General features: G+C 55.6%; 7 protein-coding genes across 10 annotated transcripts in view; 4 read left to right on the top strand and 3 right to left on the bottom strand.

The window, feature by feature from the left end:
* Positions 1-6563, bottom strand: part of PPP2R5B (protein phosphatase 2 regulatory subunit B'beta) — a 21706-nt gene extending 15143 nt beyond the window's left edge. The window contains exon 1 of the mRNA XM_006136558.5: positions 4197-6563. Within this exon, the coding sequence (XP_006136620.1) occupies positions 4197-4395 (199 nt within the window). The 5' untranslated portion in view covers positions 4396-6563. The remainder of the gene's footprint in view (positions 1-4196) is intronic.
* Positions 6564-14349: 7786 nt separating this feature from the next.
* On the top strand, positions 14350-23113 carry LOC112543612 (solute carrier family 22 member 6-like). Its single transcript, XM_025178187.3, has 10 exons — positions 14350-14864; positions 15191-15294; positions 17269-17423; positions 17916-18084; positions 18402-18525; positions 20447-20556; positions 21237-21451; positions 22133-22241; positions 22557-22760; positions 22900-23113. Exons 1-10 carry the CDS (start codon positions 14493-14495, stop codon positions 22970-22972), a joined length of 1635 nt encoding a protein of 544 aa, XP_025033972.2. The 5' UTR covers positions 14350-14492; the 3' UTR covers positions 22973-23113.
* A 4730-nt stretch (positions 23114-27843) lies between these two features.
* LOC102461765 (solute carrier family 22 member 6-B) lies at positions 27844-39235 on the top strand. Its single transcript, XM_075939164.2, has 10 exons — positions 27844-28325; positions 30528-30631; positions 30911-31065; positions 31453-31621; positions 31928-32051; positions 32293-32411; positions 33359-33576; positions 34019-34127; positions 34761-34964; positions 35382-39235. Exons 1-10 carry the CDS (start codon positions 27954-27956, stop codon positions 35452-35454), a joined length of 1647 nt encoding a protein of 548 aa, XP_075795279.1. The 5' UTR covers positions 27844-27953; the 3' UTR covers positions 35455-39235.
* A 4999-nt stretch (positions 39236-44234) lies between these two features.
* On the top strand, positions 44235-84636 carry ATG2A (autophagy related 2A). 2 transcript variants are annotated; one of them, XM_075939166.2, is made up of 42 exons: positions 44235-44560; positions 49310-49472; positions 50702-50845; positions 51582-51684; positions 52362-52524; positions 52861-53016; positions 53271-53367; positions 54607-54765; positions 55294-55436; positions 55644-55728; positions 56369-56606; positions 58213-58372; positions 60528-60626; positions 61576-61749; positions 61917-62169; positions 62895-62997; positions 63310-63472; positions 65159-65301; positions 65913-66070; positions 66353-66510; positions 67033-67183; positions 67956-68149; positions 68887-68967; positions 69841-69947; positions 70539-70631; positions 71844-71914; positions 72387-72463; positions 72849-73019; positions 73949-74075; positions 74597-74820; positions 75062-75291; positions 75375-75510; positions 75739-75933; positions 76675-76776; positions 78567-78651; positions 79072-79261; positions 79709-79781; positions 81639-81721; positions 82136-82257; positions 82586-82740; positions 83675-83827; positions 84033-84636. In XM_075939166.2, the coding sequence occupies exons 1-42, from the start codon at positions 44390-44392 to the stop codon at positions 84267-84269; spliced, it is 6090 nt and encodes a 2029-aa protein (XP_075795281.1). In that variant the 5' UTR covers positions 44235-44389; the 3' UTR covers positions 84270-84636. The 2 variants fall into 2 exon arrangements, with proteins under 2 accessions (XP_075795281.1, XP_075795280.1); XM_075939165.2 differs by having other exon boundaries at positions 54604-54765.
* Positions 84637-88940: 4304 nt separating this feature from the next.
* LOC102452199 (inositol-trisphosphate 3-kinase B-like) lies at positions 88941-101481 on the bottom strand. Of its 3 annotated transcripts, XM_006136556.5 has the most exons (9): positions 101345-101450; positions 98770-98917; positions 96098-96682; positions 92417-92501; positions 91980-92193; positions 91572-91776; positions 91098-91199; positions 90728-90799; positions 88941-90382 (listed from the first exon to the last, which is right to left on the bottom strand). In XM_006136556.5, the coding sequence occupies exons 3-9, from the start codon at positions 96536-96538 to the stop codon at positions 90143-90145; spliced, it is 1359 nt and encodes a 452-aa protein (XP_006136618.3). In that variant the 5' UTR covers positions 96539-96682; positions 98770-98917; positions 101345-101450; the 3' UTR covers positions 88941-90142. The 3 variants fall into 3 exon arrangements, with proteins under 3 accessions (XP_006136618.3, XP_006136617.3, XP_025033964.3); XM_006136555.5 differs by lacking the exon at positions 98770-98917 and having other exon boundaries at positions 101345-101481; XM_025178179.3 differs by lacking the exons at positions 98770-98917; positions 101345-101450 and adding an exon at positions 98607-98754.
* A 1215-nt stretch (positions 101482-102696) lies between these two features.
* On the bottom strand, positions 102697-104118 carry LOC149523797 (uncharacterized). The gene is made up of 2 exons (XM_089781147.1): positions 103808-104118; positions 102697-103015 (listed from the first exon to the last, which is right to left on the bottom strand). The coding sequence occupies exons 1-2, from the start codon at positions 104072-104074 to the stop codon at positions 102722-102724; spliced, it is 561 nt and encodes a 186-aa protein (XP_089637273.1). The 5' UTR covers positions 104075-104118; the 3' UTR covers positions 102697-102721.
* Positions 104119-107387: 3269 nt separating this feature from the next.
* On the top strand, positions 107388-124890 carry LOC102451947 (atypical kinase COQ8A, mitochondrial-like). Its single transcript, XM_075939168.2, has 15 exons — positions 107388-107546; positions 114294-114439; positions 115399-115683; positions 115992-116058; positions 116482-116559; positions 118057-118179; positions 118468-118553; positions 118692-118832; positions 119537-119618; positions 120026-120119; positions 120672-120813; positions 121119-121226; positions 122577-122642; positions 122838-122924; positions 123442-124890. Exons 2-15 carry the CDS (start codon positions 114302-114304, stop codon positions 123718-123720), a joined length of 1776 nt encoding a protein of 591 aa, XP_075795283.1. The 5' UTR covers positions 107388-107546; positions 114294-114301; the 3' UTR covers positions 123721-124890.
* Positions 124891-137172: the final 12282 nt, after the last annotated feature.

Raw genomic sequence — 137172 nt, 5'->3', positions numbered from 1 at the left:
CAGTGAGGAGACCCAGGGGTGAGGGGGAGAGGTCCTGGTTAGGCAGGTGGGACAGAGAAAGGCTGACTTTTTTTGCGTCCATGGATCTGGGAGTGAATATAGGCACCGGCCAGCAGGAAAGGCCATCATGGGGTTTGACAATGGGGGAGGGGGCTGGGGTTGGGAGTGAGACACAGCAGCCCTGAGCTGGGGTGCCAGTGGGTCAGGACTGGCTCTGCAAGCCCACTCCCATGCTCTCCTCAGGGAGGCCCGCAGGTAGCAAGCCCCACAGGACTGTCTCCACGGCAGCAGAGATCTGAGACAAGCAGCATCTGGAGTCCTGGGAAGCGGGGAAAGGGAGGGAGAGTAAGGCCAGATGTGGGGGAGGAGGAGGAGCCATGCCCATATTCCTCCCAGGGCTATCTCCCAAGGCAGGCAATTTCCTGCCTCCTGATGGAGACAGCTCAGGAGGCAGCCCCAGCCAGCGACACAGCTAAGACAAGGTCCCCTGAAGCCAAGAGAGAACCTGGCTCCCCACCGTCTAGCCCAGCAAAAGCCCGTTTCCCAAAACACAAGCCGGGCAGCACCCCGCCCCTCTAATCCCCAGCACTCACCTCCCTTCCCACCTGTCAGCTCTGGGGCCTCATGTTCCATACTGGGCATGGAGAGGAACAAGGGAGCCAATAAGACAGGCCTATAGAAATTCACCTACACCTCCAGGCTGGACACAGATGCAGCACATCTCCCCTATTACCCCCAACCTCCAAATTCTACCCCCCAGTGCCGCCTTCCTCTTAAGCTCTGCCCCCACCCCTGGAAGATACTAGGTGCAGAGCTGACCTTGGGGGGCAGGGATAGACAGTCGGGATGTTCTATAGCAGTTAGTAAGTTAATAGAGTAGTCAGTGGAATGTCCAACTACTCGATTAGTCAGTTCACTGTGGCTCTGCCTTTTAAATATAGTACAGCTGCCAGGCTTTCACTTCATTTAAAAGGCAGAGGTGCAGCAGTCTGCAACCTGGCATGAGCTAGGACTGCTCAGTCCCTGATTGCACCAGGTCCCTCGCTGCGCTTCTGCCTCCCTCTCCTCCCCCCACAGAAACAGTGCTGGGGGGAACCGGCTTTTAAGCTGGCTCCCCCCGCACCTGATACACAGTCGGGGAGGCGCGGGGGAAGCATCTCGTTGAGTAGTGACTCAACTACCCAATAAGCCTAGGCTTATCAGGTAGCCGACTACTCAACTAGTCACATCCCTAACACACAGGCAAGATATTTACGTCAGACACTGGGCGATGCTGAACACTGAAGCTGGGGGGCCTCTCAGGGAAGGGAGGCTGAATTCACCATTAAGGCCTCAGGCACTGAAAAGCAGATGGACAGACAGGGGCAGCTTAGAACTAGACAGACTTGACAAACTCACTCCAGGCAGACGCTACCCAGCTGACAGGCTGCTATTGCAATCTGCAGGAGAGCTGGTGGCCCCTGGAGGGGAAGGTCCCATGTCCCATTCCCCAGCTTTAAGGCAGTCATTCTCTACACTCTGGGACAGGACTGCAGACAAGGCCCCCCCTATAGGGGAAAGCCATTCAGTCCCTCTCCCTCTCGCCTAATCCCCTAGAGACTGCCCCATTCAGCTAGCAGCACCAGCCTCCAGGCATCGCTGAGCAGAGAGAAGCTGACAGAGCTGCGATGGCAGCATGGGGGTGAGGACAGGATCTGGTGGCAGACATGTGGGAAGCTAAATCCCACCCTGCGTTTTTAACCACTAGAGCTTAATGGGCTTTTTGCTATTGCAGAGCTCAGCTCATACGTGCACAGAGCTTTGCTGGGGCCCCTCCCTCCAGACTTCCAGTATCCCAGCTACCCTAGCCAGAGGCTTCTTAGCAGATGTGGAGCTTGCTAAGCCAATCTTCAGCAGAGCCCTCAGCCATGTAGGACGGACTCTTGTTCTTTGCCAGAGTTCGGGGGATCCCCCCACTGGCCCCAGGTGCCTTCAGAAGGGCCCCGTGAGCACCATGGCAAGTCAAACCCAGGTACACAAGGCCAGGGTAGTTGTACCAGACTGGCGTCTGACACGATACAAAATGTTCTTCATGCTGACTTGTGCCTGATCCCATCCCCCCACCCTGCTTTCTATTACAGCCTGAGCTCCCACACACAACCCCACCTCCCAGCCACTGAGAGCCAGTGGGTATCTGGCAAGGTTCCCAGGGAGACACTCAGCATCAATTTGGCTGCTGGCTCCAAAAGGCACTTAGAGAAACCAAGCAAATATCCAGCATTATACTGGGGGAAGGGTCCTAGTAGGGTGGGGTGGGGTGGTAGACTGGGAATCAGGTTTCTGCTCCCAGCTCTGGGAGGGGAGCATGGTCTAGTGGTTTGGGGGGGTGCGGGGGAGGGAGGCTGGTCTTCAGGAAGGGATGTAAAATTCCATGTAATCAGTTAACTGGTTAAACATTAAAAAGTTTAATCAATTAACTGCTTAAAAGGGCATGGGGGCTGCTCCAGCCTAGCCAGAGCCCCCTCCAACCTGGCTAGAGCCCCCCTGCCTGCAGCACACTGCTCTGAGTGGGCTAGGCCCGCTGTGGGTGGGGGCTGCTCCAGCCCCTCCTGGTTAACCATACCTGGTACGGGTGATGTTTACCAGCGAACTGGTTAACCATTCACAACCCTAGATTCAGGACTCCTGGGTTCTATCCCCAGCTCAGGGAGGGAATGAAGACTAGATACTAGGCCAGGCTAGATGGGCCTACAGGCCTGATGCAGCATGGCAGTTCGTACACTTGATGAAGCACTGGGTGACGAGGGAGAAAGTTACCCCTACAGGGATACCTCCCTGCCCATGGGGGCCTGCCCCAAATTAGGGGTTTGAATAATGATGAGAAGCCCCAAAAGATCATCCCTCCATCCCCAGCTCCCATTCCAGGGCTCCTCCCAAGTCCCGACCCTCTACAGGCCAGGGGCTGGAGACTCCTAAAGAAGGAAGAAAGGGGAAGCTTTCAACTAAGGGCACAGGGAGCTGCCTGTGCTTTTAGGGAGGCCTTAGCAGGGTATCAGCATCACCCCTCTGCCATTGTAGCCTGGAGACAGAGAGGGCCAGCCCAGCTCAGGGTCCCAAGGCCTCGCTGTAGGATTCAGCCACACATACTGCTTGGAGCAAATTCATCTCATGCTGGGGGCCATGAAATGTTGGTTACGTCCCAGTGACTCCACCTGGATGGGAACCCGTGGCCACATTCCATTCCCCATACCCTGAGCAGCCGGGGCTGGTTCCAAGCCAGCCCTCATTTCCCCAGGGCTTGTGGTGTGGTGCGCTGTGGCTGAGTCACTGGGCCCAGATGGGCCAAGGCAAGCGAGGGCGGTGACTAAGGGGTTCCATCCACTTCCCTCTTTGCGGGAGGGGGCAGGGAACACAGCACAGCACCATGAGCTCTTGGACCAGCCTGGGCAAGTGGAGGGAAAACTGTCACAGGCAGGTCCTACATTACCAAGTAACCCTACCATAAGAAGCTCAACTCCCACACAACCCTACAACAAACCAAGCCCAGATCTCTCACATGACCCTCCAACAATCCAGCTTCGCTCCACTAAAGGACCCTAGCAACAGCAGCAAAGAGCAGCCCCAGAATTCCCAAGGGTCTGTATAACAACAAAGCCCAGCACTCATGGGCAACCCTACAAAAACAAAGCCAGTCTTGATGCTCCCAAAAGACTGTACCATAAACCCAGCACAGACAGCACCAGTACTCCCAGGAGACCTTACAATAACAAAGTCCACAAACAGTTAGCCCCAGAGCAGGTGACCCCTGCTGGAGTTGAGATGCTGTCCTGAGTCACCAAGAGACGAAAAGCAGGGTAACAATAAGACACTCAAAGGTCGGTCTTATTGTGGAGGGCAGGGCTGAGAAAGGGGGTGGGGAGATGGGGCTAAGCAGGTCAGACAGGAAATGAGGGTCTCACACAATGTATCCTGACCTCTGATTTGGGCAAAACCCCATGCAAGTATTGGCATGTCACCATTCAGATAGGGTAGGAATCCCCATCCCCTTAAAGATGGGGAAACTGAGGTATGGGGGAGGTACTTGTCCAGAGCTGAAGAGAACCCAGGAGTCCTGACTTTCCATCCTCCGCTCCAACAACTAGACCCTACTCCCCTCCCAGAACTGGGACAGAACCCAGGAGTCTCATTCCCAGCCCCCACAGCTGTGCAACACTCACCTTTTAGCAAAGGCAGGGGGGTCAGCTCCTGTTGGTTGCTCTGATAGCGGAACTGGGATGAACTGTGAGAGCGACGCTGACGAGAGCGGCGCAGGGAGCGCCTGGAGAAACCGTCCACTTTATCAGGCGGGGGGACAGGTGACAGCCCTGGGGACGAGGGGCTGGTAGGGGTGCCAGCAGGGGGCAGCTTGGTCTCCATGTTCACAGGTGGGACAGCTATCAGAGCTACTTGGCTTCTCCTCCAATAGACCAGGCTACTCCAGTTAAGCCAAGAGGATGCTGGGTAAAACAGTGCCTGTTAGCACTCCGAAGAGGTGTCCAACATGGCAGGAATATAGGCCATTTGCATCCTCAGCATGTGCCCCATGGCAAGAGGGCAACACGTATCCAACACAGCTTCTCTTCACGCCCCAGCTGGGGTGATCGTCCAGTTTCCAATTCGCAAGAGGATTCCAGGCCTGGGGCCTTACTTTAAGTCCACAGGTACATTCAAAGCTTCAGACCCAATGAGACACCCACTTTGGCTTGAATCATTGCAGAAGGCATTCTCCCCATGCACGTGCACACATACCTGTCCCCTACTCAGCTACAACAGTGGTAAGAGAATTGCCTATATATCCAAAGGGCAGCCTGATGCAGAGGATAAATTCGGCTGAAGTCCAGGTAGCTTCTCACGCCTGGGTTAAGAAAAGTTTCTAGTCTATTTGGAAAGCAAAGAGTTTTCACTCTGAATCCCAAGTCTCTCTTCCCCACCTGTCTCCCAAGGGGGAATGAATCAGGCTATCCAGTTCAGACACATCTCCCCTCAGGAGTGACCCTGATGAATCAGAAGCTAACAAGGATTTGAAACTGGCTCCCTCTAAACTTTGGTGACTATAGGATAATTTTTAGGGGGCAATTCTAGCAGCAAAACTCCTATCCCTTTTTTTGCAAACCCCTAAATATTAGTGCATTCAACTTCAACCTGACTGTGCTCTCTCTGATTTAAGACTGGATTTTAAAAGATATTTGTAAACCATTTCTTCCAGCTAAAAACACTTCCCTAAGTTCATTTGCTTTCAGCTTTCTCCACCCCCTTGCTAAAGCAAGGATGCAACACCAACCCCTGAATTTAGCAGCAATGTAGTAAATTGCACACACCAATCTGACCTACCACCCCCACCCAAGCAGCAAAAACTTTACAAATGAGGAAGTTGTTAAATGACACAGACTTCAGTTCCCCAACCCGCTGCAGCTATAGGGAAAAGGAACTTAAACAGCTTTTACAACACTGTGCCCACAACTACTCAGTTTCTTTTTGCAAACCACATGGAAGACTTTACCCTTTAAAAAAAATCAGACCCATGCACCAAATAAATAACACACACGCTCTCTTCCACTCACTGGCAAAGCTTATGGCTTAAGGATTCTGTAAGTAGCTCAATCCTCTCTGCCTAGGCAACTTCTGTCTCTTTGGAGAGAGATGCACGCCACAATAGTCAAGCCAAAAATTCAACAGCTCTAGGATGTCACACACCCGTCCGAAAATGTAACCCGCCTATAAAATATTGGAAGGCGATTCCTATCTCCCCCTCACGTGGACAGGATCCGAGGGTCGGAAATGAAGGAAGAAATTTGTGTCCTGGGAGAAGGAGGGTCACCAGCCATATAATCGCCTCCAACGGGGTCACCTGCGGTAGACGTGGAGTAGGCAGGTGGGGGTTGATAGCCACCGATGCAATGGATGGGTCATTCTGCACCAAGTTGCACCCCCAACCCACGGCCAGTCGCACTAAAAGCAAATCTCTGAAAAGGAGAAATCCGGCGGGGCGGGCGCTCCCCTCCTTGCTGCCTTCCTCAGGTGGCAGGGTCCGGGCTCTGGAGCGAGGCTGGGCTCATCTGACCACGGCCCCCGCCCCAATACTCTGCTGCGGGGGGGAGCTCGCACAGCCAGGCAAACGAAATAACTAGCAGCCCCCTTGGCGAAGCCCGCCCTTGCAATGCGGAGAGCGAGGCCTCCTCCCTTCCCCGCCGCCCTCCCCAGAGCCCGGTGCTGCCGGAGCTTGCAAAACAACCCGAGGCCCCCTCCCCACAGCGCGTCGGGGAAGCTAAGGCGCGGCGCGCGGCTCGTCTCCTCTGCGCGGAGGCTGCCCCACCGGGGGCGCCTGCAGCCTCATGCACCGGCTCGGCCCGCGCGAGGCCAGGCAGCCGCTGACGGCTCGGGGCCGAGGCCAGGGGCTTGGATGCAGCAGCAGCAGCGCCCAGCTCCGTGCATGGAATCCCGGCCCGGGCAGCGCCAGCCCCTGGTCCCGCAAAGCCCCCCCCTCCCCGGCTAGCAGCCTCCCCTGCCTCACTTTGATGCACCGTTCATTAGGCTGACATTAAGTAACCTCTCACGGCCACGTGACGCCTTCCCGGCCAACCCATTGGTCTCTTAAAAATAGAACCTGCGTCATTGCTGTAGGATGATGTCACCCCCGGCGGCCATTGGCTAGGCTGAGAGCAAGACTCGGCCCAGTTTTAAAGGCGCAGGGCGCTCCCGGCCGGGCTGGGAAGTGATGAGCTGAGCTGAGCCGAGCCGAGCCGGGCAGGGCAGTGCTCAGTTGTTGCGCTACGGTTGCTCCTCCATGAGCATCGGCACGCACCTTTTGCACCTGCAGGAGCTGCTCGCTCTGTTGCTTGCACGAGGAATTTCCCACATTGGTGCACCAGGGTGCTGCTCAGGTGACGTGACTGCAGCTCCCATTTGCACGGGAGGCACCAGTGTGCAGCTGCGCTGGGAACTGCTCACATGTTTGCTCTAGGGGTCGCTCAGTTATTCCAGGAATTGCTTGCCCTGTTGCAGTAGGAATTGTTCACACATGCTGGCGGAGCTCATCAGGCAGGAACACTGTAGATAGTGTCACTTGCAAAGAGGGTCACCCGCACTATTACACGGGGACATTCCCAGAACAGGGTGTCTGAGTGTGCAAGGTCTCTGATGGCTTCTAGCCAGGCCTGCAGGGAGGATTCAGCCTTGAAATGGGAGAGTGCCCATCCCCCCTGCAGGGAACAATAGCATTAATAATTTGTATCTGACATGATTACAACCTGATTTCCTCTGTACCATTCCAGGACTGTTCAGATGCAGCTACTCCGGGGCTTTCAAAATAAATTACAAGAGAAATTGGACACTGGAGCCGGAGATGGAATACAGGCATCTCTCTCTCGCAGCCCCAGCTGGTGACGCTGGACAACTGCATCTCATGGAGGAAGTGATGGTCCACCCACCAACCCCAAGAAATCCTACAAGTACCATCTTTAGATCAAAACAGAAATCAGCCAGGAGCAAAATTGCACCTCAAATACAGGAGGGAGCCAGTGGGATTTTGTAGTGGGTTTTAGAGCAGGTAGACCTAGAGATTCTAAGCTAGGCACTGGGAGGGGAGAGAGGTCTAGTGGGCTAAAAGAAGACAGGGGAGTTGATTGTTCTGGGAGTGGAGCAGCGTCTCATTCGCTAGGTCAGAGGCAGGTCTCCTGGCTTTGTCATTGCCTCAGTTTCCTCCCTCTTCCCCAAGAGAAAAGGGTGCATGAGGGTGGCAGCTCTTTCTGAATTAATGTTCATTGTGTGCTTTGATGTTCTCTTCTGAGAGCACATAAGTTCAAGCAGAGCAACCTGTACAGGGAAAAATTAGTTTTTGGGAGGGTGTGACAGGTTACCTGGGATGCAGCTTGTAACTGGGATACTGCTGAGTGCACTGGCATATTAGCCTGGGCTCTCACACGGTGTTGCTCTGACAAGGACTGCTTCTCCCAGCCACTCATGACCTAACAATAGAGAGGTTCTAGCTAATTCCCCCAGTTCCCCAGCATAAAACTCCAGGCCTGTACCATTCAAGAGTCTCCCTCCATGTGGAGAAGGCATGCATGCACCAGCTTTGGTACACTGAGCAGATTTCCCAAGCACTTTGATCAAAACACACTGTTTCAAATAAAAAAATTAAACTTTTATTAATCGCAGAAAGGTTTAAAGTGTTTTTAAGTAGTAACGGGACAGAGCAAAGCTGGCTAACAAAAGTAAAATCTCAATCTGTGTTTGTGACCACCTCCATAGTTCAGTTTTTGTTCTCCAGGCGTGTTTCCAGGTGGTGAGTTGTGGGGAGGTGGGAGGCCAAATGATGATGTCACTTCCCCTTTTGTATAGTTTCTTCCAACTTGCTGGAAAGACCCTTTGCTAGGCCATGAGTCAAGCAGTGTCTGTGGTCTGTCTCTATATGTTCTGTCTGAAATCTCCCTTGCATACAGTTCCTGTGGTAGTGTGTATGACATTGCACCCTCAATTTTTTATGGAAATATGTTTTCGAATATGAAAATGCCTAACTTGAATACAAAATGTGGCATGTAACCTATCATCGAAGAGCTTGTGATACCCTGTATGAGTATATTCTATTTGTGTGCATATATCATTCCTGAACTTGAAGTTAGAAATATGAAGTATAAGCCTGTTTATATATCTAGATGTGCTAGGGAAGGCTATTAATAGGAAGGAACAGAGGCTATGACTACACTGCGTTTTTTTTGCGGAAAAGGATATGCAAATGGTGTGCTCATTTGCATATCTTCTTCCGATTCTTTTTGCGGAAGAGGTTTTGCTGTCGCCATTTGTCGGAAAAAACCCTCTTTTCGCAAGATCCCTTATTCCTCAAAAATCAAAGTTTACAGGATCTTGCAAAAAAGGGGATTTTTTTCGACAAATGGCCCCATCTACACAGGGCTTTTTAACAGCAAAACCTCTTCCGCAAAAAGAATCGGAAGAAGATATGCAAATGAGCACACCATTTGCATATCCTCTTCCCCAGTGTAGACATAGCCTTAATGGCCTGATATTCATGACAGTGATCTGTGAATAGTCTTGCTTTCCCTGTAAACCTGGAATACGCTTGGTCCTGTCAAGTCATGCGGCCAGGTCACCTGATCCTGGAACCCATTTTGGATGTGTCACTTTTCCATGGCAGTTGAAAGGGTTGAAACTGATCACAGAAGATTCCCACCTTCAGCAAAATATATGTACAAGTGCAAGTGGGGGACCAAACAATAGGGAGTAGACAGATGCCAGACACCAAAAAACTCCCTGCTTACTATGAAGATGACTGCTTGAAACATCTAAGACTGAACAGGGGAAAGTATTGAAGCATTGGGCCCAAACCAGGAGGCTTTCTAGCTTGTGAGAAAAGATTATTAAAACTACTGTTAGGGTTAGAAATTGCACGGAACATGCTTCTTAGAATAGTAAGCTTAGCTGGCACGTTTTATTTTATTTTGCATAGTAACTTACTTTGATCTGCCTCTTATTACTTGCAACCACTGAAATCCTATTTTGTATATTTAATAAAATCACTTTTGTTTATCATTAAACCCAGTGTAAATAATTGTTACCAGAGGGTGGGGACAACAGCTGTGCGTCGCTCTCTTTCATTGATAAAGGGAGAAAACATACGAGTTGCTCTGTATAAAACTTTTATGCAAAGTAAGAGGGATTTATTCGAGGTTTGGGTCCCACTGAGGCTGTGCACCTGGGTGCTCTGTCAAGTTCCTGTGACTGAGCCTTCCCAGAGCTGAGCCGCACTCAGTGTTTGTGTTGCTCTGCTGTGGGCTGTGACTCCAACTCTGTGCCTTTGCTGGGGCAGACCAGAGGTTCTGGCTCATCAGGACAGGGTGGTGGGGTGCCCCAGAGGGCAGACAGGTGAGCTCAGTGGTATGACTGACCCACCAGGTGACAGTTGTATTGTGAATTCACTGGGTGCATTCCCCTTAATGAGCCATCAACACTGGTTTCTCCATTAGTGTCTGTGAAAGGCTGGTTGTGAGCATTTCCATACTCACACAAATTTCCATCACAGGGATGTAAAACCCCATTTAACTTGTTAACTGGTTAAACAATGTTTAACTTGCTAACCGATTAAAGGGGGGCCGAGTAGGGGGCTGGAGCGGCCCCCCTGCCACAGATGAGGGATGGGGCTGCTCTTTGGTGCTCTGGCACCTACCAGTAACCTAGTTAACCATTCACGTCCCTATTCCGTAACAGACTTAGGAAAACTTTGTAACTTCCTGTGCAACAAGAACACATACAGTCCAACAGGATATTAATGTATAACAGGTCAAGACTTTTAGCATGATACATAACCAGGCATACTCTGTACAAAACATATCATTATGGTACATATGGGGATGCCAGCCAGGGTGTTGCTTTGGGGTACAAAGTGTCACAGAGGAAGAAGATATTGGGCCATTCCAAACCATTATTCCTTGAAGGGCCCGGGACCAGGCGCCCCTTTATAGCGTGGGCAGTGGGGCAAGGTCCCCCAGTCAGCACAGACAGGGTTTTGGAGTTCAGACCCACCTGGGGAGGATCAAGAGTTGGACCAGTGACTGGCCAAATGACTCAAGAAGAAGCTGCAGACCCAGTGAAGGGGGATCTGCTCAGTCGTGGAGATGGAGAGCTCAGCTGGGACACAGCCTCAATGGGGACGGCTTGTGAAACTCCTGGATCTGAGGGCTCAGTATACAGGCTAGGCAGACCAGGATTGAAATCACCCAGCCCCAAGAAGGAAGGCTGGGAAACCTAGAATTTAATGAGGTTAGCAGGTTAATTTGATTTAATTAGCCCTAAGAAAGGGGGAATATTGTTCTTAAATACTCTACTTATAATTGGATTATTCTCAATATTTGGAGGGAAACTGAGGTAAATTCCTGGAGGGCTGTCCCAGGACACAAGCAGGTGCAATGGGCCAGAACATAAGAACAGCCATACTGGGTCAGACCAAAGGTCCATCCAGCCCAGTATCCTGTTTGCCGACAGTGGCCAATGCCAAGTGCCCCACAGGGAGTGAACCGAACAGGTAATGATCAAGCGATCTCTCTCCTGCCATCCATCTCCACCCTCTGACAAACAGAGGCTAGGGACACCATTCCTTACCCTTACTGGCTAATAGCCATTAATGGACTTAACCTCCATGAACTGATCCATTTTGCATGTATAGCTTGAACCCACAAGTTACCAGGCACATTGTTCCCTGTAAACTATGAGCTTGGACAGCCACCCAGGAGAATTTTGAATGCTGCCCAGCTGATTAGCAGAGCGCCCACAGTTGGTAGCAGCCGGCAGGATGCGTTCCTACTGGCGGTGTGCATCTTCACATGCCTTGGTGCACATAACAACATTTATTCCACACGTGGATCTAAACAATTAGAGGGAACATTGCCAGACACCCTCAACTACTCAGTTCTCCAAAGGCTCAAGCCCTATCTGAGAAGAGGATTTTGGCTCTGAGTTAGGTTGCAATTGTATTGAAGCAGAAAGCACTCTGCTGCATTGCATTGCTCTGGCTACGGCTGCATGCAGCATGCAGCATCCCTCAAAATACAAGGCCTGCGCTGCACTAGTATGTTGGGGAAAGTAGAGCAGCCCTTGAACTGAGATGGATGCTGTCCCTTTAAATTGCATCATGCGGCAATGCATTGGACTGTGCTGGTATAGGTCACAGGGAGCAGAATTGCATTAGGAGTCTCTTGGAAGTGGGCTGCCTGACTGGAGGGCTCTATGGATGTGATCTGGGGTGACAAGGAAATGGACACAGGCTGGTTGGGCTCCTGGGTATGACCAGGAAGGGATACCTGTCCCACATGACCTAGGGTGCCAGGGAAGGGGGACACCTAGGGTGCCAGGGAAGGCAGGGGACACCTGATGTGTCCAAGTAGATCTGGAGTTGGAGGGGCCCATGGGCTTGATGTAGCACTACCTGGGGATACATACTGAATCACCATTTTCTAGGGCTATCAGACCAATTCCCTCATGTCCTGGGGCCCTAGTCCTGGTGGGGTTACAGCAAATGGCGTCCAGTCCATCCGGTCTGGGAGAGATGGCAACCCTATGCCCTGGACTGGGTTGTGGAGTCGGGGCAGGGGTCCCGCCATCCATTGAGCCTGCCCTGACTGTCATGGAGCTGGGTCCATGACATGGCTTCATGTGTGGCTGAATCTATCTGCAGCAAGGAGGGAGTGGGCTGAGTTAAGCAGGGATTTGGGGCTCCTAAGCATCTTAAAGCTAATGGATGAGGGAGGTGAGGGCAGAGTGGTCAGTCCATTCAGAGGATAGAGCCAGCAGAGGGGCGGGGCAGGTGGATGAGCCCCCACAAGGCAGGGAAGCAGGATAATGCAGGGACTGTATCGAGGGGCATAAGTGCTGTGCCCCCTCAAATTCCCAACCCCCTGGGTTAGAGCTGGCCCCTACTGAGACGCTGACCGCAAGGTCACTTCTGTCCCAGACACCCTCCCCTCACCACATTCTTGCTCTCCCTTCCCCGCTGTTGTCACTGTAGGACTCCCCCCCTCCAGTCTCCAATCCCCACAGTGAGAGAACCCCTAGTGACTGCTACACACACATCCATAGGCACGCACAATCAGACATACATGTATACATATGTACACACGCACATGCACGTGCACACACACATGAACTCCCACATAGATACTGTTGTGCCTACCAGGAGCCAGCTGCTGCTGGTGGGAACTGCTGCTGCAGTGGGGTGGTTGAATGAGTGTCCTGTGAGGTACATGGGGTCTGCAGGGTGCTGGCAACCAAGCCTAGCTCAGAGGGACAGGGAGAGGGTATTGCAGCGCGCAGTGCTGGGAGCAGATAGCAAGCCCTGTGCACCTGCATGGAGAGGCTCCAGGGAGAGGTTAAGTGTGTGGGTGGAATGAGAGGGGGCCCTACACCTTCTGCCAGCTGCTGGCCAGCCCCTTGCCCCTCCTGCCCACAGTGCTTGGGGCATTTGCCTCCTCATGCCTTTCACCATGTGTCACCTCTGAATCCAAGTCCAGGTATATCTGGGGGGCTGTGCTGAATCCCTAAGCAAAGCTGAGCAATTCCCTTGGGGTGGCTCCTGTGCTGGACAATGGCTGGTGATGTCTGTTCAACAGCACCCACCTAGGGAGGGGGTTGGTTACCTCCCTTGCCGTTGTCTCTGTAGAGCTAGTATCTGGGGCCTCTCCCTACCCCACAGCATGTTTTAGTGAAAACCATACAGTGCAATTCCTATACTATTACATGCAGGGCTGATGTACATACCCAGACAGATAGGTGCTGTTCTGCAGAGCACAACCTTTCCCCTGATACCTCACACAACCTGCTTTATAAGCAATATCACAATTCGACACAAAATGAGGAAAATGGGGGCTACAGGGCACCCCCCCCCCAGGCACAGAGTGTCACAAGGGTGTGTCCGGATGAGAACTGGATGCACAGACCAGGCTGTGGAGGCCAAACTTCAGCAATAGGTGACTGAATAGCGGAACTGAAAGCACCAAATTGGGGTCAGGGGGGTGATCTTGGCTCTCACAGGAAATGGGAATCCAGTAGGCAGATAATGATTAACCCTAAATGTGCTGCTGTGACGAAAGAAGGGGGGATTGGGCCCAATGCCTGGGGGAGGTAGCCAGACCCCCTTGGATCAAAATATACGTGGGGAGGGAGGAAAGTTGTTTGCTGTGTAGCTGTGTCTTTAAAGGGATGGTCTGCAGGGTGTGTAGTGTGGAGAAGATAGAAGAGGGTTAATGGTTTAGGAGGCTAAAGGGGCAGAAACATAAAAAGGTAAATGAGGGCAAAGCCAGGGCTCCTGGCAGGGTCTGACATTGGACACAGCTTGTTGCCCATGAGGCACATTGTCCAAGGAGCCCTCCTCAACCCAGGAGGGATGGGTGGCAAGTCACCCCAGAATTCTCTCACTCTGCATCACCAGCAACACTCTTGACTGGTCTGTGGCTAGTGCCAGCTTGCTGGGGGATGAGCCACTGCTGGGGCAGTGCCAGCGTCTTGCCTCAGTACCATGGGCAGAGCCAGCACCAATATCTGCTCTCCAGTGTCTGGGGTAGGGTCAGTGCCCAGGCCCCAGTGGAGCTGCCCAGTCTGGCAGCCAGCCCTCTCTCCTCAGCCCCAGCCCTGGAGCCCAGTTCCCCGTCTCCAGTGCCCATTTCCTCCTGCCTCCATGTTTCCTTCCTCCTTGTGAGCAGCTGCCCCTCACTGTGAGGAGGAAGGGGAGGCACCCTTGGTTGCTACATAACATGGCAGGAGTCAATCGTTAACCCCCCTCTCTACCTTCCCCTCGCTGGCTATATAAAGCAGCCAGCCAGGAGCAGGGAAGAGCTGCTCCTTAAGGGCATCTATGCTCATCTCTCCCTGCAGGTGCCTGTGCCCATCTCTCCCTTGAGGCGCCAGTCTCTCCCTGCAGTCACCCCAGGAGGAGCCCCAGATCCATTTCCCCCACCACTGCTGTCCCAGCTATGGCCTTTGGTGACCTCCTGGAGAAGGTGGGCAGTGCAGGTCCCTTCCAGCTCCTCTGTGTCCTGCTGCTCACCGCGCCTGCCCTCCTCATCGCCAGCCACAACCTGGTGCAGAACTTCAGTGCTGCCTCCCCTGAACACCAGTGCCGCCCCCTGCCACCAGGCGCCAACGCCAGCTGGGTGGGCAACACCACTGCAGCTCATGAGGGGATCTTCCTGGCTCTGCACTCGGCGCGGTGCTGGCGCTTGGCAGGCACCCCTGGGCAGCATCCAAGACTCAACAGCTCGCTGGGCAGAGCAGGAGAGACAGAGCCCTGCCAGGACGGGTGGTACTACGATCACAGCACCTTCTCCTCCACCATCGTCACGGAGGTATAGCTGGGAATCCCCTTCCTCCCTGCTGCCCTGCGTCAGAGCCCTGCTGGGGGCAGGGATGGAGGAGAAGACATGAAGGATGCACTTAGGGGAGGGGATACAGTAGAGAGAGAGGGGCAGTGGAAGTGAGGGATGAAGAGGGGAGGAACTGGGAGTACAGAAGAGTGGGGAGCAGATGGGGAGGCCAGAGGAGGATGTGGGGGACAGTTGAGTGCTGGGGGATGGGTGGCTATGGAGTTCCAGTCCCCCAGACCAAGCTGCTAATTACGAGGGGCCCCCTGGGGGTATCATGACCTATATCTTACTGTCTGTCTGTCTGCTAGTGGGATCTGGTGTGTGATCTGGGCCCCCTCCCAGCACTGGCGCAGACGCTGTTCATGGCAGGGGTGCTGCTTGGAGCCCTCCTCTTCGGCATCTTCTCAGACAGGTGGGTGCTGGGCAGTGGCATAGCAACGGGGGGTGGGGAGGGGCAGTTGCCCCCAGGTGCCATGCTAGGGGGGGGCGCCAATTTAGTCCCCCTCCACCACCCTGCTATTCCTCAGCTCGCCTGCTCCTCTTCTGCCCACCGGCTGGAGCCTCCTCACCTCTCCACCCCCAGCCCAACCCTCCTCCATCTCCGCTGGCGGGTTCGTGTGTTCAGGGGCCCAGCTCCAAACTGGAGGGGATGGAGGAAGATGCGGTACCAGCTTCGCCCTTCCTCCCAGGGTCGGGCTCAGCTGTGCGCCAGGTTTAGAGCCCCCCTACATGGTGGTGGGGGGAAGTGCAAATTCTGCCTTTGCACCCAGGAGCATAACACCCTCACTACGCCTCTGGTGCTGGGGGGTGGGGCTGGACCTAACAACCCCCTGGTGCATCCAGCCTGGCTCAGATCCCCTCTCCCTTCTGCCCTGGCTCAGACCAATGGGCCCATTTAGCCTGTTATCTCTCCCCCAGGATTAGACCAATGTGCCCTTCCAGACTGGTATCCCCCTGCAACCTGGATCAGATCACTGGGCCCATCCAGCCCGTGCCCCCCTCAGCCTCTGCTTCCCTGGCTCAGATGCATGGTCCTGCTCCGTCATTCCATTGACACTGGGCCGAGCAGTTACTCCTCACTTGTTACTAGCTGGTTATTGCAGCTCGGCTCTGCAGCGCCGCCTGTTAACCATGGGTTGTGGTGCAGTCCCAGCTCATGGCTTGATGCTCAGCCCTCAGCCAACAGGTGTTAGCAAGGAAACAAGGGGTCCCATACTTTTCTGCTTCTGTTGGCCCAGCACTTGTACACACAGGGCATCCCTCCATCCCATGCACAGCCCCCTCTGCGTTACCCTCCTAGCCCCTCTAGTTCAGGGACTCACTGCAAGCCCCTGCTTCCCTCATGCCAGGGTCACTCACTCTCCCCCAGTGCTAGGGGCTGTGGGCTCACTTCCTTTCTCCCATGTTCGCTATTTCCCCTTTCCTCATTGTTACTTATCCAGGAGCTGTCATTCAGGCCATGCCCCCCACAGTTACACCCTGTGCGGAGGATGGGCAGAGCTGAGAGGGGGTGTTGGCATGCTGCTGGGCAGAGGTTCTCGAAGTGTGGATTGCGATCCCAAAGTGGGTCGCGCCTCCCTTTGAATGGGGTTGCCAGAGCTAGTGTTAGACTTTCTCAAGCCTGGACTTAAGCCTAGGTCCCACCGTCTGGTGCTGAAGCCCTGGGCAGCGGGGCTCAGGCTATAAGGCTCCACACCCGGAGTGGAGGGTCTTGTGCTTCGGTTATGCTCCCCCCCACCTCCCGCCTGGGGTGGCAGGGCTTGGACAGGTTCAGGCTTTGGTCCCTCCTCCTTGGGTCATTTTGTTGTCAGAGAGGGTCTCAGTGCAATGAAGTATGAGCACCCCTGTGCTAGGGCATTATTTAGTGCCCTCAGCTGGTATTTTGATCAAGACAATTGTGGAGGTGCTTGAGGCTGGGGCTCTGCTGAAATGCTGCTGGATCTCTGGATACCCTCCATTTCTCTTCATCAGTTGTGCCCAACATCCCCTTAGCATTTTAGCCATTGGTGTCTTGCACATTCCCTGATAGTCTGAACTGGACCAGATGCAGCATTCAAAGCTGCAGACAGAGCAAGAAATGCTAGGGAACTGAGTGTACAGCCAAGCTCGGTCGGTTACAAGTTTACTAGCTATCGATGATCAGTGACCAAGTGCTGGTCACTTTTTTTGATGATCAGTTATTAACCAGGAATGACCAGTGATCCGAGGCAGTTGCTGTTGATCAGTAATTCTCAGCTGTCAGTTACCTACGTCAGACAATCAGAGATGCCTGACCACATGCTGCAGTTTCCTGTGGCAGTGAGCACCACAGGTGAACAATCTGTCCTGTGAGACCCACGTCGCTCCCTCTGGGGTCTTACTGTGGACCCTCCCCTCTGTGATGCAGGTTTGGGCGGCGGGTCGTCCTGCTAGGTTCTCTGCTGTTGGTGGCTGTCATGGGAACTGGTGCTGCTTTCTCGTCAAACTTCCTCACCTACTGCGCTTTCCGCCTGCTGAGCGGGGTTGGCCTGTCAGGCTTCCTCCTCAACTACATCTGCCTCAGTGAGTATCCCCAGGGCAGGGAGAATGGGTCCTGGGCCTTTCCCCTCTAGGGGCACCAGCTACAATGCAGCCCCAGGGCAGCTGGCTAATGGGGAATAGGATATGGGCCCTTTCAGCTCCACTGGGCACCGCTCCAATCTGGCCCCAGAGTGGGAGGACTGGCTGGCTCAAGAGGGTGGGGAATGGGGTATGGGACCAACTCTAATCCAGGTTAATGCTGCCCAGGGACCTTCCCCATCCAGTGTCTTATTGCATAGTGTGCAAGGAGTTTGCTGGGCCTCTCTCAGCCCAGTTCCTAGCAGGAATCTCATCTGGCCCTAATTGTGGGAGGCTCAAGTCAGGGCCTGAAAGGGACACAGAAATGAACTGCCCTTCCTCAAGGCAGGCCTGGGATGAGGCCCACGAGTGATAGCCATGGTGGGAGCTTGGTCTGAAGAAAGGGCTCAAGAGTCACCCCCCAGCTAGATGTTCCATCCCTCTGCCCCTGCCCAGGTCTGGAATGGGTCCCCACCAAGTCCCGCGCCTTGGTGGTGACATGGCTGAGTTACTGCAGCACGGCAGGCCAGGTGGTACTGGCCGGCCTGGCCTACGGCATCCGGGATTGGCGCTGGCTGCAGCTGGCCATTTCCACCCCTTTCTTCGTCTTCTTCCTCTGCATCTGGTGAGTTCCCCATCCCCAGAAGGACTTTGGAGAGGAGGGAGGTCTTGTGGTGAGGGCAGGGGGCTGGGGCCCAGGACCCCTGGGCTCTACTCCCTGCTTTGGGAGGGTGTGGGGTCTAGTGGTAAGAGCTGGGAAGAGGGCCGTGTTCTGTCCCCCCAGCCCTGCCACTGCTTAACTCTATGACATTGCTGGGGGCAAATTACATCCCCCTATGCCTCCTCCATAAAATGGGGCTGAAGAAACGAGAGCAAAGTGCTAACCCCCCCTGCCCCCCGATCAGCCATGTCTGAGTGGAGTCCTGGCTCTCCCCTCTCCAGGTGGATCCCAGAGTCTGCGCGCTGGCTCCTCGTCAACCACAGGCCTGCGATGGCGCTGAGCACTCTGCAACGGGTGGCCCGCATCAATGGGAAACAGCTGGGTAGGAACAGCCTCTCCCTGGAGGTGAGACAGTGCCCTTTGACCCCAGGGGTCACAGCATGTCCCAGCCCTGGCACCCAGCTGGCCTTAGGAAGGGGGAGGGGGATACTTGGGGAGCCCCACTCCCCAGTGTGTTGGCACCTGGCCCATCTCCTTGCCCCATTCGGTAGATTCTTGGCTCTCCCCACACCCCCGTCCCTCCCTCTCTCCACACCCCCATCTCTGCCTCTCCTCACGCACCCATCCCCCCCTCTTTCCTCAGACCCATCCCTCCCCCCCCAAACCCATCCCTCCCTCTCTTCACACCCCCGTCCCTGCCTCTCCTCCCGCACTCATCCCCCCTCTTTCCTCGGACCCATCCCTCCCCCCACACACCCATCCCTCCCTCTCCCCACACCCCCATCTCTGCCTCTCCTCACGCACCCATCCCCCTCTTTCCTTGGACCCATCCCTCCCCCCACACTCCTATCCCTCCATCTCTTCACACCCCTGTCCCTGCCTCTCCTCACGCACCCATCCCCCCCTCTTTCCTCGAACCCATCCCTCCCCCCCCACACCCACCCCTCCCTCTCTCCACACCCCCATCTCTGCCTCTCCTCATGCACCCATCCCCCCCTCTTTCCTCAGACCCATCCCTCCCCCCCCACACCCATCCCTCCCTCTCTTCACACCCCCGTCCCTGCCTCTCCTCACATCCCCGTCCCTGCCTCTCCTCACACCCCCATCCCTGCCTCTCCTCATGCACCCATCCCCCCTCTTTCCTCGGACCCATCCCTCCCCCCACACACCCATCCCTCCATTTCCCCACACACCCCTCTTTCCCTCTCCTCACACACTCACCCTTCCCTCCCCCACACTCCCATCCCTCCCTCTCCTCACACCCCCATCCCTGCCTCTCCTCACATCCCCGTCCCTGCCTCTCCTCACGCATCCATCCCCCCTCTTTCCTCGGACCCATCCCTCCCCCCACACACCCATCCCTCCCTCTCCCCACACACCCGTCCTTTCCTCTCCTCACACACCCTTCCCTCCCCCCACACACCCATCCCTCCCTCTCCTCACACCCCCATCTCCTCCTCTTTCCTCGGACCCATCCCTCCTTCTACACACCCATGCCTTCCTCTCCTCACATATCCTCCCCCCCACACCCTCCCTTTCTTCCCCCCCACACCTGTCCCTCCCTCTCGTCACACATGCGTCCCTCCCCCTCTTCACACACTCATCCCTCCCTCCTCCCCATTGCTCCCTCCCAGCCACATACCTGTCCTTCTCTCCCCCTACACACCCTCCCTCCCTTCCCCCACACACCCATCCCTCCCTCTCCCCACACACTTATCCCTCCCCCATACACCTGTCCTTCCCTCCCCCCACACACCTGTCCCTGCCTCTCCTCACACACCCATGCTTCCCTCCCCCTACACACTTGTCCCTCCCTTTCCCCACATACCCATGCTTCCCCCCACTGCCCATCTCTTCTTCTTTCCACACACCCGTCCATCCCTCTTCTCACACATCTGTCCCTCCTTCCTCCCCACACCCATCCCTCCCTTTCCTCCCCCACACCTGTCCCTCTCTCTCCCCACACACCCATCCCTCTCTCTCTCGCCAAATACCCATCCATCCCTCAATCTGTTGTTCAGATTTCCCTCCCACCATGTTACCCCCTCTCCCTGTTACCCAATGCCCAGGCTTCCAGGGCAGATGCCAAGGGCAGAAGCCATGTTCGGGTGTCATGCTGAGCTCCTGCCCTCAGTCTCAGCCCTACAAGGCTCCTGTCCCTACTGGGTGTGAGATGGGGGATGGGGCTTTGGGGCTGGGAAGGCCCTGGGCTGGGCCAGCTTGGTGCAGGCAGCACCCCCACAGCCCTGGGGCCAAGCGAAGGATCGAGTCTGTGTCCTGCCTCCTCCTCCCCTGGGGCCCTGCTGAGCCACCTGCTGTCTCCTAGGTGCTGGAGAGAGTGGGGGGCAGCCCACCCAAGAAAGGCACTTGCTCTTGCCTGGACCTGTTCCGCACGCCGGCCATGAGACGCATCACCTGCTGCCTTATGAGTGTCAGGTAAGGGCTCTCTGCCCAGCCAGCCTGGGGCTCAGAGTCTCCAGCGCCGGAGCCATTTGTACACAAGGGATAAGGGCACCTATTGGGGGACGGCCAGATAGTGGTGGGTGCGGGTGGAAGGGGAAGGCTGCAACAGGCTAAAAGAGCAGCTCTGGTGGTAGATAGATAAGGAAAAGAGGATCCATGGGCGAGCCAGAGGGGGAGGGAGGGACATATAGTTGAATGTCTAGGATTTAGTAATGAGGATACATGGACACAGACACATCTGCCTGGATCTAAGGAGAGGATGGAGGAACAGAGGGACACATCTATGAGGATGGACGGGGTTGGAGGAGGGAGAGGACACAAATGTACCTTGGAGGATGGACACATATCACAAAGGCCTCCCCCACTTCCCAGCTGTCACAGCCTCGCTGAGCTCTCCATACCACCTGTGACTCCTGCCTGATGCCATGACTAGTGTTCCCTGTAAGCTGAGCACTTGGGCGGCCACTCGAGGGATTCAAATGCTGCCCAGCTGATTAGCAGAGTGCCCACAATGCCGGTAGCCAGCAGCCTGTGTTCCTACTGGTGGTGCACATCCTCACATGCCTTGGTGCACATGCCAAAATTTATTCTGCGCATAGCTGGAAAAATTAGAGAGGACATTGCCCCTGATCCACCTCCCCTCTGCCCTGCAGCTTCTCCACCAACTTGGCCTACTTTGGGCTCTCCATGGATTTGCAGGCCTTTGGCCTGGACATCTTCTTGGTGCAGACGTTCTTTGGAGCCATTGACATCCTGGCCAAGATGGCCTGTGCCCTGGCACTGAGCTACTTTGGGCGCCGAGCTGTCCAGGCCAGCTCCCTCATCCTGGCTGGCACCTTCCTGCTGGGGAACATCCCTGTGCCCAGAGGTAAGGAGCCCTCTGGGAGCCACATTCTCAGCCTACTCAACCTCCAGTAGTGATGGGTGTCAGGTAGGTCCTCTGAGCTGGGAAGTGGAGGAGGCCCTCGTGACATGGCTCTGCCACGTCTCCCATCCCATGACCTTCAGGCGAGATGGTTAGGGTAAGAGGGCAGAGCTGGGAGCCAGGACTCCTGGGTTCTAGGCCCTGTTCTGGAAGGGCAATGGGGTCTGGTGATTGGAACAGGGTGGGCAGCTGGGGGTCAGAGCTCCTAGAGCAGTGTTTCTTAAACTTTTGAAGACCGAGGAACACCAAACAATAATTTATTTTATGCGGAACACCAAGGGTTGAACAAAAAAAAAAAAAAAGACATTGACCTTTTAAGGGCGGCCATTTTGAACTCTGTTCTCTGCGGCACACCTCCGACTGTCTCACGGCACACCGGTGTGCCGCAGAACACGCTTTAAGAAACACTGTCCAAGAGTCTATTCATTGCTCTGCCACTGCTTTGGACAAGTCATTCTCCTTGTGCAGTCTTATGCCTCAGTTTTCCCCATGTGAAATGCTGCACTGATATTTTTTACGGCTCACATGGCAGCTGTGATGTGGGGCTATAGTGAGGAAAACCTGCACGGGGCTTTGTGACCTGAGAGAAGGCCAGTTCTCCATCCCCATCCCTTCTCTCCCCAGAGATGCTGATGGTGCGACTGACTCTTGTGGTGCTGGGAAAAGGATGCTTGGCTGCCTCCTCCGTCTGCTCCTATCTGTATGGAGGAGAGCTCTTTCCAACTGCTGTCAGGTAAAATCCACATCTCTGTGATTGAATAAACAGCCCCTTCGCCCCACCCCAGAGATGGCTGCATTACAGTACTGAGTGAGGGATCCTTGTATAGGCAGCCTCTGTGCTCCATTCCACGGGCAGCTGCATCTCAGAGCCAAGTGAGGGATCCCAGTATAAACATCCCCTCGCTCCACCCCAGAGGTGGCTGCCTCAGTGCCAGGAAAGAGCTCCCTGTCACAACAGCCTCTGTGCTCCATCCTAGAGGTGGCCCCTTCTCCATGCGGGTCATCCTGTTATTATTACAAGTCTCTCACAATACGCTGTTACTGGCAGGCAGACAGGCACTGGCTTCACCACCGTGGTGGCTCGTCTGGCTGGCATGGTGGCCCCAGTGGTGCTGGTGGCCGGGCAGCAATTTCCTTTCCTGCCGCTGGTGATATTCGGGGTGGCTCCCATCGTTTCCGGCGTCGCTGCCTGCTTCCTGCCAGAGATGCACAACGTCCCCCTGCTGGACAGCATAGAAGAGGTGGAGGCCAGGTGAGACACTCGGGCTGGTGGCGCACGTCCCCCGTTGCCCTTTCATATTCCCCTCCCCCGTAAACCTCTGTTCCTTCCCCGTCAATCCCTTCCCACCTGCCCCTGCAGCCCTTTTCATTCCCTCTCTCTCTGGTTCCAGAGCAAGGCGGAAAGGTGAGGAGGCGCCTGTTGAGGAGAACATGGATCACATTGTCCACTCAACCAGGATCTGAGCAGCCTTCCCTGCCCCCCAAGACCTCCAGCCTTGGGCCCTCGGTGCACAGGTGCAGGCTGCACCAAAGGGCCATCATGGAGGGGGAAGCCACCTGCTGCTCCCTTTGCAACTTAGGGCTCAGCCCCCTTAAAGAGACAGGGCAAACGGTGGGCGGGGGGCACCAAGTTGTGCCACTGAGCTGTCCGCTAATGACGGGCCCTGCGCCTCGCACACAGGGAGCCTGTGAGACATGGAGAGAACAGGGATACACTCCCCCAAACAACTTTGCCAGATGTGACTGTAATGGCTCTCCTCTGTGGTGTATTTTGGCCTGACACCTGCCCCTCCCTCTAGCCTGCTTGGGCTGTGAACTGGCTCCCTCTGGTGGTGCATATTGGCCTGACACCCATCCTCCTAAAATGATTCTCTCCGGAAGGAGGAGTACTCAGGGGTGGCTCATGGGACACTGGTTCATGTCCTGCTGCGGACTGAGACCCTGCCAACAGATTTCACACCTGCTGATGCGTCAGCACCAAGCTGGGCTTGGATTGGATCCTGAGGCCAAACTGATGATCGTCAGATCTTTGGGGCAAAGTGGGAAGAAAGCCTGGGAGCTCTGAAAGCATCGGTGGCTCACCACTAGGTGCAAGTGTTTGGGGAGCAGCTAGACTGCTCAGACAAGCTATGCAGGAGGTGTGGTAACCGAATCCAAACTATAACAGTCACCAATGGGGCCATGTGTGGCGTCCAAGCCCCCAGGGAGCAGGGATAAGGATATGTGTGTGTGGGGCGGGGTGCCTAGGTGAGATTTTCTGCTCTTGGTCCTGTGGCCTTCTGTACATTTTGTAAATAAACCAGCTGCACTGAGAAGTTCCTCTGGCTCCAGGTCCCTGATCCCTGGACCCCAACCACCACATGGAGTCAGGGCTGGCGCTCCTCTGGAAATAGGGGCAAGGGCATGTTTTTCCCTCCAGAAAATGTTCTTTTTGGGGAAAAACAATGTATTTTATTCTGAAATGCAGTTTGGCTGACTCCTGCACCTGCCTTCTCTATGAGATGGGTCCCTGGCCAGACTACATCCCCATTTTGTAGATGGGAGGGCTGTGCATCTTGGGAATAGCTGGTGCATCATTGCGGTTTTATAGTTTGGGTGCTTCATGTGCCTGTTCTCCCTAGGCTGGGCTCCCTGGATGGGTTGCATTTCCCATGCTGCACCACACTCTCTCCAAGAGACTGTGATGGGGATCAGAAGCAGGCAGGATCCCACAAGACTACTGGGGACAATGTGCATAGCAACTTCCACATACTACAGAGGCTGCATCAAGTGCTGGCTTCTAGCAGAAGGGGGAGGCTGTGGTGGTATGAACAGCCTCCTGTTACCCCAGTGCTGTAGTAGCCCACTAGGCCCTCTAGGGCAGTGTTTCCCACATGGTGTTCTGTGGAAGCCTGAGGTTCCGCAAAGTGAAACTAAGGGTTCCGCGAGAAAATTCTACTCCCCTATTCCCTGGAGAGCCTGTGGGCCGCTCCCATTGGAGCTGTGCCAGCAGGGACAGGCTTCTGGCGGCGTGCTTCTCTGGCCAGTCCACCACCCACTGTAGCTGCCCCACCACTGCGCGGCCCCCTCCTCACCCCGCAGGACTGCCCTGTCCCACGGGGCTTCTGGTGCCACGCAGCTGCCTCCTCCTCTTGTGCAGGCAACAGCTTGTTACAGGAGCCGCTGCTGCTGGGAGGGGAAGGGTGGCTGGGTCAGAAGTGCCAAGTAGCCGCTCCCGGACCTCGGCATTTTTAAACTGCTGCCTGCGCCCCAGCAGGGGCCATGCGGAACTTGGCTGGGGCTCTGCCACCCTCCTCGGGGCACGGTCAGGCTTGCTGCCCCCTGTGCACTGCAGCTCTCTCTCCCCGGTGCCCCCCCCCACCCTACTGGGGGAGCAGCAGAGTCTGGTTTGGTGGGGCAGGTCAGGTTTCTATACTACCACCATCCCTGCCCTCCCAGGGTTGGTGGCTGTGGGGGCATTCCTGGCCCTGATCCCTCTTGGGAATCCTGGAGGGGCTCCCTGCCCACAGAGAGACCACACTGCCCCCCTGCCAGGGCTGCCCTCTGGAAAAGTCATGGCCAGCTGAGTACCAAGCTGTGAAGCAGAGAGGAGCCCAGACAGAAGGGAAGCCACTGTGGCCTGCCACACAGGAAGAGAACCCCCGCTGGTCAGCAGCATGAGGGCTGGGTGGTAGGGCAACACCTTGAATAAAAGGAGTCACTGATGTGAGGTCTCAGAAACCAACTACCCTGTTCCCCAGCCTCATGGTGAGTGGGGCTGAGTCATTGATGTCAGTTGAAAGGCAGCTTGGCCTACTGGCTAGGGAGGCAGGGCTCCTGGGATCTGTCCCTGGCTCTGCCACTGACCTTGGGCAGGACCTTCTCTGCTCAGTGCCTCAGTTTCCCCTCCCACTCTTTGTTTGGATTGACAGCCCTTCAGGGCTGGGACTATCTTTGGGTCAGTGCTGAGCCCACTCCACAGGGGTCCTGAGCTCAGCTGGGGTCTTTAGCCATGCCCATGATACTAGTAATAATGCACACCCCAGTGTTGGGCCTTCATCACGGGCGGGATTCCCAGCTACCTCTATGAATAGCAGCTTCCCCCTGCAAATCAGGCCTGGGGGTAAGCAGTCTCCAGTGGAAAACACCGAATGAATGGCCTCTTTTGCGATGCATTCCTTGCACGCTGCAGGGCTCATGTCTCAAGCCACTGTCTGCAAAATGCTAGTGACCAGCACTGGCATGTTCCAGGCTGGGGCAGGAGAGTGAGCATCCCTGTGTCCCTCTGACAGTGCATGCAGATCTCTGTACGTAGTGCGCTCCCATGCAGGCAGACACAACCACACCATATGCAATCAAAGCACAGGCACACTGCCACTAGCTGCACCCTGGCAAAAGCATACAACGGTCATGGGAGCACACACACGGTCATCACCACTACATGCATGCACACACAAACACATGTGCACACACAAAAATCATCTTTCACACATGACCATGACATGCATGTGCCCCACATGCACAAACCTGTCAGCAACTACCACAAACAAGCCCTGTGCACATGTGCACACACATGCACATGTGCTTAGACATGACCACCCCATGCAAATAAGCTCACAAGCACCATATCCTCCTCACCCCAGCCATGATCACCACACACACACACACAGTTGCACCCACACTCATACACCCACGACAGCTTTCCCTGACAACTTGAAATGCATCAGCTCCCTGCAGGATTTTAGCTCAATGATAAAGTGCTTGAAATTCTTAAGGCAGGTGCTGTTGGGCAGAGTCAGCCTCCCCCACCACCTGCGCTTTAGCCCTCATGGCCCATCCTGGGAATTCCCTCCCTGTCGAATTTGTTGTTACTCCCCCACAGGCCCAGGCCCGGAGAAGGACGTCGAAATTGCTGCTCCCTGAGGCAGGGAGAGAACTGTAGGCCAGGGACTCTGGGGGTTTTGCCGCATGCCAACCCCAGGGGTAGGGGCTGCCTTTGTGCTCGCAGCAGCCCCTCTCAGAGTATCTCCTTGGATCTCAGCCCTAGAGCTTAACCCCCTCCCTCCCTGTTCAGACAAGGGGGAATGAGCCTGTAGTAAGCCAAGAACAGCAGTTGGAAATTGCCTGCGGCTCTGTTTGTGTATGTGCGCTTGTGTGCATATGCACATTTAGGTGTATCCATGGTGCATGCACATATATGTGAGTGCCTGTGTCCAGGTGTCTGTGCATGAGTATCCATGTGAACATGTGTGTGTGTAACCGCCACTAGGCAGATTTGAACCTGGGATCTCTGGAGCTTAGTGTAGGATCCTGTACCCTTTGAGCTAAAAGCTTAGGCTGTAGAGCTCCCTTGTTCTTATCTGTTGCTATAAGTGGTCTAAGTGCCACTACATGGGACAGTGAACCACACTAGGTATGTGGGTTACATGTGCACACACACATTTAGGTGTATACATTATGTGCACGTGCATTTGTGTCTGTGTCTGTGCGTGTGTGCAGGCACGTGACTCTGTGTGCACACATTTCTGTGCTGTGACCCCTTTGGACCGAAGCGACTAGCTGAGGCTTTGGGGTGTGGTACGTTGGTCCAGCTGAGAGGGGAAGTTGCCACTGGAGTCGGGTCTATGGACGTGTCTCATTCGTTCACTCAGAATGTACCAAGCCCTGTTTTCCTGAGCCCAGAGGAATCACAGGAAGAGGAAACAGTGTCCGTGTTCCTGGGTCGAAGCTTCACTCAGCCCTGCCTGGGGCCTCTCTGTAGGATTCTCCTAGGGCAGCACTGGGCTTCCAGATGGCTGCTTGCTCTACATCAGGTCTCCATCCTCATGGTCTCTCTGGTTCTGCCTGGGCTTATCTCAGTTGCATATACTACCCCCTGCCTCCAGCCAGACAGCACTCGGAGGCCGTCGCTTTGTCCACCTGCTGTGAGAGAGGGGTGGCAGCCGCCACAAGGCCTTGTTCTCCTTTACTGTCTCTCACAGCATCCATCAATTTTAATGATATTCTAACCCGCTCCTGGCCGCAGCGGCTGGGCATGCACATGGGGGACTCAGCTCTCCCTGCTCTCTGGGAGGGACCTGGCTTTTACACGACTCCCAGGAGCCCCTCACTGGGTGTCCTTCCTGGGTCACAGCCTTAAGCCCATGACTAACAACTACCCCAGCTCCACCATTGGCCAATTCAGCCTCTGTCAGTGTTGCGTCGCATTTCTTGACCTGGCCACTTGCTGCCCAGTACTTTAGTAGATGAGTAATGCTTCTGAGATGTAAGTCTTCTGCTGGACCTTGTTCCCTTGCTCACTTCCTCCAAGTCCTCAGCTTCCCACCTGACTCTGCTTTGAATGCTGGTCAAAGATTTACTTGGTCCGAAGGCCAGGCTACCATAGGGCAGAGCAGATAGATTGATTGCTGTATGTGCCAGGGGCTCTGGAAAAGCAGACTACCCAGGTAGTCAGGAAGGTTTCCCCATGGCCTCCACGGCCTCTGGAGTCCATCTGGAGAAGGAGCAAGGCATGGGCTTCTTCCAAACCCTCCTTGTCACCCTGGTCTCCCTCCCACTCCTCATGGCAGCCTCTCATAACTTCCTGCAGAACTTCACAGCTGCTGTTCCCAGGCACTGGTGCCACATCCCAGCGGGAGCCAATGACACTACGGAGGTGACTGGAGATCTGCTGAAGTTCTACGTTCCTATGGACAGCAACCAGGAGCCAGAGAGGTGCTTGCAGTTCAGCACCCCACAGTGGCAGCTCCTGGCCCCCAATAGCACCAACACCACTGAGTCCTGCCTGGATGGCTGGGCATATGACAAGAGCATCTTCAGCTCTACCATCATCACTGAGGTACAGAGGGGAGTGTGAGGGATTGTTCCAGGGGAGCGAGCACTTGGATCTGTGGCAACATCATGGGCTGGTTATCTCTCCTTCCACCTACCCACCCATCTGTGTCCCCATCCACCCCCCTCTCACGCACCCCTCCCTCTCGGGTTTGTGCTGTCACCCATAGTGTCTGAGACTGTTTCATGCATCAGACTGGCACAACAAGGTGCCTACTAGACTACATGGTGTGTCTGTCTCTCCTTTCTCTTGGGGACATACAAGCCATGCTTGATATAGGGGACTGTTAGATCAGTTTGGTGGCAAAGCTTTGTCTAACAAGCTCAAACTGTGGCTTAGCTTCATGTCCTGGAAATCCTCCACTCTGCTTAAGGCACTTGGCTGGCCATGCCTTATATTGATGACAGATAGCTTGGGCTTTGTGGTTGCTGTGTCCCTGTAGAGCTACTTGGAGGAGATGTCTCTGCTGTAGCTATGATCTGATCCATGGCTGATCCATCATTTGGACCAAGGCTGTGACCTGGCAGGGCTTGGAGCAAAGGGTGGGTGCTCACAGACTGGTGGTCCAGGGACCTCAGCTCTGTCCTGACATACTAGAAGGAGCCCTTGCATTGACTGCACAGTCAGTGCCAGCCAGGGGGTGACATGGAGTAGCGTGTCCAAGCCAACTGGAGGTGGGAGGAGCTAGCATGGAGGCTGCCTTGTTGGCCAAGCACCATGGTGACCTGCAATGCCCCTTCACAGATTTCATCACCTGAGCAATACCCATGTGGTTAAGTAGTTGGCTGGAGACCTTGAAGGAGTGCCCAGCTTCTCTGGGGAGTCACGTGGGGGCGGGGGGTTCTGTAGGGGCTGCATTTCCCATGGGGTGCATGCTGATTGTGCTGATTCAGAGAGAAGGGAGGGAGTGACTCAGCACCTGAATTGGTGCTGGCCCGCAGAGAGACTTTGTGTCCAGGAACTCGGTGAGGGGGCACTCCCCCCTCGCAGGCAGTGCTGAGTCCAGTACCCCAGCACAGTGCTAGGAGGAATTGTGCTGCAGGGAACAGGGGGGCGGAGGAGCAGCTCTAACAGGGCAGCCCCTAGTCTCAGTCCCTGTCTATAGGGTAGACACTGGCCAATCACCACACAAAGGGTGGGAGCTTGGTATCCTGCCCCAAAACATGGCATCTCTACCTTGGTATCACCCCTCCTGGCGCTGCCCATGGGCTTGTACCTCTGTGTCTGTCCTGCCAGCCCAGAGGGGCCTGCTGTGGCAGAAATTTGGCCTGAGCCTCCCTCTAAGAGCTGGGATAATGGATGGCAGATCTAGTGTTTTCCTTGGCATGGATCTGGTGCCAGTTTCTTCTCCTCTTCACTCATCTGGAACATGTTGTGCTGCCAGCTGCCCTGTGCCCAGCTGGGTTACACAGTAACCTGCTTGGAAAAAACTATGACCCCCTTTTTCCAGGCCCCACCTGTCATTCCAGACCCCAGAGCTGGGGGGGATCCTGTTCTGGAATCTCTGCATCAGGTCCTGGCCAAAAGAAAGGGGATAAGGGCTTTGTCAGGCAGCAGTGGGTGGTACAAAGGAGTGACGTGGAATCAGCAAGGCATAGATGGGACAGAGGGCACTTGAAGGATATGGGTGTGGCAGGCTTGGGCCCAAGATGTGGGGGTCACAGGGCTCAAGCAGTCATGGGAGCGGCTGGTGGGGATGGACAGCAGTGGGCCTCTGGGATGGCACAGGTGGGCTCTGAACGGGCCTAGCTGGGTACAGGTGAGCTCAGATGGCACAGTACCAAATTGGGTAGGGACACGACAGGCACTCAGAGCCTATCTGTGTCTTTGGCTGGCACAGGAGGGTGCTGGGGGTTTGGTGATCAGAGCTGTGCTCAGATGGGGCTTAGGTGGGATGGGTTTGGCTCAGCTGGGCACGGTGCAGTTGGGGTCCCTTACAGGCACAGGCATGGGCACAGACTGATGTGTGAGGCTCAGCTGCACATATGCCTCTCGCAGTAGGGCCCTGGCTCCAGATGCTGCCAGGGGACAGATACTAGCTGGGACTCACGTAGCTCAGGTGGGCGCAGGAGACATAGGTGTGGTTCCTGACCCTCTGTGCCAGCTGTGCCGCTGGAGCCCAGCTGATTATGCATTCAGCCTTAGCCCAGCAGTGCAGGGTGCCGTGGGGCACCCTGGGTTCACACCCCTCTCTCCAATCTTCCCTAGTGGCATCTGGTCTGTGCCCGACATGCCCTCAAAGATTTTGCCCAGTCCATCTACATGGCAGGGGTGCTGCTGGGAGCACTGGTCTATGGAGGCCTGGCAGACAGGTGAGTAAAACAATATTCCCCTCTCCCTGCCCTCCTCAATTACCCCACAGGCCCATCTAGCTTTGCATCCTCCCTCCATCAGCCCCATGGCCTGGGCCCATCCAGCGTGATATCCCCCGCAACCACCCGATGGACCCATCCACCCTGGTATCTCCCCTCTTCCCCAGGATCAGACCACTGAGCCCATCCACCCGGGTATTCCCCCCATCCAGCATCAGCCCCCTGGGCCCATCCAGCCTAGTATCCCCCCTTTCTCTGGTGTTGTTTCCCCTCTGGCAGGCTGGGGCGCCGGACACTGCTGCTCTGGTCCCTGCTGCAGGTGGGTGTGATGGGCACCAGCGCCGCCTTCGCCCCCAACCTGGCAGCCTACTGCACCTTCCGCTTCTTCAGCGGCATGGGCACCTCTGGCTTCACCCTCAATGGCATCAGCCTGAGTGAGTGGGGGGGGGGGGCAGGCACGGAGGGCTGAGTGTGAGATTGGGGGCAGAGTGATTGTGTGCAAGGGGGGGGGGTGTTTATGAGGCCTAGGGCTCTGGAGGTGTGGGCAGCGGGCAGGGGAGCTGTGATGGGGGCTGTGGGGATTTTGGCAGGCTGTGTTGGAGGAGGAATGTGAGGGAAGTTGTGTGGGGAGGCCAGTGTGTACGGGGCCTTGGTGGTACAGGGGACTCATGGGGCAGGCTCTATGTGCTGGTGCATGGGGGGCAGCTCTCCCCCCACTGTCCCACCCAGAGCAGAGGGTGGGGGTTGAGCCCCACTCTCCAAGGTTGGGCAGGCAGGTGAGGTTGGAGGATGCCATGTCTCACCCTATCCATTGTCCCCAGCCATGGAGTGGATCCCAACTCAGTTCCGGGCCATGGTGGCTGCCATCCTCTCCTGCAGCCTGACTCTGGGCCAAATGTTCCTGGCTGGACTGGCATACGCCATCCGTGACTGGCGCCAGCTCCAGCTGGCATCCTCCGTGCCCTTCTTCCTCTTCTTCTTCTACAGCTGGTAGGTGCCCTTGGGCCCAAAGGGCAGGGGCACCACACATCCACAGGCAGCCATGGATCCAGGCTGGGGTGACATTATAGGCTCAGGCCCTGTGTCTGGGAACCCAGAGGGGGCTCACGCTGCATGGCAGCGATAGCCTGTTGCCTGGCACAAAGGAGGCCCTGCAGCCCTGTTCCCCTGACACACCAACTACCAGGGAAGCACGGAATCCCAGCTCCATTGCCCTGGCGATGTGGGTGCCCAGTCTTCAGCAGGCACCAGGTCCTCTGGTCTCTCTAAGCCGTGGTCCAATCCTCCCGTGCCCAGGTGGATCCCAGAGTCTGCACGCTGGCTCATCGTCAACCGCAGGCTTGAGATAGCACTGAGGAACCTGCGGCGGGTAGCCTGGATCAACGGCAAGAAGCTGGATGGGGAGGGCATCTCTCTGGAGGTGAGGTGCACAGGTACCCCGAGGGGTTTAGTGGCTAGAGAAGAGGGAACTGGAAGTCAAAACTCCTGGATTTTATCTCTGTCTGTGAGAGGGGAGTAGGGTCTCATGATTGGAGATGGGGAGGGGGATAGGTGCCAGGTCCCAAGGTTCTCTCTCCCTGGCTCTGCCCATCTTCCCCTCTGTAGAAGGGGGAGTGATTTCTCCACCCTGCTCTTAGGTCACAACTTCTCTCCCTCCCCAGGCACTGAGGCTGGAGATGCAGCAGGAGGAAGAGAGCTCGGGGCCCTCCCGGCGCTCTGCCCTGGAGCTGTTCCGGACCGTGCCCATGCGTGTGGTCACCTGCTGCCTCATGCTGGTCTGGTAAGGAGCTCCCCTTGCCCCCATCAGTACCCCCCAGGCTAATAATACTAGTGCCTTAAACTAACTAGGGAGGGTGGTGGCACCACTGTCCCCTGTTGAGTGAAGTTCCCCTCGAGCTCAAGCACCAGGGGGCAAGACTTTGGGGCAGCTGTGTGTCAGATCCTCTATACTGCTGATTGAAGTGGGGGATTCCCCTGGTCTCAAATGGCAGGAAGAGAGGCTTAGGGGCAAAGAAAGGGCAGGGGGTGTGGCTTAGGGGCAGCCAGGTGTCAGAAATCATGGTAAAAATGGCTAGTCAAGGAGGAGAGCTTCCCCTGGGGATCAGATATTTAGGAGGAGTTCTAGTCCCCATTCTGCTTAACCCCCTAGAGGATTCCATGGTCAGTATGGGAACAGGGTGTTTATCATCACAACTCTGATTTAAGCTAAGAGAAGGTATGAGGGAGTCTCAGCTTTGCTGAGTGGCCCCTAGTGGCTGGGTTAGTCACAGAGTGGGAAGTTTCTTCAGTTAGGAGAGAAAACCCTAGATGCATAGGCAAAGGAAGGGGTGCAGGGAGGGCCGAACAGGGATGTGGCAGCACCCCATTTAGCAATCAAAATGTTGGTAGGGGCACAGAGGGAGCAGTGCACCTACTAGGTGCTACCATGAGGCGCTTGTGTCTAGAAGTAAATGTGGGTGACACCAAAACCCTGTGGGGTCCTGCCATGTGAACAGGAAGGTCTCCACCACATCCCCACAGCACAACTGGAGACAGAAACAAACAGAAACTGGAAGGGAAAACTAGACAGACCAGAGGAGAGGGAAAGACCAGCATGAAGGGAAGACAGACTAATGAGGGAGGGAGAGACAGGCAGGCAGGCAGGCAGGCAGGAATGGGGCAGGGAGACAGCCAGATTTTCTCCATCTGTGAACCCCTCCCCCTAGTTCTCTTCCTTCCACCTGGCAGGTTCGCCAATAGCTTCTCTTTCTACCACCTGGCCCTGGACCTGCAGCGCTTCACGGGCATCAGCATCTTCCTGGTGCAGCTGATCTTTGGGGCTGTGGACATACCCTTCCGCATGCTGGTGGCTGTGGCCACCAACCGCCTGGGGCGCCGGCTCACACTGGCCACCTGCCTGTCCCTGGGGGGACTCTTCATCCTAGCCAGCATCCCAGTGTCACAGGGTGAGGTCAGAGCCTTCTGCCAAGATGGCATAGCCTTCCCTGCTGCCTTGGGCTTCACCAGCGCGGAGCTCCACACAGATCAGACCCTAGGCCTGGCCAGCCCGAAGCCCCCACCCCCTGGTATCCCATTCTCCCCGCTGTGCAGGAAATTGAGCTAGTGGTGGGGTGGAAAGTGTGGTGAGCTGGGGTGGCTTTCGGGAAGGGAGGGAGGTTCAGCCAGTAACCAAGATTCTAGCCCTACAAGTGGCTCGGGGGATTGGTAAGTGACCAGTGCCCCATCCATGCAGCCCTAGCAGGCTGTTTCTGGGCTGCCTATCGCCTAATGCTGCATCTCGGAGTTAGTGACAGACACCCCAGAGCAAAAGAGGCTACAACGCATGGATGGGGGGGTGGCTCTTCTCAGCCTGATGCTTTCTGGATCCTCCTCCCCTCGCTGCCCTAGACATGGAGGTGCTGCTTCTCACCCTGACTGTCCTGGGAAAAGGGCTTTTCTCCTCCTGCTCCAGCTGCTCCTACCTGTACACCGCGGAGCTCTACCCCACCATCATCAGGTGAGTGGCGCCATCTGCTGGACTGCATCAGTAGGGGCAGCACTGTCAGAAGCAAAGGGAGAGGGGCTGGCAGCCAGGCCTCCTGGGTTCTAGTGACCGGCGATGGTCAATCTAATACCCCACTTGTGGGGAGGGTTGATGCCCTGAGGCCCAGCCTGAGTCCATTGCTCAGGTCCAAGATGTTCCTCCCTGGGATTCCCCCTCATTCAGCTACACATTCCAGTCCCTCCTCCGCTGGGACACGGCTGAGCTCCCCTCATCTGCGCCCTCTGGACACAGTGGGGCAGATCATGTGGAGCATCCCCATTTGGCTGGGACACTCCTGTTTTCAGTTTCCCCCTCCTGAAGTCCCAAGCGGCTGTTTCAGAGGCCCATTGGGGGAGCCCCTGCAGCTGTGGCGGGGGTGAATCTTGATGGAGGGAGGGGATCAGTGAGGTATTCATCCATCCAGTGAGGAGATGGAGCTGAGAACTGATGGATCTGGAGTGGGAATTAATGAATTGACTGCAAGGGATTATGCAAATAATCAATTGCATATTTATAAATATGCAAACCAGGCCATATTCTCATGTGTATAAAATGCACAGCCTTCATGGGATTGCTTACTTCTCGGTGGCCTCCTTATCTCCACAGGCAGACAGGGCTGGGGGTCACTAACATGATGGCTCGGCTGGGAGCAGTGGCAGCCCCCATGGTGCAGATGACCCAGGCCTTTGTTTCCTTTCTGCCCCATGTCCTGTTTGGGGCAGTGCCCATCACAGCTGGCATCCTGGTCAATTGCTTACCAGAGACCTTGGGGGTTCCACTAGCTGACACGATGGTGCAGGTAGAGGAGAGGTGGGTACACTGGGCACTGTGTGAGGACGGGGGGCTGGGCATAGGGTGGACTATGTGGATCTCAGCATGACTGTATGTGTGCAAACATGAATGTGTGTGTGTGTGTGTGTACAGACAGAAGTGTGTGAATGTGTGCTAGATGGATGTAGAGTGTGGGTGGATAGAGGGATGTGTATGGGGATGGACGGATGGACAGATAGAGAGCTGTGGCATTTGTGATGGCTAGGGATGTGCTGGCATGGGGATGGATGGATAGCTAGCCTAGGTGTATATGGGGATGGATGAATAGAAGGACTGCTGTGTAAAGCTTTTAAAACGCCTAGGATGAAAGAACAAAGTGTCATTAATTATTAATTGTTCTTTTTAACGATCCAGCTGTTAGGTGCTTTTGTTCTTCTCTTCTCTCTTTGTTTTTAGAGCAAGAAAGAAAAAGAGCAAGAAAGAAGAACTGAAGAAAGAAGCCAGAGAAACCAAGAAAACCAAATTCTAAACAGAGGCACTGGGCTGGGACTCTGGAGACCTGAGTTCAAATCCTGGCTCCCTCTGTGACCTGGGCTTGTGTCTCTTCATTGCTCAGCACTCAATTACCCCATTTGTAAAGTGGGCTAAAGATGAGTCCCTGCCCTGTGGAGGTTATGGGGATAAATCTGTTGAGAGGCTTAGATACTAGCCCCATAACAGAGATAGAGTCAGACAACCAGCTCTTTATCACACATGCAAATTTTTGAAAGGGTCCCTTTTATCTGGGATTCTCCAGCTTGGATTTTTAGTTCTTTGGTGTTCATTTGTCACAGGATTAGGATGGAAGACATTTCTTCTCACTCAGATTACTTAAATTCTTAGGGTGCATCTACACTGCACACATAGGTCAAAATGCTATGCAATTTGAACTACACAAATTGGCTGTGTCTAGACTGGCCAGTTTTTCCGGAAAATCAGCTGCTTTTCCGGAAAAACTTGCCAGCTGTCTACACTGGCTGCTTGAATTTCCGCAAAAGCACTGACTTCCTATTGTAAGAAATCAGTGCTTCTTGTGGAAATACTATGCTGCTCCCATTCAGGCAAAAGTCCCTTTTATGCAAAGCTTTTGCACAAAAGGGCCAGTATAGACAGCTCAGATTTGTTTTCCGCACAAAAGCCCCAATCGTGAAAATGGCAATCGGGGCTTTTTTGCGGAAAAGCGCGTCTAGATTGGCCATGGATGCTTTTCCACAAAAGCACTTTTTGCGGAAAAGCATCCGTGCCAATCTAGACGCTCTGTTCCGAAAATGCTTTTAACGGAAAACTTTTTCGTTAAAAGCATTTCCGGAAAATCATGCCAATCTAGACGCAGCCATTGTGTATCTTATTTTTATCTAATTTCAAAATGATGTGCTATTCTGAAACGTCCCTCGACCCTTACGGAATGAGGGTTACAGGGACGCTGGAATAGCATGCCCATTATTTCAAAATCTATTTTGAAATAATGGGCGTGTTTAAAGACGTGGAATAGCTATACTTCCGGTATCCTGAAATAGCGCCGCTGTCCAGACGTAGTCTTAGAGAGCTGCGGTGTATAACTCTTTCCGGCAGGAGTCCAATACAACCATGGAACTGACCCACATGCAGTGCTTTTCACAATTGATTTGCATCAGGGATCAGAGAATACAGGGGCAGAATTGGTAGACTGGACTCTGAATCAAATTGCTTTGCACAAGTTAATGTGATGGTATTTTATTCTGTCTAGTTAACCTTCCTCCATATCCATTAGCTGAACAGAAAGTCCCCTTTGCAAGGAAGGGTTTTGCATGGAAAGCCTTTTATGTGACCTCTGTTGTAAAGCATCTATTTCATATTGCCGTCCATCTGCCATAGCTGGTGTCAGAACCTTGTAAATTGGTTTCCTATCAGAGAAGAAGTAAGAGAGATGCATTAAGTGGATATTTTCTTAATGTAGCTTGTTTATCTGCTGCATTATATGCACCGGTCTTAGAGCAGAGGTGGACACAAACAGCACGACAGACAATCCATTCTTTCTGTAAACTCCACCCAAACATCCATCCCCAGTTCCCAGAGAGCTAGTTTGCCCCCCCACAATTGACGTGAATTAAAAAGCAAAGAGTGAATTCTATTGCTGAAGCACATCTGAAAAGAATTTTGGTGAATCACAAAACCAAAAACAATATAGTGTAGCCTCAAAGACTGAAAGCTGGAGAAAAAATTACTTGTGAGGCTATGTGTGACAGCGCCATCTGGTGACACTCCCCCTGCCACACAATATCAATCCACTGGAACCCATGCTGAGGAATCAATAGGATGCTCTTCTTCCTGAATTAATACTGAGAACAGTGGTTCAGAACTGGAGTTAGTACGGCCCTTATGCAGCATGTTTGCTATGTGAAGCAGACAGCTGGGACAGCCACCTACTAACACCCTGGGGTCACAAACTGGTCCAGTCCTGGTTTCTGAACAGGCACTGGTTTGTTGTGTTGGGCTTCAACTGCTGGATCCACACATACTGCTCAGCCCCCGGTGTCTGGGCAGTGACTGATCCCTGTCCCTATGCTGAGCCTCCCAATGATATACCCCAGGCCTGACACACTTCTTGAGCAGTGAGATCTCAACTGCCGAGAGATCCTGGAGCAGTGCCCCAGGCTGCTTATATATATCCCCCTTGGAGTCTACCTAGCTGTGGGATCCTTCGTTTTCCTAGTTGAGCATTCAGCGATAATTCAGCAGTAAAGCAAGGAAGCGTGGACTTAGCAAAGGAATTTTGTATGTAGTCTCTGTGTGCACTTGCACACAAAGCAGGGCTCATCCCCTCCTGCTGGGGGCAGCAGGGACACAGGTGCACACATGCACTTTCTTCTCGGATAGTAGAGTTACAGATCTATGGAAAACACTGAACTCTTGCACCTCCATCCCCTCTTTCTCACCTCAGGCCCACTCCCAGGGCCTGAGTTTAGCCCCAGCTCTTTGTGGAGGCAAGTGCTCCTTTTGGGCTTTTTGTCTGTGCCACGCCGTGGCTGGGAGAAGCACAGTCTCTGCTCCTCTGGATCAGATGCAGCTGTGAGTTCAGGCTTCTGGGAAGAATGATTCCCCTTGGCCCTGCTGTTAGCTACCCCACTGCTTCCACGAAAGACAGCCATTCAGTGCTGATGCCCTTTGATTGCTGGGTCACAGCTCACACTCTCACAACAGGTGTGTGTGTTCAGAAGTTAGCATTGATATTTGGGATTTGCATTTCAGCTAAGCCTAGGAGCCCCACTCATGGGCCAGGGCTCCAAGGTGCTAGGTGCTGTACATTAGTATTTCGTTGCTGCTGGAGGCCAAGCTGTACACCTGATAAGAAAGGACAATATCATATTACTGACTCTGATTTTCCTAAGCAGCAGCAAGTTGCACCACAGAGTTTCCTCAGCCTGCTGCATCAAATTGACCTTATTTTAGTGGAAACTGGGCTCATTTGGTTTTCCAAATTACCCCATAATCCAGACAGTGCTCCCCAGGCGAATGTCCTATCCCCTAAGACACTCAGAACCCATCCCCACTTCCCTGCCTTCAGCGGGTCCCTTATCCTGCTTTCCAAATGCAGGAGCCAGATCCACCCCTGGGGTGGCCAGTGTTGGCTGAGACCTAGGACAGGCTTGATTGTTCCTTTCTGGCCACTGATTTTGTGAGCCCGCAGAGTTGCCTGTTGGTGGTAGACAGATCGTAAGATTATTATGGTTAGAAAATAAAATTATGATTGTTATTTGTTCTCTGCACTGAAGTAGAGCTAGGTGTGGCAACTGCAGATCAGCTCCCAATTGTGCTAGGAGTTGTACAAACACAGAACAAGTACAGGCAAGGAATTGTCTCACCACAGCCAAAGCTGCTGCCCTCCGTGGATTCTCCATGATCTTGCTTTTTTGTGTGGAAGATTTGGGTTGTGGGGTTTTGGCAACTGCCAGGAGAATTTGAGGACATTATAAGATGCCATAGCATTTAGGGATGTAATGGTTTAACTGATTAACCAGTTAATTGGTAAGCATTGCCTTATTGGCATGCTTACCAGGATAACTGGTTCACCGGCTTCTGGCCTGGTCGGAGCAGCCCTCCACCTGTGTGGGTGCTCCAGCCTAGCTGGGCCCTCCACACCGCGCCATAGAAGGTGCTCCAGCCCATCAGGGCCCACTGCACTGCAGGTGGGGAACTGCTACAGTGCCCTCCTGCCCATGGCATGGTGGGCAGTTAACCAGTTAAACTTATAATTTAACCATATAACAATTTACATGAGAGTTTACATCCTTAACAGCATCCTATCCATGTGTCATACTGCTTTCTGGGGGTTGTCATGATGTTGTTATACTCGATGCTGTAGCAGCATAAGGACACCAGTATGCAATGCTGTGCCACAGCGGGGGCACTCTGCATGTGCTGCCAGGATGGTATTTCCAAAACACTGCGGCTATGTCTAGACTGGCCAGTTTTTCCGGAAAATCAGCTGCTTTTCCGGAAAAACTTGCCAGCTGTCTACACTGGCCCCTTGAATTTCCGCAAAAGCACTGACTTCCTACTGTAAGAAATCAGTGCTTCTTGCGGAAATACTATGCTGCTCCCGTTCAGGCAAAAGGGCCAGTGCAGACAGCTCAGATTTGTTTTCCGCAAAAAAGCCCCGATCGCCATTTTCGCGATAGGGGCTTTTTTGCGGAAAAGCACATCTAGATTGGCACGGACGCTTTTCTGCAAAAAGTGTTTTTGCGGAAAAGCGTCCGTGCCAATCTAGATGCTTTTTTACAAAAATGCTTTTAACGGAAAAGTTTTCCGTTAAAAGCATTTCTGGAAAATCATGCCAGTCTAGACACAGCCTTGCCAGGAAGGGATTTTGGTGCAATTGGGTGGTGTTTTGACAATAGCTCACTGAGTTTTATCCAGGCTAGTTGGTGACATTTTCCTGGGTGCAATAACATTGTAACAACACAATGCAGCACTATGACATCACAACACAGCTAATCATGTGATCTCAGCATGTGACCCAGTGATATCACAATACAGCGCTATGACACCACGAGGAAGCACACTACAATCACAACACAGCTAGCATGATGCTATCACAGTATCACACAATGACATCATAATACAGTTCTAGAAAACCACAAAGCAATGTAATTACATGACAATGCTGTACTGTGATATCAAAATACAGTGCTACGATATCACATTGTAACATAGTGACATTATAATGCAGCATGATTCTAGTTGTGGTTCCTTAACGTTAGTATGATAGTGCCAGCCAAGGACCAGACAAGAATGGGACCCCATTGGCAGCTGCCTGAAGAAATTGAAGAGACTATAAGATGCCACAGCATCTGGGGATGTAAAGGTTTAACTTGTTAACCAGTAAGCATTGCCTTACTGGCATGCTTACCGGGGTAACCAGTTAACTGGTGCTTGGCCCAGTTGGAGCAATCTCACACCTGTACAGGTGCTGCAGCCTGGTAGGGCCACAGCAGCACCCTCCTCTTCCCCGGCGTCCATGTCACAGTGTGGCAGACCCTGCCTGACCTACACAGTCCCCTGTCCATGGTGTTGGTGTGCTGCTTCACGTGCACAAACATAGACTCTGCCCCTAAAAGATTACAATCTCAGATCAGACAAACACAGGCAGGGGAAGGGGTATCCTACACACGCAGAAAAATCTATATGATGGCAGCAAATAGCATGTTGTTTTAATGATTTGGGGGGTTAATTTAGGAGGGAAGAGGCTAAATGGGAAGAAAGGTATAGAAAAGGATGGTGAGGTATAGGGCAGGAAGAAGAGGTAAGAGACAAGCTTAGCATGAAGCAAAATGAAGAGATGGGACAAACAGCCAGTAAGCACATGGCAGAGAAAATCAAATAAAAATGTAGGCAGTTCTCTGGCTGGCCAAAGATCTTTGTTCTGGTTGTGGAATTTTTGGTAGGTTTAGTTTCAATTTCACAGAGTGTAAGTCTAAAAAGACCTTTAGAGCATCTAGTTTGACCTCTTCTGTATCACAGGCCATAGAATTTCACACATCTACCCCTATATTAAAGGACAACTTGAATGCAGAACTTTTCAAAATAGACCCAGAGACAGCAGCTGGAATACTGGAACCACTTTTCAGAACAGTTTGGACAGAAGCCTGCATACCGGAGGATTGGACTAAAGGGGTGATTATCAAGATCCCAAAGAAGGGCACACTCAGCGATTGTAACAACTGGCGCGGAATTACCCTTCTGTCAATACCCAGCAAGATCCTCGCTAAAATCATCATAGGTAGAATATCAACAGCAGTTAATGAAACGCTGAGGAAGGAGCAGGCAGGTTTTAGAAAAGGTAGGTGTTGTATAGAACAGATCTTTGCTCTGCGTAACATCATAGAACAGAGTGCAGAATGGCAACAACAACTTCACGTGAACTTTGTAGACTTTGAAAAGGCTTTCGATAGTGTGGACAGAGACAGATTATGGCAGATTTTGAGGGCCTATGGAATACCATATAATACAGGCAGTCCCCGGGTTACGTACAAGATAGGGACTGTAGGTTTGTTCTTAAGTAGAATCTGTATGTAAGTCGGAACTGGCGTCCAGATTCAGCCGCTGCTGAAACTGACCGCCAGTTCTGACTTACATACAGATTCAACTTAAGAACCCCAAGCTTCCCCAAGTCAGCTGCTGCTGAAACTGATGAGCGCTGATTCCAGGAAGCCTGGGGCAGAGCAACTCTGCCTCGGGCTTCCTGTAGTCAGCGCTGGTCAGTTTCAGCAGCGGCTGACTTGGGGACGCCTGGGGCAGAGCAGCTGGGGTGCTGCTGGGTTGCTCCAGTAGCACCGCTCCTCGGCGCTACTGGACCAACCCAGCAGCACCCCAGCTGCTCTGCCCCAGGCGTCCTGATTCAGCCACTGCTGAAACTGACCAGCAGCGGCTGAATCAGGACCTGGGGCAGAGCAGCTGGGGTGCTGCTGGGTTGGTCCAGTAGTGCCCAGAGCGGGTGCTGCAGGACCAATCCGCAGCGCCCCAGCTGCTCTGCTCCAGGGTCCAAAACAAAAGCCTGGTCTGCTGGGGGGGGGGCACATTATCCGCGCCCCCCCCCCCCAGCAGACCAGGGACACGGGGAGCAGAGCAGCAGCGACAGTGGGGTGCCGCGCCTCTGAGGCTTTGCTCTGGCAAAGTCTCAGAGGTGCGGGACCCCCCCCCCCGCTGCTGCGGCTTCAGTCCCGGTGCCTGTGGTTTGCTGGGGACCGTCCCCAGCAGACCACAGGCACCGGGACTCAAGCGGCAGCAGCGGCGGTTCCCCGCGCTTCTGAGGCTTTGCTCTGGCAAAGCCTCAGAAGCACGGGAACCCGCCCGGTGCCCCTGGTCTGCTGGAGACGGTCTCCAGCAGACCAGGGGCACCGGAGCAGCTTACGAACGGGGCTTTCTCACCCCGGAGCTCGCAGGTAGCAATCCGCTACCTCGACCTCCGGGGCGAGAAAGCCCCGTTCGTAAGTGCGGATCCGACATAAGTCGGATCCGCGTAAGTCGGGGACTGCCTGTATGGTGAAGCTCATTAGGAGCTTCTACAAAAATTATAGCTGTTGTGTTGGAGGAAGCGATATATGGTTTGAAGTCAAGACCGGAGTTCGTCAAGGTTGCGTAATGTCGCCACTGCTCTTCAATCTTGTTATTGACTGGGTGATGCGACGTACGACTGAGGAGGAGCATACCGGCATTAGATGGACGCTTTTCTCTACACTTGAAGATCTGGATTTTGCCAATGACTTGGCACTTCTTTCTCACACTCATCGGCATATGCAAGATAAAACAGATAAATTAAATAAATATAGCTCACAAGTTGGCCTTAAGATAACCCAGAAGAAGTCAGAAGTCATGACTCTGAACACTATAACACAAAACCCCATCAAGATCAATAACAATGATCTTCCCTTTACTGATAGATTTGTATATTTGGGTAGTATCATCACCCCAGATGGTGGAAGTAAGCAAGACATTCAGAATAGACTGAGTAAAGCACGAAATGCCTTTATCAGTATGAATAACATCTGGAAATCCTCAAAGTACAGCGTGCGCACTAAGCTGAAACTATACAACAGCTGTGTTCTTCCAGTGCTTCTCTATGGAGCAGAATGTTGGCGCATGATACAACGAGACCTTACTAAATTGTCTGCATTCCATACCAAGAATCTTAGAAGAATAATCAGGATATTTTGGCCAAATAAAATTTCCAACGAAGACCTACTGTCTCAGTGTAAACAAGAAGACATGGCCACTATAATTATGAAAAGACGCTGGCGATGGATAGGTCATGTGTTACGAAGAGAAGATGGATCTATTACGAAAATTGCACTCCACTGGAAACCAGATGGGAAAAGAAAGAGAGGAAGACCAAAAACAACCTGGCGCCGAACGGTAGAACAAGAATTAAAAGACCATCATCACACTTGGGGAACAATAGGCGCTTTGGCCTGCGACCGACAGAAGTGGAAGGACTTTGTTGCTGCCCTATGCGCCATTGGCGTAACGGGCAGTAAGTAAGTAAGTACCCCTATATTAAGCTCAACTATTTTAGTGAACTTCACAGCTAAAGCATGTCAGTCCTCAGGAGACCGAACTGTGCTACAGGCATGCCATGGCTGGGTTCCATTATGGCATTACAGGGAGCTGAAATGACATGACCAGGCAAAATGATGCCATTAAATTGTACTGAGAGGACAACAAGTGTTCATGCATCTCAGTATGTCCAGGCCAAAGTTTAACTGAACCTTTCCCATCCCTCGCCATTATATCCCCAGCCCAGTAACTAAACTTCATGCTAAGGACTCTGCAAGACCCATGTTCAAGTTTAGTCTCTGCTATTTATTTGCATGTGACCGTGAGCAAGTCACTTAGTCTCTACCTCAGTTCCCTGTCTGTAAAATGGGGCTGGGGGAACTATTTCACTCCATCTTGATTCTCTATGACACCGCCCAGGGTTGGAGACTTCCTGACACTGGCCGCTTTCCGCATGCGCTGTGGGGAAGGGAGGGTAGCACCTCATTGTCTTAGGCGTGTCTCTTTCTGGCTCGGCGCATGAGCGGTAAAGGAAGGGTCGGGACCTATTTAGCGCCCAGAGCGTCCATTTATAGCTCCGGTCATGCACGGTTCGAATCCCTTTACGGCTTTAAAAAAAAAAAAGTGCGCACGCGCAATTTTGGTCTCCGGGATCTATTTTACACCAGCCTGGGTCGCTTTGTGGCGCTTCCCCGCGGAGCCAATCAGAACAGAGCGAGAGGGGGACGGGCCACATTCTCCTAGCCAATCAATGCGGGACCTTCCCGCCCTGCCAGCGGGCCGGTGCTGGGGGAAAACAAGCCGGCCGGGGGGAGGGGGGCAGAGTGAAGTTGAAGCGGGGAGGGCGCCCCGGGCCGGGCAGAGCCGCCCCAGGCCCCGTGCGGCGCCCAGCCATGTCCCGCTGGTTCTTCCCCTGGTCCAGCTCCATCAAGAAGCGGGCCTGCCGCTACCTGCTGCAGCACTACCTGGGCCACTACCTGGAGGAGCGGCTGAGCCTGGAGCAGCTCAGCCTGGACCTGTACCAGGGCGCCGGCGCGCTGCGGGACATCCACCTCGACATCTGGGTGAGGGGCGGGCGCTGCGGGGCAGGGATCGGGGCCGGGGCGCTGCGGGGCACCCAGCCCCTGACATCTGGGTGAGGAGCTGGGGGGCTGCGGGGCAGGGATCGGGGCCGGGGCGCTGCGGGGCACCCAGCCCCTGACATCTGGGTGAGGAGCTGGGGGGCTGCGGGGCATCCATCTCGACAGTGGCAGGGGGCTGGGGCCACAGGAGGGGAGGGAGGCGCTGTGGGGGGAGGGCTGGGGGATGTGACCTAGGCGAGATGTAAGGGACTGAGACAAGGACCAGGAAGTGAGCTCAGTTCTGGAGGCCTTGCATGCTCTGGGACATTCACCTCGACATGGGGCTGGCTGGGTTTGGTCCCAGGGGAACTGGGGGACATTGACTTCAATGTATGGGAGAGGCTCTGGGAGCGACTGGAGGGGCTGGAATCTGTACCTGAGGTCCATGACGCTGTGGGCCATCCACCCCAATCTCTGGCTACAGAGCCGGGAGAAGGGTAGGGTGAGCCAAAAGGGAAATAGGATGAGAGAGAGGAGGCTGGCGGGCGGGGAGAGGGGGCTGGAATCTGTGCTGAGGCACTGGGGGTGACATGATGGAGGTCAAGCCTAGATCTGTTGTTGTGACCCAAAGGGGAAGAACCAGGGATGTGGGGTCATATCCTTTGATCCATAGGGTTGAAGGTCTGGGAAGGGGCATGGGGAAAAGAAGCAAGGACCTAGAGGGGCATCTGCCCCTCAAGATATGTAGGTAAGGGACATAGGGCAGCATGGCTCTGTGGGCGAGAAGGGGATGGGGCAATAACCAGATGTATGCTGGGCCAGAAAGCATAGTGTTGGCTGGGAAGAGATGGTGGGTGCACTTAGTGACTGATCTCACCAGGAAATATTAGCTTGTGTGCTTCTGTCTCCCACCTGCCCAGGCAGTACTCCTTGCTTGGGGTCATGTCTGAAATATCCAGCTTGTGGGGCAGTAACTGCACTGGGTGTGTGTGGGGAGGAGGTGGGCTTAAAAAACTCTGGGGAAATGGCCTTATGGAGCATGTGGGGGGGCAATACTGGGTGAATTCTTAATCTCCCACCCTGTGATTTTGGACTGGGTCCATAGGATACTGATGCTGGTATATTTCAATGGCCTGTTCCTTGTGGATTTCATTTGTGGGAGCCTCTCTGACTAGACTTCCTGCTTAATAGGGCTGGACAGGCAGATGCCTTCTCCTAGTCCACTATTCTGGCACCCGCCCCTATCTAGGCTGGAATGGAGCTAATTCTAGGTGTTGCACCCCCACTCCCATAGGGGACAACTCTGTAGTGTTACCCCTCATGGGCCGTGTGTGCTTGGATTTGGGCCACCAACTTAGCCCATCCTTCCGTTTCGTCCCATGGTTTATACTAGCAGCAGTGCCGTGCCCTTTCTCCACATCCCTTGGAGCCTTTACTTCTGCCCACCTTGGGGTGGGGGAGGGGCCGCTGTAGCTGCTGGGTTAATAACCCTGCTGTCATCCTGGGTGGAGTGCATTGGGGAAGTGGGGTGTGTCACCAGGTCCCAAATAATAATCCTGCATTGTGGTGTGGTGAGTGTCGGGACATGGCTTCTAGTGCCCTGCATCTCTGTGAAGGGAATGGGGGACAAGGAAGCTGCATGGGGTTTGGGGTGTGTGACGGCGAGTCGGGGTTCCCCCTGATCCTGTAGCAGCAAGAACAGACTCCGCCAGCTAGTGGAATAGAGAGGGTTTGTTGCTGCTCCAGGATACAGCCCAGCATAGATGTGATATGGTTACCGGAGTCAGAGCCAGGATGCCTCAGACCCTTTGGGTTAGGGGGTCCATCGCCCCCCTAGACCCTCAGCTTAGGCTGTTTCATTCATGTTTCCCAGCCAGCAATTGCCTTGCTCCCAGACCCTGCCCCCCAAACCAGGTGTCTCTCCCCCGGGGAAAGAGCCTTGTTATCTGGTCAGGCTGGGCCTAGGTGTTTTGGCTAATACCCATGTGGGTGAGTCAGTGGGAATCACACATCACAGCGCAGGGGGACGCCGGGTTACAGAGCAGACAGCACCCCCACTACGTCACAGGGTGTGTTGCTCTTGGGGAGAGTAAAAAGGGTGGGGGTTGTAGGGAGACTCACAGTGGAACCACTCATTGAGGCTCTGGCTTGGAGTGGAGAAGAGCATAGTGGGCTGAGGGATGGGGGTAGCTGCTTGCAGGCATGTGGGGGGAAGAGGAAGGACAGCGAGGGGAGGTGTTGTCTCTGAGTGGGAAACTGAAGCACGGGAGCTTTATCTCCTGAGGGTGCACAGTGAGTTAGCAGGAGAGCTGAGATAAAACCCAGGACTCTTGGCTTCCAGCCGCCTGCTTTAACTGCTAGGCCTGACTCCCAGCCTCTTCACTCTAGCCCACTAGATCTCTGCATATTCTCTGCTTTGGCCCAACCCCGCCTTAGTTTCCTTGCCAGGCCTAGGGGTGGCAGTGGGGAATGTTGATCATAATTCTGGTCCCAGTGAATCCCACCCCTTGCACTGAGGCAGTTGTTGTACCTGCTGAGAAACAGGGCTGCTGCCCTTCACGAGTAGGTTATAATTAGCAGCTGTGGTCACTGTACACCTGTTAGGGTGATGTTCCTCTGGCATTTTGGGACTGTCCGGTGTGTCCCCACCATGACCACTGTGCCCCCCCACTTGCCCTCCCCTTCCCTCATGTCTCAATCACCCTCCCTATTCTTGGCTTTCCAGGAAGCTGTTCTAGTGGGCACAGTGTAGCCTGGACTGGCTGCCTCTGGATTGGCTGCCTTGTATGGCTCCTGTCCAGCTGTGTGTGACACATGGTAGCAGTAGGGTCTAATGGTTGGAACGCAGGACACCAGGGTTCTAGTCCCAGCTCTGAACTGACCTGTGGCAAGTCATGTCTCCCTGAGCCTCAGGTTTCCCTCCCGTTCTTTGTCTGTTTCTATTGGAAGCTCATCAGGTTGGGGACTGGTCATAACTGCCCATGTGGCGCCTGGTGCAATTAGGGGCCCCTGATCTTGGCCTGGGGGTTTGTGTGGCTCCCAGCCCATTGGGAGCCTCTGATTTGGGGGGGTCTGTACAGTGCCAGGGGACCCTGATTTTGTTTTGTCCAATAGAGACCTTGATGGGGGGGAGAGGGGCAATTCTTGTACAGCCTCTGGACTCATGAAGGGCCCTCCGATCTGAGTCAGGACCCCAAGCGTAATGGTCAGAATAATGCAATAGCCTGAATACTTAGCATTTCTATGAGGCCTACAAACTAGCTAATTGGAAACCTTGTCTGTACAGCCTGCTACTTCCTTTGCTGAAATGGTTTTGCAACCAGGTCACCTGACCTCCCCAGCCCTTGTCACTGGAGTTGATTTTAGAACAATCCAAGTCATCTGGCATCAGAGGGAGGATCCTCAGATAACTGTGCAGCCTGCAAGGATCAGCTGGCCCTGGATGACATGCAGCCAGCTCTGGAGAGGGGCACTATAGGGGCAGGAAGTGCAACCTGCCTGAAGTGCCCAGGGAATTCCTAACCAGCCCTGCCAGAATGTGGACAGGCCAGTTGGATTCACACACTTAACCAATCACCACTGAGGATAACAAAAGGTCCTGAAGCGGAATCTGGCTGTGCCAGGCCCTGGGAAGTTGTGAGCTGCCTCTGCTTGAGGAGTGGGGAATGCAGTGCTGAGTCAGCTCTCTCTTCCTGGGAAAAGGGTAGCAGACTGCAAGCCAGGACTCCTGGGTGTTATCCCTGGCTGTGGGAGAAGCGTTTAGTGGCTCCAGTAAGGGTGGGGGAAGTCAGGACTCCTGGGTTTTATTCCTAACTGCGTGACATCCCATGCTCTCTGCCTCAGCTTGCCTCCCCATAGACTGTTAGATAGTAAAGTTGCTTTTAATACTTGTAATGCTTAATCCCTTGGTCCTTCATTGGGGAAGGTGGAAAGGGCTGGAGCCCTAGGGCATGGCTTGGTGGTCTTAGCAACAAGTTGCAAATCCCTTGGGTCAGAGATGCCGCCAGTTTGAATTAGGGATGTTAAATATCGGTTAATTGAATAGTCAAGTAACCTCATGCATTCTTTTCGGTTAGTCGACTATTCTCGAGTCCCCAGGGGTGGGGCACTGGCCTCGTTCCCAAGGAGACCCCTGATACGCTGCACTGCTGTCTCTGTGTCAGAAGCAGCAGCGCAGGATGCCAGGTGGGAGCTGGTCCGCAAGGGGAGCCAGTTTAAAAACCAGCTCCCCTCACGGACCGGATGCCTGATGCCCTGTGCTGCTGCCTCTGATAAAGAGACAGCAGCACAGGGTGGCAGCAGCCCCTCTAAGGGGGGGTCTGAGCTCACTGAGCCAGGCTGCCTACCCACCCAGCTTTTAATACATTTTAAATGCAGAGCAGGGGTAGGTCCTGGACCTATCGCAAGCCAGGACTGAGCTGGGCTGCTCGCCAGCCTGCTAAAAAATTTGCGGGCGGGGGAGGGAAATGCATGTAGTTTTTAGCACTAACTTGTGAGCTTTTGCTCATTGGTTACCTGATTACACTATTACATCCCTAGTTTGAATCCTGACAGTCAGTTTGGTGTGTGAAGGTTCTCTCTCTTTGTCCTTGGTCAAATAACTTTGTGCAAGGAATAGCTGCTGGCTTCCGCCCCCACCCCGGAGGTAGCTGAGTCTCAGCGCTGGGTGAGGGATCCCTATATAAACAACCCCCTTGTCCCAGCCCAGAGGTGGCTGCATCTCTCTTTAAATGTGCCTCCTTCTCCCTGCAGTCTGTGAATGAGCTCCTGGAGTCAGTGAACGCCCCACTGGAGATTGTGGATGGCTTCATCAATAGCATCGCGGTCGCCATTCCCTGGTCGGCGCTGGTGACAGAGAACTGCACCGTGGAGGTGACAGGGCTGCAGGTCACGTGCCGGCCCAAGTACCGAAGTGGTGAGAGCTGAGCCAGAATGGTCTTGCAGGGCTGTACCCTCGGTGCAGGGAAGGGAAGGGCTGCTCCCAGCCTCTCCCTGGTGTAGGGGCATGGCCAAGGCAGGCTGCACTCTGGCTAGTCCCTGCTCCTCCTGCTCATAACTGATGTTGCTTCTTTAGCTCCTGCTGCAGAGGCACGAGTGCTGAGCGTGTGGTCCTGGGGCAGGCCTGGCCCAGGGCATGCTGGTAGCCAGCATTGAAGGCTGGTGCCTTAATTTGCTGTACTTCCTTCCCACAGTGCAGATGCTCGGCATCTCTCATCCTGCTTCCACATTTCCCATCAGCTCTGGTGATGGTCAAAGGTCACAGCCAGCCAACCACATGAATGAGGTCCCTACTAGCTAATTACTCCTCTCTTCTCCCCCCTCCCCCCCAACTTGTGAGTTCTGCCCTGCTTGCCTGCAGGAGAGGTGGCTTTAATGAGCCTCCTGGGGATTCTGCTCCCATCTCAGCCTTGACTGGGGTCTCTTGTAGTGCACCACGCAGATATGGGCTGTATGTGACGTTAAGGCTCTGGACTGGGGGCTGACCTGGCCAGCTGGGGTTCCAGGAGTGGGTGACTGCTTCTGAAGGGTCATTTGTCCTTTCAGAGCTGAGGGGGTGGCATGGATCAGTATTCCCTCTAAGCTCAGTACTTGGGCGGCCACCAGGAGAGATTCAAATGCCACCCCTCTAATTAGCAATGCATCCACAACCGGCAGCATGGTGGTGCACATTGGCACATAGCTCAGTGCACATCACAAAACTTATTCCACACGTGGATGGAAAAAAATAGAGGGAACATTGGCTTGGATGCCAGCTGAAAATGCTCCAGTAGAAATAGTTAATAGCAGCTCTTAAAATTGCCCTAAAGACATCTCACCTCCATCCCCTTCACAAGGTTCCCCCATCTCTGCTGCATGCTGCACAGACCCCTCCAGAACCAAGGTTAGGGTCCCTGGTGCCCGGTACTGCACAGACCTAGTGAGAGACCAAGGAAGGATTATCCCCAGTTCTAAATAACCGAGGCCTAGTGACTAGAGCAGCCTGGGGCTTGGATCCTGGCTCGGGCTTGGTCCCTTTCTGTGCCTCTGTTTTGCACTCTGAAGCGGATGCTGAGCATGCAGCTCCCCTGCCTGTGGGGGATGGGATTGACAGTCCCTTCAGTGTTCACTGCCCCTCAGTAATGAAGTGCCGCTGTCATCCTGCAGCCGCCCCGGGAGCAGAGTCTCAGAGCTGGTCATCATGCATGACCACGAGCATGCAGCTGGCCCAGGAGTGCCTGAAGGACCAGGCTGAGGAGCCCCCCCAGCCTCTTGAGGGCCTCGAGATGTTCGCCCAGACCATTGAGACGGGTGAGTCTCCCCGGGATTTGGTCGGGTGGGAGGCAGGGGGACTCTGACTGCAGCGGGGGAACCAAGGGGCAGGTTAACTGTGTGGAGACCCGGGGATGGAACCCAGGAGTCCTGACTTTTACTCCCAGCCCTGCTCACTTGCTAGAACCCAGTCGACTCTCCCAGACAGAACCCAAGAGTCCAGGTTCCAAGCCTCCCTTGCTCTGCTCCGCAGGCCCCACTCCTGTCCCAGAGCAGGAACAGAACCCAGGAGTCCTGGCTCCCAATCTAACCACTAATCCAAGTGGTAAGCAACTTCTCTTGCCAGGGTGGCATGTGCGTGGCAGTGGAAGAGAAACGGAACATGCCACTCCAGCCTCCCCAAGGGGAGTGACTGTAAAGAGTCTGGCACTTGGGTGGCTGAAGCCAGGATAACCCACCCTCCATAAGAACCAATTTGGGACAGAGGAAAGAAGCCTAGTGCAGGGATCCCGAGAGGAGGTTTTCTAGCCTATTAGGTGGAAGGTGATGTCACCTAGTGGACAGCGCAATGGACTAGGAACCTGGGAGACCTGGATTTTCTTCCGGGGTCTCCCATTGTGACCTCGGGGAAATCTCTGTGCCTCCATATTGCTACCTGTGAAATGGGGATAACGGGCCTTCTCTGGAAAGCACATTGAGATCTACAGGTGGAAACAGGTAATTACTGTGAAATGGTCCCTTAATGTCCCTGGTTCTCTCTGTATTCCCTGCCCAGTGTTGCGGAGGATCAAGGTGACGTTCCTGGACACCATTGTTCGTGTGGAGCATGTACCCAGCAGCTCCCAGACTGGAGTGGCCTTGGAGGTGCATATTAAAAGGTAATGGGGGTTCTGCTCCCCCCATTCTGGGGTGTGGAGGGGGAAACTGATTGTCTCCCTTGGGATCAGAACTTGAGCTACGCTAGGTCAAGCAGGCTGGTACCTGGATGAGAGACATTCCTGAAGGAATGGGGTGGTACAGGGAGCAGTGGAAGGGGACTCAATGAGGGATGCTATTCTCTTTTTTTAGTGATGTTCTGATGATCCCTTACTCTAACCACCAGGCCCCTCTACTTTTCCAGAGTTGGGGATTGAACCCAGGTGTCCTGGCTCCCAGCCCTCCTGCAGTAATACATTAGTCTTGCACACTCCTCCCCCACACAGTCCTAGCTCCCAGACCCTGCTCTAACCACCAGGCCCCACTTTCTCCAGAACTGGGGATAGGACTTAGGAGCAGCATTCCCTGTAAGCTGAGCATTTGGGCAGCTGCCCAGATGATCAGTAGAGCACCCACGGCGGGTAGCATGTGTTTCTAGAGGTGGTGCACATGCCTCTGTGTACATAACAAAATTTATTTTGCAGATGAATGGAAAAAAATTAGAGGGAAAATTGAGGAGACCTCATTCCCAACCCCTCCCACACAGTGCTAGTCTAAGTGCTAAGTACCTGGCTGACTGAAGCCAGCTTTTGGCCCCTAGGGCTGAGTCTAACCCCATCCCCTGTGACTCCTCCCCCAGGCTGGATTACTGTGACGAGGCAGGGAAGGACCCCAGCCAGGTGCTCCCAGTCGACATCCACCAACCCCCGGCCTTCGTGCACAAGATCCTGCAGCTGAGCGGCGTGTTGCTGTACTACGAGGAGTTCCCTGAAAGCGCAGCCTCGCCTGTGCCTGGCCCCCAGGTACCCCCAGGCACAGCTCTGAGGGGCGAGGTGGGGGGAAGGGGAGTGAGCCTAGTGTATAGGAGTCGTGGCTCCCACCCCCTGCTCAAGCCACTAAACACCACTCCCATTCCAGGGCTCAAAAAAGAACCCAGGAGCCCTGATGTGAACACAAGACATGGGATTGGAAGTCAGAACTCCTGGGTTCTCTCCCCAGCTGGGTGTGTTGGCTGTACATTATTCCCCGGCTATCATGCTGGGAGAGCCCACTGAATCCTTTGGGATGGGAAGGGCTGCTGGTCCCAAGCCAGCCCTCATCCATTTGTAGCAACCAACCTCTTCTTTCCATCTTCCCAGCCCGCACCCCAAATGAGCGAGTCGTCGTCCTCAGCCAGTGGAGAGGCACCTGAGGGTCCTGACCCCCCTGGTCTTCCTCTGCAGATAGGCAGCTGTTCTGGCTACATGGAGATGAGGATCAAACTCAAGCAGAACGAGGCCTTCCCTGGGCCCAAGGTGAGAAACACTGGATGGGGGATCCTGTCCCTGGCTGAAAGGGGAGGTGTGGGGCAGTGCACTACCTACTGGTATTCATTTGTGGAACTCACTGCCTCGAGAACATGCTGTGGCTGGGAGGGGAGTCAGACTGGATGGGCTCACTGTTCTTGTCTGGGAGGGGGAGCCAGGTGATACTGGATGGGTCCAAAGGAAGTTGGGGGAGGGGGCAGAAGGAACCGGCCTAGTGAGCTCTGCTTGTCTCCTCTCCTCAGCTGGAGCTGGACGGCAAGCTGGGATCTCTGCACCTTTTGGTCTCCCCCCAGCAGATTTTCTACCTGCATGACCTGCTGACAGCACTGTGTGTCTCAGGTGAGCCATCGCTGGGAGGTCATTCCACCCTGGCCTCCACCCCCAGCTAACACAGCTCCTGGTAACATCCAAAGAGGTCCCTGGCTTCTGCCCCATGCTAGCGGGGGCGGGGTCCAGTGGGTTAGAGCAGGAGGAAGCTAGGGATCACCAGCTGGTTTGCTGGCTCTGGGGAGCTGCTGCTGGGATGTGGGCTCCGCAGTCAATGCCTAGGATCCCTGTGCCCTGCTTTCGGCTGCCTGTCGGGGCACCACGTGCCTCTTGCTAGCTCTCCGGGGGTCCTACGGGTGACAGCTGCTGGCTGGGCTGCAGCCCTGCCTGGGGACTCTTATGCAGGTCTGAGCCCTGCAGGGGTTGGGGAAACCTCTTCTGATTGTCTGCTTGACCCACTTGCCCACCTCCTGGGGCAGAGCAACCAATCAGAGGTGCTGTTGAAAGAATTCTCTCTCTCTTGTTCAGAAGCCTGAACCATTCCCAGGAGGGGAGGCAGAGCAAAGAGCTGACCTGAGGGGCTGAGCTTGCTATTCCTCTCCCCCCACCCCCATGAGAGGGGCTGCGGGATGGAGGGAGCAACGAGGGCTCTTGTCCCCTCTCCCTCCTTGGAGAAGGATGAGGGGAGCCCCAGGAGAGTCTGGTTCGACTTGGAGTACACAGCAGGGGGGACGGGGGGACCAGGTTTGATGTGGATGTTGGGGAGGCAGAATTAAGTGCTGGGCTGGGGAGGTGCAGGAGCTGCCCTGCAGCAGGAGCTCTCCCCCGTATTCCCCAACACCTGACCTCCTTGGGGGGCCTGGCCAGTGCTCATCCCTTACCCATGGAATGGGAAGGTTGAGTCCAGAGACTCATCTGAGTATTTTCAAATGTCTCGTGACTCTTGGGAGACTGAATTGTGCCAACCCTATGAGATCAGCACTGCCCTGGGGGTGGAGGGCAGTGTTCCCTGTAAGCTGAGGCCTTGTGTGGCTGCTCTGGAGAGATTCAGATGCTGCCCAGCTGGTGAGCAGATCACTTACTGGTGCATTTGATTTCTACTGATGGTGGTGCACATTCACTCATACCTTCGTGCGCGCACAGGTTTTTTTCTGCACACAGATGAAAAAGATTAGAAGGAACGTGGGTGGGGAGCACTTCAGTGGGACCCAGCCCATGCCCCTCATTCCCCACCCCAGCTGGTACCCTGGGGCTGTATCCTTTCTGTACCTGTCTAATCCCCACGGCTCCTCCTCTCCCCCACCCAAGAAGCAAACGGCCTGCAGGAGAAGCTAAGCAAGAGCCGCCCGCTGGACTCCGAGGACCTGAAGCTGATTGAACAGGACCTGAGCCAACAGCTGCACGGGGGACAGGGCTTGGGGCTGGGCCAGCTTGAGGACTTGAAGAGCTTCGTGAGCCTGGAGAACAGAGGTGACGTATGGGCTTGGCGCATGGGGCAGGAGTGCTAGACTCTGCACTAGATTGTGGCCTGTGTGCTGCACACAAAGCCACCCCCACGCCCTCCTTGGGGACCCAGGGGAGGAGTCTGGGCCCTTGGACTCCAGAAGTGTAGCATAGACTGTTCTCGCTTGAGCTCGGGGGGATTCACCTCCACTGGCAGCAGCAGCAGGTCTCTTCTCTTTATGTGCCGCCGCAGGGAGAGGGATTACATGCTGGTGCACTACAAAACCAGAGCATGTACTTCTATAGCCCTGCATCAGGAGCTCTGCTGGTGCCCCTCAGTCCCAGCCCTCCACCCATGTGTTATCCCAGTCCTGCTCCTGTTTCCTCCAGCTATGCTGGTGCCCTCAGGCCTGAGCCACAGCCCCTTACTCTGTGAAACCTTGTCTGAAGGCAGCACTTTCTGCTGTGCCTACCCATGTCACGTGGTCTCCCAGTACACGTGACCCTGCTTCTCCCAGCATCCTGTGACCCTGCTTCTCCCCCTTTGCCTTCCAGAGATGTTCTTCTCCATGGCGGCCATGACGAACAGTGTGACCTCTGTGCGCTCAGTCAGCGATCTCTCCGACGGCGAGCTCGACTCCTCTATGCACAGTGACTACAGCTCCTGCCCCCTGCAGCCACCTTCCTTTGCACCAGGGGTGAGAACTCCCTGGTGGGGAGTAATGGCGGGCATAGCTGGCAGCATCTAACACTGTCCCCCGCAGCTACCCCCTTTCCTGTGTCTAGGACCAGTCAGAGCCCTCGGGAGTTGTCTGTGCCTGCTCTGCTCCCAACACTGTGGTCCAGACCTCATCAGTGCCACACTTGTCTGGCTCCACATCCCTAATCCCCACCTCTCTCTGCAGCTGATGCTGAGCAGCCCCCGGCGCTATGGCCGATTGCCCTTTGCTGCTACCCTCCCGGGCCTGCAGGGCCTGAGCAAACTGCCGGGTGAGTGGCGCCCGTCCTCCTGGATTCGTGCTGCACTTTAGTGGGGAACGTGGGGTTCCCTGCACTGCTGGAGGGCAGTGAGTTTTGGTGGGGTGGAGCAGCAGGAGCTGGCTGCCTGGACTCCTGGGTTCTATCCCAGCTCTGGGATGGCAAAGGGGATGTAATGGGTTAGTGCCTCACCCCTGAGGGGGATCAACAAGCAAGAAGGGCCCTGGTTCCCTCACCACCCTTCCCTGTTGGAAGACCCTGCCTCGGTCGGCCTAATCTCTCTTTCTCCTTGGAAAGGGCTAGGGCCCAGGGCTCCTGGATTCTGTTCCCAGCGCTAGACTCCTGCCAGCCCCTCCCTGCCCCCCACAACAGCTCTGCCTGTTAATCCCAACAACCAGCCCTTCTTCTGTGGGGCATCCTCTGCTTGGAGAGAAGAGCGCCCTTGCAGGGTTCCCTGCATCCTCTGGGGGTTGCTTTTAATATTCCAGCCCTGCTGGAGCTTGCCTTGTGTGGGAGACCTTATGTGAGCCCTTCCGTGAGGAGCGTGGCCAGTTTAATTCCTTTGCTAGCCACATTAACCCAGGACTAGCCAGAGGAGTGGGGAGCGCTTCCTGCCGGCACTGTCTGACCTGAGGTGCTTGGTCTGTTGCAGGCAAGGCCCCCCAGATGCCCTCTCTGGAGAACCTGCGGCCGGAGACGCTTCTCAGAGTTACGGTGGGCGGTCTCACCCTGACGGTCCCGCATCAATGGCCTGGCCCGCCCACCCCTCCCCAGCTGGCCCAGCATTTCTTTGCGGAGTTGGCCTTCTTCAAAGACTCTGCCTTCGGTGGGCGGGACTTTGGGCACCTCCGCAAGTGCTTTGAGAAGGCCTGTCCTTGCAGTAACCTCAGGTAGGCTGGGCGCAGCCCCCTGCCCCTCAGGGGGGACACACAATACACCCTGGCTGCTTCCTACCCTTGTCAAGGGAGTGGTGTGGAGGCGGATAGCAGGGGATGTTTTAGAGCTACACAGACTGGGAGGGCAGGGCACAAAACCACACTGGGATTAACCCTTCTCATGGCACAGTGCCCCCTAGTGCTGTGCTGGGGCACCGGGGCCAATACTGACAGCGAGAGGACAGTGTCCTCCCACCTCGTTCCTTGAGGTCTCCCCTCCACATGCTGATTGTCCTTGTGCTTGCCTAGCTTGTGAGGTCTGCCTGGAATTGCAACTCGCAAGGACTATATAGGGTAACAAGAAAGGTTTCTAGAGGCATGTTAGCAAGAAGAACGTGATCAGAGAGGGTGTGGGGCCTCTACTGGATGAGGGCGGTAACTTAGTGACAGATGATGTGTGGAAAGCTGAAGTACTCAATGCTTTCTTTGCCTCTGTTTTCACGGACAAGGTCAGCTCCCAGACTAATGCACTAAGTGACGCAATATGGGACGAAGGTGGACAGCCCTTGGTGGGTAAAGAACAGGTTAGGAACTATTTAGAAAAGCTAAATGTACATAAATCCATGGGTCCGGACTTAATACATCCAAGGGTACTGAGGGAGTTGGCAAATGTCATTGAGGAGCCTTTGGCCATTATCTCTGAAAAGTTTTGGAGATCGGGAGAGATCCCGGATGATTGGAAAAAGGCAAATGTAGTGCCCATCTTTAAGAAAGGGGAGAAGGATGATCCAGGGAACTATAGGCCGGTCAGTCTTACCTCAGTCCCTGGAAAAATCGTGGAGGGGATCCTCAAGGAATCCATTTTGAAGCACTTGGAAGAGGGGAAGGTGATCAGGAATAATCAGCATGGATTCATGAAGGGCAAGTCGTGCCTGACCAATCTGATTAGCTTCTATGATGAGGTAACTGGCTCTGTGGATATGGGGAAGTCAGTGGATGTGATATACCTTGACTTTAGCAAGGCTTTTGATATGGTCTCCCACAACATTCTTGCCAGCAAGTTAAGGGAATGTGGATTGGATAAATGAATGGTAAGATGGATAGAAAGCTGGCTGGAAGTTCGGGTCCAGCGGGTAGTGATCAACGGCTTGATGTCAGGATGGCGGTTGGTTTCTAGCGGAGTGCCCCAAGGTTCGGTTCTGGGACCGGTTTTGTTCAACAATTTTATTAGTGATCTGGATGAGGGGATGGATTGCACTCTCAGCAGGTTTACAGATGACACTAAGCTAGGGGGAGAGGTAGACACGCTGGAGGGAAGGGATAGAGTCCAGAGTGACTTAGACAAATTGGAGGATTGAGCCACAAGAAATCTGATGAGGTTCAACAAGGACAAGTGTAGAGTCCTTCACTTGGGACGGAGGAATCCCAAGCATTGCTACAGGCTGGGGACCAACTGGCTAAGTAGCAGTTCTGTAGAAAAGGACGTGGGGGTTACAGTGAATGAGAAGCTGGATATGAGTCAACAGTGTGCCCTTGTAGCCAAGAAGGCCAATGGCATACTAGGTTGCATTAAGAGGAGCATTTCCAGCAGATCCAGAGATGTCATTATTCTCGCCCCCAGGTTGACTGGAGCAGCCCTACAGGTCACCTGCCAGCAGAAAGCAGCTGGAGCCCTGCGCATGCTCAGTTCGGAGGTGAGCTTTGGCATGCTGGAGATCCTGGAGTGCTTGTGGCCAAGCACCAGCCCCGAGTGTAGGCAGCAGAAGCCAGAGTACACAGAGGTAAGGGGTGGTGAGTGGATGGCAAAGCCACACCCAGGACGGCACTGGTGTCATGGCTCCCTTCTGCTCCTCACTTCTGACCTGACCATGCTTGGGGATGGCTGGTGGGGATGAGACCTCAGCCTTCACTCATGGTGCACCGAGCCCCAGGGAAAAGGCTGGCTGTTGCATTGAGGATCTGTTGGCATTGCCTGAGAGTGGGGAGTGCTCCTGCTCTCAGTGCTCCATTGGCTCTGCCTGGGAGGGGTGGGAGTGCTCCTGTTCTTGGTGCTCCATAAGCTCTGCCTGGGAGGGGTGGGAGTGCTCCTGCTCTCGGTGCTCCATAGGCTCTGCCTGGGAGGGGTGGGAGTGCTCTTGCTCTCGGTGCTCCATAGGCTCTGCCTGGGAGGGGTGGGAGTGCTCCTGCTCTCGGTGCTCCATAGGCTCTGCCTGGGAGGGGTGGGAGTGCTCCTGCTCTCGGTGCTCTACCGACTTTCTGCGAGGGGCAGGGGAGCCATGTGCAAAGATCAGAAGAGTGGGAGGGGAGGGGAATTACTGTTATGGGGGAGCAGATGGACCAAATGATGCTCAGGCAGGGCTAGGCCTGTGGGACCCTAACCCAGAGGCTCAGGGGTGGGAGTTAGAGCTTGGCAGAGTCACCCCCCCTTTGAACACTCAGTGACCAGACTGGAGTATGGACCCAACCTTTGGATCTCACGTGTTTTCAAGCTCACTGGGTCTGAGGCACGTCTAGTTGCTGTCTCATGTCCTGGCCTGCTGGCATGCTCCAGAGGTGCAGACTCCCTTTCTGGCATTCCTCCTTCAGGGGGTGGGGTGCTGCAGCCCAGCTGCCATGGGACCCCAAGCCAGTGCTGACACTTGCCCATGTCTCCCCGGTAGCTTATGCATTCTGCTCCCAGAGTACCTCCTTTTGTGAGATCAGTGTATAGCTAGTTTAACTGTTTGGGACCTAGCCCCCTCCTCCCCCAACCCCTTCTTGCCCCCTCTCCCCGGTGCACATTTTGCCTTTGGGAAGCAAAAGAGAGTTTGGATCTGTGGGCAAACATCCAACACTTGAGTGAGTCCCTCCTTTCAGAGCCCTGCCCCCTTGAGAGTCTTCTGGGTTCTGCTCAGGGTCACTGAGGCAGGCCAGGGCCCTCCTGCTCAGCTGCAATGATCTGGTCCCTTGACTCGACCGTTTGGCTTTGGAAAGCCACTTCTGACACCTCTTTCTACTTATGCTGGGCTTGTGTGTGCTCTGGCCCAGCTGCATGCGGCTGGGCACTGGGGTTGTTAAATGTCCTTGATGAAAAATGCCCCAGTGGTGAGGAAACTGAGTCAGGGAATGGCGTGTGGGCAACGGACCTGTCTGGATCTGTAGGTCTCTTGTGCTGTCTGAGCAGGAATGGTTACAGAAATCATCTGCAAATCTGTGTCTGCTGCCTTCCGCTGTCACGTGTTAAATGATAAAGCGGAGTGCTGTGCCATGGGTGGAGTTCTGGGAGAGGGCTGGTGTAAGATACTGGGGTGTCCTTGGGGGAATGACTGTGCCAACCTAGGGGGTTGGACTGCAGGGTCCCATGTCAGGGGAGGGGTATCTGACAGTCTGTGCCCAAGAAATGTCCCAGAGAAGTCAAGGAGAGGGATGGGGACGGAAGCCTGCACAAAGGGGAACTTAAAGCCCGCGGGTCCAAACACATCCGCCTGGTGAGGTCCAGCAGGGGGTGCACTGTATCTCCAGGGGACGTCTATTCAAAGCTGATGGCCTATTTCTATTTCAGCTCCTCACACATGGTCAGTTTTCTGCCACAGACCAGAAGGTCTAATCCACATGGATTGTCCCAGTCACAAACAGTGACTGGAATTGGTCAGTTTAGACGTATTCTCTGAGTGGCTCCAGCAGTGGCTCTGCTGGACGGCATGCTGGGCTGGCCTGGAGAACAGACTGGGCTAGAGGAAGCACAACCTGATGCCTCAGCCCATTGCTAGGCAGGGACTAGGCTGCCTGAGCCTTCTGTCCCTGGTAGCTACTGTGCAAGCATCTGATGGGATGAAACCCAGCCCCAGAGATGGGTGGGTGAGTGGGTGTGGGGCAACATGAATTTGTTCTTGGGGAAACTGAGCATCCCATTGGACCTGCTGCACAAACCTTCCCCCTACTGCTTTCTCTCGTCAGCTAATGACCTTCAAGAATCCCAGTGCCTTCACCTATAACTCCTCGGCCCGGCCCTGCGCCCAGATCCACTACAAGCAGTCTGAGAAGCTGCCATCCAAGGTGAGCGGCAACCTGAGGCCGGAAGGTGTCTTAAGATTCAGTGTGATTGCTGTTTCTTCTCGCTTCCCACCCACGCAGGCTTCCCCTTTGGGGAGCGACTGGGTGTCACAGGGAGCAGAGCCATCGCAGGCTGCCACTTAATGGCATTGCAGTGGGGGGGGGGGGGGTGTTGGCTGCACAGGGTTATCTGCCCTGGAGTGCTGGGAGCACTGGTCCTTTCCCCCTGTCAGGCATGGAAGCGCTCGTGAGCTCGGAGCTTTTCTGGTTCTCCCTGGCTCCTGTTAAGTTGTGTTCTGGGAGCACTTGGACTGCCTCGTTGAGCTGTGGAGGAGGGAGGATGCCTCACTGAGTGAGGCACTGCACAGTCCCAGATGATCTCTGCCCCGAACAGCTCAGTCTGTTTAGAGAAAGGAAGGGCTCCTCTCCATTTTCCCCCTCTGTAAAATGAAGCAGCAAGCAGGGAAGTGCCTGGTCCAAGGCGTCACAGTAGACTGGAACCAAAGTGTCCCGAGTCCAACCCAATTGCTTAACCACATGGCCACCCTTCAACAGTATGCCTGAATAGGTGCGGGGAGCTTGCCTGCGGATGGTGCTCCATTGGCCTGGCCTGAGGGTGGCAGGAGCTCTCCTAGTTGATCTCCATTCAGGGACACATGATCTTACACAGCCAGACTGGGCGGGGCTGCATCAGCAGCAGGGGAAGCCAAGTAGATGCAGGCAGAAAGAAGCTCCAGCTTTCCTGGGTGACCCTAGAATAACACACTGGCAATCACAAGAGACCCTACAATAATACAGCAACTTGTAGAGTCCCAGACTGCCAGGATGAGCTCAGGTGTTGCTCCCTCCCTCTCCACTGCTCTGTAGAAGCTATGTCTGCCGGCTGGGGAGGTGTTCCCCAGGCTCTCATGGTTCGCTCTCTCTCTCTCTCTCTCTCTCTCTCTCTCTGCAGAGCACTCTCAGGAAGGCTGGGGCTAAGCGAAGCTCGGAGTTGTTGGCGGAGCTGGCAGAGTTCCACTCTGATGTGGACCTGGGTGTCCTAGACCGGCTTGGGTCCCTCCTCCATCTGGGAGCAACAGCGTCCATGCAAGATCAAGTCCCTGGCCTCCGAGCGGACATGAATGTGGTGCGTGTAGGAGACGGAACATTGGCGGGAGGGGGAGGTTGTTCCCAGATGGCTGCAGAGGAGGAGGTGCTTGTGCCTGCAGTGGGGGGGGGATGTGGAGGGACACCTACGCCCCAGTTAATCCTTTCCTCTCTTCCCGCCCCCCCCCCCTTGTGGCTGGTTGCCAGGCAGAGTCTCCCCGTGCCCCTGAGAAGCACACAACCGTGCGGCTGGCGGCGCCAAAGGCCACCCTGCGCTTGCAGTTCCCGGTGCCAGACCTGCGGCCCGAGCTGGAGCGGCGGCCCTGGACGGAGAAAGCCGTGCGCAGGGAGAGCCTGCGACTGGAGCTGAGTGATGTGGTGTTCCAGACGGAGCTGTGGGCAGGACTGGGGAGCCATGGAGAGCCCACCCGGCTAGAGGTGACCTTCAGCGACTTGCATGGTGAGCATGGGAAGGGCTGAGCTGCAGGGCCTCCTGGGAAGTCTGTTGCTGAGTGGGGCTCACTGTTCCCTGTGGAGAGTAGGAGGCTGCTCTAGCCTCTGGGCTCATACGGTCGGGCAGTGTCTGCTCTGGCTCTAGGAGCCAGGTCCAGGGTTGGGTCCCTGCTCTCAGGGGTTTCTTGTTCCCCTAAGGGGCTGGAGGGCAAACCCAGGCTGCAGGGACAAGGCATGAGGCTCACAGGAACCCCCTCTGTTCAGGTTGAGGTGGGGGGGGGGGGACATGGGACCCCAAGTCTCCTGCTGTAGAATAGGAAGGTGATGTTTCTGAACGGGTCCCTCTTGTTTTCGTAGAGCCTACAAAAACTGGCATGCTCTTACCAGAGCCATCATGACACCGTTCTTCATGCTAACCAGTAGGCTGCCCTCCTCCCTGCCTGCCAGATCCAGGAACAGAACCCAGGAGGCCTGGTTTCCATCCCCTCATGTGCTCTGACCATTAAGCCCCTGACCAGAATTCAGGAGTCCTGAGTCTTGTGCCCCTCCCTGCTCTCTCCATTAGATTTCACTCTGCTGCTGGAGTGGGAGATAGGACCCAGGGGTCCTGCCTCTTTACTTCTCCCCCACCCAAGTCCCCTTGCAAAGCCCTCCCTGGTGTAGGGTAGAAGGGCAGGGTTTGGCAGGCCTGGGGATCTGTCCGGCTACTGAGTCCAGCCGCTCTCCTTGCAGGTCTGTATGAAGATAACGAGAAGCTCGCCGTACCCTGCATCCGGGTGAGCAAAGCCCTCGACCCTGAGGCCAAAGGACCGGGCAAGAAATATCTCTTCCCAAAGTGAGTCTGTTTTGGGGGGGAGGTGGAGTTCCTCACCCCTAGTGTGCACCCTTGTGGGAGCAGCTTCCTCTGCCCGAGCCCTTCCCACCCCTCAGCTCCCCTCCCCCATCTCCATCCTGGCTGACTGTCATCCAATCTGCATGGAGCACCCCTCCAGCTGGTGCCCCAATTGGGGGAGGGCGCAGCTCAGATGTGTTAGGGGCAACATTTCACTGCTGCGCTTGAGGAGGGGGCAGGTAGCCCTTGGTGGGTGGGGGTTTCCACTGATCACCCTGTGCCCTCTGACTCTCCCTCCTCCCCGCCCCATGGCAGGATCACAGTGACCCTGACCCCCCAACACAGCCCGTCACAGTGGGACTTGGAGATGGACAAGTCGGAGGAGATGGATCTGTCAATGGTGGAGAGCCCCTGTGAGTTGCGGCGGCCAGAGCCCTCTCCCTTCTCTTCCAAAAGGACCATGTATGAAACTGAGGAGGTAAGGGGGGTCCCCTGGTGCACGGTGGGGAGGGGGGTGCAGTTCATGGGAGCATGGAAAGCCACCTGGCCTGCCAAGGGGTCTGATCCAACCAGGAAAGGGATCAGAGGTCTCTTTGGGGCAGGGGGCTCGGTTAGCCCACCAGGACTAGGATGTAGAGTATGGGCTGAGAGATCCCGAGGGAGGAGCCCTGGAGATGTGAGAACAGCCCCTCTGGGGTTCTTAATCCCTTCCATTCCAGGACCCCTTCCTATCTAGCTTGAGCTCTCCCCTTCATTGAATAGTAAAGAAAGGGTGGGAGGGGGGTTATGACCCCCCAACACGGGGATCACAACTGGCCCCAGCCCATGGCCCAGTGGGAGCCTTGGCCAGGCCTTCTGCGTACCCCAGCCCTGCACGTCACTCAGCGCGGCTGGCTGCTGGGGCCTGTGAGTCTCTGTGCACCTCTGCGAGCCATGGAGGGCGACTTGGCGTGCTGCCCTGCCTCCAGCACAGCTTTGCAGCACCCATTGGCCAGACTCTACCCTGTTTGCAGGGCAGGCAGCACACAAGGTGCCTACCCCCTCCCCCCAGACTGCACATGGCCCCCTCAGCCAGCCACTTTGAGCAGCGTGTGGGGGTGGGGCAGGAGGGAGCTTGTCTTCTGGGCTGTTGGCTGGGAGCCACCTAGGTAAGCGCCTCCCAGTCAGAGCCTGCCTCTGACATCCTAGCCCCTCCCTCCTCGTAGCCATCTGCCCCCTTCATACACCCCTGTCCCACATACCCAAACCCTGCTCCTGCACTCATACCCCCCTGATCCTGCACCCTCTCCTGAACCCACTCTCTAGATCAGAATCCTCTCCTGCACCCATAGCCCCTCCCAGACCTTGCTCTCCAAACTGCTGTCCCAGGTCACAACCCAAACCCTCCGCACCTCTGCTCCGGAACCCTCCCTCCCTCCCAGATCCTGCACCTCCACCATTAATTACACAATATCTAGCATCCCTAACTGAATAGTCACATAACTGCGTGAAGTCTTAGCGGTTACATGACTGTTCGATAGTCCCTGGGGGCAGGACCATTAGCCAGTGAGCTTTGGCCCCACTCCTTGGGAGTCCCCTGCCCCCCACACTGTTGCCTCTGTATCAGAGACAGCAATGTGGGGTGGCAGGTGGGAACTGGTCTGTGAGGGGAGCCAGTTTAAAAACCGGCTTTCCGCACAGATCGGCTGCCTGATACAGAGGCAGGAGTGCAGGATGGCAGGAGCCCCTGTCCACAGGGGGTCTGAGCTCCCCGGGGGGCAGAGGCTGCTTCGCGGTGGTCTACCCTGCCCTTATCCCGCTGCTTTCTCTGATAGAGGCAGCATGGGGGCAGGGCGGGGAGCTGGTGCTGGGGGGAACCAGCTTTTAAGCCAGCCTCCCCTCCACCCCCCCGCACCAGCTCCTATCTGTGCCCCAGCTTCTGTAGGTGGGGGGAATATGGGTAGTCAACAGGAGTAACCGATAAGCCTAGGCTTATTGGTTAATCATGCAGTTGTCTACACAATTACATCCCTCCTGTTAATGTCATGGAAGAGTGTGGCCCTTATCAAATTTTCAGTGGCCCCTCATCAAAAATTATTGCCCACCCCGGTTTAATAGCTTGTTGGCCAAAGCAGGTACCTGTTCCTTCAAGTCTTTAATCCCTCGTGTGCTGGGCTCCCCCAAGATGGTGATCCCTGGAGACCCAGAAGAGATGGCGGAGTTCCAGGCCAAGACCGTGGCTGCCTCGCAATATGCCCTAGAAGTGACCCTGCCCAGTGCCCACATCTTCCTGCCTAGCAAGGAGTTCTACGAGAGCATCTATAACAGGTACGGTGCCGGGACAGGGCACATCTAACTGGGTATCCTGGCTGGCAAGCAGTAGCCATGGGCCAGGCAGCGGCTAGGCATCAGATCCTGAATCCTCCCGCCTACCCCCCGGACCCTTGACAGAGAGGAGTACCGGGCATGCCTATGTGAGGGGTTGGAAGAGCTGTCAGCTGGGGCAGACCAGGCCTGAGCAGATAGATCCCAGGTGGCCCAAGACTCCTGGGTTCTGTTCCCAGCTTTGAAAGGGGCGTGGCTTGTGGCGGGCAGGGCAGGGCAGGGCTGGGCTGGCAGCCAGGGCTCCTGGGTTCAGTTCCAGGCTTTGCTGATGATGATTTTGGCAAATCGCTTCCTGTGCCTCTGTTTCCCCACGTGCAAAATGGGAGATGGCACCTATTGAGTGGCCCATCCTGCTCCATACAGCGCTTGGCGGTACCCGTGAGAGTGCTCTGTGCTACGCTTTCTAAGGCAGCGTATCTCCTTCCGCGTTTGTACCATGCCCAGCACCCTAGGGCCTGTGTCTGGGGAAGGATTGGGGGTGCTTTGGGTGGCCCCTGGCCTAGCAGAGGCAAAGGCACTTGTGGGCTTGAAGCATCTTTCCTTTCCTTCCCTAGGATAAATAACGACTTGCTGATGTGGGAGCCAGCCAGCCCCCGCTGCTCCTCTGGGCCTGCAGCGGGTGCTGCACCTGGGGCCTTCTTCCCCGGCCACCCGCCCCCTCCTGCATATTGGCAGGACAAGTTCAAGATGTGCAAGTCGGCCTTTAAACTGGGTAAGAAGCTGAGCCCCAGCCAAACCCAAGGAAAGGCTCCTGTCACCTGCACCGACCTGTGAAGTCTTCATGGATGGGGAGCAAAGGGCTCTGGTGGGGAATCCCAGCGTGGTTGTTTGCTTTGTGACGGGTGCAGGAAAGGGTAGAGCCGGGGAGGCTGGGAGTCAGGACTTCTGGGTACTGTACCCAGCCCTGACCTTTGGCAAGACCGTCCCTTCCCTGCCTCAGTTTCCCCACGAAGCAGTGTTTGCCACTAACCCTCCTCTTCCCTGTCCCCGTCAGACTCGGACTCTGAGGACGAGGACTCTCACTTCTACTCGGTGGATGAGGCGGTGGCTCAGCGGAGGAAGGGGGAGCAGCTGAGCCAACACCAGCAGAGCCATTTCTCGGCTGTGGTCTCTATCCTGAAGGGCAGGGTGACAGCTCTGTGTGAGGCCAAGGTGAGGGCAACCCCCAGGGTCTCCTACCAAGCCATCTGCTCTGAGCTCCAGCTCAACAGGGCCGGGCCTGCCACTGCTTGGTTGGGAGAGCTCTGGGCACTGTGGGGAGCAAGGCAGTGGAGCCCTCCCCTTGGAGCCAGAGGTGGTCCCAGTGTGGCTCTAGGGGGCACTGTGCTGCAGGGACTGGGATGGGGGCTATTGCTTTTCCCTAAAATTGGGCTGCTCCTTCTAGTGTCCAGGCCACATTCAAACCTGGATTGTTCTCTGCCTCTCCAAATGCCCACCTGCCATCCTTGAACTCCACCTGCAGTTCCAGCAGATACTGGATCCTGCTGGGTACTGTTTCAATAAGCCCTGGCCCCTCCCCAGAGGTGGCTGCCTCCAGCCCCAGAGGAGGGATCCCTGTATAAATAGCCCCACCTGCAGTCCCGGAGGCTACAGCATTTCAGTGCGGGGTGACCCTGGAAGGGCAGTGATCTGCCCAAGAGTCTGACCCTTGTCCTCCTTCCCCTCTGCCCCCAGGATGAGTCTGCGAAGAAGCTGGACGACTCTCATGGAGAGATTGTGCTGGATGTGGACAGCTGCACCCTCTTCAGTGTGTCCCGGTATAAGGGCCAGGAGGAGCTTGGCTATCTCTGCATAGAGTCCGAGAGAGTCACCCTCTATCATAAAGGTACTGCCCAAACTGCGGGGGAGCGGGCGGGGCGGGTCCAGACTCCTGGGTTCTGCCCTCTCTTCTGGGAGGGAGAGGGATCTCTTCTGAGGGGGTAGGGTTCTGGTCCTGTGTCTGGTGCTGCTAAAGCAGTGGGGTCTGGGAGCCAGGTTCTGTTCACATGGCTCAGTGGGAGAGTTGGATTCGGACCTATCCCCATGCACTGACTGGGGCGAGGCAGGGGCCTGAGGTCCCAGAACAGACCTCAGGGCTGCTCATTGGACCCGTCTGCTCTCGCTGGTGCCCTCCTTGGGGTGCTGGATGGACCAGATGAAGCGCTTTGGAGCTGGGGCTCTGCTCTGTGCCCAGCCGCATGGTGCCCGCAGGTGGGAGCAGCCAGCCGGCCAAAGAGGCAGCTGAGCTAAGGCCAGCCTGGAGGCATTTTCCTGCAGCGGGGAGGGGGCTTTTGTTCCCAGTGGCTGCTCAGAATGAGGAGGGGAGAAATATAAGGGGGTGGCTTTTAAAGAGACAGAGCACCGCTGAAGGGGGTGGGGAAGCAGCTGCCAGGGTTGTTAATGCTGATGTGACATCAGCATTTGTCTGAGTGGGTCAGGATCAGAACTCCATTTTACAGAGGGGAAATTGGGGGAAAGGGAGCAGTGATTCTACCTGGGGTCACCCAGCAGTCCAGTGGCAGGGCTGGGAACAGAGTCCAGCTCTCCTGAGTCCCAGGGCATTGGGAGGGGGCTACTGGAGGGATAGATGGCCAGCCAAGCTCTTTGTGTCCCCTCAGCTGTGGTAGAGGACTACTTCCTGGCCACTCGTTTGGAGATCCCCAGCTTCACCCCCCCGGACCGGCTGCACCCCACAATCTACGCCTCAGAGGAGGGGGTGCTGAGTGGGTTGGCAGGTGGCAGGAAGGACAGGCCCCTCAAGATGCTCTCAGCCACTATTCGCATCAACTTGGACTTGAAGAAGAACATCAAGGTATCATGTCTCCAATGGTGGGAAGGGAATTGGCTGGGCAGGCTCCCTCCTCTCCCCTGTCCTCCAAACAGGCTAAGTGCCAAACCAACCCCTTCCTGGGATCAGCAATTATTGTTAATTTAGAACATCTCCACGCCAGCTTTCATCTGACTTGGCTGTTCCTAGAGCAGTGTTTCTTAAACATTTTAAGATCGAGGAACACTAAACAATATTTTTTTATGAGGAACACCACAGATATTTTGTTGAACAAAAAATTATTGACCCAAAAAAAGGTCAGGAGGGATGTTATTGAGAAGAAAAAAGTCTTCTGCCTCTTTAAGGGTGGCCATTTTGAACTCTGTTCTCCGCGGCACACCTCGGACTGCCTCTGTGCCGCGGAACGCAGTTTAAGAAACACTGCCCTAGAGAGTATTTCCCTGTTGGATTTTCTCTGCCCCTTCCCCACCTCAGAGAGCTACGGGGATAGTCCTGCCTTGAAGAAAATAGGGCTCCCCTGATCTGGCATGGGATGACTTGGCATGAACAGCCATGGGTCTGTATGGGGCCCAGCTGGTGGACTGCCATGTGGGGGTGCTAGCAGCCTGCTGGCTTGGTTGGGGGAATATGCCCAAAGGGGTTCATAGACTACATTCCCCCCCCCCCATCCCATCTTTCAGGGCTTTTCCCCATCTTGGGGAGGCATCTCCCTGGTTTGTAACTTGGCTTCTCCAATCTCCCCTTCTGCAACCTGAATCCAGGAATTCCTGGTCACCTTGAGGCTTGAAGGGGCCACCATGCGACATCACATGGCACTGACCAATCAGAGCTGGTACACACAGGTACGTCCTGGGCCAGATGTGCACCGCTGCTCTGCAGCGTAGCAGCCGTGGGGCTGGGGAGACGTGGGCCGAAGGAGAGGGAAGCTGGGCCAGCCCCAGCATGGCAGTAAGACACGGAGCGTTCCCAGAGGGCAGGTTGGATCCTCCATGGCTTGGACTCGCCCAGCTGAGGGGAGTTCGACTCATTCATTGGGCAGGGCTTGATTCTGTTCACTTAAAGCAATTCATGCCCTTTGAGGGTGCACTTGTTTCCTACTGCTGCAGTGATCAGCAGGGGATAGCTGATCTTGTCTATAGGAGGGATTGCCTAGTGGTTAGGATGCTTGCCTGGGATTCTGCCATAGGCTTCCTGTGGGACCTTGGGCAACTCTTTGGGTCTCGTTTTCCTTACTTGGGTTTTGGTGAGGGCGTGAGGCTGGGTGGCCTAGTAGCTAGAGCACTGGCCTGGGATTCTATTCCCAGCCCTGTCACTGGCCTGCTCTGTGACTGTGGCAAGTCACTGCCACTCTGTGCCTCAGTTTCCCAATCTGTGCAGTGGGGACATGAACCCTGCCCTGCCCCAAAGGGTGATTGTGAGGATAAATCTGTGCGCTGGAAAGGTCAGTCTGAGGCTGAGAGGTCGCTGTGTCACTTTATTCAGCACTGTTCCTGCATCTCTGCCATGAGGTCAGGCTCTGGCAGACTCAGGCAGGTGCCAGGAAATTGGTTTTACGCTACACACATGGGGAAGGCTGCTACACACAGGGGCCTGGGCTGGAGGCAGGAGTCCCGGGGGGCTGGGTCTCCAGCTGAGGGGATTGGGACAGGCCTTTCTGCCCCTTGAAGAGCTGCAGTCCGGGTTGCACGTGCTCCCACTCCCGCCCTCTCTTGCAGCTGATTGACTTCCTGGATGTACTGGACGATCCGATTCTGGGCTTTCTCCCCCCTACGGTCATTACGGTGCTGCACACCCACCTCTTCTGCTGCGCAGTTGACTACAGGTGCGGAGGAGAGCGGGGGCGAGTGGGCTGTGGGGAAAAGGGCAGCTCTAGAATAGGAGAGGCCCTTGGCTGTTTGTACAGGAGGAACAGAAGTGAGACCAAGAAGTTACATTGACAGATCCGGTCCAAGGGAATCTGGGCTCCTGGGCTCTGGTCCCAGCTCAGGGAGGGAATGGGAATCTAGTGGGCAAGGAGCCAGGATTCCTGGGTTCTAGCTTCAGCTCTGGGAAGGGGGCGACGTCCTTGTTAGAGCAAAACCTCACAGCCTGGTCCCTGCTGTCCACTCGCCCTAATCTTGGCATCTTGGGGATGGGATGCAATGGTGGGAGCCTCTGGCACCTTAAGATAATCCCCATTGGGCCAGGAAAGCTGGGCTGGCCAGACAGGATCAGAACCCAGGTCTGTTCAGGGCAAGGAGTAAGGACCTAGCCGGGGCAGCTGTGGATCATCTGTCCCCTGTGAAGATGGGGGTGGGAGATAATCCTGCCTTGCTGGGGCTCTCCCTGCTCCCTTAGCCCTCTCGTCACACCCTGCCCCCATGCTGGTTCTGTCCCTACCGCTTTGCATGGTAAAGCCCATCTCGCCCCTCAGGCCCCTGTACCTTCCCGTCCGCGTGCTCATCACGGCTGAGACCTTCACCTTGTCCAGCAACATCATCGTGGACACTTCGATCTTCCTGCTCAGGTAGGCGTTCTCCAGCTGGGGACAGCTCACCTGAGCGCCCCTTCCGGAGGATTCGTCCCTCCCAGGGCTGGTGAGAGCAGGGGCTTGAGACCCGTTCCCTCTGGGCCACACTTGGGCTGCTCACGCTAACCAAGTGTTGGCCTGTGTGGGGTCCTACAGGTGCCTGGGTGCCAGAGGGGTGGGTGCAGCAGGAGCCCAATGCAGTGGAATTGGGAGTGATTTCTCACCCTGGGTCTACTCCAGATACCCAGGGTGGAGCCATGAACAGCTGGGCCCTGCGCACTTGTTACCGAAATCTCCCCCCACACGTGTTCAGGCCATAGCTCACGCACAGCCTCTTCACCCCAGCTGACACCTTGTATCCTATTCCTCCCCCAACCAGCCTGGGACTGGAACAGAGCTGGCACCCCTGGAAAGTAAAGGCCCACCTGGGGCTGGACTGGGGCCAGTGCCCTCCAGCAGGGAAAGGACCCCAGTCCCGTTCCTGGAGCCAGCCGCGCTCCAGCACTTGCTCCCTTAGCCAGGATCTGAGTCTCAGGGATATATGCCCGGCTGATACCTATCGCTTTGCATGGGCGCCTTGGGTTCCTGGTTACCGTACAGTGACGGGCAAGGTCTAGACCAGGGCCACTCAACACGCAGCCTGTGGGTCACATGCAGCCCGCAGCTCATTCGTTTGCGGCCCACAGTGCGGTTTGGGTTTACGTGGGGCTCTACACACGGCCCATGGGTGGGGTCCTTTGAACGTGGCCTCCACTGGGAACACGCTCCACAACGGCCCAGTGTCTCCCAGGCGGGGTGAGCACTGAGATGCAAGCAGACAGGCCGGCTGGAACAGACAGGTACAGGGTATCCGCGTTTCTAGCCCCAGGGAAGAGGTGCTGGGAGCACCGGAGCATTGTGGGAAGTGCTGGCTGCTCAGCTTTGTGGGCAGCGCTTGAGAAGTGCTACCTGGCTCACACTGGCCACATTTGGGTCCGGCGCCGCAGCTTAATCTTAGTATTCATGCCCGTCGGTGTGAACAAAGCTATTTGCATATATTTGCGTGTATACGCAACCACACTTAAGTTGCAGCCCTCAGCACATGCTGTGAGGATCCTTGTGGCCCCCGGGGCTTCCACAGTTGAGTAGCCCTGGTGTAGACTGTACTCCAGCTGCCTGGCATGAGCCTCCTGGGGGGGCAGGGCTTACCTTGACCTCCCCTCCTCCCAGGTTTATTCTGGATGACTCTGCCATCTACCTGTCTGACAAGTGCGACGTGGAGACTGTTGATCTGCGGAAGGGTAAGAGCTGCTATGCTCCGGGCACTGAACAGAGCAGCTATTGGAAAGGCTGCTGGGGAGTAGCAGGTATCCCTTGAGCACCCTGCCCCAACCCTTAGGCTGGGCTCTCGGCAGGTCCTTCAAGCTAAGGAGCTTGCCCCTGCTCGGTGCTTGGATGGCGTTGATGCCATGACTGCGCAGGTCTGACAGCCCAGCATGGTGGCAGGTGCCCCGTGCTGCTTTCAAAATGTCTGAATGAACGTAACCGTTCCCCTGCCCTGGGTGTGGTGGTGCTGCATGGACACCACCACACGGGGGGGGGGGGGAGGACATGCCCAGTGACACAGCCAGTTAGAGAGAACTTGCAGCAGAACCCAGGAGTCCTGGCTCCCCGCCCCCCTGCTCTAGCCCACCGGATCTCACACCCCTCCCAGAGCCTAAGACACACTCAGGGTCCTGGTGGGGCTGAATCTCTGTTCTCCCGTGGCCTCAGATTACGTGTGTGTCCTGGACGTGGATCTGCTCGAACTGGTCATCACCACGTGGAAGGGGAGCACCGGTGGGAAGCTGGTGAGGCTCAGCCTGGCAGAAAAGGGGCGGGCTGGGCTGGTCCTAACAGCTGCAATGCAAATGGTGGGAGAGAACGGCACCTGAGAGGTGACTGTGCGTGGGGTGGGCAGGGTGCTCCCTGGAGCCAAGTGCAGGAGGTGGGTGACTCCCAGCCCCTTGCAGTGACCTTGCAGCACGAGCACCTTCCCCAGTGCAGCCTCTGTTGTTTTCAAAGCTGCATCGCTGCGTTTCTAAGCCTGTGGGACCTGCGGTGCCCTGCCTCCCTTCAGAATCCTGCGCTGTCTGCTCTGACCTCTCCCCAGGACCTGGGATCCCATCGCTCTGCCTCCCCTCCCCATCCGAGTGCTAACTTGGCCTGTCTCCCTCTCATTGTACTCCACCCCAGACCCAGCCGCTGTTTGAGCTGCGCTGCTCCAACAATGTGGTGCACCTGCACACCTGTGCAGACTCCTGCGCCATGCTGGCCAACCTTATCCAGTACGTGGTCAACCACGGGGACCTCCACCCACCACCCCGGCAGGACAGCCCCACAGAGATTGCTGGCCAGAAGGTGCAGGTAAGGCGAGGAAGCTGGACTGGGGTCCTAGCCAAGTACGTTAGGCTGGCTTGGTGCTCAGAGCGGGGACCTGCAAGGGGATCTTCCAACACTCTAGCTAAGCAGGGTCAGACCAGTTCAGTGCCTGGAGGGGGGGGGGGGGGGGCGGGGAGTGCTCAAGGATCTTTTGTAGGTTAGTTAGGTGGAGTTAGCCAGTTTGGGGCATGGCTGCAGGGCCTACTCCAGTGAGAGCCAACCACTAAAACTGGGCAAATCAGAGGAGAGATACAGCCCTTCTTATTTGTAAAGCAGCAAGAGATTCTGCATTGGAGCAACTTATATGGGGATACAGAGTAGGCCCCAGCCCTCGGGGTCTTTAAATCAGACTCTGTTTCCAAGCTTCACTCCAGCTCAACCATCAGATCTGGGCTGGATGCAGGGTTCTCCCAGCCTGCGTGTTGGAGATCGGCTGGGATGATGTGGCCTGTATGTCTGACGGAAAGGCATGCTCTGGGGGGCCGGCGGGAGCTCAGTAAGTGGTGCTCTCCCAAGCAATGGGAGCAGATTTCAGGGCTGTAGTGTGGCGCTAGGGGTCACTGTTCTGCAGGGCGGGAGGGCTCAGTAGAGAACATCTCCCCTGACAGTCAACACTGACCCGAGTGCCCACCCAGCACAGTGCTAGTGGGCGCTGTGCTGTCGGGAGCAGGGTGAGGCTCAGCAGGGGGTGCTCTCCCTTCGCCATCTGCTGATCCCACTGTCCACGGGCAGTGCTATGGGTGCTGTGCCAGAGGGTGCATTCTCCTGTCTGATCCATGGGGTTTGGTGAACTCCCCTGATACTATACAAGTTCTGCTCCCAGCCCTTCTGCAAGGGGGGGGGGTGCGTCTGGCTTCTCAGGGACACCCCTTCCCCACACAGTACCTAACCTGCTGATTGTGGTTGGCCCCCAGCTGTCAGAGAGCCCAGCTTCGCTGCCCTCCTGCCTGCCTGCCGAGACGGCCACCATTAACCAGCGGGACCTGACTGACGCCCTCATCGACACCGATCGTGGCCTGAGGGACCTGGCATCAGAGCCGGGTAGGGGGTGCCAGTCAAACCCTGGGGAGCCACAGGGCTATCCCCTTGCTGCCTCTGCCTCCTGGGGGGCTGCTGGGCCATGTTGGGGGAGGGGAAGGGCTGCTGGCTGGGTGGCACCTGGCTGCATCCCTCCTTCTACAGGGTGAGAGAAATTAGCATCATCTCCCCAAATCATTGCCTGGCTGAATGGGCTGTTCAGTGCTGGGGGATGTCCGGCGGAGGGTTCCATTGGCCAGACCCGTGGGTGTGTGTGGGGGGGGGCTGTTGGCCAGACCCGTGGGTGTGTGTGGGGGGGGGCTGTTGGCCAGACCCGCGGGTGTGTGTGGGGGAAATGTCCGGCTAGAGGGGGCTATTGGTCAGACCTGCGGGTGTGGGGAGAGGAATGTCAGGTTGGAGGGGGCTGTTGGCAAGACCTGGGGGTGCAGGGTGTGACGTTCAGGCAGGAGGGGGCCGTTGTCTGAAGCAGGATGCAGGAGTGTCTTGTTGGGGCCCATCTCACCCGGGTCTCTCTCCCTTCCCAGGAGAGGCCGGGCAGTTGCACCAAACCTCCCCCGTTTCCGTCTATCTGTTCCCGGGGGAGAACGGTGCTGGGGGCAAACCTGGCCCCCCACCCCCTGCAGCCCAGCCCCCTGCCTCCGTGGAAGTGGGGCTAGATCTCTGCTCCTCGGAGGGCAGCGAGGAGGAGAGCGAGGCCACTGACAATGACGACTTCTGCATCCTGGACGCGCCTGGCATGGGCATTCCAGTAAGGGGAGGCAGGGCCCATGGGGGCAGTGGGACACAGAGAAGCTGAGAGGCTTGGGGAGCTCTGACGGCTAAGGGGTGGGGCTTTGGGAGGGACAGGGAGAGGTTGGGAATGGGGCAGGGCAGGGTTTAGTGCCTGGACCCTTTGGGAAGGATGAGGCAGTGGGATATTGGGAGGACAACTGGGTCCCCAGACTGCTCTGAGGCTGCCTGTGTGTGTCTCCTCTCCCCCACACCTCCAGCCCAAGGACGGTGAGCCTGTGGTGACAAAGCTGCTGGAGGGGCCGGTGCCCATCAAAGACGGCTACTTCTCGCGCCCGCTGGGCAGCACAGACCTGCTGAAGGCTCCAGCTCACTTCCCCTTGCCAGAGAGCCGGGTTATGCTGCGTGAGATCTCGGTGGTCTGGCATCTCTATGGAGGGCGGGACTTTGGGGTCGGGCGCACCCCCCCAGGACATGCCCACTCGCCCAGGTGAGACCTCGATGGCTGGCAGACACAGCCTGCCCTGTGGTTGGGCTGGGCAGCTCTGACCCGGTCTTCCCCCTGCTCTGCAGGATAAGGCCCGGCCAGTCGAGTGCTCGCAGCTCCCCTTCCCGCTCCTCCATGGCCAACCGGCCCCAGAACACCTGGCGTACGCAGGGCGGGACTGGGCGCCTCCACGATCAGCTCATGGAGATACAGCTCACCAAGGTGAGAGCGAAGGACGGGGATGGGGCTTCCAACCATGCTCCAGAGGATCTTCTGTGACCTCCCTGCCACAGGAGAGTAGGCTGGGCAGGCCCATGGTGAGCTCCCCCATTACTATGGAAGCAGATTCAGCTCCTAGCCCTTCTGTGGTGGTGATGGGGGGGAGTCAGGCTTCTCAGGGACATCCCCACCCCTGCTGTTATCAAGCTCTGGCCTCTCGCCTTCCTTCAGGTGAGCTTTCAGCATGAGACCTACCCCAGTGGGGCAGAGAAGCCGTCCCCGGAGCTGGAGGAGCAGCCAGTGTCGCGGCAGGTGTTCATTGTGCAGGAGCTGGAGATACGTGACCGGCTGGCCTCCTCCCAAATCAACAAGTTCCTCTACCTGTACACCAGTGAGAAGATGCCACGCCGGGCCCACTCCAACATGGTATGGCCAGGGGGCTAACAGAGGCGGGATCTGGGCTGGAATGGGAGCAAGTGTTAGAGAGCAGGCCTGAGGCGAGTGCTGGGTCTGAGGAGAGATTGTGGGGCAGGAGCCATGCCAGCGTCAGGAAGCGAGTTCTGAGGGCTCTTGGGGTGAGGCAGCCACTGCAGCGAGGAAACAGAGGAGGTATCTGGGATGGGCATGAGAGGAGGGTTGGGGTGGGGTGGGTACTGGATTTCGGGGGCAGTGAGCTCTGTACGGGTGGGCTCTGGACATAGTTTGTTGGGGTCAGTACAGGCTGGGGGGCGGGAGAGGGGTCTGGACCTGGGGGAAAGAGATTTTGTTTTGAGGTGGGTGCTAGGGTTGGGGGATGGGATTTTGGCAGGAGCAGGGCTCGGCGTGGGGAGGGTTTGGTGTGGGGTGGGTGTTAGGGCTGAGCAGGGATGGGGGAGGGCTGGGGGAAAGATTTGATCTGGTGGGTCTCAGATCTGGGCAGCGGGAGAGCTCGTGGGATGGGATTCAGTGTGCACTGGTGCTGGGGCTTGGCAAGGGTCAGCTCTGGGCTGTGGGGGGAGGGATTTGTTATGCAGTGGGTGCTGTGGCTTGGTGGGGGTCTGGGTGGGAGAGGTTTCGGGGGGGGTGGAGGATTTGGTGTGGGATGGGTGCTGAGGCTCCACAGGGGTCAGATCTGGTCTGGGGAAGGGCTGTGGGGCTCACCTAGTTTGATGGCTGCCTCCCCCATAGCTCACCATCAAGGCCCTGCATGTGTGCCCTGAGGCCGGACTGGGAGGCCCCGAGTGCTGCCTGCGTGTGTCTCTCCTGCCGCTGCGCCTCAACATTGACCAGGTGAGCGGGGCCGCAGGTGGTTCCGTGGGCCCTGCCTAGAGGCTCCCGGCCTTTGCCCCACACCTGGGGGAACCCTGATCCAGATACATCTCCCCACCCCCGCCCACAGAGAGGGGAAGGGCCTATGCCAGTTCCCCAACCTGGGGCCAAATCAGAGCTGGAGCCCCAGGGAGCAGAAAGGCCTGTGCCAACTTGTTTGAATGGAATTAACCTTTTCTCTCCTGGAGCCTCAGCTTCCTGTGGTCTAGCATTGTCCCTCCCCATCCTCCACCTCCTTTCCAAATTACTGGCTCGGACTCTGCTTGGATCCCCTTGGCCAAAGCAGTTTGCCTGCCTCTGGGGCAGAACACAGAGCTGGTGCCTTGCTCGTAGTTTCCAAGCCTGCCTGTCCGGCCAGCCCTGTGTCCAGGGAGCTCCTTCCCCTTGTGCCCTTCCAGGGCCACGCTCACCTCTTTTTCCTTCGCTGTCTGCTGGCTGGTGCACACGGCCAACATGCCAAGCAATCCCCCAGCTCCTGCATTTACAGATGGTCTCAGGCCTGTGGCCTTGGGTGGTGGCATCTGTCATTAACTCACTCACTCCCCTACAAAGGGACTTGGAATCATACAACGCTAGAACTGGAAGGGACCTCGAGGGGTCATCAGGTCCAGTCCCCTGCCCTCACGGCAGGATCAAGCACCATTTAGATCAGGACTGGGCAAAATGTGGCCCAAGGGCTGGATCTGGCCCACCTAACACTTTGATCTGGCCCATGGACTGCATCTGGCCATTTCTATTTCTAGCCTGCTGCCCGTGCCACTGAATTTCCAAGCGGTGGTTCAAGCAGCCAGATCCTATTTAAATGGCTCTCAGCTCCCAGTCACAGTGTTACCCCAGCAGGGGCCAGAGCCCGGGGCCCTTTAAATAGCCACAGCAACCCCAGGTGACTGCCAGGCAACATGGTGGCTGCAAGCTCTTTGCTGTGTGTTTTAAGTCAAAGCCTCCGGCCCCAGACAACTCTGCGGGGGGAGGCAAGTCCCCAGCTCCACCTAGGGTTGCCAGGTGTCCGGTTTTGAACCAGACAGGCCAGTATTTGAGCTTTCTGTTTGGGAAACAAATTGAGAAAATAGAAATGAGAAAATAGAAATGTCCAATATTTTCTAAATAAGATGGAATGTAGATTGTGATGTAATGTCAAGTGTGTGCAGTATTTTTGTTGAAACCATCTGGCAACCCTAACTCCACCCCTTCTGCCCCAGGCCCTGCCCCTCCTAGGGGGTGAAGCCAGCCCATCACCACAAAGCAAATTTTAAGTGGCCCCCCTGCAAAAATTATTGCCCACCCCGATCTAGATCATCCATGACCGATGTCTATCTAACCTGCTCTTTAATATCTCCAGCAATGGAGATTCCACATCCTTCCTCGGCAAATATTCCAGTTTTTGACCACCCTGACAGTTAGGACATTTTTCCTAATAGCCAACCTAAACCTTCCCTGCTGCATTTTAAGCCCATTGCTTCTTGTCCATCCTCAGAGGCCAAGGAGAACAGTTTGTCTCCCTCCTCCTTGTTACACTCTTTTAGGTAGTTGAAAGCTGCTATCATGTCCTCTCTCTCCTCTTTTCCACACTAAACAAGCCCAATTCTTTCAGTCTTCCCTCACAGCTCATGTTTTCTCATTTGTTTTTTTACAGGTCTTATCCACTCCTCTCCTTTTAACTAAACGAATGGTAGTTAGCGCAGCCAAGTCTATGACTGAGGGCTGCTCGCCTTCCAGTATAACACTGTCTTTGCTGCTTCTCCTCCTACCAGGATGCCTTGTTTTTCCTGAAGGATTTCTTCACCAGCCTGGCTGCCAGCATTAATCCCGTGTTGCCTGTGGAGGCTGGGACAGAAGGTGAGTTGAAGGGCAGTCTAGAGGGGCTGTCTGGCTGCGGGGGAGGGGGGATAAAGCTTCACCCTCTCTGAGAATCTTCTGGCTCTTTGAAGCCCTGGCATAAACCTTCCTCGTGCTGCGAAACTGAAGCAGGGGGACAGACTCTTGGGCCACGTGAGTCTCTGGCCACGCCAAGTGCTGTTACCGTGCCTGTAACCAGGCCTCCTGGACCCACTGAGCTTTTCATGGCCTCTGCCAGCTACACTACCACATGGCTCCACAAAAATGGGGGTCTTGCTGAGGCGTGAGCTGCCATGAGCATGTACGGCCGGCTGAATTAGAGAGGAGGGAACTGAGGTGTGGGAGTTAGGGAAGGGATGTGAAATTCAAGCCCCTGCTCCTTGACCCCACCATTTCCCTGTCCCCCTCCCCCCCACATAGCCCGCCCAGATCCAGGGGTCCGAGCCAGCCCAGCCGAGTCAGACTCTCTGGGGAAGGAGCCTGAAGTGAGCCGGGGGCCAGGGTTGGTGCTGGTGGGGGTGGAGATGACGGCTTCCATGGAGACCACATTGAGTGAAAACAGCTCCTCCTCCAATGCCTCGTCCGCCACGGACCAACCCATCTACTTCAGGTATGAGATGCAGCTGCCTCTGGGGTGGGGCGCAGGAGGTGCTAATAGTAATTGGCAAAGGGGAATCTTATTTTACATTGAAGTGGCAGGAGGGGAGATATGAGAAGTGAAGGAGGCAGAACAGGAATGATGGAACCTAGAGTGCAGCCTGGATTCCGGGGTTCCCCACAACCTGATCTGTATGGGTGGGACCATCAGTGATCATGCGGTAGCAGGACACATTTTGACTGGGGTAGTGCTTCATTCTGTCCTCCACTCCCTGTAGCACAGCACCCCCTAGTGCTGCACTGGGGTCAGCACCCCTCCCTTCTGCAGAGTCCCCATCCTACTGCCTGCAGCACCAAGATTTTGGTGACTTCTGTCAAGGCTCAGGGGGCTGCTTAGCACAGTACTGCCCCCTCATCTGCCAGTCTGTTCAGCTCTGTGTCCTGGCTGATTGATCCTCAGGGAGTTCCGGTTCACGTCAGAAGTGCCCATCTGGCTGGACTATCATGGGAAGCACATGACCATGGACCAGGTGGTGAGTGGGGCTGGAGCAGGGAGATGCCAGTGAACTTCTGGGTGGGGCAGTGGTGATGGGGAATCGCAGACCCCAGCTCCTTCCCCAACTAGCCAGCCACGGCCTCTTGTCCCCTGCTGGGAGGGCTCGAGGTGGAGGGGGATCGTGTGGGATAAGCTTTGTGACTTGTGAGCAGGATACAGCCCTGGGTGGGGTGCGTAGTGGAGCAGTGCCTGGAAAGGGGTGGAGCTGGCCAGGAAGTGGCAGGGGCACTTCTGGTACTGGTGGGAATTGATTCAAGTTCTAGAGCTGGGGGTGGCTGATTCAGGTTCTAGAGCTGCTCCGTGTCGGGAGGCGGACCACAGGGCCCCTTTACCCGCCCCCGCAAGAAGGGGGGAGGAAGGGGTCTCGCCCAGGGCTATGCTGCCCTCTTGTTCTGGCCCACAGGAGGGATGTCCAGGGGGAGTGTGGGAAGCCAATGCTTCTGCCCGGGCGGTCCACACCCTGGGTGTTCTGACCTGGTCCTTCAGACCCCCACACCCGTTGTGTCTTCCTTTGCCATCTATGCCTCTCCCGGGACCACAGTCCACCCCGAGTACCCCTCACATGCTTCTAGTTCCAATCCAATGCCCTTTGGGGTGTCTGGGTGTTAAGTCAGTGTCTAGCCGCTACACCCCATGCAGCTCTGTCCCATTCCAGGCGGGTTCTGCCCAGTGCAAGCAAGGGGGAGGTAGGTTAGGGTCAACCCTTTAAGGCTAGAGAGAGTTCTGGTCTGCAGCCCTCCAACCACTCGCGCTCCTGCCCACCCTGGGCCGCTTCCTACCACCCCCACTCACCGCTGTCTGAATCCCGGCCGTCTTCTTCTGGGACACCAACCGTCTCCCCGGGCGACAGCTCGCCGGGCCGACAAACTGCCGCTGGCTGTTCTTCCCTCGGCTGTGAGGGCTGTCCTCTCCCCTCTGGGGGTAGCCCATATGGTTCCACACCCGGGGGGAGGCGGGTTCTCCCTGACACCCGGCTCCCCCTCGCCCTCCGGTTCGAAGGAGCTTCTTCTCCCCCCCCCTCGCTTGCCGAGCCGCCGGCATTTAAAGCACCGGCGTCTGGCGCGAGCATGTGCCACGGGGGCGGGGCTAGGCGGCTGCACCTCCCTGCCATGGCGCCCGACCAGTGGCGGGGCGTTTGCGCTCTGTCACGCTCCCCTTCTGCTGGGTCTGGGGATGCAGCACGGAGCATCCTCTCCAGGGGTGCAGAATCCACCTCTTTGGCTGTTACTATCAGCTGGGCCTTAATGTAGCCCTGGAGCGGGCACTAGAGGGTGCATTGGGATCCTCCACGACGCCTTTGATTCTTAGGCCACTGATTTGAGTTCTGCTGGGGGCAGGGGGCAGTTGATTAGTGTGGAACAAGTTAAGGTGAGGTCAGACTGGCCATGGGAGACCCCATTCAAACTGGCCCTGGGTGCTGGGACCAAGCTAACCTCCCCTGCCACCAGAGGAGGACCCGGTGGGTGGGGGTGGAGACATGCCTGCGCATGTGGCGAGATGGCTGCTCATAGGAGGGCTAATCCCCATTGTACTGGGGCAAAGAGGGCTGAGTGTGGGACCCAGGTGTAGGTTAGGGGAGTTCCTGCCTGGCAGCTCTGCGGTTGGGGGAGGAGGTTGTCTGTCTGCATGGCACTGAGGCTTAGGACAGTGCTGGAGGGTGCATAGATGGGTACATGTGTTGCGAGGGGAATAGCATTGGGGGACTGTGCATATATGGGGGAGCTGCTTGGGGGATGGGTGCAGGATTGGGGCCATGAGGAAGCTGCAGGTGGGAGATGGGAGGGAGGCAGTCTGTACATCAATAGTGCTTTAACCTTTCCTCTCCCCACCCAAGGGCACCTTCGCTGGGATCCTCATCGGCTTGGCCCAGCTCAACTGCTCTGAGCTCAAGCTCAAGCGCCTCTGCTGCAGACACGGGTGAGCTGGGGGGCCTGGGACGTGCAGGCTTTGGAGTGGGGAGGGGGGTCAGGGCATGCAGAGGGTTTGGCCTAGGCCCCTTGCATGTGCACCTGTGCAGGATCCAGACTAGGGATGTGAAGGGTTAACCGCTGGGAGCCTGCTGCAGACAGGGCCAGGCTGGAACAGCCCCTACCGGCAGGAAGGGGGCCGCTCCAGCCCAGCGGGATTCAACAGGATTTTACATCCCTAGCTCAGCCTGGGAGCCGGAGCTGCCTCTTTCTGCCCTGCTCTCTTGCCTTAACTGGCACCACTAGGGCCCAATTGCTGTGGAGGGAGGTGTAGTCTGTAGCGCAGCTCCAGGGCTCAGTTCCATCCAAGAGGGCAGTGGGGGCTGCCCATTTTTTCACACAATGCCTCTGTCTGTGCCCCCAGGCTCCTGGGCGTGGACAAGGTGATCAGCTACGCCCTCACTGAGTGGCTGACGGACATACGCAAGAACCAGCTGCCAGGCATCCTGGGCGGCGTGGGGCCCATGCACTCTGTCCTCCAGCTCTGTGAGTGCTCGGCCTGGCTTGGCCCACTAGCCCTGGCTTTGTGCCAAGTGTCCCAACCACAAGTGCTGGGTGTGGGAGGAACCACCGTGCTCTGGAGGGATGGGGAAGGACATGGAGGAGGGGATACAGGGGTTCTGGGGTGAGCTTAGAGAGGAGGGAGTTAAGTGTGGAGTGGTGTAGGTTGGGGATGGGGGCCCTAGGTCCAGCGTGATGGGGTGGGGGAGATGGAGACAGGGGGGTCGCTATGGTCTCTGGAGGGGGAAGCTGTTCTGCCCTTAGGGTTCCCCCATTTCCAGCTAAGGTGGCTTTTTCCCTCCCCCTTCCCTAGTCCACGGCCTGCGTGACCTGTTCTGGATGCCCATCGAGCAGTACCGCAAGGACGGGCGCATCATCCGGGGGCTGCAGCGCGGGGCTGCCTCCTTTGGGACCTCCACAGCCTCGGCTGCCCTGGAGCTCAGCAACCGCCTGGTGCAGGCCATACAGGTGAGGTCCCTGCCTCCCTCCCATCCATCTCTCACCCCAGCACTTTGGGGCGGGGATGCAGAATGGCCCTATCCAGCCAGTGGGGAAAGGTGGGGTGGGGAAAGGACCAGGAGTCTGCAGTAGCATCAGAGAAGGCTTTTCAGGTAGCCCATCCCCTTGGCATGAGGGAAAATGGTTCTGAGAGGAGGCACTTGTCCAAAATCAATGGTAAAGCTGGGAACAGAACCCACAAGTCCTGGTCCCTTGTCCTTCCTCCCCTTTCTCTAACCAGCTAGACCAGAGTGGGGCAGACTACTGCCCCCAGGCCACATCTGGCCCATCAGACCCTTCAGTCTGGCCCCTAAGCTTCCCTCAGGGAATGGGGTTGGGACAGCCTTGCCAGCAGGAGCCAGCCCAGCTGCTGGGCAGTGTGCGGTGAGTAGGGGTGACTAGCCCCTGTCCCTCTCCTTCTGCCTCCTTCCCCACAGCCTCAGCTCCCCCAGTGCCTGTGCGGGTGCACTCACTGCCCCACCAGCCCTGATGCTCAGAATAGCGCAGTCAAGGGACAGGGTTAGTCGGGGTGAGGGCCAAGCCATGCCTGGCTGTTCAGCAAGGAGCAACCTCCCCAGACTTCCCTGCCCAGCTCTCCATACAATTTCCTTACCCAATGTGGCCCTCAAGCCAAAAAGTTTGCCCACCCCTGAGCCAGACCTGCTCCCCTTCCAGGGGTGCTTTTCTTCTTGCCCTGAGTCCATTCTAGTTCATAGGCCATGTCGGTCGGGGCAGAGAGAGCAGGACTTGGAGACTCTGTGAGGGGTGGAGTGGGGAGACTAGGGGTGTCTGTGGGTGGGTGGAAGGTCTGTGTGTACAGGGTGCGGGGGAGGAAGCAGGGATGTGGGAGGGTCTCAACATGTGATGCTTTTGGGGTTTCTCATCTCTTAATGCTCCCCCCCAGGCCACAGCTGAAACAGTCTACGACATCCTGTCTCCAACCTCTCCTATGACACGGACCCTGCTGGATAAGAAGCATGCCCGGAAGCTGCGCCGAGGCCAGCAGCCAGCTGACCTCCGTGAAGGCGTGGCCAAGGCCTACGATACCTTCCGAGAGGTATGGTCCCTCCCTGCGCTAAGGCCTGTCCCCTTCCATTAAGTGGGCCAAGGCTACTCCCAATTGCTGGACGTTCCCTCCTGACCCTGCTGGGAGCTGAGCCCTGAAGCATTAGAGTGGGGAGGCTTATCATTTGGATTCCAGTTATATCCTCTGGCAGGTACTTCCACAGCTTAACCACAAACTCCCCTTTGCTCTCTTGCAGGGCGTGATTGATACAGCTCAGACCATCTGCGACGTGGCTGCACGGGGCCATGAGCAGAAAGGCATCACAGGGGCGGTGGGCGGAGTCCTGCGTCAGATCCCTCCCACCGTGGTCAAGCCTCTTATCGTGGCCTCGGAGGCCACCTCGAACCTGCTGGGGGGGATGCGCAACCAGATCAAGCCAGATGCCCGCAAGGAGGAGTCTCTCAAGTGGCGGTTGGAGGAAAGCCAGGACTGACAGTACAGACCATGTGCCACAGAGCCCAGCCCTACTGCCTGGACACGACGACGGCTTACCATCTCCTTCTCCTTGGGGGGGGGGGTGCCAAATCCTACCCCCTTTGGGGAGCTGCTGGCCCCTCCAACCAGGCCATGCGAAGGACACAGTGCAGTGATGACTGCAATTTGAACCAAGGAGCCATAATTCAAGGGGGGCAGTCAGCTTGAAACCAGGGGAGGGAGCTAATTTAACCCTTGTCCATGGTTGCTTGGGACTTGCTTTTATACTGATCAGCCCCTCGAGTCCTCCCTTGCATGATCCTTGCAGCCGCCGCCCCCAAAACCAAATGAGGAGACTGAGTATTAAAGGAAGTGAGTGGTTTTCACTCAGTCTCATGGCCCAGCTTTCTCCAGCCCCATGTCCCTTCCCAAGGGCCGGGCAGCTTTTACAAGGGCCGGGAGGTCTGACCCCAAGGGGAAAGGGACCTTGATTCCCTTTCCTGCCTCTGTCCCCAGCTGCTGACCTCAGGGGGAGGATTGTGGAGTAAGAGTCTCCTTGGTTGCAACCATCTGCCTTACCAGACTTGGGCTTGGGGGGTGGCTGGTCTAGACGCCTGTCCCACTGCTGGCAGTGCCCAGAGAAGAAGCTCTGTTCTCTCTCCACTGCTTGCTCCTACCCGTGCCGTCACTTTGTTGTGTTTTGGAAATAGCTGTGCAGCTGCTGGCATGTGGTGCTTAGGACTGGCTGCTGCTTTGAGAGCTTTGCGTCGGGTGAGGGGCACTCTGATAAGGCCATGAACAGACTCTGTGCCTGAGCTGGAACTTTGCAGTCCATTCTTCAGCTGTGTGGTCTGCAGCAACTCTGAGTGGGGAGAGGGGTAGTCTAGACCAGGCACTGTATGGGCCAAGGAGCCCTCAATGCAGGACATTCTTTTGGGCAGGGACTAATAGACAGTGTTGGAGGGGAAACTGAGGCATGGAGTGGTGACAACATCTTCCCTTGGGATTCATGCTGCGTGCTCTTAGCAGTTAGTAAGGCAGTTTCTTCCCATAGTAGGGACTTTGGGTATCGGGGGGCATGTTGTACTTTCACGTGCAGGAGCTAGGAAAGGTGTGGTTGTGATCGCTCTGTGCCTGTGGGAGATGACCACTTCTGGACAGCAAGGAGTGAATCTCGTCTCTGTACTGCAGGGCTCCTCCTCCTCTCCCAGGAGCCCTGGTCCCTGTGCATTGTTGTGATTGAGCAGTTCCCTGTGCTGCTTGGGGCAGGGACTGGGCTCCTTGAGTTGCAGCGTCCCGAACCCTCTCTTCCCATACTTGTGTAACCCACCCCCATTCACTCCTGCTCTGCTGCCCCTACAGTGACTGGCTTGGGGTTAACCATGGCTAGGCCTTGGTTGCCTTAGAGCCCTTTAGGATCCCATTGCTTTCTTTGTAGAGTGGCATCAATTCACCCCTTTCAGCTGCTCTTGGTGAAATAGCTTGAGCTGCTTAGTCTGTCATTGTAAGGCAGATGTTCTAGGCCTCAAATTGTCTTTGCAGCCATTCCCTGCCCCTTCTCCCTTTTGTGTCCCACCATGGAGCGCTGCAGAAAGCTCCCTACAGACCCACCGGCCAGTGGAAACCCAGTGCACCCATTGCCTGGCTTGTTTTATCCCTAAGGGGTGCAAGCAGGTACTAAAACTGGTTCTCTAGAATAGGCTTGTACCAGCTGAGCTAAAGGAACTTCTTTGTCAGCTGGTGGTGGTAGTAGGCTATTATCTCCTAATGGCCACATTGGCACCTGTGCGAGGCTCAGCTGCTCTAGCTATGCCTCCTGGGTCCCATCTTGCCTCCGACATTGGAGTTTTGCAGTGAGGGGCCAGCCCATGCTTTGAGACAGCTTCCTGGGAAAGCCAGGGGCAAATGGCAGGGGGGATACCTCATGGTTCTGTCAGTGTATGACGGTGACTGAGGGCCTGTGACTATGGGGAGTGGGAGGTCAGGGAGGCCCTGCCCCCAGCTGAACAGGATGCTAGAACCCCTCTTCCGCCATCTGTGCAATGCTGAGTTTCAGCCACGAGGGGGAGCAGCAGTTATGCCTTGTGCCTTGACTAGATGCTGGCTGTGGGGCTGGTTATCTCCTTCCCGCCTCCCTCTGAGCAGAGGGCAGGCTCATGGTGGAAGTGGCTGCAGCCCTGAGTTGGTGCCAAGTAGGGATGTAAGCGACTACTCTAGCAGTCAACTACCTGATAAGCCTGGGCTTATTGGCTAGTCGAGTCACTACTTAACTACTCGCTTCCCCTCCCCTTGCTGCCTCTGTATCAGAGGTGGGGGAAGGAGCCGGTTTTCCCCCCAGCACTGTCTCCCTTGCAGGGTGGAGGAGCCATGGCATGTCCCAGAGCCAGCTGCATTTTAAATGTAGTAAGAACCTGGTGGATCTTACTACATTTAAAATGCTGAGCTATAGTGATCCTGGAGCCGGCTCCTGGAGCTACCCCTGCTGCAGCTCTGCAGAGACTCCCCTTATCAACTAATTGTGTAATTGATTTGTATCAACTACACAATTAGTTGATAATTACCTGCTCCTTAACATCCTTAGTGCCGAGGAGAGTTCAGATAGGGGCGTACATTAGGGGGTCATGCATTCTCTAGCACTGTGGTTTCCAACATGCTAGCTACTAGCCACATGGGGCTATTTGGCCAGTTGAACGTGGCTAGTTTGCTATAGCAGTAGCCACTATAGTGGCTAGGGATGTTAGCCTGTAATAGAATAGTCAACTAATCACATGAATTCTTTGCAGTTACTCAACTATTCTATAGTTCCCGGGGACAGAGATGACAGCCAGTGTGCTCTGGTCCCACTCCCAGGGAGCCCCCTGCCATCCCACACGCCTGCCTCTGTATCACACTGAGGGGGGGGCAGGGAGGAGCCAGTCTGAAGGAAACCATTTTAAAAATTAATTCCCCTTGCAGACCAACTGCCTGCAGAGGTAGCAGTGTGGGGTGGCAGCTCCACCAAGGACAGAGGCTGCTGTGGCCTGGGCTGGTTGTGGACAAAGGCTGCTCCAGCCTCTGTCTGCAGGGAGCCCAGACCCTCTCCCTGTGCTGTTGCTGGCTCCCCCAGCACCAGCTCCTGCAGCAAGTGGGGTGGGGAGGGGAAATGTAAGTAGTCCATTAACTGATGAGCCTAGACTTATCAGTTACTAGCAGATATCCCTAATAGTGGCTATCTTCAAACTGGTTGGACACCCACGGCTCTAGCAGCTCTCCTGGCTTAACTGTGCTGCCAGCAGCTGGGATCTTGCAAGTTCTGCACATACAATTGGAAAGACCAGATGGAGGAGTGAGGATAAATCCTGGCAAGAAAGTGAGGGGCCCAGCTACTCCAGTGATGGGAGGGGTCTGATCCATGTCAGGCAGGAGCTCAGAGAAGGTGCCCATCAGGGTCCTTTCTCATCTCAGAATCCTTGTGCTCCTTTTACTCTAGCCTCTGTCTCCGTGGAAGTGGCTCCCCTTTCCAGGCTAGGAGGCAGCCCAAGGAAAATGGCCCCGGGGCCTGGCCCTCGCTCTGAACTGGGCAAGAAGTTTTTAGGGGTGGGAGCTTGGCTGGTTGGGGCAGACGGGGGGAGGAGGGGTGGCACATCAGGCTGGCTCACAGCAGAGGAGCCAGGCCAGATGGAGCATGCCCACACTCTGCGGGAGGGGGAGGGAGGAAGGTGTCTCCCCCTGGCCTATGCCATCCGTGCAGGGGTGGGGTGGCAGCTGCGCACACTGGAATGAGCTGGTTTCCCTGGTTTTCTTTTTCCCCTCCCTACCCTGTAACCTTGGCACCAGTTGTCTCCATAGCAACATGGCTTGGGATTCCAGCCCCTCCTCCCCAGGCTGTGGTGCTGAAGGTGGGAGAGGGAGGGGCAGGGGTGTCTGGCTCTGGGGCCTTGCCTCCAGCAAGGACAGGCATGAGAGCAGCAGGGCAGAGAGGGGAGAGGCAGGGACTTGGTTAAGCAAGCAGAGGTGGGGCTAGAACCCAGCAGTCTCCTGGCTCCCCTGCACCTGCAGGAAGAGAGCCCCTGGCTGCCTCCCCACCCCCAGCTGCCCTTGTGGAGCTGCTGGCACTGGGTTTGTTTGTGCCTTGGTATCCATGGGGACAGTGAGGGAAGGCCCTCTCCATTGCCAGCCCTGATTACATGCCTGCGGGGCTCCCCCCCCATGCACACACCAAGCAGCACTTCTGGGGAATCCACACGCGTGCACGCAGCTCCCCAAAGGGCTCATTCTCCCACAGCGACTCTCCTGAGGCACGGTGCTAGGGACACCCAGCCCCAGTCCCTAGGGGCGTGCCTCTTTGGTCTGTGTGGGTGTGACACACAGCCCATGGGGTGACAGACACTTGCTGAGTACAGCTGTGGTGAGGAGTGGGGTAGCAAGTAGTGCAGTCTGCTGAAGTGCAGTGTGACAGTGTGTGACATGCCCCTGCAAAGGAGAGAGGGTAGGGAAAGTCCTTGTATATCCCCTAGCTCTGTGCCCACAGCTGTTGCCAGAGCTAGAACCCAGCCGTCCCAACCCGCTCTTGTGCTAACCACTGGGACCCTATCCCCTCCCCTTGCACATGTGCACTCCTACCCCCCCCCCCAGAAGAGCTGGGCTCAGCATTACCACCCTGTTCATGACATGCCCCCTCCCCCCTCAGCAAGGAGCTGAAAGGCTGCTGCTGGGTTAAGATACACTCAGGTTTTATTAAGATGTTGCTGCAGCAAAGCTGGGCTTGAGGTGTGAAACCTCCCTGTTTGGGGTCACCTGCCCCATCTCCCTGATCGGTATCACAGCACCTCAGGGGCATGGGGATGTGCCAGTCCTGCTCCCCAGGGCTCTTGGCACTTCCCCTGGGGGTACCAACTCTAGGTCTGGTGGTTCAGTGATCAGCACCCACTTGGCTGGATTGACACCTCATTAATTTCCTCCCGTGGCGCGTGTGACCTCTCCTGCTGTGACTGAAGAAGTGACTTGAGGAAAATTAGAATCTCTCTCTCCTTCCTGGAGTCACAGAATTTGCTGGGGCTTAAATTTAAATCTATTTTCATTCCCTGAAAGGGGAGCAGCACAGGATGCTCCCAGCTACCAGCCAGGGGGTTTCATTGTTCCAGTTTGGTTCTTAGCCAAATTCTACCCCCACCCTACCCTATTTGTATGTGTCCGCCCCTCCTCCCCTCGCCATGAGATGCAATTACCTTTGTGGTGGGGCACAGGAACTGTTTGTACAGGGACTTCTTGCCTGGTGCGGAGGGGTGTGGGAGCTATTTAGCCGCACAAAGCAGAACCTGGTTTTTTGTATCCAGTTCAAGCTCCATTAAGGGGAGGCTAATAAGGGCAGCTCAGAATGGCATAGCCTCAGGGCTGCCTGGGCAGCAGAGAATCTCCTTCCCATTCCAGGTGTCCAAGAGGCTGTTAGACTTCTCCTGCTCTCCCCTCTCCCCCCTCCCCCTTGGAGGTTAACTGCTACTAAAGGTGAGCCTGGGCTGACTACCAGTGGAAGCAGGGCCAATACTGAATCCTCTCCTGGTGCTGGCTGTTAGGAGTTAATGGCATGAGTCTAGGCATGGAGCCCTTGGCCTATCTGCCTGAGATCTGAGTCCCCAATTTCTGAGGCTGGGCTGCTGGCTACACTGCATCCTGGTTTTCCTGGTGTTCTATAGAGGAAAGCCCCACTGAGCTCGAGCCCCTTACTGCCAGTGGAGATGCAGTAGGGGCCTGGGCGTCCATCTAGTCGCACCCAGCGCAGTGGCCCTAGAGAGGAGATGGGTGAGTCACATCCAGGTGGAGTTTCACAAAGTCCCACAACTTAAGGCTCATGGTGAGAGCAGCTCTGGTCCAAAGGCGGTTGCCCACTGCAAAGGGCATTGTGGTGTTCCAGCCTCAGGGCTCACTGGGGGCAGGCACTTCCTCCAACCCCAGCCTCTGCCATGCAGCCTGCAGGGTGTGGGTGAGGTGGTGCAATCCAATCAGGTAGCCGTCTTCATGGCTGCCCTGGGTCCATGGCACATTGTGCCGCAAGGCCAGCTGGGGGGGTGCCGGCAGCGTTTTGCCAAAGTCGATCATCCACACGTTGGCCCGGCCCTGGCGATCGTGGACAAAGAGCAGGGAGCTCCCGATGACCTGGGAAGAGAGATTGCAGGCATTTGCTCCTAGGGGTGCCAAATCTGCTGCAGCCCCAGGAATGTGGGGAATGGGACATGGAGCAATGCCCCAGGGCCAGGGGCCTGGCTGACTTGGGCAGGGAGAATGGGACATTGCAGGGGAGGGTCCCTCTTCCCCTCTTGGAGATATAGACTCATAGCTTGGGGGGTTTAGCCCCACACACCTCAGCTCTTTGGGGAGCTTCTTGTCCCTCCTCCCTCTCTTTGCCCAGTCTGTTCCTTCAGCCCTGCACCAGGTTCTGTGGGCCCCCTCAGATTGCTGGGGGAAGGGGAAGTCCTGGAGGCCTAGTTCCCTTGGACTCACTTCATGGGTGCGGAAAAAGGTTGATTCCTGCAGCGTACTCCGCATGCTCTCCAGGCGGCTGTGGTAGGCTCTCTGCAAGGTAAGATCAGAAGGTATTGAGTGGGGGCATATCTGCTCTGTGAGGCGGGGAGGCATGGAGAAGGGTAGACATCAAGCTGCCTCTCCCCATCTGACCACGCTGCCTCATGCCCCCATGCTTCAGTCCCAGCCCTCTGTGAGCTGGCACCGAGACTCAGCTGAGATCTCCAACCACCACCAGCCAGCCTTGCACCACCCACTGCCCCTTCCGAGCCTCCCCACTCCCACAGTGCTACCCCACGGGCAACGGGCCAGTGCAATGATCCTGTGGGACCTGCTTCCCGTCCCTTACCAAGATGCTTTCCCGTCTCTTGGTAAAAGTCAGGAAGGTGTCAATGATCTGCTCTTGGGTCCGGGTCTGCTTGAAATCCTTCTGCACAGCTCCACCCTCTATCTGTGAGAGGAGACACAGCATGAGTCAGGAGAGACTTCCCCATACAGCAGCCATCCAGTGTGAAAATGCAACTGTGGAGGGGGTGAGGCATGGACCTCTTGATACAGGGCTCCCCACCTGTTGCTGAGATGCAGCCACCTCTGGGGTGGGGCATAAGGGCTGTTTATGCGGGGTTTCCTTGCCTGGTATTGGCTGAGATGCAGCCACCCCGGGGGAGGGGCAGGGCACAGGGCCAGTGATACATGGCTCTCTTACTGCAGAGGTGAGATGCAGCTTCCTCTACAGTAGGAGCCAGGGACTGTTTACACAAGAAGCTGAAGCCTGGAGCTGAGTTCCTGCAGGGCTGGGAGTCTCTTTCTCCCTCTCACTCACTGTCACACCCTCAATGCGGAAGCCCAGGGAGGCAGTGGAGCTGATGTGCTCGCGCCATTGCATATAGCGGGGCTTGGTGACCGCCCCCTGGCTGTGCTCCTCGGCCGTAGCAGCGCTGGGATCCACCTTCACCATCTTCTGGTACATGTCCTTGCGGGGGGTTGGCTTCAGCAGGGCCTTGGTCAGCTCTTCCTCCAGGTATGTCCTATGGGCAAAGGCAGAGGGGTGGGACTGGGACATAGGGTCTTTGGTCTCTAGAGGCAGCCACCTCAATGTGGCTCTAGAGTGAGGTTCTGACTGGCTTGGTGGGGAATGGAATAGAGGCCCCTTCTCCTCTTGGGGCCAGCGGATCCACTCTCCCAGGGCACTGGGCTCCACTGGCATTTGTCCCCCAACCGCTCCACTAACCTCACCCCCATCTTGCAGTCCATGATGCTGGGTGTGTCGAGGCCACGCAGCAGGTCGTCCATCTGGATGTAGCGCTCGCCCTCCTTCACCACCACGCCATGGTAGGCAGGCACATATGGCCGCAGGGCATCCCCCATCAGTGCCTCCAGGCAGGCGCTCTCGACAGTGCTGAACTTCTTCAGGATCTGGCCCCCCTCACTAGGCTTGAAGTTACCTAAGGAAGGAGGTGGGGGTAATGAGGGGCAGGCAAGAAGCCAGGCATCCTACCTGGAGCAGGGAATTCCCCTGGCCAATGACCCTGCCGCAGTGATAACCAGTGGCCAGGAAGTCCCTCAGCCAGCCTGAACATCCACAGCACCTGAAAATGGACTGGGAACCCAGCAATTCTCGTTCCGCAATAGGGAGCTGGGCTGGAGAGTCCCTGAACCCCTTCTCACCTTCATGCCCCGCCAGCTGCACCCAGGAGCTGTGCCGCCGCAGAGACCAGTGCACCATGGTGAAAAATGTCTTCCATGACTTGGTCTAAAGGGAAACATGACAATTGTCAGCCTGGCAAAAGACTGTCTCCCTCCCTCCCCCTGCCCCTTCTCCCGCAGTCTATTTTCCACCCCCTCTAAAAGTAAGACTCTTATCCTAACACTGGCCCAAGCCCCCTAATGCATAAACAGCCCCTCTGCCACACCCCAGAGGTGGCTGCATCCCAGCACCAGGCAAGGGGTCCTTGTGTAAACAGCACCACCCCCCTCCTTCAGAGACAGCTGCATCTCAACACTGGTGAAAGATCCCTGTAGAAACAGTCCCCCGGAGTGGGTACAGCTCAGCGCCAGGTGAAGAATCACTGTGCAAACCCCTGCACCACACCTCAGAGGAGGCTGCATCTCAGCAGTGAGTGAGAGCGCCCTGTGTAAACGGCCTTTGTGTGCCATCTGAGAGGCGGCTGCATCTCCAGCTTGCGGTGTCCGCAGCAGGCAGTCCCTGCCTCAGCCTCGTTGCTGTGTGAGTGCCTGGCGCTGAGTCACTCCGGTGCTGGGGCTCTGACCCTGCTGTGACTCAACCGACTTTCCTGCCGCTGGTGCTGGCTGCAGGCACCTTGCTAAAACGTGCCTGGGGCTCAGGGTGGGGTTGGTGCTTGCGGGCAGGATGGGGAGCACGCACACCAGCTCCCCCAGGCATGTCATCTGCCTTAAGTAGAGCAGCCTCCCCTAGCGCTAGCGGGGACTGGGCTGAGATGGCTACTTGGGCGTCAAAGGGGAAAGTGCATAGCTGCACTATGCCGAGACAGGGTGGCGGGGCGGGCATGTTTCTTGGATATGTGTTGTTCACAGATATGCCAAGCGACTCAAATCTCAGCTCAGCAACCTTCGCGGCTCCAAGCCCACAGGAAGGGAGCTTCCCGCTGCCTCGCACGCACGTACGCCACACACACTGGAGGCAGAGCATGGCTGGTGTGCTCACATGCTGGACAGCCAGGTGTGATGCACTGCTACACACACACAAATTGCAGGGGGGGCTGAGCAGAGCACCGTGCCCTGTGGCTCACACTGGTATGCAGTGCACACTGTAGCACCCTGGAGCCCCCTGCACTGATGCCAACATGCACCCTGAGTGCAAACAAAAGCCACCCAGCTAGGTATGGAGCAATGCTGCATAGATATGCATGCTCTGCAGAGCAGAGATGCAGACCCAGGTGCAATGCGTTGATACACACACTTTTTGCAGACGCACAAAACCATTGCAGACGCAATGCATTTCGGCTCTCTCACACGCTCGTGCATACTTTGCATGTGCCACGCACTGATCCTAGCCTTGCAGCTTGGTTACAGTGCCTCGCACAGAGCTTGCACTAGCTCTGCCTGCTTTTGCACACTTATACACATTTGTGCAATCATGTGGGTGCCCTGTAACCCCTGTGCAGCCCTCCCTGTAGGGTGCTGGCTTTTCTCCAAGCAGCGCCTCGCTCCCAGCTGCCTTGCAGGCTGCAAAGGAAACCCAAGGCCTGGCACCCACCCAAAAGAGCTCACTTTTTCCACAACAGTCGGCTCCAGCTGGCCCCTGGTTCTGCCGGTTGTATTAACCCTTCAAGGGTAAGGGAAGTTGGGAGGGGTGGGGGACTTGATTCTGGAAACAGAGGAGGCAGATGGCTGGAGGAGCACAAGCTGGGGGGCAGGGAAGGGGGCAGGTATGTGAATAGGGAGCACAGGCAAGGGGAGGGAATCCCAGCGGGGATCCTCCCCAGCAGATCCATGGAGCGGGTAATCTGTCCAAATCTGAGTGTCCAGATGGGGTGGGTCTGAGCTGGGTGATGGTGGAGGAGGCAAGGGGTGTAAAGAGGTGAGGAGGATCCCCTCCATGCCCACCTCCGCTTACTTCCCTGACCTGCTAACATAGGGGTTCTCTCGCCTCACAGCACTGCAGCCTGATAAACCATCACTACATGACCCCAGGAGGAGGGACCGAAGCCTGAGCCCGCCCGAGCCCCACCACCCGGCTGGGGGGTAGAGTCAAAGCCCCAGGGCTGCAGCCCCAGGTAACCAGAGCCCTGCTGCCTGGGGAAGAAGCCCTCAGGCTTCCAGTGGTGGTGCTCAGGCTGTGGCCTCAGCACGTCTAAGGCCAGCCGTGGAGACCCCATGAAAATGGGGTCATGACCCATTTGGGGTTCCTGATCCACAGCCGGAGAGAAAGGCTGGACTGAGGATGCACCATCATATCCATCGTCCATGCAGAGCACAAGATCCCTGCTCCTCCCCATTTCCCTCTCCCTGGGCCAGGGCACTGGGGGGCTGGCAGCAGATGAAAGGGAGGTATTGACTTTCCAGGTGCCTGCTCAAGGGATCAGAGGGTGGAAGGTTCCCGTCCCTCCCCCTCAGTAGGCAGCTGGCACCGATGCTCCAAGATGGGAACTGGCATGAGTCCAGGGGGATGGGCATGGAACAAAGCCCTAGACCTCAGTGGGAGGGGGAGGGAGGAGCTTTAAGAGCGGCCAGCACTTCCCCCCATTAATCACTGCTTGGCCCCCACCTCCATGGCACCAGGAGGCAGGCACTGACATCAGCTACCAGGGGGATGCCCCAATTCACTCCCTGAGCCAGCCAACCCTCCCCCCAACAGCTTTCTTCTCTCTTGACTCAGGGGAGGCGGGGGCACTTGCTCAGCCAGTGCTGAGGAAACCAGGAACCGCAACCACCCCCAGTCAAGGGGGGGGAGGAAGTGACATCAGAGCCCAGAGGGGAATCCTTCTGCAGATACTGAGATGATGAGAAGGGCGAGACAGGCAACCCCTGCACAACACACTGTAACACACTGAACGCCTGCATCACGCCTCTCGCCTGCAACACAACACAACCTGCATGAAAAACACAATCCCCCAGCGCAACCCTGCCCGGCACAACCTCTACTCCAGTGTTTCTTAAACTTTTTGAGACCACAGGACACCAAACAATAATATTTTTTAATGCGAAACACCTATGAAAATTTTCTTCCCCCAAAAAAATTGTCAGACAAAAAAAGACAACAGCAAAGACGAGGTCGCGGCACACCTGTGAGTTGTTCAGGGAACACCAGTGTTCCGCGGAACACAGTTTAAGAAACACTGCTCTACACAACACAGCCCCTCCATGCAGCATGCACAGTACAACCCCGAAACAATACAACCTCTCTGTGCAGCAAACACAACCCAGCTCACCTGGGCCACATACTGACACCACCACACAACCTCTACCCAATATAGCCTCTATGCAATAACTTCTCTGAGCAGCATTCACAGGGCCCACAGCCCCCCTCCCTCCTCTGCCTGCAGCAGGGCCAAGCTCATGGCCGTGGGCAGGAAGACGTGGGAGGCAGCAGAGGTGGGGGGGAGCGGAAAGGGGCCGCCCTTCCCACCCGCCTCAAGTACTCCGGATAGGCCTGAGTGGGTCCAAGAGCCGTCTACGGGTGCTACTAGAGCTGGTGATCTTCAATCCCAACCACGAGTCCTGCTATCCCAGCCCTGAGCTCCCCAACCAGCTCTGCTGTCCCCCCCAATCCCAATCTGCAGCTCTATACTGTCCCAACCCCGGTTCCCTTGCCAGACCCTCACACCCCAAAGGCAGCACTGAGCTCCCCCTCCCCCCTTGTCTTACCTTCTTCAGCATCTTCCTCCTCCCAGACTGCCCTCTCTCCTCTTCCTCACTGAAGACCTCGTCCGACTCCTGCGAGGACTCGAAGGAGGAGCAGGTAGAGGAGCTGGAGATGGAGCGATCGTGGCCATGGCCAAGTCCCCTTGTAGCCAGATGCTGGAGCTTGGGGGCCTCCAGGGGACCCTCATTCCCTTTGGTTCCATGAGGGGATGGGGCCGGGACTCCTGGAGAGACCTCCTCAGGAGATGCCTTTGCCCTCTTCAGGGCCTGTCCCTCCACTCTCATATCCATGGGGAGCCCTGAGCCCTGGACTGGCTCCCCTCTCCATTCAGGGTTCCCTGGGGCACCCTCTGCCCCACAGGGAACAGGGCAGTCCTGTCCGCCCTGAGCCAGGGCTTGAGAGACACCTTTAGGACAGGCCTTGATGCCATTGAGCCCCTCCATGGCTGATCCCACTAGATTGTCTCCCCGGGGTACTCCAATTCAGAGTTCAGTTCAGACCGACTGTGGGTGGCATCTCCTTTCCCTGCGGAGCCCGACAGGGAGTGAGCTGGGGCTCCGCATTGCTGGGAAAAGGCGGGGTCCGTCCTGTGGGGAAAGCAGCACAGAAAGGGAAGGATTAATTGGATATGCTGGGGGGGACTGCTTGGTGGCAGCCCCCAGGAGCCCCTCCCTCCTACACTCCCCTAGGCAGCTCAGCTCCAGGCCTCTGCCTGCCATGCACCCCAGGGCCCAGAGAGAACTGATTTCACAACCTGAAAGGGGAAGAGAGAGAATAGAAAAGAGCTATGAGGGAATTGTCTTAACCAGTTCCCGCCCCCACAGGTCCAGCCCATCTGGGTACGGTGACCAGATGTCCTGACATTATCGAGTCCATCCCAATATTTTGGGGTTTTGTCCATTAACCTTCTTTGTTACCCCCCATCCCAATTTTTCACTTGCTGCTTGGTCACCCTAATCTTGGGAATGGCAGGGCCACTCCCCTCTTCACCAGAAGATGCAGTGTCACAGACCAAGTCACGTTTCCCCATTTGGCCATGAGAGAAACTGAGGCACTGAACAGGGAGAGGGGTTTGTCTCCACAACCCAGAATCATGGAGTCCTGCTCCCAGCCTCCCTGCACCTCACTCTCCTCCCAGAGCTGAGGAAAGAACCCAGAAGTCCTGACTCCCAACTGCAAGAGGTCATTTTAGATTCACTGTGATCTAGTGTGATTACTTGTGACCCACTACAATTGTGATCTGTAATCTAGTATGTTTAGTAAAATTTGTCATGATCAACTTGGATCTGTGTCAATCAGTGTTCAGCCAGTGGGTGAGGCTTACCAGTTAACCAGCACCTGGCTGGGCTAAAATAGCCCCGGCCCACAGTGCATTGTGGCGGGCCCTGCCAACGTGGCCAGACTCACCACCATGCTGCGCCATGGGCTGAGGTGGCCGCTGGCAGCACTGCAAGGTTGGGAGCTGGAAGCTTCACAGGGCTGGCAGCTGAGCCCCACAGTTAACTGTGTAACTGATAGAATTTTTATGGGTTACATGGTTAATATTTTTATATATTTTTTACATCCCAAATGTGAACCACTGCAGGATCTAGTGTGGTCTCTTGGGCTGAACTGTGATCTGCTGTAGTGTGATGAGCTCCGTAGGAATTGATTGTCATTTACTATTGTGTTCTGTTGGGACTTGGGAGGACCAGTTTTGATCCGCCAAGAGCCTCTGAGATTTGTGTGATCCATTCAGATCTGCTGTGAAATACCGAAAAAACATCTTCCAAAAGAGAGTGTCCACACTGTAAAAGCGCATCGAAAAAGCGATTACTATGGACAGAGTGGCCACCAGGGCACCTGTGCTTTTTCCTCTTTCTTCTTTCGAAAGCACTCCCTCTTCCCCGTTCACACACACCTTTTTCCGAAAAAGCTCTTTCGAAAAAAGGCTTCTTCCTCAGAAAGAGGGTTACCAATGTCAGAAAAACCCCTCAGGGTATGTCTACACTACCCTCCTAGTTCGAACTAGGAGGGTAATGTAGGCATACCGCACTTGCAAATGAAGCCCGGGATTTGAATTTCCCGGGCTTCATTTGCATAAGCGGGGAGCCGCCACTTTTAAAACCCCGCTGGTTCGAACCCCGTGCAGCGCGGCTACACGGGGCTCGAACTAGGTAGTTCGTGGAACGAGGTGTACCGGTAGTTCGGAATAGGAAGCCTAGTCCGAACTACCTAGTTCGAGCCCCGTGTAGCCACGCTGCACGGAGTTCGAACCAGCGGGGATTTAAAAATGGCGGCTCCCCGCTTATGCAAATGAAGCCCGGGAAATTCAAATCCCGGGCTTCATTTGCAAGTGCGGTATGCCTACATTACCCTCCTAGTTCGAACTAGGAGGGTAGTGTAGACATACCCTCAGTTCTTTCAATTTTTTTTTTTTTTTTGAAAACGTGATTGCAGTGTGGACACAATTGAAGTTTTTTCAGAAAAACAGCTGTTTTTCCGAAAAAAAACTCTGTAGTGTAGACATACCCTGAGATAGTCCAGAGACTCCGTCGTCTGGCTGGCAGATCTTGCTCCCATGCTCAGGATGTAACTGATTGCCAGATTTGGGGTGGGAAAGGAATTTTCCCAGAGGTCAGATTGACAGGAGTGACTTTGAGGTATCTGCTAGGATTATCCAGTTATGCCTCACCTCACCAATTCCCTGCAGCCACAGGGCCCATGGACACGAATGACACCTGGATCTCTCCTGTTCTCTCCCTGGGGCTCACAACAGGTTGGTCTTGTGAGGACTGAAATGCTTCAGTCAAAGTAAGTCATTGAGCTAGACAGAGAGGTACCTGGGAGAAGTGGAATGGCCTATGATTAGGGCTCTACCATTTACAGTCCATTTCGATCAATTTCACAGTCATATGATTTTTAAGTCATTATTTCATCTATTTAAATAAAAAATGTCATAGTGCTGCAGGGGTCCTGATCCAAAAAGGAGTTGTGGAGGGCGTGGGGGGGGGGTCATAAAGTGATTGTTACTGAAGGCAGAACCACTCTGCGCAGCAGCGCAGAAATATGCCCAGTATGGCACTGCCACTCTTACTTCTGTGCTGCTGCTGCTGGCAGGGTACCACCTTCGGAGCAAGGCACCTGGCCCACAGCCCCCCAGCTCTTAAGACAGCACAGCAGTAAGGGTGGCAATACCATGATGCCCCTAAAATTACCTTGCAACCCTCTGCAGCTCTCTTTTGGGTCAGGACCCTTAAGGTGTGTCTAGACTACAGGGTTTTGTCGACAAAACTATCCCTGCGAATACACTGCTGCTGAGTTCTGTCGACATAACGTCAACAGAACTCGGCAGTTTTGTCAGCGACTGTAAACCTCATTCTACAAGGAATAACGCCTTTTGTCCACAGAGTTCTGTATACAGAAGGCGTTATTGCATCTACACTGTCCTTTGCGCCTACACTGTCATGTTGACAAAGTGGCTTGCTTTGTTGACAGAACTGGATGCAGTCTAGACGCTTTTTGTTGACACAAGCTTTGTCGACAGGATCTGTCGACAAAACTTCTGACGACAAAAGCCTGTAGTCTAGATGTACCCTTTGTGTGAGAAATGCTGGTTTCCCCCTGTGAAATCTGTATACTGTAGGGTAAGGGTGAGGAAACTTTTTTTGGATTGGGGGCCACTGACTCACAGAAAAATCAGTCAGGGGCTGCACACAAGTGAGAAGTGGGAAAAAAAACCCTGTGGCCCCCGACTGAGGAGGAGAAAGACTCCCCATATTCCCTTTGCACACCAGAGCCTGGGGGACCAGCCTAGTAGATGTTGTGCACTCCAGCCCTCAGGGGGCAGCAAGAGGGATGGAGTGCCAGCACTGGGGGCACTGAGCCTCAGGGGCCAGATCCAGGCAAGCTGAGGGCCACATTTGGCCTCCAGACCTGAGATACCCCACCCCTGTTGTAGGGTAAAAGCACACCAAAGACCAAATGTCATGACTGTGAACTTGTGGGCCGTACCTGTGATACACAGGAAGGCAGACTGGAGGATCTAGTGATCTCTTATGGCCTGATGGGAACTATTGCAATCTGACATGACCTGTTTTGATCTGCTGGGCTCTATGGAGCTCTACCAATATGGGTTGGGATATATTGAGATCTGTTGTGACACACTGGGAGCTACTGAGATGTTCTACCCCGGGGGAGGCGTTGCATCCTGAGCTCGTTGTTAATTGATAAGTAGATCTGCACAGATCCTGGGGGATGGACCATAGGAACAAACATTGTCCTGGATTGCGGGAGGAGGGTAGCTGGATCTCTTTTTCCCATTTGCCCTTGCCAGGCTGGAGAGGAGAGGGAGTCAGGGGAAAGTGGCTTAACACCATCACCGCCACATCTACTGCCTCTCAAAAGGGTTTTCCAGCTTGGCTCCAGGCCCAGCACTCTTCCTGGCAAAGAGCCTCCGTCCCCTGGCCCAGCGCCATGGAACCTCCTGAGGCTTTCCAGAAGGGAGGGTGGGAAATGGGAGGAACAAACTGATTCCCAGCCCAGGGCTCTGGGCACATGGGGAAAGGAGCCTGCTGGCCTATGGCCAAAGGGCAACAGCAGGGAGGCAGGAGGGGGACACAGGAGGGGATGAAGGAGGCTGGGATGCTCACTCTGAGCCATGCAGACCATGTGCCCTTGCCCTCCCCATGATATCCCACTCCCCTCCCTGCCTGGGCTGGAACCCTGGCTCCCAGCCTCCCGCTTGAACCCTCTAGGCTAGACCCCATTGTGGGGCAGAGAATGGCATATTGTGAGGGGCAGTGTGTGGATGTGTAAGGGGGCAGAAGGATGAGGGGAAGGAAGTGTCCGGCTGCCCTTGCACAATGATTCCCGTGCATGGAAAATCCCATGGGCAACTGTAGCCCGCAGTGGGGTCATTATCCCAGGGGGGCTCCCTGGGTTTGGGGGACAGGAGGAGGTGGGAGGATGATCGGATATGGGGACTAGAACCCAGGAGTCCTCACCGATGAGACCCAGCCCCGCTCCCGTCCCGAGGTAGGGTCCTTCGCCCCATGTGGACCAGGAAGTGCTGCGGTGACCCCCCCCCCCCCCATCTTGGCTTTCCCGCGAGTCTAAGGGGGGTGCGTGGATGGGAGCGGCTTCCATAACCCCGTCCCGGCTGGGGGGGAGGGAGCGTCCTGCTGTAGAGCACGGAGCACCTCCCCTGCGCCGAGTTCAGCTGCCCGCTCCCCGAGCCCCTCCCAGCCCTGCAGAGCGATGCCCCCTACCTTGCGAGCCGGCTCCGGGCTAGCGCTGCACAGGCATCCCGGCGCCGCGCGATCCAGCTGGCCGGAGACTGGCCGCTGCAGGGGGAGGCGGGGGCGGAGAATGGCTGAAAATCCGCCCCCCTTCCCCCCCCCCCCCCCCCCAGTCCCAACCTCCGCCGCTAAAATTAGTCCTGCGCTGCCCCCTGCTGCTCCGCCCGGGGACTGACTCCCGCCGGGCGCGGGAGAAGGGGGCGCTGCGCCGGCAGGGGGCGCTGCAGGGGCTTTGATGTGGGGGTGCTGAGTGTAAGGGGCGGGGTCCGGAGGCGAGGCGGGGGGTGGGGTGTAACCGCCATGGGATATGGATCCTAACGGAGTATGCGGGTGTCCCAGAATCAGATTCGAGTGCAATTTCCCTCTAGTTGGGCACCGAAGCCTGGGCACAGATCCAGCCAGCGCCCACCTCACCGACACCCAGCCATCACCAAAGCCACTCGGCTATCCACCCACCGCCACTCCATCTGCCCATCCACCCATCCGCATAGGCACCCGGCCATCCACCCATCCATTCCCACACCCATCTATCTGCCTAGTGCACTCTGGGCAGCTTTGAGGGCTGGCCGGGGGAGACGGTGTGGCGCGCTCTGGCTGGTGCTGAGGGCTAACTGCCCCCATCTCCTCCCCTTCTGTCCAAGGTCCCACCCCTTCCAGGAATAAGCTGCTGGGACCCCCTCACCTTGCCCCGGGGCTCGGCAATTCTATCGGCTCCTCTGCACATACACATCAATCCACCTAGCCTCATAGAGACCTACACACATATTCATCCATCCCCATAGCCTCTCATCCATCTATCCATCCCCATTCACTCCATCAGTCCCCATATACATCCATCCACATACAAGCCCTGCATTCACCCATCCACTTGCATATCCATCCTTTTGTCCCTGTAGCCACCCACCATCTATCTATCTATCTATCTATCTATCTATCTATCTATCTATCTATCTCACTTCTACTTTTATTCATTCTCTCTATTCTTCTGGATTTATAATGTTCAGCCCCCTTGGTGGTTCCCTCTCATCTCACTACTTCCGTTTTTCTCTATCACATTTGACATATTTTCTTCCCCAAGTATCTCAAAGCTTGCAGTCCTTCACTCTTCCCTCCACCTGCCCCATCCTCCCACGCTGATTCTCCCACTCCAATCCTCCTCCACCCTCTTCCCCCATCCTTGCATCATTGATCCTTCTTTCCAGCCCCCCACCACTTGCTCCCTATACTCCCCCACTGATTCCCCCACTATTCACTTGCCCCCTGTATTCTCCATCCCATTCCCTTGCCATCTCCCCCACAATGCAGCAGCACTAGACAAAACAGGCTTTTCAGTCCTTTATTACCTTCTTAGTCAGAGTCCTCTGAGATCTCATAGACAGTGACGCGCAGCTTGTCCAGGTCCCACTCTGGGGGGGAAATCTCCTCTCCCTGCGCCCCCCAAGTCCCCTGCATCCCCGGAGTTTCCAGCGCCTCCCTGCGCCTCCGCAGCTCATTCAGGAAGCCCTGCAGCTCCCTCTCCATCTGATTCAGCCTTCGCAGGTGTTTCTCCTTGGCCTTCCTGGGTGTTTGTGCGGGCCTTGGGGGCACAGCCACTGCCTTGCTGCCCACCTCACTGCCTACCGTGCTGCTGCCCTCGCTGGCCTGGCCATGGGGAGAGAGCTGGGGTCAGGGCCAGGGTGGTACAAACTTCATCTCCCCTGGGGGATTCCCCACCACCAGGGACGGGCGGATGGATAGAGGGGTGTGTGTATGAGGAAGGTTTGATGGTTGTATAAATACATAGATTAGTATGTATAGGCCTAGATGGAGGAATGGGTGTGGGAGATGGAGAGGTGTGGGGGGGGGGTGGATATGTAAATGGATGGATAGAAATACAGTGACCCCATACATCCCCCATCCTCCCCTGCCCTGCTGTTGATACCTGTTTCCCTGGCTATTCCCAGGACCCCATGGCAAACCCTCCTTGTGTTCCTCCACTCTCCATAGCTGTCTCCTGCTGTAATGCCCTTTGGGATGGTTTCTCTGCATGCCTGGCCAGCCATGTATCTCAGGACCAGAGTGCACAGGTGTGGGCCTGGAGATGACCAAGACAGCCCATCCCCCTGTGTCAGCAGGATCCCAGCCCAGGAGGCAGGGATCATGGCAGAGGGTGTGATGCACTGACTGCCCTGGAGCCATGTGGCAGCAGAGGGACATGTACTCCTGGCTTTAGCCTTGCCCTCTTTGCCAGACTGACGTAGGCCCTCACCCCCTTTGCTGGGCTCATGGCATTGCCTCCTCCTCTCCCATCCCTCTCCCACCCCGTGCCAGACCAGGGTCTCCACCTCCTTTGCCAAACTGGTGTGCCTGCCTCTGTTCCTGGGCTGGCTTTGCCCTCTTTGTCCAATTGGCATCACCACCTCCTTTGCAAGGCTGGTATCCCTGCACCCTCACCTCACTCTGTGCTTCCTCTGCCTCCTCCTCTTCCTCGAAGTCAGGATCTGAAGCCACAGCCTTGATGAGGCCATACATCACAGCCACGGCTACCCCACACACCATCACCACTTGCACTGGGCTCCCCACCTGGCCCTCGGTCCCTGGCCCTTCCTGCCTGATGCGGAATTGCTTCTCACAGGGGCCCTTGGCTTGGCCAAGGATCAGGGTCCTGCTCAGGACAGCCCAGTGCAGCAGGAAGGGCAGAGACCACACCAGGGTAGTCATGGCCCAATCCCCAGGGAGCTGACACAGCCTGACACATGCGCTGCTCTGGAACCTGCTGCGACCTCACAGCCATATCCCATTGTGTCCTCACCACCTGGGGACCTCTCAGCTAGAATGGTCTGGGGCAGGGAGGCACCAGCTGGGAGCCAGGGGGGTTAGATTTTTCTGCCACAAGAAACCCGTCTGACTTAGGACAAGCAATTGAATCCCTCTGTTCCTCAGTTCCCCATCTGTCAAACAGGGAGAAAAATCCCTCCTTGGTCCATCTAGACTGGGAGCTCTTCAGTGCAGGGCCTGCACTCCCACCCCACCCCCTGACACAATGGAGCCATGATCTGCCTTGGGGTCTGTGGAGCACCTGGCACAAACCTCCACTGGGTCCTCTACAGCTCTGTCACAATAGTAAGTAAAGCAATTTTGCTCTCCAGAGACAGGAATTGAACACAGGAATCCTGGCTCCCAATCTCTAGTGTAACCAATAACATCACCCGGAATATGACATTCCAGACAGCGAGAGGCAGTGGAGAGTGGGTGTTTGTATGTACACACTCACGGCCTTGGTCTGCACTAGGGATTTATTTCAAAATAATAAGCGGAGCGTCCACACTACCAGCCCCCTTATTTCAAAGTAATGGGTTGGTTATTTTGAAATCTGTACTCCTGCTTTCCTCGGGGAATAGTGCTAATCGTTACGTTGAAGTAGCAGTAGTGTGGATGCTCCGCTGCTGCTATTTCGAAATAACTACTCCCGAGAGTCAATCAAAGTAATTACTCCCCAGTGCTTCCTGGGGTTCTATGTCGAGGTAGCATGTCCACATGAATGGAGCCTGCCTTGGACTCATTTTGAGGCTCCCCATGGTGAGGAAATGCTATTTTGATTTTATTATTTCAGGAGTTATTATTTCAAATTTAATTATTTCAAAATAATGTCGTAGTGTAGACGTGCCCACACAAACACAAGCCTTGGACTATGCTAAAGAGTTAGATCGGCATGAGGCAATTTATGAACTCTAACAGCTTATCTAATTCTGTAGGAGTCTGCACTGAAATGGCATTCCTGTTGATATCGCTCATCTTCTACACTGATTTAATAACTCCAGCTTCACTAGTTGTGTGGAGTCAGTATTGTGTAGTACATGGACACAGTGTCAGGCACCTGTTGCTGCCTTTCAGGAGCGATCCCATAATGCCTCACACTGACAGTTCAGTTGATACAAGTGCTCCTGCTGAGCATGTGAGCTGCCCACACAAGGTGCAAAGTGTAGACATGCACAAGTGACATAATTACTGCAGTGGTGGTATGCAGTTAGCTCCATTTAATTTTGTAGTGTGAACATGCTCATGGTCTCAGTATGTCACACACACACAGAGAGTCTTGTGCAAGCATTCATCTTTTACACACACATATGCTCTGTTTCACAATATCTAATTCACAATCACTTTATATCTCTCACCACAGTCTGTTTCACACACACATGTTCTCACTTCTCAAACACAATCACATACACACTGTATCTCTCAGTCTGTCTAGTACGTACACCCAATCTCTCACACACATTCGGTCTTGCATGCACTTGTGTACGTACAATCTCTTCACACATGCACACACAAGCTCTTTTGCTCACACATACAGGCATGCACACACAAACAGTCTGCCTCTCTCACACACACAATCTTCAGCACTATTTAAAACTCTCCTTTGCCATAATGCCGAAAAAAAAAACATTTAACAGGTTCCTGGTGTGTGGAGCCCGCTTTCTATCATGTTTACCAATAATGCCTCATTGGGATTCTCTTCTGTCCCCCTCCAGCTGTTGTCTCTTGTCTTATTCTTAGACTGGAAGCTCTCAGGGGCAGGGACTATCTTTCCTTCGGTGCTTGTACAGCACCTACCGCCTAGCACAATGCAGGGGCTCCTAGGTGCTACCACACAACCCATAATAGAATCATAGAATCACAGAACCATAGAGCTGGAAGAGACCTCAGAAGGTCATCAAGTCCAGCCCCCTGCTCTAGGCAGGACCAATCCCAACTAAATCAACCCGGTCAGGGCTGTGTCAAGCTGAGACTTAAACACCTCTAGGGATGGAGACTCCACTACTTTCCTAGGGAACCCATCCCAGTGCTTCACCACCCTCCTACTGAAATAGTTTTTCCTAATATCCAACTTGGACCTCTCTCACTACAACTTGAGACCATTGCTCCTTGTTCTGCCATCTGTCACTACTGAGAACAGCCTCTCTCCATCCTCTTTGGAACCTCCCTTCAGGAAGCTGAAGGCTGCTATCAAATCCCCCCTCACTCTTCGCTTCTGCAGACTAAAAAGACCCAACTCCCTCAGCCTCTCCTTATAGGTCATATGCTCTAATCCCCTAATCATTTTGGTTGCCTCCAGGGGGCCCAGAACTGGACACAATGCTCCAGATGTGGCCTCACCAGAGCCGAATAAAGGGGAATAATGACATCTCTGGATCTGCTGGCAACACTCCTCTTAATGCAACCTAATATGCCATTAGCCTTCTTGGCTACAAGGGCACATTGTTGACTCATATCCAGCTTCTCATCCACTGTAACCCCCAGGTCCTTTTCTGCAGAACTACTACTTAGCTGGTTGGTTCCCAGCCTGTAACAACTCTTGGGATTCTTCCATCCCAAGTGCAGGACTCTGCACTTGTCCTTGTTAAGCCTCATCAGATTTCTTGTGGCCCGATCCTCCAATTTGTCTAAGTCACTCTGGACCCTATCTCTGCCCTCTAGTATCTACCTCTCCTGAGGGCAGAGATAATAAAAAGGAAGCACTGAGGTTTGGTTTGGTTGTTGTTGCTTTTATTTCTCCTGGGATTTTTTTTCAGCTGCTATCCCTCATGCACCCTACACATGCAGGAGCCCCTCCCCTGCACTATACAGGCCAGCTGGGCACCCTGCGCGGGAGGGAGCATTTAATCTCTAACGCACCTCGGACATGCATTCCAGGCTTCCAGCTCAGAAGCTGGAGTGGCCCCTATAAGGAGCTTGTGGCCACCTTGAATCACTGGTTGCCCATCCAGCCCCTTGTGGGCAATGAGCCTTGGATGCCCCCGTTACTTCTTCCCCTTCCACACACACAATCGGTCCCTAAGTGGCAGCCTCAGCAGCGAAGCGGCGAGTTGATGGGCAGCGAGCGAGCGAGTGAGTGGCTGGTGTCGGGGCGCTCAGCGGGCACCATGCCAGCCCCGCCGTGCCACAGGGCGAGCCAGGACGCGGGCAAGCAAGGGCGTGGGAGGGGCTAAGTAAGGGACACTCCTACTTAGCTGCCATTGGTCAGGACCTACGGACACTTCATCGCACTGGCTGCGGGAGCGATGGGGCCGGGCAGAGACAGCGGCGCTACGGGGAGGCTGCGAACAAAAGCGCTCAGGGAGCAGCAGCGGGTCCAGCCCCCTCGCCGGCATCCCACAGACTGAGACGCCCCTGCCCTCTGGGAACCGCGGCGGTGAGGAACAACTCTGGGCGGGGGTGGGGAGCGATGCTGCAGGGGGATGCCTGGGGGACTTGGCGGGAGCTGGGCGGGGGATGCCCAGACTAGGAGGGGGAGCGGATCTGGCGGTGGGTGCTCGGGCTGGCAGGAGAGAATCGGCTCTGGCAGAGGGTTGGACGGGGGGTGCCCGGGTTGGGACGGGAGGTGCAGGGTTGGCGAGGGGTGCCCGGGCTGGGCTGTGCAGGGTTGGCGGAGGGGGGGTGGCCGGGTTGGGATGGGAGGTGCAGGGCTGGTGTGTGTGTGTGTGGGGGGGGGGGTGCCCGTGCTGGGATGAGATGTGCAGGGCTGGTGTGTGTGTGTGTGGGGGGGGGGGTGCCCGGGCTGGGATGAGATGTGCAGGGCTGGTGTGTGTGTGTGTGGGGGGGGGTGCCCGGGCTGGGATGAGATGTGCAGGGCTGGTGTGTGTGTGGGGATGCCCGGGCTGGGATGAGATGTGCAGGGCTGGGATGAGATGTGCAGGGCTGGGATGAGATGTGCAGGGCTGGTGTGTGTGGGGGGGTGCCCGTGCTGGGATGAGATGTGCAGGGCTGGTGTGTGTGTGGGGGGTGCCCGGGCTGGGATGAGATGTGCAGGGCTGGTGTGTGTGGGGGGGGGTGCCCGTGCTGGGATGAGATGTGCAGGGCTGGTGTGGGGGGGGGGTGCCCGGGCTGGGATGAGATGTGCAGGGCTGGTGTGTGTGGGGGGGGGGGGTGCCCGTGCTGGGATGAGATGTGCAGGGCTGGTGTGGGGGGGGGGGGGTGCCCGGGCTGGGATGAGATGTGCAGGGCTGGTGTGTGTGGGGGGGTGCCCGGGCTGGGATGAGAGGTTGGGAGGTGCCTGGGATGAGAGGTGCAGGGCTAGAGGGGTATGCTAGGGCGGGATTGCGGGGTGCAGGGCTAGAAAGGAGCTTGCGGGGCTGGGGGAGGATGCCGGGACTCGACTGAAGCGTGCAGGGCAGGAAGGGTTATGGGGGTAGCGGGGCTCGCAGGATGATGCTCGGGCGGGGATGGGGGAAGTGGAGCTCGAGGGGGGACTGGAGGAGGTATTCGGGAGGGGCCGGAGGGAGGATGCCCGGGCTCGGATGAGGGGCGCAGGGCTAGAGAGGGGAACTGGAGGAGGATCCCCGGGCGGGTATTGGAGGAGGGATGCTGGTGTCCAGGCGGGAATGGGGGCGAGGCTCGCGGGGGCGCCCGGGCGGGGATGGAAGGAGGATGCCCGGGCTGGCAGGAGCGCTTCGGGGGCTGCCCCTGCCCCGGCTGGGATGAGACGGTCGGGGCTGAGGTGGGGGCGGGGTTTGCATGGGGCTGTTCCTGCGGGAGCCCCGCCCCGCCACCCCCCCGCTGGGGGGCCCGGCGCTGGGTGCCAGGGGACGTGGTGAATGCCCACGCGAACCTACGTGCGTTCCTGCACACAAGCCCCGGGCTTCTGCTGTTGCAACGCCTGGGCTGGGCTGGGCTGGGCTGGGCTAGTGGGAGCGTGCGGGGCTCTGGCTGCAGCGCTGGGAAGCGGGGAGGGCGCTGTGGTGCGCGGATCTCCAGCAGCCCGGTATGAGGGCAGAGGGCTTGGGGGAGACAGGGCTACAGACCGGGGGAGGGAATTAGAGCCAATTACAGCCGGGGGTCCGGCCGAGTGCCCAGATTTTGTCCTGCATCCAAATTAGACTAGTCCCCAGACTAAACTCTCCTGGCCCTTCTGGCCCTAGCACAGTTTCCTAGCCCCATGGCTAGGGGGTGGGGGACATCAGCAATGACCCTGCTTGCTGAGTATCCAGGCGTCCGTTCTGTCTTATTGTGAACTGCAAGGGAAATAATCCCTACAATATATTAATGACATGGGAATAAAGATCCAGGGCCTTTCCCCTACAAAGGGAGTGTGAACAGGTCCAGCCCTGGTGGGGCCTTTCCCTTCTAGGTCAGTGGTTCTCAGACTTTTTGCATTTGAGGACCCCTAACAAATTTGACAACAAATTCATGGATGTTAGGTCCATCAATGGCTATTAGCCAGGATGGGTAGGAATGGTGTCCCTCGTCTCTGCTTCTCCGGAGGTGGGTGACAGGAGAGGGGTCACAGGAGGATTACCTGTTGTGTTCCCTCCTTTTGGGGCATCTGGTATTGGCCACTGTCGGTAGACAGGATACTGGGCTAGATGGACCTTTGGTCTGACCCAGTACGGCCATTCGTATGTTCTTCTGACATGGAGGTACAGACTCTAGGAGAACATTGGTTGAAAATTGCTGATCTAAGCCACCAGTTAAAACACATGGAATAAGTAGGCCTTCTATCAGGGGCGGCCCAAGGTGGGCTGCAGCAGCTGGCGCCCTAGGCAGAATGTGTGATCGGTGCCCCCGCATGCATGGCTGTCAATGGCGTGACATCATCAGCGGGCACACTGGGCGCCCCGTTGAAGGCAGCGCCCTAGGCGACGGCTGAGTCGGCCTATAGTCATGGGCCACCCCTTCCAGCCATCAACACATATCTCATGCAGCAAGATCTGCATCACTGCCAACTAGTCTCACAAAGATGTTTATTTGTGGTAGCTCCTAAGAACCGCAGTCATGGACCAGGTCCTACTGTAAGAATCTAAGAGCTGCTATACTAGGTCAGACCATGCTCCATCTTGTCCAGTGTCCTTTCTCCAGCAGTGGCTCATACTGGAGCTTTCAGAGGTGGGGCAGCAGAGAACAAGCCAATTATAGAGTGATTCACCCCAGGCTTCAGTTGTCCATTAATTTAGTCAGGTGACCCCTATGTTTTGTATGATGTGAAAGGGTCACTTTTTCCATACCATTCATGAGTTTACAAACCTTAGTCTGTTTTCTAAGCTAAACAGCCCTAATCTTTTTAATCTCTCCTTGCATGAAGTTGTTCAGTAGCCTTGATCATCTTTGTTGCCTGTCGCTGAAACTTTTCCAGTTTCACATCTTTTTGGAGTGGGGGGGGGATGACCAGACTTGGTATACAAGGTGTGGGTGCTTCATATATACATAATGGCATCATATTTTCTAATTGTCTATTCCTTTCCTAGTAGGTCCTAGTACACTATTAGCATTTTTGACTGCTGCAGCACATTGAGCAGAAGTTTTCAGATAACTATTAACGGTGTCTTCGAGATATCTTTCTTGGGTGGTAAGCTAGGTGAGCTTTCTTGTACTAGACACTACAAAAAAAAAAGAGAGATGTCTTTGCCCCAGAGGGCTACCTATTTAGTGTGGGACCCCAGTGCTGGTGTATTCAAGGTTTATAGGTTGAGGTGAGGTGAGAAATAGAGTCTATGAACATCCCACCCCAAATTTCCCTTGATAACCTCAAAAATGTTTACATGGAAAGAATTTTACAAATCACATTTACACATTGCTGTGTGAATTTTTCATAGATTTTAAAGCTAGGTGGCACCTTTTGTTCCTTTCAGTGCAGACACCGAAAATCTGTCAATTTCCACTTTGGATTATGGATTTCACCCTTAGGGTCTCATGTCCCAGCTCAGCAATATTTGTTTGCAAGTCCCTCAAGGCTAGGAATAGATTTTACTTTGCTTTGGTTTGAATTAAAAATGATTCCCACTGGAATGTTTAAAATTCCCAAGTCCTTTGAGTTGGTCTCAGGTTTTGTAAAAACCAATAAAATCTCAATGTTTAGAGCCAAATTTGACTTTACAGAACTATCTAAAATAAGAATGAACAAAATTCTAAACTGTTTTGTGTGGTCTCAGAGGGGTAGCCGTTAGTCTGTAACTTTAAAAACAACAAGCAGTACTGTGGCACCTTAGAGGCTAACAAATTTATTAGGTTGGTCTGCTCATTGTTTTGTACTGTGTGGCTGTGCACTGTTAAACATATGCTGTGTTCCGTCCCAGAAGAGGCTGCATTTCAGCCCAAGGTGGGGGATCCCTGTATAAATACTTGACGCAATCCCAGCCAACAGATGGCTGCATCTGAGCAATGGGTGAGAGATCCCTCTTTAAATAGCCCCTATGCCCCACCCCAGAGACAGCCATATTTCAGCACCAAGTGAGCAATCCCTGTACCACATTGCGGTTAATAATACCTAGCTCTTATATAGCACTTTTCATCTTCGGTTCTCAAAGCACTTTACAAAGGAGGTCAGTATCATTAGTTCTATTTTACAGATGGAAAACTGAGGTGCAGGAGGTAAGTGGCTTGCCCAACATTACCCAGCAGGCCAGTGACTGATTGAGAAATAGATAAACTCAAGAGTCCTGGCTTCCTGCCACCCCTGCACTATCCATTAGACCCCCACACCCTTTTCGGAGCTAGGAAGTCCTGACTTCAAGTCCGGGTTGCTCTAATCAGTAGTTACTTGCCTCCTGCCTATATGCTCTGGAGAAAAATTCACTAGCAAGCTTCTGTGACTTCTCCAAAGCTGGCTGTGGGGGAGGTAGGGCACTGAGCTTGTCTGCCATGTATTTTGAGGTTCTGCTTTGTATTTCCAACTCTGGGAGCAGAGTACGTTCTAATGCTCAGAGTAGCAGGGAACTGGGAATTTGGACTGTTAGGTTCATCGATTGCCTGTTCCTCCTCTCTGCTCCATGCCTTGTGCTCTGTGGGTGTCCCCGAGGTGAGGGGAAAAATGAGTGGAGGGTCACAGGGTGTGACTGCGTGTACATGTGCCGCTCAAATTCCCTGACCCCCAGCACGTTTCAGACGTGCCCCTGACTAATGGGAATGGGTGACTCAGAGGACCACAGCTGCGTCTGCAAGTGCAGAAGGAAGGTGCTGACTCAACAGCCTCTGGGGACGCACTCTGTCTGGGGGTGCTCCGAGTCAGGAGGCTGCTGCCCCGCCCCACAAAGCCACTGTGTGCCTGTTGACGGGGACTCGGTCTCTGGCCTGCTAGTCCTTAGTCCTCTCTGTTGAAGAGAGATGGTGAGGACATGGGAGAGTGCGAGTGAGGCCTTTTGGGTTCTCGTCCCGGCTCTAGAAGAAAGGCAGTAGGTAAAAGAGTGGGGCCTGGGAAGAACTTCTGAATTTCAATCTGCTGTGTAAGAGGAGTGGGACTAGTGGTTAGAGCTGGGAGTTAGGACTCCTGGGTTCTATTGCAAGCTGGGAGGGAATTGGGGTTTAACACAGGGATCCTCAAAGTCTTTGGCCTGTGGCCCATCTCACTCAATGCAAACTTTTCCACGGACCACCAGCCAACTACCCATGATGAATGGGTGCAGGAATGGGCTGGGCTGGGGCAAGGGGGCACTGGGCAGGAGGGAGGAAGTAGCAGTGGGCTGAAGGTGGAGGACGGGGGCAAGAGCAGGGTGAGGGTGGGGAGGTCTTTGCAGGAGGGAGGATGAAGAAGTGGGCTGAGGGTGCAAGGTCTCTGCAGGAGGAGTGTGTGTGAGGGGGACTGGTGTGCGGCGTCTGGGCATGAGGAAGATGCAGGGGCACTTACCTGGCTCTGTGCCCCCGGCTGCTCCCAGGCACTGCTCCTCTGCTTCCAGTGGCTGTGATTTTGGTAAATGGGAGCAGCAAGAAAAGCCTCCAGGAAAGTGGTTTCCTGGCTGCCATTTCCATGCCCCCAGCCAGGGGGAGGGGCAGCGGCAGCACATGGAGTCCTTTCCTCCCCTTTCTCCCATGAACTGGATCCATCCCATGCAGCGCAGGGTCGTCCCCCCCCAGCAGGAAGCCAGTGGGAGCCCCAAGCCCATGGCCCACCTGCAAGATGGTCGCAGTCCACTGCTGGTCCACAGACCACACTTTGGGAGCCATGGATCTAGTAGATTGGAGATGGGGGAGCTGGAAGCTGGGAGTCTTGGGTCCTGGAAGGAGCTGTTGTTAGACCTGGGGAGGGCCTGGGAGCAGGATCTGGGTTCTCTCCTCAGCTATGGGGGTGTGGTCTCCTGTGGTCAGCACGGGGTGTCCGGATTCCTGGGGGCTGTCCCTGGCTCTGGGAGAGCAGCGTGACTGCTTCCCCCAGAGCAGCTGGTCAGTGAAGAGAGTCAGTGGGCTAAGGGTTAACGTGGCTTGATTCTAGGGGAGTGACCAGCCACTGGCCAGGCTGGGGCTCCCAGATGGGATAGGCCTGCCCTGCACGTAGCCTTATGCTAATGGATTAGCAGTGTCTGTAGCCTAGGGCACAACTCTGAGAGCAGTTGGCAGCTGTCCATGCTGCCGCCTCTGCAGGTTCCCAGGGGTTAGCAGCAGGGTTAACCCCAGAGCTGTCTGGGGCGGCAAGGGGGGGGCTATCTAGCATGGTGCAGTGGGATGGAGTGTCTGAGTTTAGAAGGCGATGGGGGCATGGGACCAGCCTCATCGTCCAACCTTTCAAGGGCTACACAAGATCAGTTGGTTGGGGGCTCCCCTGGTGGGGGACACAGCACACATGCGACTGCAGGGGAGCTGTAGCAACTAGAGTGGGGGAGCTGGGAGCCAAGTTCAGTTCCCCAGCTTGGGGCAGCGAGTGGGCATCCAGACTCCTGGGCTCTTTTGCTGGCTCTGGAGCAAAGCGTCTTAGTCTGGTGACTCAGTGAGGATTTGTACATAATCCTGGGTAATTTAATATTGGAACTTATGATATTTATTAACAGATCCCAGGAATACTGACTGCCAGCCCCTGCTCTAACCATTGAACCACGCTGCCTTTACACTCAGATCGCTCCATGTCATTCCTTCACATGGGTGTCTGTTTCCCATCTGTGGGCTCATGGCCCCACCTCTGTGAGTCTTTGTGCTGCAACCCACCTGCCTTGAGCTCTGCCTGGTTTTCTCTCTGCAGAGCCCTCCATGGCTGAGATTGTGATGAAGAAGGGGCTCCCCCTGGCTGGCCGGACCCTGGGAGAGATCCCCGTGTCCCCTCTTCACTTTGCATCAGCATCAAGAGGCCTCCAGAGGAACCTGGACAGTGTCAGGAGGGGAGTCAAGGTATAAATGGGGCAGGCCAAATTAGAATCAAGGCAATGTAGGGTCAGAAGGAGTCTTGAGGGGGCATCAAGGCCAGCCCTCTGTTCTGAGGTGGGGCCAAGAAAACCCAGAACATCCTTGACAGGTGTTTGCCCAACCACTTCTTACAGCCCTCCCATAGTGGGGACTCCACAGCATTCCCGGCAGCCTGTTCCAGAGCTTAGCTACCCTCAGGCTGTCTACACCACAGCTTTTGCCAGAAGAGGCAATGCAAATGATGTGCTGATTAGCATTTTGTCACACTTCATTTGCATAGTGTATTCCGAGCTGTTTTTGCGCAAGGGTTTTTTGCATAAAAACATGCAGTGTGGCTGTAGCCATTTTGTGCAAAACCCCCTTTTTGTGCAAGATCCCGGGAGGGGCAAAAGGATCTTGTGCAAAAAGGGGTTTTTGCACAAAACAGCCACGGTCACACAACATGTTTTGTGCAAAAACTCCTTGCACAAAAATGGCTCGGAATAGATTATGCAAATGAAGCACGACAAAATGCCAATCAGTACTTCATTTGCATTGCCTCTTCTGGCAAAAGCCATAGTGTAGACAAAGCCTTAGTCAGAAAGTTTTTCCTATTATCTGACCTAAATCTCCCTTGCTGCAGATTAAGCTGACTCCTTCGTGTCCTGCCGTCCTGCCTCCAGTGGGCAGGGAGAACACAGTCCTTTATGTATTTGAAGTCAATTCTCACATTCGATTCCCTGACAGAAGTGTGCGTAGTGGGAATGAGACAAAGGGCCTTTGCCCTCTAGGGGTCACCAGCTCCAATCTGGGCCCAAGGTGGAAGGACTGGATATCCCAAGGGAGCTAGGAATGGGGTCTGGGGCCTTTCTTTTTAGGGGACACTTGCTGATCTGGCTGCAGGGTTGGGGGATCCCCGCCCCCGCCCCCGGCCACAGAAGGGTGATGTTTCTCCCCTTTCCCAGACTTGCAGCCCGGACTGGACCATTGCGCCTGCTGTTGTCTCCAAATCCTTTGTCAGTCCCAGACCTGCTTGCCCAAAGCGTCGGTCTCCTGTGCTGGGGCAAGGGGCTGGCTCTCTGCTCTGGACATCACAGCTGGACCGTTACCTGCCCCTCTCTCTTGTCTGCTCCATGGGCCCCTGGCGCTGGTACCATCAGAACTCTCCTGCAGTGCACAGGCTGACAGCTGAAGACATGCAAAAGGCCAGAGATGCCAAGGTGTCTCCTGCCCAGCCCTACAGACATATGGTAAGGGGTGGGAGTGGGGGATCTGCCAATTAAGGTTCCTGGTTCTCTGTTCAGGGAGGGAAGATGTGTAGTGGTTAGAGCAGGGTTCCATGACTCCTGGGTTCTAGCCCCATCTGTGGGAGGTGAGTGGGGTCCAATGAGTTAGAGCAAGGGGCCTGGAGACAGGACGTCTGGGTTTTATTTCTGTCTGTGATCAAGCAGTGAGTTGGAGTTGTTCTGTGGGTCTGGGCTAACCAGACCCTGGCTCTCTGCTGCCATGAGGTGAGAGGGGGGCTGTCTGGGAGAGTCACTCCCGCTCTGCTTTACAGCTCAGTGACAAATCCTGTGAGCGGAAGGTCCCCACGACTCGGCTCGGCAGGCTGGCTAACTTTGGGGGTAAGTAGCATCCAGCACATGCTATGATAAGGGGACGGGGCATGCAGCACTTCCCCTCTAGCGGGTCCCAGCTTCAGTTTTCACTGTCAGAGGGGTCCACGGTTGAACGGGTCACACAGGCGGAGTGGTGGCAGATGGGTCCCTGTGGGGTCAGGAGAGGCAGGTCAGCAGGGGGCGCTCTCTGTGTGCATGGCAATAGCCTGCTGCAACTGGTTGGGATGGACACAGGACAGCAGGAAGGTCCAGGAAGGAAGATGTTCCCAGGGCCACTCCAGCATTTCCATGGGGTTCATGGGATGACTCAGATGCTTTGTGGGGTGGGTGGCTCTGGAGGTTGGGGGGAGCTTGGTGCTCCCCTTCCCCTGTGAAGCAGGGGGGTAGGGCAGGCTGTCCTGGTGCATTATCCTACGCTTTGTCCCCTAGGCTTAGCTGTGAGTGTTGGGATCGGGATCCTGGTGGAAGCTGCTAAGAAATCCTTGTGGGCAGAAAGGGCTGTGAAAGGTGAGTGAAGGACACTCGAGGCGGCCCACTCACACTCTTGCACAGGCACAATGGGAATCAATCACCCTCGCACACTGACGGTCAGGTATAGACACAATTGGAATCCTCCTCGCACGCTCATTCACATGCACACACACGTACTCTTGTGCACACACTTTGACACTAGCTCACTCCAACCATAGCAGTGATGAAAGCTGACCGACGGTCAGGGGCTCAATGCATGGGCCCTATGCCTGGGCGTGTGCACACTTGGAATCTTACTCCCTGGCTCACATACGCAGTGGGCACACTTGGAATCACACCCACTCCGAGTCTCAGGGTATGTCTACACTACCCCGCTAGTTCGAACTAGCGGGGTAATGTATGCATACCGAACTTGCTAATGAAGCCCGGGATTTGAATTTCCCGGGCTTCATTAGCATAAAGCTGGCACAGCCATTTTTAAAAGCCGGCTAGTGCGAACCCCGTGCCGCGCGGCTACACGCGGCACGGGGTTCGCACTAGCCGGCTTTTAAAAATGGCGGCGCCGGCTTTATGCTAATGAAGCCCGGGAAATTCAAATCCCGGGCTTCATTAGCAAGTTCGGTATGATACATTACCCCGCTAGTTCGAACTAGCGGGGTAGTGTAGACATACCCTCACATTCCCTGGCTCACTAAAAGTCTTGCACTATTGGACACCCACTTCCACGGTGCAGAAGCTGTGTGGAGACCCTGCCCTGTGTGTGAGAGACAGGAGGGGGACACATCTTTCCTGTGACCTCATTGTCTTCTGTGGAGATTGGGGGGAGAAAAGCAGGTCTCAGCCCAAGAGCCTGAGCTTGTGGCTTGGCCTGGAGGCAGGGCAGCAGCTGGGCCAAAAGGCTGGTGTGATTCTAGTACCGAGGTTGGGATCAGAGGGGAGCGGATTTGGATGTGGCAGCCAGGCAGGGCAGGGCCCCCTGCCTGTGGGACTTTCCCAGTGTGTGGGGGGAAGAAAGGAGGGGGGGGCAGAAGGGGGAAGGACAATGCTAGCACTGGCTGGGTCATTGGCATTTTGGAAAGGATTCACTGGGAGGAGAACAAATCATTTTGTTTGGCTTCAGGGCCTCTGGACAGGAATTGTCACTTCTGATGGAAGGAGGCATTGGGTCAAAAAGTCACTTCAAGGTGCAAAATGGCAACACTGTGTATCCCAAAAATCTCAGCAGCCCCTGTGATTGCTCCTGAATTGCGCTGAAAGATTTAAACATGTTTTAAAGTGAAGAAATTGGCAAAATCCCACAGAACTTTGTGAGAGGCCGGGGTAGAGTTGCCATTGGCCAGTGAAGAAACAGTTGGGGTAAAAAGTCACCCAGCTCCAGTGTGCCACACATAGACCCCTGCAGAGGGTCCTTGGCTGCCGGATCTGTGAGGCTGTGGTTGCCAGGAGTTCTGTGCTGGGAGTGGGGTGGCTCCCCATAGGTTATAGGGGGCTAGCTCTGTCTTGACCACTCCTTTGTTTCTCCTCCACCCCCAGGCGATCTGTCACCCTCGAGCACACGTGCTCTCCTGTCTGAGGCCAATGCAGAGCGGATTGTCCGGACCCTGTGCAAGGTGCGGGGTGCGGCTCTGAAACTCGGCCAGATGCTGAGCATCCAAGGTGAGGAGACAGAAGGATGGGGCGGGGGGGCAGCCAATATCCCCAAATCCAGGGTGAGATCATTCCCTACAGTCTATTTGCCCAGGCTCCCTGACACTGAAATCTACTGCCACCCCCAGGTGCAGGGCTTACTGTGGCCACAGTTCCCCAGCCAGCCTCCCCCCCTTTGCTGTGCCCAGTGTCACCCCACTACTCCTTCCTGCAGCATGGCAGCATGAGGAGTGGGATCCCCCACGTCACATCCCCCATACACAGTCTCTGACACTTCCCCCTACTTTGTACCCTCAGATGATGCCCTCATTAACCCTGCGCTCCAGAAGATCTTTGAGAGGGTCAGACACAGCGCTGACTTCATGCCCACTAAGCAAATGATGGTGAGTGAGGGGGAGGGGGCAGACTCAGAAGAGGGAGGACTGGAGGGCATGGGAAGGTGGGGGGCGAAGCCAGAGCTGTGGGAGTGCAAGGGTAGGGGTGATTGGCCCTGACCCCCCTGTTCTCCCCTCTCCATGCAGGGTGTGCTGAACAGTGAGCTGGGCCCAGACTGGCACAGGCGACTGGCCTGGTTTGAGGAGCGCCCTTTCGCTGCTGCTTCCATTGGACAGGTGCATCTAGCACAGCTGCTGGATGGGCGCAATGTGGCCATGAAGATCCAGGTAACAGTAGGGCTGAGGCAAACCCAGATCCCCATGGCAACTTCCATCTTGGCAGGCAAACCCACACTCCCAGTAAGCTGGGTGACGGCCATGTTGGAGGCCAGTTCCCTTGAGCACTGTAGCCATGTATAGAGGTTGGTTCTCCTGAGGTGCTGGTGTCCATGTTGGAGGCTGGTCCCTCTGGGACACAGGTAGCCATATTGGAAGTTAGTTCTCAAGGGCATCAGGCAGTGTGGGTGGCCACATTGGTCTCACACTGTCATGTCAAGCTGCAGCCATGTTGAAGGCCACACACTGGGATGCCAAGCAGCAGCTATTGCGGCTATGTGCCCTTGCTCTGTCATCGTGGAAAGCAAGTCCAGATGCCCTCTTCTGAAGAGATGGCTATGCTGGCAATTGCTAATGCATCCCCTGGGGAGCCCTGATTTCACCCCATCCAATTGGCTACCATGTCCCAGCCTATACCTCCATGTAGATCCTGATACATCATCTCCATGGCTAGTGCCTATTTTCCCAAGGGGATTATGGGAAAGGTCTTCGCATCTGTGTGACTGGACTGAAGGAACTTCTCACACTCGCTTGCCAGTGGCTGCATTTAACTTCCCATCCTGGCTCCTTTGAGGACCTCGATGCTCCCCATGTGCTCTCTTTTGGTCTGCATGGGCAGGGCCCAGCTGATCTAACCCCATTTGCCTCTCCCCCAGTACCCAGGCATTGCCCAGAGCATCGACAGTGATGTCCGGAACCTCGTCTCCCTGCTGAGTCTGAGCAAAGCGCTGCCTGAAGGTACCAGGTCCCAATCCCACAGTCCCCCCCACCCCTAGATGCTCCCACGCCTCTCCTGCTCCTGGTCACATGAGAGCCCAAGTCCTTCCTTCCCCCAAAAGTCAGTGCCCCGGTGTGGGGGGAAGGTGTCGGGGGCCAAGCTTGCTGGGTTCCATCCCAGCTCTGGGAGGGGAGTGGGTTCTAGTGGGTTAGAGCAGCAAGGGCTGGGAGTTAGGGCAGTAGGAGCTGGGAATCAGATCTCCTGGGCAAGTGCCCATCCTGCTGGGTGCCTCAGTTTCCCTCTGGCTTCCATCCCTGAGACTCTGGAAGGAGATCATGACAGAGGGTGAGACTCACTCCGAGCTCTCAGGTACTGGGGTGAGCTGGGCACTGGTGCTGAGGTCCCTTCCTTGCCCCTTTCCCCACAGGCCTTTTCCCTGAACATGCCATTGAGGTGATGAGCCGTGAGCTGGCCCTGGAGTGCGACTACAAGCGGGAGGCTGCCTGTGCCACGAGGTTTCAGTGAGTGCCCATATCAATGTCACATCCGCACTGGCACAGTCGCCCAGGAGATGGCTCTGTCAGCCATTCTGGCCTAGTCACCTGCAGGCTGGTGTTATCAGCCACACTGGCACAATCACCTGGTGGGGTGGTACGGCTGGTCACTCTGGCATATGTGCCCGGGAGATGGTACACATTGGCCCAACCACTTGGTAAAGGGATGGTACAGATGGCCTCTCTGCAACTGCCTTAGGGCAGCCGGGGGGACCTAAGACCCAGGGGCTGGATGCAGCCCCTGGGTTGCATGGATCTGGCCCCTGAGGCCCAGGGCCTCCCTAGCACTGAGGAGCCCATGCTGGCACTCCAGTCCCCCCGATGCCTCTCCATAGGCCCTGACCCCCAACTGATTTTTCTGTGGGTCAGCAGCCCCCAATCCAAAAAAGGTTCCCCACTTCTGCCTTGGGGAATGGTACAGGCAACCACTCAGGCACAGTCCCCCAGTGTGTGTGTTGCGGGGGAGGGTGGTACTGTGCCCACACTGATACAGAATCTCCTGCTACGCTCCCCCCACAGGCAGCTGTTGCAGGATGACCCCGTGTTCTACGTGCCGTCGGTGATTGGTGAGCTGAGCACCCAGCAGGTGCTGACCATGGAGTTGGTGCCTGGCTTCCCCCTCGACCAGGCCCAGGGGCTGGACCAGGAGACACGCAACCGGGTAACAGGGGAGGGGAGGAGGAGGAGACACTCATGTGTAAAAGGGATCCCAGCACCGGGACACATTCCTAGTCTCCCTGTCTTTCACTCCCAGTCGGGGTTCCCCCATTGGTTGCACTCTGCTCAGGCCTGACTCGGGATCCAGCGCTGGAGACCATGCTCCATGCCCGACCCTTTTCACCTTAACTCTAAGATGTGGAGCCGGAGCTGCTGCTGTCAGAAGGGGGCAGTTCCCAGCCTAATCCCAGCAGGACGGGGCCTGTCCTGGGATGGGGTGTAGCACTGGGCTCTCTCTCACTCCCACAGATCTGCTTCAGTATCCTGGACCTGTGCGTGCGGGAGCTCTTCCACTTCCGCTACATGCAGACCGACCCCAACTGGTCCAACTTCTTCTATGATCCACACAGCGGCAAGGTACGGACGCCCTGTTGCCTCCTATGTCAGAGCCAGCGAGCAACTGTTTCCCTGAATTGGGGAAGCTCTACAGCCCCATCCCATGTCAGTCAGCCAGCCATGGCCCCCTTCCCTGATTGAAGGAACCCCCTACTGCCCTCATATTGCTGCCACATTCTCCTCACTAGCATGGGTGGGAAACCCATCACTCCACACATCCGTCCCCTCCCCATTGCACCTCTGTCTTTCTAGGATCATCACTGCATCTACATGGGCATCCTTCAACACGTGGGGGAGAGGAACATAGGACAGGCCCAAAGCAGCACACCAGGGGACAGGAGAGGCATGGGGGTGGGCTGGGGGCATTGGGAGCCATGCTCCCTCTCCATTATTGGGGGATTCCCCCCCCCCTGCATCCTGGCTCCCTTGTATAGGCAGTGATCTCTCCTAGCCAACATGTCCCCCCACTCAAAACCCCTGCCTCCTATTCCAACAATGCCTGAATGGCTGAGGCCCACCCTGCAAGGGCAGAGTTTCAAGAGAGCAGGGGAGGCGGGGGCAGTAGCCAGATGCCCCAGGACGTGGCTTGCCTTTCTTCCCGGTCCCCTGATGGTAAGGGAGCGAGCGGAAAGTACTTGGATTCTGTGCATGCCTCCCATGCCTGGTACTTTCCCCTCGCTCCCTTATCCACAGGGGAAGGGGAAGAAAAGCAAGTCCCATCCCAGTGCGCACAGCTAGTGCCCTGCCCCCGCTCTCTCAAAACTCCACCCTTGCCACCCTGCATGGCTGATTCCACCACTCCCTCCCTCCCTCCCATCAGATCCCCCTCCCCCAGCTGCACCCCTCACCATGAACCCCATAGCCAGGCCCTACTACCCTGTCATGTGCCTACACCATACAGCCTAATCCAACCATGTGGGAGATTTATTGTCTGGAGGCTCAGTGCCCACCTGCCCCTCAAATGTAATGCACCCCCAGTACTATTCCTAGAGCTAAGCTTGGGAAGCTCACATGCTCCCCCGACCGTGGGCAGCCACACTCCCCTTCTCCAATAGTGTCACTCAGTTGGGGTGAAAGGAACTTAAATTTCTTACAGGTACTGTCCTATCGCAACTCAGGTCCCTATCAGCTTTTTCAATAGCTCCCTGATGGCTTTTGCCACAGCTCAGCCAGTTCTTGCTGGAGCTGCGCACTGAGATGCACCCGTTTACTTTCACCTCTGGGATCCAGGCAGCCTGATTCCTATTCCCACGAGCACTAACTGTGGTTTGTGGGGGAGGGGGAACTGACCCTCCAATGCCCCCCACTTCCCATCCCAGACCTGGGTTTCCCAGCTGATTCTAACTGGCTCTTTTCTCTGCTGGACACCAGGTGGCGCTGCTGGATTTCGGAGCCACTCGCAGCTTTGACAAGACCTTTACAGATCAGTACATTGAGGTGAGACTGTCGCTGCCCTGGGCTTTCTCCAGCAGGGGTCACTGTAGGGAGCAGGGCAAGAATTCTGTCGGAAGAGAGGGACCCCGGTTATTCCAGCCCTGGCTTCTCCCAGCAGGAGGCACTGAAGGGAGTGGGGCAGAAGGGTTTCGAGCCCTGTGCTTATCTTACATGGTCTCTGGGCCACTTTGATTCCAGATCATTCAGGCTGCGGCTGAAGGTGACCGGGCTGGGGTGCTGCAGGGATCCATTGCACTTCGGTTTCTCACTGGCTATGAGACTCAGGTGAGATACTTGGATCTCTCCCTGGCCACAGCATGGGGGCTGGGGGGTTAGTGCCCAAGTGTTGGAGGGCAGAACCTTGTTCCCCCAGCCGTCTCCATGCCTCCAATCTCTGCTCAACTTCCCCAGCTCTCCCAGCCTGTTTCCTGAACCCGCCCTTGTCGACCTGTGTGCTTCCCTCAGTCACTGCTGAGCCTTCAGGTCCTGTGTACCCCCACCCATACCTCTCTGCACTCTTAGCTCCCAATGCCCCCCCCTACTATCCACCCCACCCTATGTCTCCCCCTACTCACTGCCTCAGTGCCCTCTATGCCCCCACCCCATACTCTAACTTCCCCATGCCCACCTCTGTCCTGCCACCATATTTCCCTCCAGTCCCTGCCCATCCCATCAGCCATCTCTGTGCCCCTTAGGTGCTCACACCACTTTGGCTCACACCACTTTGGCCCACAGCATTCCTGCCATCTCCCTCCTGCCCCCGGTGTGCTGCCTTGGCCTGATCAATGCTCCTCTCCCTCAGGCGATGAAGGATGCCCACGTAGACGCTGTGATGATCCTGGGCGAGGCCTTTGCTGCTGATGGCCCCTTTGACTTTGGGGCCCAGAGCACAACACAACGCATCCATGCTCTCCTGCCCATCATGATGCAACACCGTCTGACGCCGCCCCCAGAGGAGACCTACTCCCTGCATCGCAAGATGGCCGGCTCCTTCCTCATCTGTGCCCGGCTTGGTGCCCGCATCCACTGCCGGCCCATCTTCCGCCAGGCCTATGCCCGCTACTGGGGCCGGGAGGGCTGAGACTGCTGAGTGTGGGGAGTGTCCTGGTAGGGTGGGGGCCCAGCAAACATGTCAGGGTGTGGCCTCCACAGGGGGATCCTGAGGAAATAGGGTACCATCGTGGAGAGCGCATGGGAGCCCCTGCACCATTGAATGATTAGCGTTTCAAGGGACCTTTCTGGGCAGGACTCAAGGGATTTTTGAGGGTGACTTCATGGAATGATGGGAATTTTGAGGGCGCCCTCAGGACTGTGACAGCTTCAGGGGGGCTCTCATGGATTAGAGGATTCAAAGGGGCCCTCATAGAAGGGTGGGAGTTTCAAGGGACCCCTAAGGTAGGTCACAGGTGAGTTTCAAAGGAATCTTCATGGGATGAGAGGAGATCCAAGGGACTCTTATCAAGGTGTTTCAAGTGAGTTTTGAGGGAGTCCTTATAGCATTATGAGATTTTTGAAGAAACCCTTAAGAAAGAGAACCTCAAACAGAAGGAACTGGGGGGAGTGATTGGGTGATGGTTATGGACTTGAGGAAAGCTGAGTGGTTCCCTCTTCCTACACTGCTCCTGTCGATGAATTCTACACAGGGGAGCCCAGGGGCTGTCCCCTCCTTTAGATTCCTCTGCCCCCCCTACATCTCTGCACCCAGCTGGGGTCCCCACCCAGAAACTGAACCAGGGCCTGCAACTCCAGAGAATCCTCCACTTCCTGCTGCATCAGAGGAGCGAAGGAGTCAATGTCAAAACCCTCCCATAGCAGGGGAGCGACCCCGTCTGTCTCCCAATCTGCCCAGCCAATGTAGCCCATGTGAACTGGTGTGTGTGCTTGTCTTCCTGGAGGGGCAGCACCACGCATGACAGCCCATGCACACGTCACCCAGGTCCTGAGCCAGACGTTGTAACCCATACACTTTACTGTGTGGATATCGTCCTCCAGGGGCTGTTGGTGCATGTGTGCAGCCCATGCACATTGCTGTGTGGAATAGCTCCCCCTACGGACAGAGTTGGGCACTGCAGCCCTTCTGCATTGCTGCGTGTATGTCTCCCCCTATGTGTAACTCTAAGTAATGTAGCACAGGTGAATTGCAGTCTGGGCGTCTTCCCAAAGAGTCAGCTCTGAGGACTGTAATCCAAATGCAACAACCAACATACCCCCAATAAAAGGAATGAAATGCTGAACTGGGGTGTGTGTGTGGCAAAGCCATTGCAGGGAAGACAAACGTCTGGGACATTACAGTGGTATCTTTTCCCCAGCAGCCCAGTGCAAGAGGCTCACTGAACAGGTTAAGGCAAGTATCTCCCCGCCAAAAGGGGTGGGAACATTAAAATATGTGGGTTAAAGGGTGTACGTGGGCTATCACAGGCCTTTTCTGAGAGCCAAGTCTGGGATATGCTCTGGCAGGCTCATCTGCTCTGCTACCATTTGCAACGTGGGCTGAGCTGAAGATGGAGTGACCCCTGCTGGCCAAAGATGCATAGCAGAAGGGAGTCAATTCTAAGCACAAGGGAGAGGGATCAGACTTGTGCCCCCAAAGTGGGCAGTGGATTTATCTTGAGGGCAAGATGGGTTAGACTGGAGCAGACCTCAAACTGTGGGTCAGGACCCAAAGGGGTTGCAACCCCATTTCCATGGGCCACCAGAGCCAGCATTGCTGAGACTTGGAGCTGAAGGCCAAGCTCAGATCCTATCCAGGGCAGGAGGGCTCTGGCTCTGCCCCCTCCCACAGCAGAGGGGGATTGTGGTGCAATGAAATTTGAAAGCTGCTGGGTTAGGGTCCAGAGCTGAGGGGCTATGTCTGTGCATTGCACTTCTTGGGGTGGGAGTGGGGGGTTTCAGCCCTTTTCAGTTATGCAGCTTTGTTCCTGGTGGCAGGAGTAGAGGAGGGAGCCCTAGGCTATGTCTACACAGCAGCGCTATTTTGGGATAGTGGAGGTATCCAGAAATAGCGATCCTGCATCTTAACAAGCAGCCCGTTATTTCGAAATATAACGGGCTCGCTATTCGACTTCCCTGTAAACCTCATTCCACAAGGAGTAAGGGATGTTTTGGAATAGCAGGTTATTTCAAAATTTGGCGCTATTATGAAATAAGCTATTTAAAAAATGACTGAAATAAGCTATGCGATTTGCATAGCTCAAATTGCATAGCTTATTTTGAGCTACAGGGGCAGTGTAGATGCACTCCTAGGGTGCAAGGAAGAATGTCCCAATCCCTCCCCTCAGCCACATGGGGGCTCCAAGGGGCAGGGTACGAATCTGCACTTCTGCCATCTGACCACTAAGTGGCGCGCTGCTACTGCTCATCCCTGGAAGGGCTGATTTGCCCAGTGCCAAGATGCAGCTGCCTCTGGGGTGAGGTGTGGGGATTGTTTAACAATGCTGCCAAATAGCTTAGCGCAGAAGAATCCTGTAGCTCACTGAAACAGCAGTGGGGATGTAGGGAGGCAGCATGGAGTGTCCCTGAATTAGCATTTCCCCTGGACACATAAGATAACTAATGATAAGAAGTGGCCAGGAGCTGAACTTCACTTTGAGGCAGGGCCTGGGCGGGTCAAAGGACCATAGCTACAGAAGAGGGCTCTGACCTTCAGGGCTCTGGCTGCAATGGGCTCCTGTTTCTAGGAAGCTTGAGGGAGAAACCCTTTGTCTGGCAGAGACAGCCTGGGCCAAGCTGCACCCATTGCAGTGACCTGCACTTAAGAGCAAAGTGCCGAGCAATGAATGTCGCTGAAAGGCAGATTCATGGGAAGCCTGGGCATCTCTGTGGCTGCACATGCACTGCTGTACACTTCCCTCTCCATCCAGCCCCCCGCTTGTCTGTCTATGGGCCTGTAATCACACCAGCCAGCCAGACACAGACCCTCAAGCAGCCATTCCCCCTGGCTCCCTTTGCCTTGGGGCAAGGTCCTTTCCAACACGCCCTGACTCTCAGTGCAGGGCTGAGGTTTGTGGCATAGGCCTGGATTCCTGGAAACCGAATCCCTTAGGGATGGGCTCATCGCACACTTCCCCCGCCCCACACCTTCGTATCTGCAGGAAGTGGGGAGTTTACATGCACGCACGCACACACCCTCTGCACTGCCCTTGGCCCTGACATGCCACCCACACAGACAGCTCTCCCATGTGCCCCCAGACCCACCCTGCAGCACCCTGCCAAGTCACAAATGGCCTAGCTGCCTTCTGGAGATAAGGTGGGGGAAGGATCCCCAGCCTTAGCCTCCCCTCTAGCTGGGGCCCATCCCAAAGAAATAGGGGCCCCCCAACCTCCCCTGTGCAGGGGAGCCAAAAGTCAGTACCCATGTAATGCCCTGCTGCAGGATGGTGTGAGCCTCTCTCTGGGGGCACGTCCCTCAGTGGGGGGGAAATGTGCACACATCCTGGGCTTGGGGAGGGGCTCTTCAGTCATGATTCAGGGTGGGGGTATTTGGGGACATTAGTCACAGAATAACTTCGAGCCTCCAACCTCTCTAACCACTAGACACCATTCCCACTCCACATTACGGTTACAACCCAAGAGTCCTGACTCCCAGCTTACCTGCTCTAACTCAGCAGACCCCAGAGATGGGGATAGAACCCAGGAGTCCTAGTTCCTTCTGGGGTGTGGCTCTTTCCCCCCCCCCAACCCTCTGGCACAGGAGTGTTTATCTTTAACCTTTGCCAAGCACTATCTCTGGGCTTAATTGCCCCTCTAAGGGGGGGGAGGCTGAGCTTGCTTCCTTTGCTGGGATCTCTGACCCCGCCCGCAGATAAGGAGAAGGGAATGTGGAAAGAGGGTTTACAGGAATGGGGATAACGATTAATCCTTGGAACCCTGCAGGGGTCAAAGCCAAGAAGGAGGGCGGGGCAGGCAGATTAGAGCTGGGGTCTCAGGGCTCCATCCTGAGCTCTGGGAGGGAAGAAGGGTCAAGGGGATTAAAGTGACGGGGGCTGGAAGTCAGGATGCCTGGGCTCCCAACTCTGGGAGGAGAAGGGAACGAGTCTACTGGGGTGGGATTCAAGATGCCTGGGTTCTTGCTCCAAACTCTAGGAGGGGAGTGGGGACTAGAACCAGGCAGGCCAGGACTGAGCTGATTTATTGACACACAACCACTAGACCGGGTCCTTCCAGGGCAGGCCAAAGCCTTTGACTCCTCCAGAGGGGCTGTGGGGCAGGGCGGGGGTTGTGGTTGGCTGTACTTTGAATCCCGAGGTGCTTATCAAATATTTACAGCCAGGCTAATCATTAACCTGCTGGTGCTTTATGGGCCTGGCCTCCTGGAGAAAAGATAGCCCGGCCCCGCCCGGTCCCATCAGTCCCTTCAGCACACTGCAGGGGAGGCAGACGCAGGGACAGACAGACGGTAGGGAGATGCCAAGGTAAGACCCTTTCCAAGTTTCGTTGGCTTTTTCTTTCTTTCTTGCAATCCACCTAATACCCCCATTTCTCTGAACTCTGCTGTTGATCTTTTAACCCTTTCTCCTCCAGGCAGCCCATCTGCCATGTCTTTCCCCCCCCCTCTTTTGGAGGGACTCAATGGCAATCTCTGTGGCACCCTGACGGTATCCCAGAGTGCTTCACCTGTCACAGTGATGCAGGCACTCATGGTGAGGTGCAGGGGCTGTTTAGTAGGGAGCCCCTTACCCAGCAGTGGGATGCAGAGGTTGCTTATACAAGGGTCTCTTGTATGAGATGCAGCCACTTCTTGGGTGGGACACAGCTGCTATTTAATAGCACACAGCCACACACAACAGTTTGGGATGGGCAGTGGAAGGGGAGTGTGGTCTCTCCTTGACATGGCCTGCGGGATAGCAGAAACTGAGCTGGGATGTGTCCAGCACAAAGTCCTAATGCAAAGTAGCTCGGGATCTGCAATAGACAGGGCAGCGCCCCATGCCAGCGTCAGGACTCTCCTAGCTGTCTGAACAGGAAGTAGATATGGCTTTTCAGTCTGCCATTCGGTGAACCCCTGGGCTCTGTCCCTGAATCTGAGAAAAGAGGGATGTAGGGGCTGTTGGGCATCAGGACTTCTATCCCTAGTTCTGGGAGGGCACTGGGGGGGTCTAGTGGTTAGATCAGGCAGGCAGGGAGTCAAGACTTCTTGAGTCTCTCCCTAGTTCTGGGGTTTAGTGGTTAGAAAAGAGGGGAAGTCCGGATTCGTGGGCTCAATCCCCAGATCAAGGAGGGGAATTTAATGGTTTGGGCAGGTGGGAGGGGGGTAAATGTCAGGAATCCTGGGTTTTGCTGCCCCCTCTCTGCAAATATCCATGTGAATGAATTTGCCTTCCCAGAATCTCTCTGTATTTCTTGCTCCATTTCCGTACCTGCTGGCCCTTGTTCTTGTGTATCACTGTGTCCCCTCCCTGGTACTGTGCCCTGCCTCGACATTTGCCCCAAGGTGCAGGATCCAGACACAGTTTATGAAGGAGAAAAGTCTGGATTATTTCTTTGTGCCTTTCCTCACTTGTGACCCTGGAGTTATTGGTTCATGGAGGAATAAGGCTAAACCACCCATCCACGGGGAGCTCCTCCCTTGAGATTAACTGCATGGTTGTCCCTGGGGCAGTGTAGGGACCAGTATAAATTAACCCCCCCCCCCAGCTTGGGGATCCCACTCTGAAGCAGATCACTGGGCTCAGGGTGGCCTCAGAGCCAGCAGCCGGGACCCTGGTCATGCAGGCTGGTAGCTGGAACCCCATAGCACAGGGTAATAGCAGAGCCCCCACAGCACCTAGTCCCCATGCCTATGTCTTCTGGGACCATCCACACCGGCCAATCACTCTGGCCTGCAGGGCCCCCCAAAATGCGGGGCATGGAGCAGTCACCCTGATTCACCCGTACCCACGGGATGGCTCTGCCACTCCATACGGCACAGCACCCCACAGGCACCGCCCTGGGACACTGACTTTGAGGGAGAGCGCCCCCTATTGAGCCACCATCCTCCTTGCAGCAGTGGGAGTGTTTTCTTTCTCAGCCCCTGCTGAGATCTTATTAGGTCGTTGGGGTCGGGCACAATTAATCAGACCTTAAATCTTTTCCAGAGCCCTACCCCAGGACATTTCCTTGGAACCCTGAACCTTTAGGCATCAAGCCCATAATCTGCCAGAGACCTTGGGTCCCACAGGATCAGAGTCCTTTTATTACATCTCCTTATCAAGGGGCCTTTAACAGCACTTGGCATCCCAGATGCCAACGGGCGAAGTTCAGCTCCCGGCCTGGGTGCTGCATGCAGCGCGGCTTGTAAAGCTAGCAGCTTTCATTGCTTTATTGCCCCGCGTGCCTTATCATCCCGGCTTCCTTATTGCTGGGGAGATGGGCTAACAATCCTGTGACAGTGAACTTGTGACTCTGTGCCAATTTCCAGGGCACTGGTGGCTCAGTAGGGGGAGCTCTCCTCTCACTGCCAATGCCCCAGGGCCGCTCTATGGGGTGCTGTGCAGCAGTGAACGGGGGGGGGGGGGCACAGAGGAGGCGCTTTTCCCTTGCAGCCCGTACTGCTCTCAGTGTCCCAGTGCAGTGCTAGGAATAGACATGCTGTAATGAGCGGGTTGGGGGCCATTCGGGGGCACTCTCTCCTTCCTGTCAGTACTGATTTGACACATTAATCTGGACACATTCCGATTTGGGTAAGTCCATTCTGCATCATTTAATCATTTTTCAGCAAATCTGCTTCCCTTCCTGTCCTGAATTTGTCTGTAGCATTGTTATGTGTGGCTGTTAAACAGCCCCTGCACTCCACTCCAGAGGTGGCTTCATCTCAGTACTGAGTGAGGGATCCCTGATAAACAGTGTCCCCTTCACCTTGTCCTGCATGTCAGTACTGGGGAAGGGGTCTCAGTATAATGAGCCTTTGCACACCACTGCAGAAGCGGCTACACCTCGGTACTGCACAAGGGCTCCCTAAATGAACAACTTCCATTAGTTGGTGTTACAACTTCCACATTTCTGACCAGACATTTGGAACCACTAGAGAAAAGACTGCCCTGGCTTGTACCGAGTCCAGTGCTTGCTGGGACAGGATTCTGGAGTACTGTGTAAGTACATACGTAGTGCAGACGTGAACAACGCTTATGGCTGTGTATCTCACTAGCAAGTCACAACGTTATGATTTAAATTACTCTTAGTAATTTAGCCCAGCAGTGGCTGCATCTCAGTGCTGAGGAGATCTCTCTAGTATGCTTTGGGATGCTCAAAAATATTAGCCTGATGTATTATTAGGCTCATAATAATAGGAGACAGAAGAACAGACAAATCTGTGTCAACTACTGTGTTTGGATAGCACCTCACGCATAGGGGCAATTCCCGGCTGGTTCCAAGACACTTCCATGATAAACATGAAGCTAAATCAATAAATAATGCTAATAATTGGTACTGGGTTCCTTATTCCTTCAGGTGCCCAGTTCAGTCCCCAGCAGGCGACTATCTCCATCCCCATCGGAGTGCGGCACACAGCTCCCAACTCCTGCCGGCGATGGACTGTCCAAGCAGCGCCTGGAGAAATGCTTCCGTTCAAACTCGGATCCTGGAGCGCAGGAAGCCCCATTGAACATGATCCCCAGGGGCTGGAAGTGACCAGCCCTGCAACACCTCCCACAATGGGAGTCTGCCCCCTGCTGGAAGCTGATGCCTATTGGATGTAACAGCAACTCCATGTGGAAGGTTTCATTCTGTTTCCAGTGGGGCTGCTGTTATTTTTGATAGGCTATCAGGAGCATCGCATGGAGCAGGGGGCCAGAAAGGGGAACAACAGCTAGAGAGTGTGGGGGTGGGGTAGGAGATGCTGGGTCAAGCCCCACCTCCTGGAAGTTGTATAAGTCTAGGAATTACTGTAATTCTCAGAATAACGCACATGCCATAATGGGGATCCTGAGCTCAGTTTCATTGTTAGGTGCTACTGCAACACTGTTGCAGATATAATAATGCACATATAATAGAGCCCTGATCTCAGTCAGGGCCTCTCTGGACACTACCATTTAATCACTAATAATGTGCCCTTCACAGGGGAATCCTCAGCTGTGTTAGGACTGTTTGCTATTACCGTAATACTGCTAATAATGTGAATCCCACAATGGAATCAGGCTCTGTAGAAAGAACTTTTATACTACTACTAATGTGCATCCCTTAATAGGACCCCAATCGCAGCTGAGGCCTCTAGGAGCTACCGTAATATTAATAATAGTGGGTATGCCAAAATTTGTTTCCTCACCAAATGATACCATAATGCTGCTAATAATGCATACGCTTTAATGAGATGCATAAAATACACCTAACACAGGATGACAGCAGCCAGTCCTGCACTAGTCATCAGGCTGGAGATTCAGAACAGGCTTCAGACAGCTCACTCTTCGCTGGACTAAGGCCTGTGTTATAGCCAACAGGACAGCTGGTGAGCAAAGACGAGAGGGGGTTATAAAGTTACCTTTCCCCCAGCCCCTGCAGCGGGACTACAAGGTGGCTCTGGGATACAGTGGCTTTCAAACTATATTGAAGCAGGGCAGGCAGAGAGCAGCCCCCTAAGACCGAGTGCACAGGACTATGACCTATGAATTGACAGCCAGTCCTGCCATGCCTTGGCTGTCAGTTCTGTAGGGCACAGGTATGTTCACCTCCATGACTTCGGTGTAGCAATGGGTGGGCATGCCATGGAACCAGGGGTTACGTGGGGCTCGGGTGGGAAGCATGGGGGATGACCATGTGCAAGGGGACAACATGAAGAGGGGAAATAAACTGGATTCCCAGCAAAGACGTCTGAAACTCCTTATTGGCTCTATAATCCATGCCAGGGGCTGGAGGCGGGGGAGAGGGACTTTTCATCAGAGTTTTCCAGGGAACACAAGGTTAATGATATAGCAGGAGTCCTTGATACCAGACTCAACCCCCATCAGCAGCACATTCTGGGGGATGGGCAGGGAGAGCCAGGCTCCGAGACCCTTGGAGAGCTCATATGGGAACGTAAGTGTCACCCTCCATCTCAGGGCCAAGCAGGGGTGTGTATATGTGCAAGGAGGCTTGGGTCAGGCCACTCTGGGGAGCATGCCAGGAGGTACGGACCAGACCAGACCAGGCTGGGAGGTGAGCCTGACAGGAGGTTTGGGTCAGGTCAGATGGAGTGGGGAGTGCCAGGCGGTCTGGGTCAGGCCAGACTGGGGGGAGTGCCAGGAGGTGCAGGCCAGGCAGCATATGTGTGCCAGGACATTAGGGTCACACCAGGCTGCGGGGAGTACCAGGAGATCTGGGTCAGGCCAGGAAGTCTGGCTCAGGCAAGGTTGGAGGGGAGGGTGCCAGGAAGTGTGGGTAAGACCTCAGTGCGTGGGGGGGTTCTGAGTCAGCACAGGCAGGGTGGGGTGCCAGGAAGTCTGGCTCAGGCCAGGCTGCTGCTTAGGGGGTTTCCAGTCCCCCAGAAAGCCACGATAATAACCGTGTTCCCCCTAGCGACTCCACCAAGCCCTCTCGGCCGTAACCAACGGCGTCCACCAGGAGGCGCGCTTCCCCCGCCTTTGTGCAGGGCTCGCAAGACGCTAGCAGCAGAGCTGAGGTTCGAATCCCTGGAGTCCTGACTCTCACGTCCCCCCGCCCGGCTGGAGCTCCCTGGGTTCCCCAGCCAGCCCCTCCCCGCGGCCCGCAGAGACTGGGAGGAGGAGATGAGCTCATTGGGTGTTGGCTGCTCTGCAGCGAGCTCAGAGCGGGCCCTGGCCCTGGGCTGGGGCGGGATTTCTAAGGCCGGCTGCTCCGAGGCTGACGCACGTGGCTTCCTGCTGGGGCAGCGGGGCTGGCCCTAGCGCTGGGACGTCCCACGCCACTGGAGCCCGTGGGAGTCCGATTGCTCGCCCAGCCCCGATCCACCGCCCTGCTTGCCCCAGTGCGCTCCTCCCGCCACTGCGCTCGCTCGCCTGCAGCCCAGGCTTCTCCGGTAACCGCGCTGCAGGCGGTCCCGACGTTTCGGCGTGTGCCACGTAGAGCAGTGTAAACACGCGGTAACGGGTAACTGGTTCTTTGGGAGCAGACCCCTGCCCTGCCGCCGGCGGAGGGCTACTCCAGCCCCCGGCCCACACGTGGGGCCGCCAGTTCCGCGAAGCCGGCGTGGGACTGGGAGCAGGAGCCGTGGGGTCTGGGGGCTGCTCCACCTGGGCTGGAGACCCCACTTAGTCGGTTAACTGGTTGAATATTAAATTAATCTGACGTTTACTGGGTAACTGATTAATTGGAATTTTACATCCCTACTTCTGTGGCATGTTGTAAAATTAGGCAAATGCCCAAATGAGCTGACAACGTGCCCCCTGGAAGAGCTCTGTATGCTTCTACTCTAGGGGTTTGCCTAGCCCTGACTGGGAACCACTGGGTAGAGCAGGGGGCTGTAGTCAGGATTCCTGGGTTCTGTCTGCAGGTCTGGAAGAGGAGTGTGGTCTAATGGTTACAGCAGTGGGGGCTGTGAAGCAAAGTTCTTGGGTAAATCTGGCAGAGGCGTGTAATGGAATAGCTAAGAGTGGGAGAAGGCTGTGAGTTAAAAACTAGGGTTGAAAACTCTCTAGGAACTAAAGATTAATCTTTAATTACAGATTATGTCCTGTGATGAAATTTCCAGGAATATGTCCAACTAAAATAGGCAACTCTAGTCAGGCCTCTTAGGTTCTCTTGCTAGGCCCTGGAAGGGGATTGGGCTCTCATTGTGACTGGGCCCCCCTTTGTGCCAGGTGTTGCCCAGAAACACAATCTCTGCCATGAAGCACTTGGGATCTAAACAGGCAGGATTATTCCACCCCCCTTTTACCTATGGGAAACAGAGGCCATGTCAGTCCCTAAATTGAGCGGGGACTAGACCAGAGCATGCCTAGCTCCCATCATAGCCACAAGCTCATCCTTTAATAGGCTGGGCATAGGGTTACTTGTTCCCATCCACTGTCCCCTGCCTGTGCTGACTGGGATGGAAGCTGTCCTGTGACATCATCTGAAGCTAAATTCTCTGAAAGGTGCGTGGCCGCACAGCCTACTAGCCACAGCACTGCATAGGTGCTAAGTGAACCTACCCAGCCTGAACTTGCCATGGCTGGGGGAGAGGAACCCCTCCCCCGACCCAGTCTGGCCTGGACCTGCGGCAGCTGGGGGAGGGATCAGGATGCCTTTCTTACAGGAAGAGAAACCTTCCTCTCCCTCTCCCCCCAACCCAAGTGCTGCTGTGGAGTGAGAGAATTGGGGAGAGTCCTCGCTCTCTCTACTATTGCCTGGGGAGAGACTGCATCCCAAGCCCCTCATGCCTGGCCCCACCCCCAACTGGAGCCCTCACCCCCCCCCAACTCTTTGCTCCAGCCACGAGCCCCCTCCCACACACAGGACCCCTCGGCCCCACCCTATCACCTGAATTTTGCTATGTGCTCTAATATGGAGGTGATGTATCACATATCACCTCCATATTGGTTCACATAACAAAATTCATCCCACACATGCATGGGAAAAATTGAAGAGAATGCCAATCCTGAGCCAGGATTTTTTGGAAGAAGCAGCCATTCTGTTCAACAAATATCCCAGCCTTGTTTACAAGGTGTGACCAACAGCTGGGGAGAGCTAGGGAAGAAGCAAGAGCAGAGCCAGTGAAGCAGCTGAGGAGGGGGTAGGTGCTGCAAAGGAGAAGGCTCTTTCACTTTTCTCAGTGCTAATATCCCCCTCAGATCTCTCTGCATTCACTTCCCCAGACCCTTTGATCTCCCCCTGCTCACATAGCAATGCTCTCAATGTTCCCTTTCCACTGCTGCGCATGAGCCTGCTTCTCTGGAGCTCTCGTTGTCGGGAACGCACCATGCTGGGGGAAGACGTGCCAGAGACATTATCGCTGTAGCCCCAACCCTCATTTCCTCTGGATTATTTAACTCTGAGCGGAGCTGAGAGTTTGGGGCTCTTCCAGCATCATGCTAAGAGTTACGGCTGAGCCCACCCCTCTCCCCAGAGAAGGAGCATGTTGCTGCATTAAATGAGCAGGAAAGTTTCCTGGTTTTCAGAGCTGGTTAGGGAGTCTAGAACTCTTGGGTTCTGTCCCCAGCAATTGTCCTTCTAATCTTTGCTATCCATGTGCAGAATAAATTATGTGCACCGAGATATGTGTGAATGTGCACCACCAATAGGAATACAAAGTTGGCTGTGGATGCTCAGCTAACCAGCTGGGCAGCACTGGAATATCTCCTGAGTGGCTGACCATGCACGCAACTTACAGGGAACACTGGTCCCCAGCCCTGGGAGCCAGGTCAGGGACAAGTGTGCTCACCTGCTCTGGGTGCACATGCTGCCGGTGGCTGTTTCTTTCAGAGGCTCATGAACTAGGGATGTAAAAGTGTAGTCGAATAGCCAATAAGCAAAATGCTGTAGACTACACGCATTCCTCCCTCTCCCCCACTTGCCAGTAAATTTTTTAGCAGGCTGGCTAGCAGCCCAGCTCTGTTCTGGCTTGCACCAGATCCAGGACCTCAGACCATCCCCTTGACAGGGGCTGCTGCCACCCTGCGCTGATGCCTCTTTTTCAGAGGCAGCCGCACAGGGTGATGGCACATGTCCACAAGGGGAGCTGGGTTTTAAACTGGCTCCTCTCGCAGACTGGTTCCCACCTAGCACCCTGTGCTGTTGTCTCTGATACAGTGGCATCAGTGTGGAGTGGCAGGGGTCTTCTTGGGAGTGAGGCCAGAGTGCACTGGCTGCCGGCCCCACCCCCAGAGACTATAGACTAGTCAACTAACTGATAAGTATTCATGAGGTTACTTGACTATTCAATTAACCGATATTTAACATGCCTATCATGAACAACCAAGGTAGCAGCTACAAGATTGGTGAGCAGAGGGACATCACCTTTGCCAGTCACCAGGCCTCACGGCTTATTCTCGAGTTGGCAGCCAGGGGGCACCGTACAGGAAGTTGTGGCAGGGACAGATGGAGGGTGGGAGAGGTCTTACCCTGCACACAGAGGGTAGGCAGGAGCCTAGTTTCAGAGCAGATGTTGTAGGGGTCAGGACTGTACTTAAGACCCTGTTGTCTGAACCTCATTTCATGGCCATTTCCTAATGAGATGAAGTCTCCTGTCTCCCCGAGCTGGTACTTCCCCCATGGGAAGGGATGCTAACCCCAAAGTCTTAGCCAAATTCTAAGGCACTCAGTTCCATGCTACCTCCTTTCAGCTGGACACAGGGTCATCCTTCACTTCCTGCCTCAAACTGATGCTGCATGCAGCTTCACCCCAGAGATGGCTGCATCTCAGCATTGGACAAGAGATTCCTACATAAATTACCCCAATGCTCCATCACAGAGGCTGTTGCGTCTCAGCATCAGGTGAGGAGTCCTGTATGAAGAGTCCCCATGTCCCACACACTCCCAAAGATGGCTGTTTCCCCTCACGTGGTGAGGGAATTCCTAGATAGCCCTCAGTGCCCCACTCCTGCAGCAGAGGTCCCTTTAAAAACAATGTCCCACCCCAGCGGTGGCTGTACCTGGACCTCCACAAAGTTCAGCTGGATCCTGCACAGGG

Source organism: Pelodiscus sinensis, chromosome 11, assembly GCF_052426305.1.
Source record: "Pelodiscus sinensis isolate ZL-2025 chromosome 11, ASM5242630v1, whole genome shotgun sequence".
Taxonomy (NCBI): Eukaryota; Metazoa; Chordata; order Testudines; family Trionychidae; genus Pelodiscus; species Pelodiscus sinensis.
Note: the sequence above shows the minus strand (reverse complement) of the source record. Positions and strands in the feature narration are given on the sequence as shown.

Coding starts and splice junctions, on each gene's coding strand:
- LOC112543612 (XM_025178187.3), top strand. CDS start 14,493: ATGGCCTTTGGTGACCTCCTGGAGAAGGTGGGCAGTGCAGGTCCCTTC. Junction 18,085..18,401: donor GTCTTCTTCCTCTGCATCTG/GTGAGTTCCCCA, acceptor TCCCCTCTCCAG/GTGGATCCCAGAGTCTGCGC. Junction 20,557..21,236: donor TGCTGCCTTATGAGTGTCAG/GTAAGGGCTCTC, acceptor TCTGCCCTGCAG/CTTCTCCACCAACTTGGCCT.
- LOC102461765 (XM_075939164.2), top strand. CDS start 27,954: ATGGCCTCCACGGCCTCTGGAGTCCATCTGGAGAAGGAGCAAGGCATG. Junction 33,577..34,018: donor CAGCATCCCAGTGTCACAGG/GTGAGGTCAGAG, acceptor TCGCTGCCCTAG/ACATGGAGGTGCTGCTTCTC. Junction 34,128..34,760: donor CTCTACCCCACCATCATCAG/GTGAGTGGCGCC, acceptor TTATCTCCACAG/GCAGACAGGGCTGGGGGTCA.
- ATG2A (XM_075939165.2), top strand. CDS start 44,390: ATGTCCCGCTGGTTCTTCCCCTGGTCCAGCTCCATCAAGAAGCGGGCC. Junction 68,968..69,840: donor ATCAGAGCTGGTACACACAG/GTACGTCCTGGG, acceptor CCTCTCTTGCAG/CTGATTGACTTCCTGGATGT. Junction 74,821..75,061: donor CGCCTGGCATGGGCATTCCA/GTAAGGGGAGGC, acceptor CCACACCTCCAG/CCCAAGGACGGTGAGCCTGT.
- LOC102452199 (XM_006136555.5), bottom strand. CDS start 96,538: ATGGAGGGGCTCAATGGCATCAAGGCCTGTCCTAAAGGTGTCTCTCAA. Junction 92,502..96,097: donor GGAGGAAGATGCTGAAGAAG/GTAAGACAAGGG, acceptor GTTTCCCTTTAG/ACCAAGTCATGGAAGACATT. Junction 91,777..91,979: donor GACTGCAAGATGGGGGTGAG/GTTAGTGGAGCG, acceptor CTTTGCCCATAG/GACATACCTGGAGGAAGAGC.
- LOC149523797 (XM_089781147.1), bottom strand. CDS start 104,074: ATGACTACCCTGGTGTGGTCTCTGCCCTTCCTGCTGCACTGGGCTGTC. Junction 103,016..103,807: donor CAGAGGAAGCACAGAGTGAG/GTGAGGGTGCAG, acceptor CCCCATGGCCAG/GCCAGCGAGGGCAGCAGCAC.
- LOC102451947 (XM_075939168.2), top strand. CDS start 114,302: ATGGCTGAGATTGTGATGAAGAAGGGGCTCCCCCTGGCTGGCCGGACC. Junction 116,560..118,056: donor GGCAGAAAGGGCTGTGAAAG/GTGAGTGAAGGA, acceptor CTCCACCCCCAG/GCGATCTGTCACCCTCGAGC. Junction 120,120..120,671: donor GCCTGTGCCACGAGGTTTCA/GTGAGTGCCCAT, acceptor CTCCCCCCACAG/GCAGCTGTTGCAGGATGACC.